General features: G+C 45.1%; 1 protein-coding gene across 1 annotated transcript; it reads right to left on the bottom strand.

Annotated features, from left to right (window-relative positions):
- Nucleotides 1-45,849: 45,849 nt before the first annotated feature.
- dse (dermatan sulfate epimerase) lies at nucleotides 45,850-139,326 on the bottom strand. Its single transcript, XM_061746904.1, has 6 exons — nucleotides 139,276-139,326; nucleotides 132,408-132,873; nucleotides 106,718-106,971; nucleotides 61,658-61,897; nucleotides 51,443-51,650; nucleotides 45,850-51,276 (listed from the first exon to the last, which is right to left on the bottom strand). The coding sequence occupies exons 2-6, from the start codon at nucleotides 132,827-132,829 to the stop codon at nucleotides 49,530-49,532; spliced, it is 2,871 nt and encodes a 956-aa protein (XP_061602888.1). The 5' UTR covers nucleotides 132,830-132,873; nucleotides 139,276-139,326; the 3' UTR covers nucleotides 45,850-49,529.
- Between the last annotated feature and the right edge of the window lie 4,853 nt (nucleotides 139,327-144,179).

The following is a 144,179-nucleotide window of genomic DNA, read 5'->3' as shown; positions in this document are numbered from 1 at the left end:
AGGAAGCTCTGAAAACCTCTGAAAAAAATTGTTAACCAAAATTGAATCATTATCCAGGTTAATCTATCCAGCATACTCTCTTGTAATCCCACCAAAGATTATAAAAGAAATGAATAGAATACATTTTAATTTCATATGGAAAAATAAACATCACTATTGGGGATGCACCGATCCGATATTTGTATTTTTGTTTCGGGATCGATATTAAAAACAACTCTAGATCGGGTATCGGTAACAATGGGCCAATCCATAGGGGCAGATCTATTCAATTCTAATTCTATGTGTGCTCTGTGAGTGTTGTCACACGCTAGTCACGTAATGTCAGCACGCCGTGCGGAAGTCTACACTTTTCAAAATGGAGCGAGCTAAAGGATCTGCGATATAGAATTTTGTCACATTACCTCAGCCAGCACATGCGACTGCAACTTGCAATACTTGCAAAGTCAGTGTTTCGAGGAGGTAGTAAAACGTTTTTACTTTTAAGTTTAACAGCACACTGGATGGATGAAAGCTTCGTGCCACACAGTGCAATTCTAAACACAACCTTTATCTTATTTATAAAGATAAAAGAAGCTCTGAAAACCTTAACAAACCATATAGAACTTAGGAAATTCGCTATAAGGAAAAACAAGCTCTATAAATCAAGGTTATCCCTCTTTAAATCATTTTGAACCAATTAAGCCTTTGGAGGTACTTGATATTAAGAACCTTAAAACTTCTTCTGCTGGCCATGATGATATTACAGCCTATCTGATCAAAAAAGTTGATCAATTATTGATCAATTATTGTTCCTTTAATGTGTATTTTTTCTTTGTCACTTGAATCTGGTATTATCCCACAAAATTTTTTTTGCTAATAATGAGAAGATAAATCTTGTCCCACTGGCAGATTTTTTTTTACTTATTTCAAGTTAAAATTTACTTGAAACAGGTGAAAATTGTCAAATAAGTTATTTTTCTGGTGTTATTTTTCTGGTGATGACTCTAAATCAGGGGTATTCAACTAAAACTTTAGGTCCAGTCAGAGAAAATGTACTTAAGCGGAGGTCCAGAACATCATAATACATCATAATAAATAAATAAAAAATCTATTGCAGTAGTTCAAACATTAAGAATATTGTGTACACATAAATTCATATTAAAAAATTCTAATTGAGTTTTTTGTCAAGATGAATTGGCACTAGCCTTAAAAAGGGTAATGTGGTACAACCATGATTCATATTAAAATAAATTAATTTCCTTAACATCTTGATATCTTTTTTTTGTACAAGTTTTCAGTATTTTACAAAAATGGTTGTTTTTTTAATGGTCGCGCCAGATGCCATGCCAGATTGAGCAGAAGATTGATTTAAATACATTAGTGATCTCAAAAAAAGTTTTCAAAACCAGAGTCCTGGTCGGACGGTCGCACCACATGACATTTTGACGCTTAAAACAACAACAAAATCCCAAGTAACTAGTATATTTTGTAAAATTCAAGTGAGTCCATATGTGGGACAGGTAGTTCATATATATGATATTTTTATATCCATTTAAACCTTTTTTGAATCGAAAAAAAAAAGTTTTTTTCAGAAAATATAGGCGTCACGTCATTGACCCAGTCACGCTGTTTACACAGATCTGATTGGCTGAGCAGCATCACGTGGGATGGCTTAACTCGTATGCAATTGGTCTGTAAGGTCTGCTGAACAAATGCCATAAAGTAACGCTGCGCTGGTTAAAATAGAAGTGCCTGGGTCCGCGGAGGACGGCGTCCGGACTGTTGAAATAGCAGTAAAACCACATTCATTGATGAAATGACATAAGGGATGGAAAGAGGGGATGACAGTTTTACTGGGGGGATGATTTGGACCGTTTTTATTTCAGGGGGGAGGCCATCCCCCCTCACCCCCCCTCAACTCGAGTAGTCCTACTGATTATATATCCCATTTGTTGCAAGAATAACTTTCAAAATCAGTAAATAATAATTATAATGAAGTGTCTTGTAAATCAGTCACTTTAAAATCTAAATCCTTATTTTAATTTCAAGTTAACTTACTTTATCTTTGGAACGAGCTCAGCTTCATGTCGAGCGCGTCTCCTCTCTGCTAAACACATACACACATGCACACACACACAGACGCACACACCTCCACGCTGTCTGTTTGGTTGATACGGGCTGTTGGGGCGGGTGTTAATCGGAACAAACCAATCATCTTGCCCTACTCACAAGCTGCTGGCCTAAGTGGCCTCTGATTGGCCTGGCCCGACTCTCTAACTTAGAAAAAAAGTCAGAGCCGACTGCAGGGAAAACTCAGCCCCGCCTCCCTCTCCAGTGTGAGAGCTGCACTTCTCACAGGGATGAAAACTCAGCTTTCAATTCAAACCAGAAAAAAATCATTACAAATCGCCTGTTTGATCTAAACTGCTCAAATCGACATTGTTTTTATATCACAATAAATAACATATTTGCAAAGTTGGAAGTTGATTGGACATTGCATGACAAAATTATAATTTATTTGGAGATTAGTTCATATTTTGAAAAAAGTGAGTGAGTTCATCCAAGATTGTCATATCCACTTGTTCAGAATGGAAGCCTGATTAAATGTACGGATTTTGGGTCAATTTGGACCAAATATTTGAAAGTTAAAACAACTTTTATGTTCATGGCGAGACACCGAAATTTGACAACCTCTGACAGCGACGCCCTTTGATAAGAACTTACAGTTTTCTCTGTCAGTCATCGTCAATGTCTTACCTATTATCTGACCAACTTTGAGATCAATACACTCATCTCGCTTGGAGCACAGATGCATACTACAAGACATGACAATTCCTGGTGCCAACAGGTGGCGCTACAACCGATCCTGAATATTCCACCATAGATGTCTTCAGGCTCAGTCTACAATCATGCACATACATTTTCAACAACATCAAATCATGTATTGCTGAATTACAGCCAATTGATGTTTGATGGCGAGGCTTAAAAATGACCTCAAACTTCGGTGGATCACTACGGTCAAGCCCTCTGGCAGAAACTTAAAAGCTTCGCAATTTAGCGTCGGCCATGTGTCTAGATTGTACAAACCAAGTTGTGAGCCAATCTGATAAAATCTCTAGGAGGAGTTCGTTAAAGTACGAGGCCTGGAAATGACCATAATTCATGAAAAATGACATTTTCTGTTCAAAATGCCGGACTTCCTGTGTAACTTAGACCATGGGTCCAAGAGACTTTTTTGTAGGGCTTTGTCAGATATAATAGACACATAAAGGACATTGCTGTAAGTCAAACCATATTATGGGGCTCTTCAAAAACATAAAATAGGTGGCGCTATAGAGCCTAATCCTTTTTGACCCATGCCTGTCGCCCATAAAATACGTAATTTTACGCGACTCTGGAAGCGTGTGCAAAATTTGGTGAGTTTTGGAGCATTTTAAGGCCTCCAAAAAGGCAATTTATTTACGGCGAGAATAATAATAATAATAATTAAAGCTGCAAGCAGCGATGAACGGGCCCTCGCACTCATGGCCAACGCCCCTCCTTCCAGCCCCCCCCAAAAAGAGAATATTAAAAATACGATAAATGTAAAAAAATAAATAAAATTAAACAAGATTTATCTTCTCATTACAAGCAAAAAAATCTTGTTCCACTGGCAGATTTTTCTACTTATTTTAAGTGAAAACAGGTGAACAGGTGAAACAGATGAAAATGGTGTTTTTTTTTTCCAGTGATGAGTCTTGTTTTAAGTGTAATGAGGTTTTTTTTACTAAAATGAGACATTTTAACTAGAAATAAGACAAATATTCTTGTTAAGATTTTGAGTTTTTGCAGTGATCCATGTTACTTATCCTGTGAAGGACAGAGTCATATTGATAAGTTCAGAAAAGTGTTTTTTATTGTTGTGTTTTGATGTATTTGATGTAAGCCCAGTGGATATTTAAAGCTTACAGAAGGCTGCATTTAACTGCTGCTATGTCATTCCTGCAGTATTTCTGCAGGTGTTTTGGTCACTGCTATTATTTGTAATATATTATATTATTTGTAATCAGCACAAATTATCTGTCCCCATATGATAAAATCCACCATCCCCCCTGATTTTTTTTTTACAACTCGAGTACTGGCTGCGGTTCTGTTTAAAGCCGGGCAGACACTGTGCCATTGCCGGCTCGTTTTGAACCAATTTTCCTCTTGTTTCAATCATTAATATGTGTGCAGACAAGGTAAAAAAAAAAAAAAAAGAAAACTCAAACTCTTTCAGTTCACTGTGTTTTCTAGTAGTTCTTCTAGTTTTCTATTGTTACTTTTAAGTTTACTGTTCCCTTTGTGGTTTTACTGGTTGTAAAGCATGTAGCTTTAATTATCACCCAATTCTGTGTTTCACCTTGTTAGTCAACTTCACTCCAACTCATTACCACCAATTTTACACTTATTTTTGGAATGAATGGTCAATAGACCTCATTTACATAAAATCATAGCTCATTTTTGAGATAGATAAAGATAAGCCGAAATTCTGAATTTTTTTGACTATAGTTAAACTCAGAGGCATATAAATTGATGGATTATCACAGACGGGTATATGTGAAAATGAAATGAAATCATTTAAAATGTTTGGACCACCACCCAGCACCAGCCAGTGGTTGGTGGGTCAAATTGAATATCACAGGAGAGGAGAAATTGAATAAAATATCCATAATTCAATGCAAGTAGTGATCTGAGGTGGGTAGTAACGAGTTACATTTACTCCGTTACATTTACTTGAGTAAGTTTTGGGAAATTTTGTACTTTTAGGAGTAGTTTTGGATAACTGTACTTTGTACTTTTACTTGAGTAGATTTGTGAAGAAGAAACTGTTCCTCTTACTCCGCTACATTAGGCTACGTTGAGCTGTTACTTTTCTTTTATCCTTTTTATCCGTGTACGCGTCAATCTCATGACATCACTGAGTGATTCTTTGGGAAAAAGGTTTGTTTTTGCATGTTTTGTCACATTTACACAGACTCAAACACACACAGAGTTTCTATGAGTTCATGTTTGTTCTAGTTCTGCTGGTTAAAAAAGAAAAGTACAAAGGCTTGAAATTTTGTGCTACTGGTGCTTAATTTATTTTTTTATTCTGTTATTTTATTATTTATTAAAGTTCTTGAATTTACTTTACGCTTATTTTAATTTAAGCTATTTTTCATTTTTTTATTAATTTTAATTTATTTTATTATTTTATTGATTTAATTTGCCTGAAGATGATTATTTTGTACTTTTGTCTTTTTGAATGGGTGTGTTAAAAAAATAAATCAGACGTTACTCAACAGTTACTCAGTACTTGAGTAGTTTTTTCACCAAGTACTTTTTTACTTTTACTCAAGTAATTATTTGGATGACTACTTTTTACTTCCACTTGAGTCATATTATTCTGAAGTAACAGTACTTTTACTTGAGTACAATTTTTGGCTACTCTACCAGCTCTGGTAGTGATCATCAACAGAGGCAGTTATATGGATGAAAATCATATTTTTGATATAAAAGAAAAGTGAATATGGGTCAATTTGACCAAAAGACCACAGAAGGGTTATCTATTAACATTTCAACATAATCAACTCATCCAAGAGATATTCAGAAGAACTTCTCTTCTGCAAATGGTACAGTAGATGAGCTGCCATACAAAGGAATTTCCCTTTGGGGATTAATAAAGTAATTCTTATTCTTATTCTTAAAATCCGTCTAGCTGACGTGACCCAGGCAGACCAAACAACAGGCTTAAGCTTGAGCGGCCGTTTTCCGCTTGGTCCTAGTGCTGACCTGTCTCCATTTAATATAGCGTAACATTGTTTTTGGACGGTAAAAACTGCAGGGGACCAAAACTGCCTTTTGAAAAAGTGCAGGATACATGTCCCCCCCCCATATTACGTCCGTGTATGAACGTACAGTCAGTGTGAGCAGGGACCTGTCGCATCAGAGCATCAGGTCCGTCCCAGCCGGTGTTCTGCCAATTTCTGCTCCCTGCCGAAAAAATGCTACGTTTGGGTTCTGCGCATGCGCACAGTCGATTTTCAAAGTTTGCATCATTTCTTGCACGATGTAAAATGGATAATGGGATGTTGATTATTTGATCCTTCAAAATACACGACCCATGACATGAATGCATTACACTTTGTGAACATTATACGATAAAGAGAAAAAAAAACAACAATTCTATGGCTTTATTTAATATTCATTCAGTCATTCTCCTTTATTTAACCAGGCAGATCATTAAGAACATTCTTATTTACAATGACGGCCTGGCAAGAGACAAGGACCACTTGGGGGGAAAGGAAGTGGTTTAGGGAGTAAAACACAGTAAAGTTGTGGCTCTACAAAGGTGGAAAACCTTTAGGTAGCATTTTTTGGCAAAGCTGCAGAAATGGGCAGAAACTGGCTCTCGGCTCTGCGCGTGGCCGCGCGCGGCCGCGCGCTCCTGATCGGGATCGCGGATGGAAGCTCAATAATAATATAATAATATAATAAAATAAAATAATTGCAACACGCATTAAAAAACCACAATACAACTTACGTGACGTGACGGCGTGACTCCACATGTTGCTGCAAGTTGCAACAACCCCCCTCCCCCGCCCCGGCCCCGCCCCCGGCAGCTTCCAGGAGCTGCGGCTGCGCGTTCCCGCGGTCTGCGCGCACGCGGCCCGCAGACAGCTTCATGCTTCTAATCCAACTCAAAACATTCATTATAAATCGCCTCTTGCACATACAATGCTCAAATCATATAATTTTCAACAATATTTTTACGAAGTTAGAAGTTAATTCGACATTGCATGACAAAGTAAAGATTTATTTCAAAATGAGTTCATATTTTGAATAAAGTCGGTGACAAACTGTCCCAAATATAGAATGGATATCAGAATGGAAGCCTGATTAAATGTATTGATTTTGGGTCAATTTGGACCAAGTATTTGAAAGTTAAAACAACTTTTATGTTCATGGCGAGACACCGAAATTTGACAACCTCTAACAGCGACGCCCTTTGAGAAAAACTTACAGTTTTCTCTGTCACTCATCGTCAATGCCTTACCTATTTATCTGACCAACTTTGAGATCCATCCGCTCATCTCCCTTTGAGCACAGATGCAAACTAGAAGACATGACAATTCCTGGTGCCAACAGGTGGCGCTACAACCGATCCTGAATATTCCACCATAGATGGGTTCAGGCTCAGCCTACAATCATGCACATACGTTTTCAACCACATCAAATCATGTATTGCTGAATTACAGCCAATTGATGTTTGATGGCGAGCCTTAAATATGACCCCAAACTTCGCCGGATCACTACGGTCAAGCCCTCTGGTAAAAACGTAAAAGCTTCGCAATTTAGCGTCGGCCATGTGTCTAGATTGTACAAACCAAGTTGTGAGCCAATCTGATAAAATCTCTAGGAGGAGTTCGTTAAAGTACGAGGCCTAGAAATGATCAGAATTCATCAAAAATGACATTTTCTGTTCAAAATGACGGACTTCCTGTGTAACTTAGAGCATGGGTCCAAGAGACTTTTTTGTAGGGCTTTGTCTGATATAATAGACACATAAAGGTCATTGCTGTAAGTCAAACCATATTATGGGGCTCGTCAAAAACATAAAATAGGTGGCGCTATAGAGCCTAATCCTTTTTGACCCATGCCTGTCGCCCATAAAATACGTAATTTTACGCGACTCTGGAAGCGTGTGCAAAATTTGGTGAGTTTTTGAGCATTTTAAGGCCTCCAAAAAGGCAATTTATTTATGGCGAGAATAATAATAATAATAATAATAATAATAATAATAATAATAAACATCACAGATACAATAGGGTCCTCGCACTTTCAGTGCTCGGGCCCTAATAATAATAATAATAATAATAAACATCACAGATACAATAGGGTCCTCGCACTTTCAGTGCTCGGGCCCTAATAATAATAAACATCACAGATACAATAGGGTCCTCGCACTTTCAGTGCTCGGGCCCTAAATATATATAAATAAATACAACAACACACCCCTCTCCCCTTCAAATAAATTCAAATGAACAATCAAACTTGTTTCTTTATACAATTAATTAATTTATACATTTATCAATATTCCATACCGTGTCTTTGTAAAAGAGCATAATACAAAGTCTTTCAGCATAAAAGTACGTATTTTGAATGTGTGACAGCGTCCTGTTTCATAACTAAATCTCTGCCAGCCTCTCCAAGATGGCCGTCGGTACCTTATCCAAGATGGCGGCCGCGCTGAACGTCAGCTCCAATGCCCCGCCCCCCCGCGGGAGATGCGCGCGCATAACAAGCCAAGCCATTCTGACCAATTATGTTTAAGTTACAACAACTTTTATGTTCATGGCGAGACACCGAAATTTGACAACCTCTGACAGCGACGCCCTTTGATAAGAACTTACAGTTTTCTCTGTCAGTCATCGTCAATGTCTTACCTATTATCTGACCAACTTTGAGATCAATAAACTGATCTCGCATAAAAGTGGTGCCTATTAGTGATGGAGGGAACAAATTATTCTTAGTATCAGGTGTATAGGTGGATGGAGAAGCAAATTTAAAATGACGCCTAAACTGTGACCAAATCCTAAGGGAGGAAATCACTACAGGGCTATTTGTAAACTTAGAGGGATTCAATGGTAAAGAGGAGGAGAGTAAGGCCGTTAGAGAGGATGAAGAGAGTGACTGAGCCTCCAATCTGCACCATAATAACTCAGGAGACTGAAGCCAATAAACGAGTTTGTGAATATGCGCTAACCAATAGTAAAGCAAAACATTTGGTACAGCTAGACCCCCATTAAATTTAAATTTTTGGAGAAGCGAATACCTCACTCTGGGTGTCTTACCGGCCCATAAAAAGTTGGAAACAATTTGGTCAAGTGATTTGAAAAAGAGGAGCCGTTCAGAATCTGCTGTCGCTATAAGATCAAATTTTGACTGCAAATCAAGCCGTTGTTTCAGTAAATTCGGACTTGGGTTAACTGAGTTTAGTCTGTCTATGTCCTGAATTTTAGATGTGAGCTCCTGTAATTTAGCCCTTCGGATTTTACTGGCGTATGCTGAATAAGAGATAATCTGTCCTCGCAAATATGCTTTGAGTGATTCCCATACTAGCGAAAAACTGGTAGAATCTGTTTTGTTTAATGCAATGAAATCATCTATTGAAGCAGATATAGAAACATTAAAAGCATCGTCGGATAGAAGCAATGGATTAAACCTCCAGGGAGAAGAAAAACGGGGGCGCTTAGACAATGTTATATTCAAAGTTAGAGGGGCGTGGTCCGAAATAAAAATTGGGTGGTATACGACAGAAGTAACTTTGGAGAGAAGAGAGCCATCAACAAAAAAATAGTCAATATGTGAATATGACTGATGTACTAGTGAAAAAAAAGAGAATTCCTTATCTCCAGGATGTGAGGACCTCCACGGATCAACAAGCCCGTTCTTGACTGTAAAATCGGTAATAGATTTTGACATAGAGGATTGAGTCAAAGTACGAGGATTCGAACGGTCCAAAGAAGGATTAATAACACAATTCAAATCACCGCCCAGTATTGTAATATGCGTATTTAAGAAAGGGAGGTTGCCAAACAGCCTATCTGTAAAATTGGGGTCGTCAAAATTAGGGGCATATATATTCACCAACAAAACAGGGTTACAGTATAGAGTGCCCGCAACAATAAGATATCTACCATTCTTATCGGCTATTGTCCTGGAGACGGAGAAATTAACTCTTTTGTTGATCAAAATTGCTACCCCTCTAGACTTAGAATCAAAATTTGAATGAAAAATATCACCTACCGAATGATCTTTATCTCGCAAATGAGTTTCCTGAAGGAAAGCTATGTCAGTGTCCAAGCGTTTCAAATGTGAAAAAATCTTTGATCGCTTAATTGGGTTATTCACACCTTTAACATTCCAGCTAGTGAATCTAATGTTTATCCAGTATCAGGCTTGTGCAGATTACGATTGTTCATATAGACATTCTTTGAGAGAAAATAAGACAGACTCACCCACCACAAAAGGAAATATAAGAAAAAGAGGTAAAAGGGAAAACCAAAACAAACAAAACCCAGGAGTGTAAACATACCTACAGAGACATAACCCAAAAGCCATGACACCCTCCACCCACCCAACGCACATTAGATGTTCCCATCCCCAAACGATGGAAACAGCCGTGCAGGCTTCGAAGGAAGCCATTCTCAAAAAAGATGCTTTCGACTATGAAGCTAAATACGAAAATAAAAACAAAATTAAAGCTGCAAGCAGCGATGAACGGGCCCTCGAACTCACGGCCACCGCCCCCCATAAGCATATCAAAAATGACACCACCCACGACTTCCTATGTCAAACCATTCAAAAGTTATAGCAGAAAAAAGGGACAACCAATCAGAAGAAGGGGCGGGGCTAATTCAGGCCAATGAAGGTCAAGGACTCCATCCAGAATGTGATGACACCACCCACGACTCTGTATGTCAAACCATTCAAAAGTTATAGCAGAAAATCGGGACAACCAATCAGAAGAAGGGGCGGGGCTAATTTTCACCAATTATGGTCAAGGACTCAATACCGAGTCCCATGACACCACCCACAACTTCCTATGTCAAACCATTCAAAAGTTATAGCAGAAAAAAGGGACAACCAATCAGAAGAAGGGGCGGGGCTAATTCAGGCCAATGAAGGTCAAGGACTCCATACAGAATGTGATGACAATGTGATGACACTTACTGGAGTACTTAGGAGTTTATATTCAATGATAAGTAGACCAAGAAAAAAAACAACACACCGACACTTCAATATATATATATATATATATATATATATATATATATATATATATATATATACATACATATACATACACACACACTCACATGAACACATACTTAGGAGTTTATATTATATATATTTACAAATATTATGGAAGACAACACAGTAAGTAGGCTATTAATTAATGTCATCAATAACCATTTACCCGATTTTTGTTATCTGTGACTGTGATTGTGGGAAAGTATGACGAGGGGGGGCATTTCACGGCAGGGGGGCTGAATCCGGAGCTAAGCTAAATACTTAGCCCATGCAAAGATCATACTCATAGACAAATACAAATAACATAAAAAAAACGGAACTTACCGCTAACTCGTGTCAGTTGTCGGGTCCGTGCTGTGGGATCTGATCCTTTTATAAGGTAAATGTCGAGGCAAAACCTAATTTTAACTGTCCCTCGCTGTGGAAACAGCCCCTGCTTGTAATAATGGCTGCAGCTCGAGCCGACAGAGCTGGTTGTGGGCGTGGTTTCAGCAGCGGAGGAGACCGAGGGCGTGGGTTGCATTTTGGTGACGTAAAGAAAATGCACAAATTCATATTTTTGATATAAAAGAAAAGTGAATATGGGTCAATTTGACCAAAAGACCACAGAAGGGTTATCTATTAACATTTCAACATAATCAACTCATCCAAGAGATATTCAGAAGAGCTTCTCTTCTGCAAATGGTACAGTAGATGAGCTGCCATACAAAGGAATTTCCCTTTGGGGATTAATAAAGTAATTCTTATTCTTAAAATCCGTCTAGCTGACGTGACCCAGGCAGACCAAACGCCCAACATGTTAACAACTAACAGGCTTCAGCTTGAGCGGCCGTTTTCCACTTGGTCCTAGTGCGTGACCCGTCTCCATTTAATATAGCGTAACATTGTTTTTGGACGGTAAAAACTGCAGGGGACCAAAAAAAAAAAAAGAAAAAGTGCAGGGGACATGTCCCCCCCCCATATTACGTCCGTGTATGAACGTATAGTCAGTGTGAGCAGAGACGGGTCGCATCAGAGCATCAGGTCCGTCTCAGCCGGTGTTCAGCCAATTTCTGCTCCCTGCCGAAAAAATGCTACGTTTGGGTTCTGCGCATGTGCACAGTCGATTTTCAAAGTTTGCATCATTTCTTGCACGATGTAAAATGGATAATGGGATGTTGATTATTTGATCCTTCAAAATACACGACCCATGACATGAATGCATTACACTTTGTGAACATTATACGATAAAGAGAAAAAAAACAACAATTCTATGGCTTTATTTGATATTAATTCAGTCATTTGCCTTTATTTAGCCAGGCATGTCATTAAGAACACATTGTTATTTACAATGACGGCCTGGCAAGAGACAAGGGCCACTTGGGGGTGAAAGGAAGTGGTTTAGGGAGTAAAACACAGTAAAGTTGTGGCTCTACAAAGGTGGAAAACCTTTAGGTAGCATGTTTTGGCAAAGCAGCAGAAATGGGCAGAAACCGCGGCTCTCGGCTCTGCGCGTGGCCGTGCGCTCCTGATCGGGATCGCGGATGGAAGCTCATAAGCTAATAATATAATAAAATAAAATAATTGCAACACACATTAAAAAAACACAATACAACTTACGTGACGTGAGGCGTGAATCCACATGTTGCTGCAAGTTGCAACAACCCCCCTCCCCCGCCCCGCCCCCGGCAGCTTCCAGGAGCTGCAGGTGCGCGCTCCCGCGGTCTGCGCGCACGCGGCCCGCAGACAGCTTCATGCTTCTAATCCAACTCAAAAAATTCATTATAAATTGCCTCTTGCACATACAATGCTCAAATCATATTATTTTTTATATCCCAGTCAACAATATTTTTACGAAGTTAGAAGTTAATTCGACATTTCATGACAAAGTAAAGATTTATTTCAAAATGAGTTCATGTTTTGAATAAAGTCGGTGACAAACTGTCCCAAATATAGAATGGATATCAGAATGGAAGCCTGATTAAATGTACTGATTTTGGGTCAATTTGGACCAAGTATTTGAAAGTTAAAACAACTTTTATGTTCATGGCGAATTAATCCTAAAATCAACAAATGAAAAGGCTATTAAAACCATAGACTTATGTTATATGTTTAATCTTCTTGAATAACAAACATCACCCCTGGCACATGTTCTATATTTTATTTGTATACTGTTCGTGTATACTGTTTTGTGATCATTCTTTTAAATAAAGTAAAAAAAAAAAAAAAGATACCAATCCAAGATGGCGGCCACGCCCGATGTTCTCAGGCAGTCAATGCGGCGCCTTGACCAAGATGGCGGCCGCGCTGAACACCAGCCCTCGCCCCCGGGGGAGCTGTGCACGCATTCCAAACACCTTCCCCCGGCGGGAGCTCAGCCCCTCCCCTCTCCTCTCTGCTGGAGCTGCTGGAGCTGACTGAGATCAGCCTGTCAGGCAGCCTGATCACACATAAATATTAATGAAAAATCACTCATGTATCTTTGACTTATGGAATTAACATGATATTTTCTCATTACAGTAAACAATATATCTACGAAGTCAAATATGTCTTTGACATTTTGTGACAAAGACATAGCTTTTTATGTTATTAGTTAATTTTTTTAATTTTTTGAGTAACGAAGTTGTTCAAAAACAATATGTTACAGTGTATGATTTTTTAGTCCTGTTGTAAGCTATCTGAAACTGTCATTTAATTTTCCTTACACAAAATTTCTGATTTTTTATTAATATTTTTCCAGAAATACAGAGTGACATAAAAATGCCAATTCCTTTCAAGTTCTGACCACGATACGCGACACGGTCAACAAGGAACATACTGACAATCATATGTGTCGATTGCATTAAGATTGGATGAACGAAACAGCAATAACAGCACATAATTTGATGAAAAATGTATACCTGACCAAAAGGTGGCGCTATGGAGTTCATCCAAGATTGTCATATCCACTTGTTCAGAATGGAAGCCTGATTACATGTATTGATTTTGGGTTGATTCTGACCAATTATGTTTAAGTTACAACAACTTTTATGTTCATGGCGAGACACCGAAATTTTACTACCTCTAACGGCGACGCCCTTTGATAGAAACGTACAGTTTTCTCTGTCAGTCATCGTCAATGTCTTACCTATTATCTGACCAACTTTGAGATCCATCCGCTCATCTCGCTTGGAGCACAGATGCATACTACAAGACATGACAATTCCTGGTGCCAACAGGTGGCGCTACAACCGATCCTGAATATTCCACCAAAGATGGGTTCAGGCTCAGCCGACAATCATGCACATACGTTTTCAACAACATCAAATCATGTATTGCTGAATTACAGCCAATTGATGTTTGATGGCGAGGCTTAAAAATGACCTCAAACTTCGGCGGATCACTACGGTCAAGCCCTCTGGCAGAAACTTAAAAGCTTCGCAATTTAGCGTCGGCCATGTGTCTAGATTGTACAAACCAAGTTGTGAGCCAATCCGATAAAATCTCTAGGAGGAGTTCGTTAAAGTACGAGGCCTGGAAATGACCCTAATTCATGAAAAATGACATTTTCTGTTCAAAATGACGGACTTCCTGTGTAACTTAGAGCATGGGTCCAAGAGACTTTTTTGTAGGGCATTGTCTGATATAATAGACACATAAAGGACATTGCTGTAAGTCAAACCATATTATGGGGCTCTTCAAAAACATAAAATAGGTGGCGCTATAGAGCCTAATCCTTTTTGACCCATGCCTGTCGCCCATAAAATACGTAATTTTACGCGACTCTGGAAGCGTGTGCAAAATTTGGTGAGTTTTCGAGCATTTTAAGGCCTCCAAAAAGGCAATTTATTTACGGCGAGAATAATAATAAGAATAATTAAAGCTGCAAGCAGCGATGAACGGGCCCTCGCACTCACGGCCACCGCCCCCCATAAGCATATCAGAAATGACACCACCCACGACTTCCTATGTCAAACCATTCAAAAGTTATAGCAGAAAAAAAGAACAACCAATCAGAAGAAGGGGCGGGGCTAATTAAGGCCAACGAAGCTCAAGGACTCCATAACGAATCTGATGACACCACCCACGACTCTCTATGTCAAACCATTCAAAAGTTATAGCAGAAAATCGGGACAACCAATCAGAAGAAGGGGCGGGGCAAATTAAGGCCAACGAAGCTCAAGGACTCCATACAGAGTCCCATGACACCACCCACAACTTCCTATGTCAAACCATTCAAAAGTTATGGCAGAGAAAAGTATTCTAGGGGGCGCTGTTGAGCCGTTAGGCCACGCCCATTAATGCAAACCATGAAATATCAAATTTATCGCCAAGTCTGTCTTGCATGTAAAATTTGGTGACTTTTGGAGAACTATCAAATATGGACCAATCAGATTTCAAAATGGCCGACTTCCTGTTGGGTTTCGGCCATGGCTCCAAGAGACTTTTCTTTAAGTTGTGCCATGATACAGGTGTGTAGCGATTTTCGTGCATGTACATCAAACCGTATTTTGGGGCTTGAGGCACAAAGTTTTCCGGGGGGCGCTGTTGAGCCATTTTGCCACGCCCATTAATGCAAACCATGACATATTAAATTTATCGCCAGGCCTGGCTTGCATGCCAAATTTGGTGCTTTTTGGGGAACTATCAAATATGGACCAATCAGATGAAGGGGGGGTGCGCTTGTTGGCGTCTAGCGTCGCCACGGTAACACTTTTGAAAGAGAAAAGTAATGCGTGTAGTCGCAGGATGGAGACGCACATTTTGATGTATAACACATCTGGGTTCACGATACGGTTCGGGCCGTATTAATTCTCGAAGGAATGGCATATATTGCTCCAAAATTACGCGATTAATTCAGAATGTTCAAAATGGCCGACTTCCTGTTCGGTTTCGGCCACAGCGCCAAGAGACTTTTCTTTAAGTTGCGACATGATACAGGTGTGTACCGATTTTCGTTCATGTACGTCAAACCGTATTATGGGGCTTGAGGCGCAAAGTTTTTTCTGTCTGAACCAATCAGATGAAGGGTGGGCACGCTTTTTGGCGTCTAGCGTCACCACGGTAACGCTTTTGAAAGAGAAAAGTAATGCGTGGTGTCGGAGGATGGCGACGCACATTTTGATGTATAACACACTTGGGGGCACGTTACGGTTCGGGCCGTATTAACTGCCGAAGGAAGGCATAAATTTCGCCAAAATGACACGATTAATTAAAAAATCGCCGACTTCCTGTTCGGTTTCTCGACATGACGCCCAGAGACTTTTCTTTAAGTTACGTCATGATACAGGCGTGTACCGATTATCCGTGCATGTACGTCAAACCGTATCGTGGGGCTTGAGGCACAAAGTTTTCAAGGGGGCGCTGTTGAGCCATTTTGCCACGCCCATTAATGCAAACCATTAAATATCAAATTTTTCGCCAGGCCTGACTTGCATGCAAAATTTGGTGACTTTTTGGGCACGTTTAGGGGGGCAAAAAGGCCTTCCTTTTGTCAGAAAAATAATAATAATAATTAAAGCTGCAAGCAGCGATGAACGGGCCCTCGCACTCACGTCCACCGCCCCCCATAAGCATATCAGAAATGACACCACCCACGACTCTCTATGTCAAACCATTCAAAAGTTATAGCAGAAAAAAGGAACAACCAATCAGAAGAAGGGGCTGGGCTAATTCAGGCCAATGAAGGTCAAGGACTTAATACCGAGTCCCATGACACCACCCACGACTCTTTATGTCAAACCATTCAAAAGTTATGGCAGAGAAAAGTATTCTAGGGGGCGCTGTTGAGCCGTTAGGCCACGCCCATTAATGCAAACCATTAAATATCAAATTTATCACCAGGCCTGGCTTGCATGCAAATTTTGGTGACTTTTGGAGAACTATCAAATATGGACAAATCAGATGAAGGGGACGAGCGCTTTTTCGCGTCTAGCGTCGCCACGGTAACACTTTTGAAAGAGAAAAGTAATGTGCGTCGTCGCAGGACAGAGACGAAAATTTTGATGTAAAAAAAAAAAACTCAGCATACACCCGGTCTCGAACTCCGGACCTCCGGCACCATAGACCGTAATGCTCTGTTTGAGCTAAGACTCAACTATTACTTTCAATTTGACTTACTGCCTTAGGAGAGACCAACATAGCGATATAATGTCTGGAACTTCTTTTCCTAATTTTTTAAATATTTGTAAGGTATAAATATTAGTAAAACACTACTATTTTATTATTACTTTTTCCTTAACCATTCTACCGAGGTTCTAACCGGGCTGAGCACGGGACTATTTCTGATGTCACCACATTACAACAGCTGATTGGTAGGGGGCGGGGCCGTCATCACCCTACTCGCCACGGATTGGTCGGGGGGCGGGGCCGTCATCACCCTACTCGCCACGGATTGGTCGGGGGGCGGGGCCGTCATCACCCTACTCGCCACTGATTGGTCGGGGGGCGGGGCCGGCAGACGTTTGAATCAGGAAGCGGGAGTCAGCGCGAGAGCGACTGGCGGCTTGCGGCGATTTTATTATAAAAAAAGGACAACCAATCAGAAGAAGGGGCGGGGCTAATTCAGGCCAATGAAGGTCAAGGACTCCATACAGAATCTGATGACACCACCCACGACTCTCTATGTCAAACCATTCCAAAGTTATAGCAGAAAATCGGGACAACCAATCAGAAGAAGGGGCGGGACTAATTAAGGCCAACGAAGCTTAAGAACTCATTACAGAGTCCCATGACACCACCCACAACTTCCTATGTCAAACCATTCAAAAGTTATAGCAGAAAAAAGGGACAACCAATCAGAAGAAGGGGCGGGGCTAACTCAGGCCAATGAAGGTCAAGGACTCCATAAAGAATCTGATGACACCACCCAGGACTCTCTATGTCAAACCATTCCAATGTTATAGCAGAAAATCGGGACAACCAATCAGAAGAAGGGGCGGGGCTAATTAAGGCCAACGAAGCTTAAGGACTCATTACAGAGTCCCATGACACCACCCACAACTTCCTATGTCAAACAATTTAAAAGTTATAGCAGAAAAAAGGGACAACCAATCAGAAGAAGGGGCGGGGCTAATTCAGGCCAACGAAGCTTAAGGACTCATTACAGAGTCCCATGACACCACCCACAACTTCCTATGTCAAACCATTCAAAAGTTATGGCAGAGAAAAATATTCTAGGGGGCGTTGTTGAGCCGTTAGGCCACGCCCATTAATGCAAACCATGAAATATCAAATTTATCGCCAAGTCTGGCTTGCATGCAAAATTTGGTGACTTTTGGAGAACTATCAAATATGGACCAATCAGATGAAGGGGGGGTGCACTTGTTGGCGTCTAGCGTCGCCACGGTAACGCTTTTGAAAGAGAAAAGTAATGTGTGGTGTTGCAGGATGGAGACGCACATTTTGATGTATAACACACCTGGGTGCACGTTACGGTTCGGGCTGAATTAACTGCCGAAGGAATGGCATAAATTTCGCCAAAATGACACAAATTATTCAAAATGGCCGACATCCTGTTCGGTTTCGGCCATGGCTCCAAGAGACTTTTCTTTAAGTTGTTCCATAATACAGGTGTGTAGCGATTTTCGTGCATGTACGTCAAACCGTATTGTGGGGCTTGAGGCACAAAGTTTTCCGGGGAGCGCTGTTGAGCCATTTTGCCACGCCCATTAATGCAAACCATGAAATATCAAATTTATCGCCAGGCCTGGCTTGCATGCCAAATTTGGTGCCTTTTGGGGAACTATCAAATATGGACCAATCAGATGAAGGGGGGGTGCGCTTGTTGGCGTCTAGCGTCGCCACGGTAACACTTTTGAAAGAGAAAAGTAATGCGTGTAGTCGCAGGATGGAGACGCACATTTTGATGTATAACACATCTGAGTTCACGATACGGTTCGGGCTGAATTAACTCTCGAAGGAATGGCATAAATTGCGCCAAAGTGACACGATTAATTCAAAATGGCCGACTTCCTGTTCGGTTTCGGGCATGACGCCAAGAGACTTTTCTTTAAGTTGTCCCATGATACAGGTGTGTACCGATTTTCGTGCATGTACGTCAAACCGTATCGTGGGGCTTGAGGCACAAAGTTTTCAAGGGGGCGCTGTTGAGCCATTTTGCCACGCCCATTAATGCAAACCATTAAATATAAAATTTTTCGCCAGGCCTGACTTGGGTGCAAAATTTGGTGACTTTTTGGGCATGTTAAGGGGGGCAAAAAGGCCATCACTTTGTCAGAAGAAAAAAAAAATAATAATAATTAAAGCTGCAAGCAGCGATGAACGGGCCCTCGCACTCACGGCCACCGCCCCCATGAGCATATCAGAAATGACACCACCCACGACTTCCTATGTCAAACCATTCAAAAGATATAGCAGAAAAAAGGGACAACCAATCAGAGGAAGGGGCGGGGCTAATTCAGGCCAATGAAGGTCAAGGACTCCATACAGAATCTGATGACACCACCCACGACTCTCTATGTCAAACCATTCAAAAGTTATAGCAGAAAATCGGGACGACCAATCAGAAGAAGGGGCGGGGCTAATTCAGGCCAATGAAGGTCAAGGACTCCATACAGAATCTGATGATACCACCCACGACTCTCTATGTCAAACCATTCAAAAGTTATGGCAGAGAAAAGTATTCTAAGGGGCGCTGTTGAGCCGTTAGGCCACGCCCATTAATGCAAACCATGAAATATCAAATTTATCGCCAGGCCTGGCTTGCATGCAAAATTTGGTGACTTTTGGAGAACTATCAAATATGGACCGATCAGATGAAGGGGAGGCGCGCTTTTTCGCGTCTAGCGTCGCCACGGTAACACTTTTGAAAGAGAAAAGTAATGTGCGTCGTCGCAGGACAGAGACGCACATTTTGATGTAAAAAAAAAAAAAAAATTGCTGACAAAAATTTCGGCATAGGCTACAGCCAGGCTCGAACTCCCGACCTCTGGCACCAAAGACCGATATGCTCTGGGTGAGCTATGTCTCAACCATTCCTTTTGCTTTGACTTACTGGCTTAGGAGAGACCAACATAGCAATAAAATGTCTTGAACTTTTTTTCCTAATTTTTTAAATATTTGTAAGGTATAAATATTAGTAAAACACTACAATTTCATTTATTACTCTTTCTGTAAGCATTCTACCGAGGTTCTAACCGGGCTGAGCACGGGACTATTTCTGACGTCACCACATTAAAACAGCTGATCGGTCGGGGGGCGGGGCCGTCATCACCCTACTCGCCCCTGATTGGTCGGGGGGCGGGGCCGGCAGACGTTTGAATCAGGAAGCGGGAGTCAAACCATTAAAAAGTTATAGCAGAAAAAAGGGACAACCAATCAGAAGAAGGGACGGGGCTAATTAAGGCCAACGAAGCTTAAGGACTCATTACAGAGTCCCATGACACCACCCACAACTTCCTATGTCAAACCATTCAAAAGTTATGGCAGATAAAAGTATTCTAGGGGGCGCTGTTGAGCCGTTAGGCCACGCCCATTAATGCAAACCATGAAATATCAAATTTATCGCCAAGTCTGGCTTGCATGCAAAATTTGGTGACTTTTGGAGAACTATCAAATATGGACCAATCACATGAAGGGGGGGGCGCGCCTTTTGGCGTCTAGCGTCGCCACGGTAACACTTTTGAAAGAGAAAAGTAATGCGTGTAGTCGCAGGATGGAGACGCACATTTTGATGTATAACACATCTGGGTTCACGATACGGTTCGGGCTGAATTAACTCTCGAAGGAATGGCATATATTGCTCCAAAATTACGCAATTAATTCAGAATGTTCAAATTGGCCGACTTCCTGTTCGGTTTCGGCCATGGCGCCAAGAGACTTTTCTTTTAGTTGCGACATGATACAGGTGTGTACCGATTTTCGTTCATGTACGTCAAACCGTATTATGGGGCTTGAGGCGCAAAGTTTTTTCTGTCTGAACCAACCAGATGAAGGGTGGGCGCGCTTTTTGTCGTCTAGCGTCGTCACGGTAACACTTTTGAAAGAGAAAAGTAATGCGTGGTGTCGGAGGATAGAGACGCACATTTTGATGTATAACACACTTGGGGGCACGTTACGGTTCGGGCCGTATTAACTGCCGAAGGAAGGGCATAAATTGCGCCAAAATTACACAATTAATTCAAAATGGCCGACTTCCTGTTCGGTTTCGGGCATGGCTCCAAGAGACTTTTCTTGAAGTTGTGCCATGATACAGGTGTGTACCGATTTTCGTGCATGTACGTCAAACCGTATCGTGGGGCTTGAGGCACAAAGTTTTCAAGGGGGCGCTGTTGAGCCATTTTGCCACGCCCATTAATGCAAACCATTAAATATCAAATTTTTCGCCAGGCCTGCCTTGCATGCAAAATTTGGTGACTTTTTGGGCACGTTTAGGGGGGCAAAAAGGCCCTCCTTTCGTCAGAAAAATAATAATAATAATAATTAAAGCTGCAAGCAGCGATGAACGGGCCCTCGCACTCACGTCCACCGCCCCCCATAAGCATATCAGAAATGACAGCACCCACGACTTCCTCTGTCAAACCATTCAAAAGTTATAGCAGAAAAAAGGGACAACCAATCAGAAGAAGGGGCGGGGCTAATTCTGGCCAATGAAGGTCAAGGACTCCATAAAGAATCTGATGACACCACCCAGGACTTTCTATGTCAAACCATTCCAATGTTATAGCAGAAAATCGGGACAACCAATCAGAAGAAGGGGCGGGGCTAATTAAGGCCAACGAAGCTTGAGGACTCATTACAGAGTCCCATGATACCACCCACGACTTCCTATGTCAAACCATTCAAAAGTTATGGCAGAGAAAAGTATTCTAGGGGGCGCTGTTGAGCCGTTAGGCCACGCCCATTAATGCAAACCATGAAATATCAAATTTATCGCCAAGTCTGTCTTGCATGCAAAATTTGGTGACTTTTGGAGAACTATCAAATATGGACCAATCAGATTTCAAAATGGCCGACTTCCTGTTCTGTTTCGGCCATGGCTCCAAGAGACTTTTCTTTAAGTTGTGCCATGATACAGGTGTGTACCGATTTCCGTGCATGTACGTCTAACAGTATTGTGGGGCTTGAGGCACAAAGTTTTCAAGGGGGCGCTGTTGAGCCATTTTGCCACGCCCATTAATGCAAACCATTAAATACCAAATTTTTCGCCAGGCCTGGCTTGGGTGCAAAATTTGGTGCCTTTTGGGGAACTATCAAATATGGACCAATCAGATGAAGGGGGGGTGCGCTTGTTGGCGTCTAGCGTCGCCACGGTAACACTTTGGAAAGAGAAAAGTAATGCGTGTAGTCGCAGGATGGAGACGCACATTTTGATGTATAACACATCTGGGTTCACGATACGGTTCGGGCTGAATTAATTCTCGAAGGAATGGCATATATTGCTCCAAAATTACGCGATTAATGCAGAATGTTCAAAATGGCCGACTTCCTGTTCAGTTTCGGCCATGGCGCCAAGAGACTTTTCTTTTAGTTGCGACATGATACAGGTGTGTACCGATTTTCGTTCATGTACGTCAAAGCGTATTATGGGGCTTGAGGCGCAAAGTTTTTTCTGTCTGAACCAATCAGATGAAGGGTGGGCAGGCTTTTTGGCGTCTAGCGTCGCCACAGTAACGCTTTCGAAAGAGAAAAGTAATGCGTGGGGTCGGAGGATGGAGACGCACATTTTGATGTATAACACACTTGGGGGAGCGTTACGGTTCGGGCTGAATTAACTGCCGAAGGAAGGCATAAATTTCGCCAAAATGACACGATTAATTCAAAATGGCCGACTTCCTGTTCGGTTTCTCGACATGACGCCAAGAGACTTTTCTTTAAGTTGCGCCATGATACAGGTGTGTACCGATTTTCGTGCATGTACGTCAAACCGTATCGTGGGGCTTGAGGCACAAAGTTTTCAAGGGGGCGCTGTTGAGCCATTTTGCCACGCCCATTAATGAAAACCATTAAATATCAAATTTTTCGCCAGGCCTGACTTGCATGCAAAATTTGGTGACTTTTTGGGCACGTTTAGGGGGGCAAAAAGGCCTTCCTTTTGTCAGGAAAATAATAATAATAATAATTAAAGCTGCAAGCAGCAATGAACGGGCCCTCGCACTCACGGCCACCGCCCCCCATAAGTATCAGAAATGACACCACCCACGACTTCCTATGTCAAACCATTGAAAAGTTATAGCAGAAAAAAGGGACAACCAATCAGAAGAAGGGGCGGGGCTAATTCAAGCCAATGAAGGTCAAGGACTCCATACAGAATCTGATGACACCAACCACGACTCTCTATGTCAAACCATTCCAAAGTTATAGCAGAAAATCGGGACAACCAATCAGAAGAAGGGGCGGGGCTAATTAAGGCCAACGAAGCTTGAGGACTCATTACAGAGTCCCATGACACCACCCACGACTTCCTATGTCAAACAATTAAAATGTTATAGCAGAAAAAAGGGACAACCAATGACAAGAAGGGGCGGGGCTAATTCAGGCCAATGATGGTCAAGGACTCCATACAGAATCTTATGACACCACCCACAACTCTCTATGTCAAACCATTCAAAAGTTATGGCAGAGAAAAGTATTCTAGGGGGCGCTGTTGAGCCGTTAGGCCACGCCCATTAATGCAAACCATGAAATATCAAATGTATCGCCAAGTCTGGCTTGCATGCAAAATTTGGTGACTTTTGGAGAACTATCAAATATGGACCAATCACATGAAGGGGGATGTAGGATGTAGACGCACATTTTGATGTATAACACACCTGGGGGCACGTTACGGTTCGGGCTGAATTAACTGCCGAAGGAATGGCATAAATTTCGCCAAAATGACACAATGTATTCAAAATGGCCGACATCCTGTTCGGTTTCGGCCATGGCTCCAAGAGACTTTTCTTTAAGTTGTGCCATGATACAGGTGTGTAGCGATTTTCGTGCATGTACGTCAAACCGTATTGTGGGGCTTGAGGCACAAAGTTTTCTAGGGGGCGCTGTTGAGCCATTTTGCCACGCCCATTAATGCAAACCATGAAATATCAAATTTATCGCCAGGCCTGGCTTGCATGCCAAATTTGGTGCCTTTTGGGGAACTATCAAATATGGACCAATCAGATGAAGGGGGGGTGCGCTTGTTGGCGTCTAGCGTCGCCACGGTAACACTTTTGAAAGAGAAAAGTAATGCGTGTAGTCGCAGGATGGAGACGCACATTTTGATGTATAACACATCTGGGTTCACGATACGGTTTGGGCTGAATTAATTCTCGAAGGAATGGCATATATTGCTCCAAAATTACGCGATTAATTCAGAATGTTCAAAATGGCCGACTTCCTGTTCGGTTTCGGCCATGGCGCCAAGAGACATTTCTTTTAGTTGCGACATGATACAGGTGTGTACCGATTTTCGTTCATGTACGTCAAAGCGTATTATGGGGCTTGAGGCACAAAGTTTTTTCTGTCGAACCAATCAGATGAAGGGTGGGTGCGCTTTTTGGCGTCTAGCGCCGCCACGGTAACGCTTTTGAAAGAGAAAAGTAATGCGTGTTGTCGCAGGATGGAGACGCACATTTTGATGTATAACACACTTGGGGGCACGTTACGGTTCGGGCTGAATTAACTTTCGAAGGAATGGCATAAATTTCGCCAAAATGACACGACTAATTCAAAATGGCTGACTTCCTGTTCGGTTTAGGGCATGACGCCAAGAGACTTTTCTTTCAGTTGTGCCATGATACAGGTGTGTAGCGATTTTCGTGCATGTACGTCAAACCGTATTGTGGGGCTTGAGGCACAAAGTTTTCCGGGGGGCGCTGTTGAGCCATTTTGCCACGCCCATTAATGCAAACCATTAAATATCAAATTTTTCGCCAGGCCTGACTTGCATGCAAAATTTGGTGACTTTTTGGGCACGTTTGGGGGGGCAAAAAGGCCCTCCTTTCGTCAGAAGAAAAAAGAAAGAAAAAAAAAAAAAAAAAAAATTCCTACAGATACAATAGGGCCTTCGCACTGAAGGTGCTCGGGCCCTAATAAAAATTCCTACAGATACAATAGGGCCTTCGCACTGAAGGTGCTCGGGCCCTAATAATAACGCGAAGAATTCCTACAGATACAATAGGGCCTTCGCACTGAAGGTGCTCGGGCCCTAATTAAAGCTGCAAGCAGCGATGAACGGGCCCTCGCACTCACGGCCACCGCCCCCCATAAGCATATCAGAAATGACACCACCCACGACTCTCTATGTCAAACCATTCCGAAGTTATAGCAGAAAATCAGGACAACCAATCAGAAGAAGGGGCGGGGCTAATTAAGGCCAAGGAAGGTCAAGGACTCCATAAAGAATCTGATGACACCACCCACAACTTCCTATGTCAAACCATTCCAAAGTTATAGCAGAAAATCGGGACAACCAATCAGAAGAAGGGGCGGGGCTAATTAAGGCCAACGAAGGTCAAGGACTCCATAAAGAATCTGATGACACCACCCACGACTCTCTATGTCAAGCCATTCCAAAGTTATAGCAGAAAATCGGGACAACCAATCAGAAGAAGGGGCGGGGCTAATTAAGGCCAACGAAGGTCAAGGACTCCATAAAGAATCTGATGACACCACCCACGACTCTCTGTCAAACCATTCCAAAGTTATAGCAGAAAAAAGGGACAACCAATCAGAAGAAGGGGCGGGGCTAATTCAGGCCAACGAAGGTCAAGGACTCCATAAAGAATCTGATGACACCACCCACGACTTCCTATGTCAAACCATTCAAAAATTATAGCAGAAAAAGGGACAACCAATCAGAAGAAGGGGCGGGGCTAATTCAGGCCAACGAAGGTCAAGGACTCCATAAAGAATCTGATGACACCACCCACGACTCTCTATGTCAAACCATTCCGAAGTTATAGCAGAAAATCAGGACAACCAATCAGAAGAAGGGGCGGGGCTAATTAAGGCCAACGAAGGTCAAGGACTCCATAAAGAATCTGATGACACCACCCACAACTTCCTATGTCAAACCATTCCAAAGTTATAGCAGAAAATCGGGACAACCAATCAGAAGAAGGGGCGGGGCTAATTAAGGCCAACGAAGGTCAAGGACTCCATAAAGAATCTGATGACACCACCCACGACTCTCTATGTCAAGCCATTCCAAAGTTATAGCAGAAAATCGGGACAACCAATCAGAAGAAGGGGCGGGGCTAATTAAGGCCAACGAAGGTCAAGGACTCCATAAAGAATCTGATGACACCACCCACGACTCTCTATGTCAAACCATTCCAAAGTTATAGCAGAAAATCGGGACAACCAATCAGAAGAAGGGGCGGGACTAATTAAGGCCAACGAAGGTCAGGGACTCCATAAAGAATCTGATGACACCACCCACGACTCTTTATGTCAAACCATTCCAAAGTTATAGCAGAAAAAAGGGACAACCAATCAGAAGAAGGGGCGGGGCTAATTCAGGCCAACGAAGGTCAAGGACTCCATAAAGAATCTGATGACACCACCCACGACTTCCTATGTCAAACCATTCAAAAATTATAGCAGAAAAAGGGACAACCAATCAGAAGAAGGGGCGGGGCTAATTCAGGCCAACGAAGGTCAAGGACTCCATAAAGAATCTGATGACACCACCCACGACTCTCTATGTCAAACCATTCCAAAGTTATAGCAGAAAAAAGGGACAACCAATCAGAAGAAGGGGCGGGGCTAATTAAGGCCAACGAAGCTTAAGGACTCATTACAGAGTCCCATGACACCACCCACGACTTCCTATGTCAAACCATTCAAAAGTTATGGCAGAGAAAAGTTTTCTAGGGGGCGCTTTTGAGCCGTTAGGCCACGCCCATTAATGCAAACCATGAAATATCAAATTTTTCGCCAGGCCTGGCTTGCGTGCAAAATTGGGTGCCATTTGGGGAACTATCAAATATGGACCAATCAGATGAAGGGGGGGTGCGCTTGTTGGCGTCTAGCGTCGCCAAGGTAACACTTTTGAAAGAGAAAAGTAATGCGTGGTGTCGCAGGATGGAAACGCACATTTTGATGCATAACACATCTGTGTTCACGATACGGTTCGGGCCGTATTAACTCTCGAAGGAATGGCATATATTGCTCCAAAATTACGCGATTAATTCAGAATGTTCAAAATGGCCGACTTCTTGTTCGGTTTCGGCCATGGCGCCAAGAGACTTTTCTTTAAGTTGCGACATGATACAGGTGTGTACCGATTTTCATTCATGTACGTCAAACCGTATTCTGGGGCTTGAGGCGCAAAGTTTTTTCTGTCTGAACCAATCAGATGAAGGGGGGGCACGCTTTTTGGCGTCTAGCGTCGCCACGGTAACGCTTTTGAAAGAGAAAAGTAATGCGTGGTGTCGGAGGATGGAGACGCACATTTTGATGTATAACACACCTGGGTGCACGTTACGGTTCGGGCCGTATTAACTGCCGAAGGAAGGCATAAATTTCGCCAAAATGACACGATTAATTCAAAATGGCCGACTTCCTGTTTGGTTTCTCGACATGACGCCCGGAGACTTTTCTTTAAGTTGTCCCATGATACAGGTGTGTACCGATTTTCGTGCATGTACGGCAAACCGCATTGTGGGGCTTGAGGCACAAAGTTTTCAAGGGGGCGCTGTTGAGCCATTTTGCCACGCCCATTAATGCAATCCATTAAATATCAAATTTTTCGCCAGGCCTGACTTGCATGCAAAATTTGGTGACTTTTTGGGCACGTTTAGGGGGGCAAAAAGGCCTTCCTTTTGTCAGAAAAATAATAATAATAACGCGAAGAATTCCTACAGATACAATAGGGCCTTCGCACTGTAAGTGCTCGGGCCCTAATAATAAAAATTCCTGCAAATACAATAGGGCCTTCGCACTGCAAGTGCTCGGGCCCTAATAACGCGAAGAATTCCTACAGATACAATAGGGCCTTCGCACTGAAGGTGCTCGGGCCCTAATTAAAGCTGCAAGCAGCGATGAACGGGCCCTCGCACTCACGGCTACCGCCCCCCATAAGCATATCAGAAATGACACCACCTACGACTTCCTATGTCAAACCATTCAAAAGTTATAGCAGAAAAAAGGGACAACCAATCAGAAGAAGGGGCGGGGCTAATTCAGGCCAATGAAGGTCAAGGACTCCATACAGAATCTGATGACACCACCCACGACTCTCTATGTCAAACCATTCAAAAGTTATAGCAGAAAATTGGGACAACCAATCAGAAGAAGGGGCGGGGCTAATTAAGGCCAAAGAAGCTCAAGGACTCATTACAGAGTCCCATGACACCACCCACGACTCTCTATGTCAAAACATTCAAATGTTATAGCAGGAAATAGGGACAACCAATCAGAAGAAGGGGCGGGGCTAATCTTCGCCAATTATGGTTAAGGACTCAATACCGAGTCCCATGACACCACCCACGACTCTTTTTTTTTTTTTTTTTTTTTTTTTACCTTGTCTGCACACATATTATTGATTGATACCATGACGGTAGAAACCAAAAGTGTATATATGTGCATTATTACTATATGTAATATATACATATATATACGCACACATATGCGTACACATACATAAATATACACATACAAACCCAGTGTTTTTTTTTTTTTTTTTTTTTTTTTTTTGGGGGGGGGTGATGGGGGGGGGTGACGACATCCACTGCCAATCCAGGAAGCAGGAACACACGGAGACACACGTCAAGCACTGGAAATCTGCAACAAAAAAACCACAAACAAAGCACGAAACCGGCACGGAGCCATCCAAAACACGAACAGCAATCGACCTAAATCTTGAGATCTGATCGCAGTCTGAGCTAAGCTATCGCCACCGCTACCTAAACCCAAAAACTAGAGAGCCAGCATGCAGGTGAACAAGCCAGTGTGTATGTCTATGTGTGTGTGTGTGTATGTATATGATCATGCATGTGTGTGTGTGTGTGTGTGTGTGTGTGTGTGTGTGTGTGTGTGTGTGTGTGTGTGTGTGTGTGTGTATGCATGTGACTAAATGACTATATGTGTGTGTGTGTGTGTGTGTGTGTGTGTGTGTGTGTGTGTGTGTGTGTGTGTGTGTGTGTGTGTGTGTGTGTGTGTGTGTGTGTAATAAACCAAACAAAGCTCCACCTGAAGTGTATCTATAGTGGGGGAGGGGGGGGAGCAACCCCGCCACCCGCGAGACCAGAGGCCGACAAGGAAGAGCCCGGAACCCAGGCCACCGGCAACCCCACAGAGGGGAGAAGTAGGAGGGAGGCAACCCACCGCCTGCGAGGCCCCCCCCCCCACCCGGCGGCGGCCGAGGGGGCCCGCGGGCCCCCTCGGCCACCTTCGGCCACCCGGCCCGGTGTCCGGCCCGGCCACCCGGTCCGGGCCGGACACGCGGCCAGGAGGCCCTCACCCTTCAGGCCAACGACCCCCACCCGGCAGGGGGCCAGCCTGCCCGGAGAGACAGAGCCGCCCCGGCCGCCGACGCGGGCAGGCGCACCCGTCCCCCACGAAAGTGGCCCTCCAAGACCATAGGGGCGCCCCGCCGTAGAGGCAGCGGGGGGGACCGGAGACGGGCCCGGAGAGAGGGAACCCCCCAACAAGGCGACACCCGCGCAGGCCCGACAACGGAGGGCCCCAGACCCAGGCATCCCATTCATTCATCCATTCACTTATTCGATACCTATACTAATAATAATATAATATACTATACATAATAATAATAATTATACTAATAATAATACTAATAATAATAATAATAATAACCATCTTTGTATAAAATAATATTGATAAATTATTAAGTTTTTGATGTCCTGCCAATGGAGGCTCAAATCCTCCATGGCAGGACCCTTCCATACCGCATTCCCACCGACACAGACATACAATCACGCACCGTTTCCCCCTCCCCGGGGGGATCCAGCACCGCCAGAAGGCACCCCAGGCTGCACGGCGGGCCCCGCCAGGCCCGGGTAACCCGACCCACCCGTCCCAGGCCCAGGCCGGTGAGGGAACGCGGGTGATGTGGGACCCCCTCCCGCCCCTTGTGTTGAGTGCATGTGATTAATGCCATAAAAACAGGGAGGAGGGAGGGCCAAGTATCGATTGACACAGACCCCCCCCCCTCCCGAACTACGTGTCCTTGTCAAATGTATTTATTAAGTGTTGAATGTGCAGTGTCTATTTTGCTGTTAAAACCGTGAGGCGGGGAGTGCCAGGCCCCGCGGGACAGTGCCCCCCACGACCCGGACCCCCCGCCTTTCGCCTATGTGCGTATGAATCGTGTAGGGGGGGCAAGAGGGGGAGCGGAGGCCGAAGCCAGGAAGCAGGACCAGCAAAGCCGGCCCTGATAAGACACCCGCGTCCCCCCACCGGCCGTCCAGTAGACGGGGGCCGGCCCCCCGAGCCGGGCAAGGGCCCCACCGTACCTCCAAGGGCGCCCCCGGCGCCGCCGGAGCCCCCAGACGGAGGGGGAAACGGTCCAACATCCTCCCATTCATACTGACAACATAAGACATAGATACCTGGGAATGGTGCCACCCCGCCGTCGCGCCCGCCCGTGCACCCCCCGGTCAGGGGAGGCCCGCTCCCCGGACCCGGCCCCACCCCCCCCCGAGGCCACCCCGGCGGACACCCCAAGGGTCCCGGAGTCCCCACATCCGCAGGGGCACTTGGCCCCCGCCCAGCGACGGAGGACCAAGGCAGCAATGCCCCCCCAGCGCAGACAGCCACCCCCCACCCAGGCAGGGCCGGGCCCTCCGGGTGGGACCCCCACGTCCACGGCCCCGCCCCCCCCCGGGAGGCCCGGAGACGCCCCAGCCACAGCCCCCCGCCCGAGCCCTCCCCAGCCACCCCCCCCCCCACCGCCATGAGGCAACCACCCCCACAGGCCCCCAAGGCCCCCACCGGCTAGGGACAGGGCCCCGCGGCCCCCCCCACCGCCCCCCAGGGGCCACCCGAGGCCCGCGCCCCAGACCCCCCAAGCCGACCCCCAACCCCAAGGGCTACGAGATCACCACCCCCCCGCCCCCACTAGGTAACGAAGCCAATAAACGGGGACCACAGAGAGTGCAATTCAGCCGAATGTTGTTCAGTGGAGGCAGACATTATCTCACTACTAATATGATCTGATAAAAGATTCCTAAAATGGTTGATACATAAACTGGATTTTTGTTTCCAATTTACTAGAATGGTTTTCTTTGCGATACATAAGGCAGTGAGAACCCGGTGTGTCCAATTAGGATCTATTTGAGTGTCTCCCAGGTGACCTAATATACATACCGTGGGGCACACTGGGATTCTGTGGTTGATCCATGTGGATAAATCCTCACAAATCTCCTTCCAGAACCTCTGTACCGGTGTACAGAACCATAAAGCATGCATATAATTATCTGGGGTGTTCTCTGTGCACTGTGAACAGATATTAGAGGTGACAAAGCCCATCTGGAACATCCTTTGTCCAGTATAATGTATTCTATGAAGAACTTTGTACTGTATAAGTTGTAGGTTTGGGTTTTTAGTCATAGTAAACGTATTTAAGCATATTTGTGACCAAGAAAACTGGTCGGTATTAAGAGAGAGATCCGCCTCCCACTTAGAGATCGGGAGAGAGACTGAATCGTCCAGTTTAGACACTAACCTGTAGAGTTTTGATAACAACTTTAAAGTGCTTAGATTCAATAAATCTATTATCTTAGCGGGAAGTTGTAAATCTAATTGGCTAATTTTGTATGTTTTATTTATTATTGCCTTAAGTTGTTGATACTCTAAAAATTTATTCCTGCTAACTCCGTATTGAACAATAAGTGTATTGAAAGGTACAAACTGTCCTCCTACAATTACGTGCTGTAAGTACCGTATTCCTTGATCTCTCCATTGAACGAAGTTAACCATCTTTTTATCCTTTTTCACGATGTCTGGGTTGTTCCATATGGGTGTACGGTCACATGGAAAAAGTGAAATTTTAGCTATTTTAAGAAATTCCCACCAAGCTGATAAAGTTGTGCTAATATTAATGCTTTTGAAACATTGATGACGTTTGATACTTTGACTAATAAATGGTAACTCTGAGATTTCTAGTTCATTACAAAACACTTGCTCTGAGTCCAGCCATTGACTATCTAAAGGATGATCTTTTGACCATTTTACAATATACTGTAACTTACTGGCTATGAAGTAATACTGAAAATTAGGTAATTCTAAACCTCCATATTCTTTGGACCACCCACGACTCTTTATGTCAAACCTTTCAAAAGTTATGGCAAAGAAAAGTATTCTAGTGGGCGCTGTTGAGCCGTTAGGCCACGCCCATTAATGCAAACCATGAAATATCAAATGTATCGACAGGCCTGGCTTTTCTTTAAGTTGCGACATGATACAGGTGTGTACCGATTTTTGTTCATGTACGTCAAACCGTATTATGGGGCTTGAGGCGCAAAGTTTTTTCTGTCTGAACCAATCAGATGAAGGGTGGGCGCGCTTTTTGCCGTCTAGCGTCGCCACGGTAATGCTTTTGAAAGAGAAAAGTAATGCGTGGTGTCGGAGGGTGGAGACGCACGTTTTGATGTATAACACACCTGGGTGCACGTTACGGTTCGGGCCGTATTAACTGCCGAAGGAATGGCATAAATTAGGCCAAAATGACACGATTAATTGAAAGTGGCCGACATCCTGTTCGGTTTCGGGCATGACCCCAAGAGACTTTTGTTTAAGTTGCGCCATGATACAGGTGTGTACCGATTTCCGTGCATGTACGTCAAACCGTATTGTGGGGCTTGAGGCACAAAGTTTTCAAGGGGGCGCTGTTGAGCCATTTTACCACACCCATCAAAGAAAGAAAGAAAGAAAGAAAGAAAGAAAGAAAGAAAGAAAGAAAGAAAGAAAGAAAGAAAGAAAGAAAGAAAGAAAGAAAGAAAGAAAGAAAGAAAGAAAGAAAGAAAGAAAGAAAGAAAGAAAGAAACACGCATACAGAGAAAATCATGGCGGTACAGATGAGAGGATAGTAGTTAAAATCAGATCACTCAAATGAACGACGATCATACAGTACAGCTGTATCTCATGGTCCAGAATGTATGATATTATATTAATCTTTTATACCATATTATATTACATGTTGTTATATCATATTAGCGTACCCAGTAATATAGCATATTGTATTATTATATTGTATGTTGCTTCATTTCATATATTTTTGACTGTACTATATTGTAAAATTATATATCATAGCGATTGCATTATTATATAATTTCATTTATAACACTAATATACAATTCCTCACACACACACTCCTTCCAAATTTTTCTTTTTTTTCCGTTATGTTTTTTGTTTTAAAGTTTGTTATGTCTGTTATTCAAATATATTAATACATTCATTAATATGCTATACTGTATTTTGTATTGTGTATATTGTGTGTGTGTGTGTGTGTGTATATATATATATATATATATATATATATATATATATATATATATATATATATATATATGTGTGTGTGTGTGTGTGTATACCTGAAGTGTGACTACCTGCAGAACGTATTTTAGCATGAAAGCTTGCATATTTAACGTACATCAAGCATCCTGTATCATAGCTACATGTCTGCCGTTTGTAACAAAGCAAACCGCGTGAAAATCGGTTGAAAATTAAGCAAGTTATAGTTATTTTACTTATGCAGACACCTCCTTCCACAATAGAAGTGAACGCACTAGAGTGAAAGTGATACCGATCCAAGATGGCGGCCACGCCCGACGTTCTCAGGCAGTCAATGTGGCGCCTCGACCAAGATGGCGGCCGCGCTGAACATCAGCCCCTCCCCCCGCGGGAGCTGCGCGCGCAAACCAACCATAACATTTGTAAATACATATAATATAAACTCCTAAGTATGTGTTCATGTGAGTGTGTATATATAAATATATTGTATAATTATATTGTCAGTGTGTTGTTTTTTTTCTTGGTCTACTTATCATTGAATATAAACTCCTAAGTATATATTTACAAATATTATGGAAGACAACACAGTAAGCAGGCTATTAATTAATGACATCAATAACCATTTACCCGATTTTTGTTATCTGTGACTGTGATTGTGGGAAAGTATGACGAGGGGGGGCTTTTCACGGCAGGGGGGCTGAATCCGGCACAACACCGGCCCCCCGGAGCCCCCGGGTTCGGACCTCCGGGTTCGGACCTCCGGGTTCGGATCTCCGGGTTCGGACCTCCGGGTTCGGACCCCCGGGTTCGGACCTCCGAGCCCGGAGTTCCTCGACGGTCCGGTCCTTATGCGGCTCCGGAGCTAAGCTAAATACTTAGCCCATGCAAAGATCATATAAATATAAATGACATAAAAAAAACCTGAACTTACCGCTGACTCCTGTCAGTTACCGGGTCCGTGCTGTGGGATCTGATCCTTTTATAAGGGTTAATGTCCATGCAAAACCTCATCTTAACTCTCCCTCACTGTTCAGCAGCCACGGCTGCTAAACACTGGCTGCAGCTGGAGCGGACTGAGCTGGTGGTGGGCGTGGTTTCAGCAGCGGAGGAGACCGAGGGGTGGTGTGCATTTTGGTGACGTAAAGAAAATGCACAAATCTAAACGGCCTCACAGAAACCACATGACACGGGGGGACTCTGTAAGGGTGGGGGCGAGCAGACCCTGCAGATTTTCATGGGATTTCATCTTTCCTGTGTTGGCAGGGTGAACGTCAGAGATGTAGTTATAACACTGCATACTTGTGAATAATTATAAACATTGAAAAACGTACTTTTATATGAAAATAACCAGAAACAGATAGCTATAACATGGTATTTATATACTGCTTTAATGAACATTATTTTTATAGCCTATAAGCTATAAATATTATTTTTCTATTTTAATAAAATTAAATGTTTTTCTCTCATTTCAATTAAAACAAAAAGGAATATTATCGGTTTTAATGACAATTATTGTACATCACAGCTAATTGTAAAATACATTGATTCAATTTGATTATATACAGGAATTACAGGCTATGATAATAATAGAAAAGAAAGAAAAATGACTCAAACAAAAAAAAACAGTGAGTGAGACAGGCAAGACAGCGACAACCAATGCAAGTGGGATGTCAACAGTGTATACATATTTCAAAACACAGACAACAACTTCTGAGCAAGTGGTTTGTTGAGCAGATATTGGAATTAATCTCAGATATTTGCATGAGGTCACTCTCACTCTCAACTAAATAAATAAATATATATAAATACAACAACACACCCCTCTCCTCTTAAAATAAATTCAAATAAACAATCAAACTTATTTCCTTATACAATTTATACAAAAACCATATGTCTTTGTAAAAGAGCATAATACAAAGTCTTTCAGAATAAATGTACGTATTTTTAACGTGTGACAGCATCCTGTATCATAACTACATCTCTGCCGTTTGTAACAAACCAAACTGTGTGAAAATCGGGTAAAAAGTCTGGGAGTTATGGATGATTGCAGTCCATAGAAACTATGCACTAAGCAAATGATGCCCTGTCCAAGATGGCGGGCGCATCGATCGGCACCCTCCCCAAGATGGCGGCCACGCTGAAGATCAGCCCCCCCCCCCCCCCCTGCGGGAGCTCAGCCCCTCCCCTCTCCTCTCTCAGGATCTGACTGAGACACAGCCTGATCACACAAAAATATTCATAAAAAATACACATACTTTTATGGAAATCACATGATATTTTCTCATTATAGTAAACAACATATCTATGAAGTCGGATGTCAATTTTGACATTTTGTGACAAAGACATAGCTTTTTATGTTATTAGTTCATTTTTTTAATTTTTAGAGTGACGAAGTTGTTCAAAAATAATATGTTCCAGTGTATGATTTTTTAGTCCTGTTGTAAGCTATCTGAAACTGCCATTTAATTTTCCTTACACAAAATCTCTGATTTTTAATTAATATTTTACCAGAAATACAGAGTGACATAAAAATGCCAATTCCTTTCAAATTACGGCCACGATACGCGACACGGTCAACAAGGGACCTACTGACAATCATATGTGTCGATTGTATTAAGATTGGATGAACGAAACAGCCATTACAGCACATAATTTGATGAAAAATGTATACCTGACCAAAAGGTGGCGCTATGGAGTTCATCCAAGATTGTCATATCCACTTGTTCAGAATGGAAGCCTGATTACATGTATTGATTTTGGGTTGATTCTGACCAATTATGTTTAAGTTACAACAACTTTTATGTTCATGGCGAGACACCGAAATTTGACAACCTCTGACAGCGACGCCCTTTGATAAGAACTTACAGTTTTCTCTGTCAGTCATCGTCAATGTCTTACCTATTATCTGACCAACTTTGAGATCAATCCACTCATCTCGCTTGGAGCACAGATGCATACTACAAGACATGACAATTCCTGGTGCCAACAGGTGGCGCTACAATCGATCCTGAATATTCCACCATAGATGTCTTCAGGCTCAGTCTACAATCATGCACATACGTTTTCAACAACATCAAATCATGTATTGCTGAATTACAGCCAATTGATGTTTGATGGCGAGGCTTAAAAATGACCTCAAACTTCGGTGGATCACTACGGTCAAGCCCTCTGCTAAAAACGTAAAAGCTTCGCAATTTAGCGTTGGCCATGTGTCTAGATTGTACAAACCAAGTTGTGAGCCAATCTGATAAAATCTCTAGGAGGAGTTCATTAAAGTACGAGGCCTGGAAATGACCATAATTCATGAAAAATGACATTTTCTGTTCAAAATGACGGACTTCCTGTGTAACTTAGAGCATGGGTCCAAGAGACTTTTTTGTAGGGCTTTGTCAGATATAATAGACACATAAAGGACATTGCTGTAAGTCAAATCATATTATGGGGCTCTTCAAAAACATAAAATAGGTGGCGCTATAGAGCCTAATCCTTTTTGACCCATGCCTGTCGCCCATAAAATACGTAATTTTACGCGACTCTGGAAGCGTGTGCAAAATTTGGTGAGTTTTGGAGCATTTTAAGTCCTCCAAAAAGGCAATTTATTTACGGCGAGAAGAATAATAATAATAACTAGAAAATTTCGGGAAATTTTGATATGGGCATGCCCTACCGCCCATTCGTCCCCTCTCGCCGCTTTGGTTTGGGGCTGTAGTGGTTGTGTTTAGGGTGGTTCTATGTCAGTTTGAGGTGTTTTTACGCTTGTATTTCATTCATTCCTGTGCTCCCAATAGTTATTAATGGGGCGCGCTTTTTGGCATCTAGCGTTGCCACGGTAACGCTTTTGACTGAGAATAGTAATGCCCATCGAGGCAAGATGGAGACGCATCTAACGATGTATGCCATGCATGGGTGCACGTTCCGGTTCAGGCTACGTTAACGGATAGGTTTTTTTTTTCACCATGGTACAAAACCCCATCCGAATGAATGGGGCCATTTGGCCTGGATTTTGACAGAAAATTTCCTTAAATCCCAGCTTCATGAAATTTGAGTATGTTGAAGTCCACAGCGTGCCGAGTCAGGAGACATTTGTACGATGTCTCTACGATAACCTGTTGCCTAGCAACAAGCGTCCAAATTCAAACAGAAATTTAAAAAAAAATGAAAGGTCAATATCGCAAAAACTGTAATAATTAGCATAATGAGGTTGTAGGGTCCGTTAGTGTCAATCGGGCCGAGTGTTTGAAAGTTTCAACGATGTCTCTACGATAAAGTTCGGCCGAGCAATAAGCGTTCGAATTTTCGCCTTTTTTTTTGCTTTTTGGCGTCGAGCGTTGCCACGGTAACACTTTTTACTGAGAAAAGTAATGCCCATCGAGGAACGATGGAGACGCATCCAACGATGTATGCCGTGCATGGGTGCACGTTGCGGTTCGGGCCGTATTAACGGACGAAAAAATGTGCGGAATAATAATTAGAAAATTTCTGGAAATTTTGATATGGGCATGCCCTACCGCCCATTCGTCCCCTCTCGCTGCTTTGGTTTGGGGCTGTAGTGGTTGTGTTCGGGGTGGTTCTATGTCAGTTTGAGGTGTTTTTACGCTTGTATTTCATTCATTCCTGTGCTCCCAATAGTTATTAATGGGGCGAGCTTTTTGGCATCTAGCGTTGCCACGGTAGCGCTTTTGACTGAGAATAGTAATGCCCATCGAGGCAAGATGGAGACGCATGTAACGATGTATGCCATGCATGAGTGCACGTTCCGGTTCAGGCTACGTTAACGGATAGGTTTTTTTTTCACCATGGTACAAAACCCCATCCGAATGAATGGGGCCATTTGGCCTGGATTTTGACATAAAATTTCCTTAAATCCCAGCTTCATGAGATTTGAGTATGTTGAAGTCCACAGCGTGCCGAGTCAGGGGACATTTGTACGATGTCTCTACGATAATCTGTTGCCTAGCAACAAGCGTCCAAAGTCAAATGGAAATAAAAATCAAAAATGAAAGGTCAATATCGCAAAAATTTTAATAATTGGCATAATGAGCTTGTAGGGTCCGTTGGTGCCAATCGGGCCGAGTGTTTGAAAGTTTGAACGATGTCTCTACGATAAAGTTCGGCCGAGCAATAAGCGTCCGAATTTTCGCCTTTTTTTTTGCTTTTTGGCGTCTAGCGTTGCCACGGTAACACTTTTTACTGAGAAAAGTAATGCCCATCGAGGAACGATGGAGACGCATCCAACGATGTATGCCATCAAGGGGTGCATGTTCCGGTCGGTTCAGGCTACGTTAACGGATAGGTTTTTTTTTCACCATGGTAAAAAACTCCATCCGAATGAATGGGGCCATGTGGCCTGGATTTTGACATAAAATTTCCTTAAATCCCAGCTTCATGAAATTTGAGTATGTTGAATTCCACAGCGTGCCGAGTCGGGAAACATTTGTACGATGTCTCTACGATAACCTGTTGCCTAGCAACAAGCGTCCAAAGTCAAACGGAAAAAAAAAAAAAAATGAAAGGTCAATATCACAAAAACTGTAATACTTGGCATAATAAGGTTGTACGGTCGGTTAGGGACAATCGGGCCGAGTGTTTGAAAGTTTGAACGATGTCTCTACGATAAAGTTCGGCCGAGCAATAAGCGCGGGAATTTTCGCCTTTTTTTTTGCTTTTTGGCAACTAGCGTTGCCACGGTAACCCCTATTACTGAGAAAAGTAATACTCATCGAATCACGATGGAGACGCATCCAACGATGTATGCCATGCATGGGTGCACGTTGCGGTTCGGGCCGTATTAACGGACGAAAAAAGAGTGCGGAATAATAATAAGAAAAGGGAAACCTTTTCTAGATACTAATATATCGCCTTCATTTTCATGTTTTTCCTCGTTTTTCCGGCCGTGTTTTAGTTTTTGGGGATTTTTTTTTTCCGCATGGACAGCAAGCTAGATAAATCGTCCCAGAAAACTAGCTGGTAGTCACTTTTTTTATTTTCTTGATGAATGCCAAGGCTTCATCTGGCGACGTGAAGTCCCGTTGCTGGGTTGCACGCAGCCGGGCGGGGTACAGCAATCCAATCAATCTCCCGCAGCTGACGGCGCACATCATTAAAGGCAGCGCGAGCCCGCGCTGTCTTGGCGGTCTGGTCCGGGAAGACGGAGATGGTCATATTCCGAACCTTTATCCACTGCCGCTCTCTCGCCTTTCTGAGGATATCAGCGCAGTCCGTGTAATAATGAAGCTTGGCCACTATAGCGCGGGGCCGGTCACCGGGCTTGGGCTTTGGCATGAGAGTACGGTGAGCCCTGTCAATCAGCGGCTCCGCGTCGAGGGCGAAGGCTTCCGATAAGAGCTTGGACACACCGGCTGCAGACGAAGAATCAGGATCCTCCTCCGGTACACCAATAATCCGTATGTTCTGACGACGAGACCTTGACTCTAAATCCTCGCATCTGTCTTCCAGCCTCACACATTCTTTCGACAAGTGTTCAACCTTTTTCTGAAGAGCAACAATGTCGTCTGCGCAGATGGAAAGAGACTGCTCCATCCCCGTAACTGTAGCTGTGAGTCCCGCGACGTCCGCTTTCATGGAGGAAATACTGCCAGAAAGTTCTGTTGTAAGGGAAAGCAGCTCGGACTTAATAGAAGTTAAATTGTCACTCAATGCTGCTTGTAGCTCTGTCTTAAATATAGCCGCAACATCATTACGAAGAGCGGAGAGCAGTTCCGTCTTGAGCTGGCTGAACTCCGCGGCGGGAGCCGGTGCGGCGCAGGTGTTCTCCGGGGGAGGAGAGTCACCGCGGGGCGAGGGGACAGCGTGAGCAGCAGGCCGCGGGTTAGCTGGAGGGTTATTCCCCGCTTTGATGGACTTTGGAGGCATTTTCGTGGTAAGTTCTCAATGTAACCGCGTTGAAAAGAAGTTAGTTCAAACCCAAGCCGTGGGAGTAATTCAAATAGTGCCAATAAATGAAGAATTAAATTAACTCTGCAGGAGCTCCGCTAAACACGTCTCACCCCATGTATCGCTAAGCCGGAAACCCGTGTTAATAAATTCAGATTAATTTGAATGAGAGAAGTTGTCAGTGTTTATTTTATACATATTTGTCACAGCTGCTGGTTGCAAAGGTCTGTGCTCAGTCTCCTTCCTTCACTGTTATTCTGTAACGTAGGCTGGCACGTAGGAATAACAGTTACTTTGAGACTGATTTTGCTGTTTAGTTATTATTTTCCTGATAAGTCAGGTGCTGCCCAGTTTTGATTGATTCATTTTCATAAGTAAATCTTCTTTATTAATCATTAATAATTATCGTTAGATAATTATTGATAACTCTTTAACAACTGAATCAGCAACCCCTTTTGTGGCACAATTACATTGTTGAAAAATGTCCTGATGTTGATGGAAAAGTTGAGCATATGTTGCTCCAAGAACAAGGATTTTCTGCATTAATGCTACTATCACAGAAGTACAAGTGAGCTTTGTCGAGGGCCCTGATACCTCATACTATCAGAACCAGTACTGGAGTTGAGGAGGGATGAGGGGGGATGAGGGAGGATGGCATCCCCCCCTGAAATATTCCATCCATCCATTATTTATACCCGCTTTATCCTTTTCAGGGACAAGGGGGTCTGCTGGAGCCTATCCCAGCTCATTTCAGGTGAGAGGCAGGAGTTACACCCTGGACAGGTCACCAGTCCATCGCAGGGCCACATATAAACACAAACCATGCACACTCACACCCCCTGAAATAAAAACGGTCCAAATCATCCCCCCTGTAAAACTGCCATCCGCCCTTTCCATCCCTTATGTCATTTCATCAATGAATGTGGTTTTACTGCTATTTCAACATTTAGAGTCATCATCAGAAAAATAACACCAGAAAAATAACTTATTTGACAATTTTTACCCATTTCAAGTCAATTTTCACTTGAAAAAAGTAGGAAAATCTGCCAGTGGGACAAGATTTATTACATGCAAAAAAATCTTGTTCCATTGGCAGATTTTTCTACTTATTTCAAGTGAAAATCTACTGGAAACAGGTGAAAATTATTGTTTTCTCCAGTGATGAGTCTTGTTTTAAGTGTAATGAGATTTTTTATTACTAAAATGAGACATTTTAACTAGAAATAAGACAAATATTCTTGTTAAGATTGTGAGTTTTTGCAGTGATCCATTTTACTTATCCTGTGAAGGACAGAGTCATATTGATAAGTTCAGAAAAGTGTTTTTTATTGTTGTGTTTTGATGTTTTTGATGTAAGCCCAGCGGATATTTAAAGCTTACAGAAGGCTACATTTACAGTAACTGCTGCTATGTCATTCCTGCATTATTTCTGCAGGTGTTTTGGTCACTGCTATTATTTGTAATATATTATATTATTTGTAATCAGCACAAATTATCTGTCCCCATATGATAAAATCCACCATCCCCCCTGATTTTCTTTTACAACTGGAGTACTGATCAGAACCCATGTCAAAGAACTTGGACTTGTTGGTGATAACTTGCTGGTGCTTTTCATCTTTGGGCCACAGCACATACAGTAGCATCTTCCCAAATCGACCTGGAACACTGATTTATCTGATTTATCTGATGTCTCTGAGCCGACAGATGTCCATGCTGCCTCCAGCAGGCTTAGCATAATAATGCCTCTCTTCTGCACAGTAAGGTCAAATAAAAGAAAGCAACACTTCACAAAGGCTTCCCACACTGATCTCTTGTCCATGTAGCTCTTGATCCAGTAAGTTTGTCCTGGTATTCACTGAAACGTGTCCAGATTCCTTAAACAGCTTGAAGATATTCACTGTAGAAGAACAACACATGCAACCCCTCTTCAATCTTTCTTTGAAGAACATTACTTTTGAACATGCCAGTGATTTTTTTCACACATCTGGTGCAGATCCTCTGCCTTTGTTCCTAAAAGATTCATGCACACTACTTTGGTACCAAATCATAATTACAATCACCTGCTGGTGATGACTGTTTTCTTTTACCCTCATACGCTAAAACATCCAGGCCTGAAATACAACAAGTGATCTACATTAAATGGAAGTAAGCTGATGAGGGGGAATAGGAAAAATATATATTTCATACTAGGGCTGGGGATCGATTCAAATGTCAAGAATCAATTCGATTCCGATTTCCGATTCTTAAAATTCAGAATCGATTATCAAGATTTGATGTGATCAGATGTCAATCAGTTCCCAGAATGCTGATAGAACTGCTTTCAGAAACATTGTGGGTCAGAATTATCAAACGGATCCAGGGAGGAAACAGAGACGGATGAAATCGGTTTGATTTTTTTCCCACATTCCAATTAAATTTTTTCCATTTTCGGTCTATTTTGGTTTTTAATTTTTGAGAATTTGGTTTTTAGCATTTTATGCAAATGTAACCCCAAGACAGTATATAAAGTAATGAAATATAGACAATTTATGCAATTATAACTGAAAACTTTAATGTTTTCATACCTTTAAACATATTTAAAGGCATAAACATGGCACCAGTTATTCTTGTGTAATGATGAAAAAAAATCGATCTTTAGACATACAAATCGATTTTTAGCAATTAATATGAGAATCGATTTAGAATCGGAAAATCAATTTTTTCAATACAGGCCTATTTCATACCGCCTGGAAAGAAATGGAGGTGTACCTGGCTGACAGAATGTAATGTGGACCATGTGGACCATGTGGACCATGTGGACCATGTTTCAACGTTGTCATTCGAGGGGGAAAAGATTCGCCTGCTTATTTATTAGCTTCGCCTTTTAAAGGCTGACGTATTTCAGTTGTCTGTGCTGTAAAAACATAGCGTTCACACGCAACTGTACCAGTAGCATTAGAATCATCGTCAAGTCCTCACACACTTCTAAGTTGTTACTCATCTGCTTAAGAAAAGCTGTTCTCTCTTACAGCAGGCCTACTGACGAGAAACCGTCTTAATAACATGCACGTTACTTTGCTTTGCTCTGGTTAATGATGCCAACAAACTGAAAGCACCTAAATGGAGCTCAGCTTTTTGTTGTTTTTAATGTGTTGGCTCTGTCTGTTCTGTTTTTCTGATTTAACGAGATAATTATCTCAGAATTTTGAGAAAAATTTCAATGAAAAAAAAAAAATCTGCTGTTTTTCTGAATTAACCATCTGGTTAATTCAGAAAAACAGCTGATTTTTTTTTTCACAACCTGCAAGAAGCTGTCATTCACTTGAGAGCTGGATTTCATGGAAGCAAACATGTTCCTGTCCAGTTTAATACAGTTTTATTTTGCCTTTGGTTTGAAACATTGGGAGATACTCTTGTCTTTAAGTTATATCGATGGTATTGTTATTAGTCGACTTTGCGCAGGCACCTAAGGACTTTGCAGTTGTTCAGACAGAAAGCGATTTTTCTTTTTCCATCAAAACCTTTCTCAGAATTTTCACATAATTAACTCGTTAATTCAGAAAAACAGAGCAGATTTTTTTTTTTTTCAAGTGAATGCAATACGCTTCCGTATTCGGTTCTGCATTTGCTTGTTTTAGACCTGCTGAAATATGCTGAACATTATTAATCAGACAAAACACATGGATGCACATATATACATTTTATTTATAAACAGTAATAAAAAGAGACCAAAAATATAGATCTTGCTGTAACATATATACATGTAAAGGCTGAATTAAGGTTGCGGTGCAGTACCCCCCGCGGCCACTAGTTAGCGATCTTTTTCTGAATGGTTTATCCGACTTTTTCCGGTCACAGTAAATCAAAGAGATAAGGACAACTATTGTGCAAAAAAACAAAACAAAAAAAATAACATATAAACAAAGAAAAGAGCCCTGAAAGTTCACTAATGCTTCAAACCGGAAACCGGAAATGCTTCGCTTCCAAGTGAACCAATCACAGCCCTCTCCGTCTGTGTCTCCTCGACGCGTAGTTACAATTTTCAAGAGGTGCACGTCAGTGACGGCGCAGGTGACGGTGTTAGTAACACTGCTGATCTGTTGCACTCAGCTTTAGAAGAAGTTGCTCCTTTGAAAAGGAGGGTTTCTAGCCACAGGAGCTTAACTCCCTGGTACAATTCAGATATTCGCATGTTGAAACAAAGCGTGCGTAAAATAGAAAGGAAGTGGCACTCTTGTAAGTCTGTAGACTCTTATCGTGAATGGAAAGATATTCTAATAGTATATAAAAAAGCCATTCGCAAAGCAAGAACAGCTTATTATTCAACGTTGATAGAGGATAACAAAAGTAACCCACGTTTTCTGTTCAGCACTGTAGCCAGGCTGACAAAGAGTCACAGCTCTGTGGAGCCGTGCATTCCTGCAGCTCTCAGTAGTGAGGACTTTATGAGCTTCTTTAACAGTAAAATCACGAGAATTAGAGAAGAAATCAACCAGCCGGTTGTGGGCGTTTCTTCAGCTTTAGCGACTTCCCTAGGTTCTGACTTGACTCTAGATTGTTTTGATCCTATAGACCTCCCTGAGCTGACTTCACTTGTTAATAGAGCTAAGTCTACCACATGTATGTTAGACCCTATCCCGACTCGACTATTCAAAAATGTTTTTTCTCTTATTGGTGTGACAATACTGGACCAAATCAACCTATCCCTAAGCTTAGGATATGTACCACAGGTTTTCAAAGTGGCAGTAATTAAACCTTTACTTAAAAAACCTTCCCTTGACCCAGACACCTTAGCTAATTATAGGCCAATTTCTAACCTTCCATTTGTATCTAAAATTCTGGAAAAGGCAGTTTCAAGCCAGTTATGTGACTATTTGTATAGAAATGATCTGTTTGAAGTCTTTCAGTCAGGGTTCAGAATGCATCATAGCACAGAGACAGCACTGGTTCGAGTTACGAATGACCTTCTTATGGCCTCAGATAAGGGATTAGTGTCCATATTGGTTTTACTGGACCTCAGTGCTGCTTTTGACACTGTTGATCATGGCATTTTACTGCACAGGTTAGAGCATGTTGTTGGGATTAAAGGGACAGCTCTACGTTGGTTTAAATCATATCTATCTGACAGGTTCCAGTTTGTTCATGTATATGAGGTTTCTTCAGAACAGTCGAGGGTCTGTTATGGTGTTCCGCAGGGTTCAGTGCTAGGGCCAATCTTGTTTAGTTTATACATGCAGCCGTTGGGAAGTATAATCCAGAATCACGGCATACACTTTCATTGTTATGCTGATGATACGCAGCTCTACTTGTCTATGAAGCCGGATGAAACAGAACCGTTAGTTAAACTTCAGGCATGTCTTAGGGACATCAAGGACTGGATGTCCAGAAATTTCTTGCTTCTAAATTCAGATAAAACAGAGGTTATCATTCTTGGTCCAGAGCATCTTAGGAAGGGACTAGATGGTGTTGCGATGGCTTCCAGTGCAACTGTGAGAAACCTTGGTGTTGTTTTCGATCAGGATTTGTCGTTTAAACCATATGTTAATCAGGTTTGTAAAATAGCGTTTTTCCATCTCCGTAATATTGCAAAAATTAGGAAAATCCTCTCGCAGAGGGATGCAGAAAAACTAGTTCATGCGTTTGCATCTTCTAGACTGGATTACTGTAATGTGTTGTTAGCAGGATGTCCAAGTAATTTGCTGAATAGGCTCCAGCTGATCCAGAATGCAGCAGCACGAGTGCTTACAGGAATCAGCAGGAGAGACCACGTCTCTCCAGTGTTAGCGTTGCTCCATTGGCTACCTGTAAAATTCAGAATTCAATTTAAAATGTTATTACTTGCATATAAAGCCCAAAACGGCTTAGCTCCGCAGTATTTACAAGATTTGATAGTGCCTTATGTTCCTGGCCGAGCTCTCCGCTCCCAGGGTGCAGGTTTACTCGTAGTTCCTAGAGTATCTAAATGTAGATTTGGAGGGCGGGCGTTCTGCTATCAGGCACCATTACTTTGGAACCAACTTCCATGAAGTTAAGTGATTAAGACATCAGTATCCTTGGAGTTTGTTTTCATATCAATTCACATTACCCTCATTATATGAGCAAAAACAATTATTTTCTAATCATAATCACCCCCTATTGGCTGATTGGTTTCAGATTTTGTTCATTCTTTCCATAAAGCCATGACCAACAAGCCTATAAAGTCCCACAAACATTGAGTACTAGTTAATACTAAAATTTGAGTAATGTTGAGAATCTTGAATCTATGAGCGAGTTTTACTGTCAAATCAGTGATATTAGAAGTTACATTTTTATAAAAATCTGAATATCATACCAAGTTCATGAGAATGAACTTCAAGATCAAGACCCAGATGAATGTAATTTATAATATTACATGTGTACAGTAATTTTGGGAAAAAATAATCTAATTTGAGAATACTGTTGTTAATCCTATGAGAATAAAAGTCGTAAATTACTTGAGTAGAAATGGTAACACAATGGATATGACAAATTTAAATTTGATCATAGTACAACACTAAAAGTTGCCGTATTCTGGAACAGAGATAAGGACATGAGGCTCAAAGTCCTGACTTTGGGAATATAAACATCAAATGAGAGAAATAAAGAGAATAAAAATCAACTAGTTACGGAAGAAAAATTACAATATTATGGGATTCATTCTTAATAGCTGAGGATAAAAGTCAAATTACAAGGAGAATGAATGGGATATTAATTTATTATAACTTGCAAAACTGAAGAACAAATTCAACATTATTTGTTTTTTTTACAGTGTATAGTGTGAACCATAAATGGTCCAAACTTAAACTGGGTTCACACTGCCTGGCCCCCCCACCCCAGTCTGGCCTCCGGCAGCAGGGTCCCCCCTTATGATCCAGGTCCTGGTCCAGGTTTCTACCCCCTTATGATCCAGGTCCTGGTCTAGGTTTCTACCCCCTTATGATCCAGGTCCTGGTCCAGGTTTCTACCCCCTTATGATCCAGGTCCTGGTTCAGGTTTCTACCCTCTTATGATCCAGGTCCTGGTCCAGGTTTCTACCCCCTTATGATCCAGGTCCTGGTCCAGGTTTTTCTTGCCACTGTTTGGCTTAAGGCTTTTCTCCCACTATGGGAGTTTTTACCTGCCATTGTTTATATAATAATTGCTCGGGGGTTTATGTTCTGGGTCTCTGGAAAGCGCCTAGATCAGGGGTCGGCGACCCAAAATGTTGAAAGAGCCATATCGGACCAAAAACACAAAAACCAAATATGTCTGGAGCCGCAAAAAATGAAAAGTCTTGTATAAGCCTTAAGCCTGAATTATGGTTCCACGTTAAATCGACGCCGTAGGGTACGGCGTAGGCTCTGCGTTGGTGTAACGTGGAACCATAAATCAGCCTTTGGAATGAAGGCAACACATGCTGCATGTATCTATATTAGTTATAACTGGGGGAAGATTTTTTTTTCATTATGCATTCGAGAAAAAGGCGAAATGTCAAGAAAAAAGTCGAAATGTCGAGAAAAAAGTCGAAATGTCGAGATTAATGTTGAAGTACTATCTCGAGTAAAAAGATCAAATGTTGAGAAAAAAGCCGAAATGTCGAGATTAAAAAGGAAAGAAAAAAGAGAAAAAAAGGAAAAAAAGAGAAAAAAGAGAAGAAAAAGGAAAAAAAAAGAAAAAAAGAAAAAAAAAGGTCAAACATTTTTTAAAAAGCTCCAGGGAGCCACTAGGGCGGCGCTAAAGAGCCGCATGCGGCTCTAGAGCCGTGGGTTGCCGACCGCCGGCCTAGAAACAACTTTTGTTGTATTAGACGCTATATAAATAAAATTGAATTGAATTGGTTTGGGCGGCCTGCGGAAGACTTTTCTTGTTTTTTCTAAGCTTTTTGGACTTCTTTTCACATTTTTTGGAGCTACATGTCACCAGTAACATTGCCGTACGTAACTTAATTTTGTATTCAAGGTACCCCTGTTATGATCCTAGTCTCAGCCGCGGTCACAACCTGTGGGTAGGGACCAAAAGAACGGCCTTGTGGACAAGAGAAGTTCAAATTAATTTCCTCTGCAGGGTGGCTGGATTCTCCCTCACAGGTAGTGCAAGAAGTCCTTTCATTCACTGCTTTGCCACATAAAGATTAGCCAATTCAAGTGGTTCAGGCATTTGTTTAGGAGCCCGGTGTGGTCCTGAACAAATTGTGGGGAGGTGGGGAGACCCTGAGGCAGACCCAGGATGGATGGATGGATGGATGGATGGATGGATGGATGGATGGATGGATGGATGGATGGATGGATGGATGGATTGGTCCATCAAATCAGACCTTTAGTCTTATACACAGCCTTGCATTCAAAAACGCCCACCTGTCACACTGCACACATGAGTCCTGTACACCGTCTGCATCACGCTCTCTTTTTTTTTTATCACAAAATAGTGAACATATTGGAAACAATGTTGGGGTTTCAGTGTCTCGCTCACGGACACTTTGATACATCAAGAAGAATTTTTTTTTCTACAAACGGATAGTTAGGAGGAAAACCCTCGAGGAGGAAACCCGTCGAGCCACCTCTTACTGTAGCACCCGATCTTACGGTACAGTAATCCCTGGCTATAACACGGTTCACCTTTCACGTCTCGCTGCTTCACGGATTTGCATTGTGCATCGTGTTCTGCATTCTGATTGGGTAAACAGTCTCCCCGCTTCTTCACTTCCTGTGTCAATAACGTTGGTTGCTTAGCAACAAGCCGAGAACAGCCAATGAGCTTCAGCAGCAGCTCAAGAACGGGACCTTTGATGAATCGTTCATTACAGTCTCAGATATAATCCATGGTGGGATGTCGGTTTATAAGAATCTTTTTGCCCAGAAGAAAAAAGAGCGACAACAACGACCCATAACTATGTTCTTCTCTCGAAAAAACACACCTGCACCGCGGCTTTAGGAGAAAAAGACGCTACAGAGCGAGTCAGGATGCAGCGGCTCAGAAGAGCAGTGGAATACGCGCCAGTCACAAATTCTCCTACTGTACTTGTTGTATTTTTTTTCATAATAATTTTTCATTTTCTTCCGTTCAAATCCAATTAATCGGGTCGCGTGGGGCGGTGCTAATCTCCGCAATTTGAAGCCTTGTATAATAATTGTTAAAAAAAAAAAAAAGGTTGCTGCTTCGCGGATTTCACCTATAACGGGTTCTTTTTGGAACGTAACCCCCCCAAAAAAACAGGGATTACTGTACTGCTCTTTGTAGCGTCCTAACAGTTCCAAACGGAAAGTGAGACTCCAGGTCTGTCACATGTCACTGGATGAACACAAGGTGCATTCTGGCGTGAGTAAAAAAAATCAATATATAATGTCAATATATTTCCGCTTTTTCTCCCTGAAATGGCAAACATCTTTTGAACAGTGGTCGTAATGCTTTGCTGTCAGCCCTGCCCCCGAGTGAGGTGTAAAGTGCTTTAGGTTCACTGTGAGCCTGTCTCGCTGTAAATGCTGATGATGCTAGCACTGTGTGTGAGAGCAGGAGGAGTAGAGGTACAGCAGGATGAAGCAGTCGATCAGGAGGATGGTGTAGAAGCACCTCTGCGTCTGCAGGCTCCGTCCCCTCTGGAAACGAGTGAGCAGAACGGCCAGCAGTAAGAAGAAGGTGGCAGTGTTCAGGAGGAGGAACAATCGAATGTAGGAGGCTGTGTTGGAGAGACCTTCACTTCCTGCCGTCGCCACAATGTGCACCTCCTTGAATTTGCGGCCCTTAATGAAGCCGCCCTTTCTGTTCTTGCGGCCTTCTGCATAATCCATAAAGGCCCGGGAATCTCCGTCCCCTTCCTCTGGACTGTCCTCATACGTACGCTTCGAAGTTCTCTGTCTCTCCTTCTTTTCACTTACCTCAACCTGTGCAAAAATGTCAGGCATATTCTCCGTAAGTTTCTCCCCGAGGTTTATTTTCTTTCCTCCTTTACCTTTGCTCTGTTTCCTGGACATAGTGAATATCTTTTCGATGACCTCCTCCTTCTTCTTCTTGTCGGAGAACTGAAGGAGGCGTTCTGCAGTCTTACGGAAGCTGGCGGTGTTGAGGACCCGTCCCAGGATGTGCCTCTCCATTTGCTGGAAGACTGGCTTGACGTGCTGGAGATTGTCCTCCACCACACTGACGTACTCCTCCACTTCGGCGGGCAAGTGGTCCGCCATCGCTGCTGCCCTCTCAAATACAATCTTCTTTTGGTCGACCAGCACCATGGCGAACAGAGGCCTACTCACCACCTCTCCAGTCAGCAAGTAGATGGTGTAGGTGTGCTCCTTGGTGGCGATATAAATATCCACTCTCTGATTGTCCCCACGCAGGCTGAAGCTCTGTACATCTATATCTGGTCCAAAGAAAATATAGGCCATCCTCGTATAAGGGTACCTCAATGGCATTGTGACGTTCACATAGTTAGAGCCATTATATGGGTACCCTCGGGGGTAATTCCAGTAACCTACCATCCCTTTGTTGCTGTTGTTTGTATCGTCCATCCAGAACATCTTGTATTTATCTTCTCCGTGTGACACAAACGCTCCATGAACATGGTCCACTTTTATACTGTGGAACGGCAGCTCTGTGTTGTGAAAGAAGGCACCCATGGCCCTGGCTGGGCTATCTGGGTCCAGGTGGATGTGGTCCACCAGGAGCAGGAGCTGTGGGTGAAGGAGGAGTAGGTTCCTCTGGAAGTTCCTGATCTTCAGTTCGGGATTATAAGCCGAGTGGCCCTCACCTCGGATGAAGACGATATCCTCCCTCTTCATTACAGCTTCGACCCTTCCCTGGGCATCAGCTGCCAGGCCCACCTTGTAATTCAGCCACTTGGACTCACAGGCCTCTGTAACCTGTCCAACCCAAGGCCTAAAGCAGCTCCCTGAGAGGGCCGGCCCAAACAGCACTACATTGTTCAACAAAGTGTACTTGGGTCCGTATAGTGCTTCTGTGATGAACGGGACACCGTTGGGCGCAAAGGTGAAAGAGTTTTGATCAGGGTGCTCGTGGCCGGCGTTAAAGTTCTTCCACCCTTTGATCCACTCTTTGTACTTGTTCTTGTGAACAATATCAAAGATGGCGCGTCCCCCTATTTTGCCGGACTTGAACGAGAGAAAGGAGCGGTTGGTGTCCGCGGGTAAAGCGCTGCCATACGTGACTACGCCCCAGTCCTCGAAGTAGTGGAGTTGAGGCATTCCAAAATCTGCTGGTGCTTTTGGGATCAGGCCTGGGTCGTACCTGCAGAACAACGGCAAGCAGATATCAGACAGAGAATCTTAGTATCTGGAAAATATACTGGAAAAACATAGATTGAACAGAACAAACACAGAAATGCCAGGCATGTCACTGATCAAAACAGGGTGTTGGATGATTTGCTCTGCTGATATCAAATCCAGCAGCTCACCAGATGAACTCTGTGTGGAGCGTGCACCAGCGCTGGCCCTTTCCAGCCTGGCCCGGCCCTTCAGTCACCCGGTTTTGATGAATCAGATCTGCCAGCCAGTTTCCACTGCCGTTACGCAACACATAACGGTCCAGGAAGACTAGCTGACTCTCTGGGCCGTAGAACCAGTTGTAGTTGGAATCTGCAATGGCGATAGTCCGCTGAAATCCTGGTAAAAAAAAGCATAAACAATTGACTTTAAATCAATGCAATCAATTTATGATCCCAGATGTATGGTAAACTTCTGACGCATCAAAGTAGCCATCTTCAGGCTTCAACTGAACACAGTTACTCCTTCCTCAATGGAGAACAAATATTCTTTAGAAAGTTCTTCAACTCTGTGGAAGAAGTCTTCATAAATGTGTGACACTTGTAGGTTGCTTTTCTGTCCAGTTCATCCAAAACCAGCTCGATGTGGTCCAAGTCTGGAGACTGAGCTGGACCCTTCATGTTTTTAAGATTACTATCTTGTTCTCTTTCCTAAGATAGATCTGACATAGCTTGGCCTAATGGTACCCTAACACTTACCAGAAGGTATTAACCCTAACACATACCAGAGGGTACTAACACCAACCCAAGCACATACCAGAGCTAACCCTAACACATACCAGAGGGTACTAACCCTAACACATACCAGAGGGTACTAACCCTAACACATACCAGAGGGAACTAACCCTAACACATACCAGAGGGTACTAACCCTAACACATACCAGAGGGTACTAACCCTAAAATATACCAGCAGGTACTAACCCTAACACATACCAGAGGGTACTAACCCTAACACATACCTGAGGGTACTAACCCTAACACTTACCAGAGGGTACTAACCCCAACCCTAACACATACCAGAGGGTACTAACCCTAACCAAACCAGAGGGTACTAACCCTAACACATACCAGCGGGTACTAACCCTAACACTTACCAGAGCGTACTAACCCCAACCCTAACACATACCAGAGGGTACTAACCCTAACACATACCAGAGGGTACTAACCCTAACACATACCAGAGGGTACTAACCCTAACACTTACCAGAGGGTACTAACCCTAACACATACCAGCGGGTACTAACCCCAACCCTAACACTTACCAAAGGGTACTAACCCCAACCCTAACACATACCAGAGGGTACTAACCCTAACACATACCAGAGGGTACTAACCCTAACACATACCAGCGGGTACTAACCCTAACAGATACCAGCGGGTACTAACCCTAACACATACCAGAGGGTACTAACCCTAACACATACCAGCAGGTACAAACCCCAACCCTAACACATACCAGAGGGTACTAACCCTAACACATACCAGCAGGTACTAACCCCAACCCTAACACTTACCAGACGGTTCTAACCCTAACACATACCAGCAGGTACTAACCCTAACAGATACCAGCGGGTACTAACCCTAACACATACCAGAGGGTACTAACCCTAACACATACCAGAGCGTCCTAACCCTAATCCTAACACTTACCAGAGGGTACTAACCCCAACCCTAACACTTACCAGAGCGTACTAACCCCAAGCCTAACACATACCAGATGGTACTAACCCTAACACATACCAGCGGGTACTAACCCTAACACATACCAGCAGGTACTAACCCCAACCCTAACATTTACCAGAGGGTACTAACCCCAACCCTAACACTTACCAGAGGGTACTAACCCCAACCCATACCAGCAGGTACTAACCCCAACCCTAACACTTACCAGAGGGTACTAACCCCAACCCTAACACTTACCAGAGGGTACTAACCCCAACCCAAGCACATACCAGAGGGTACTAACCCCAACCTTAACACATACCAGCGGGTACTAACCCTAACACTTACCAGCGGGTATTAACCCTAACACATACCAGAGGGTACTAACCCTAACACTTACCAGCAGGTACTAACCCTAACACTTACCAGCAGGTACTAACCCTAACACTTACCAGTGGGTACTAACCCTATCACATACCACAGGGTACTAACCCTAACACTTACCAGCGCGTCCTAATCCTAACACATACCAGAGGGTACTAACCCTAACACATACCAGATGGGTACTAACCCTAACACTTACCAGCACGTCCTAACCCTAACACATACCACAGGGTACTAACCCTAACACATACCAGAGGGTACTAACCCCAAGCCTAACACATACCAGATGGTACTAACCCTAACACATACCAGAGGGTACTAACCCTAACACATACCAGAGGTTACTAACCCTAACACTTACCAGAGGGTACTAACCCCAACCCAAGCACATACCAGAGGGTACTAACCCTAACACTTAACAGAGGGTACTAACCCCATCCCAAGCACATACCAGAGGGTACTAACCCCAACCCTACGACATACCAGAGGGTACTAACCCTAATACTTACCAGAGGGTACTAACCCCAACCCTAACACATACCAGAGGGTACTAACCCCAACCCAAGCACATAACAGAGGGTACTAACCCCAACCCTAACATTTACCAGAGGGTACTAACCCCAACCCTAACACTTACCAGAGGGTACTAACCCCAACCCATACCAGCAGGTACTAACCCCAACCCTAACACTTACCAGAGGGTACTAACCCCAACCCTAACACTTACCAGAGGGTACTAACCCCAACCCAAGCACATACCAGAGGGTACTAACCCCAACCTTAACACATACCAGCGGGTACTAACCCTAACACTTACCAGCGGGTATTAACCCTAACACATACCAGAGGGTACTAACCCTAACACTTACCAGCAGGTACTAACCCTAACACTTACCAGCAGGTACTAACCCTAACACTTACCAGTGGGTACTAACCCTATCACATACCACAGGGTACTAACCCTAACACTTACCAGCGCGTCCTAATCCTAACACATACCAGAGGGTACTAACCCTAACACATACCAGAGGGTACTAACCCTAACACTTACCAGCACGTCCTAACCCTAACACATACCACAGGGTACTAACCCTAACACATACCAGAGGGTACTAACCCCAAGCCTAACACATACCAGATGGTACTAACCCTAACACATACCAGAGGGTACTAACCCTAACACATACCAGAGGTTACTAACCCTAACACTTACCAGAGGGTACTAACCCCAACCCAAGCACATACCAGAGGGTACTAACCCTAACACTTAACAGAGGGTACTAACCCCATCCCAAGCACATACCAGAGGGTACTAACCCCAACCCTACGACATACCAGAGGGTACTAACCCTAATACTTACCAGAGGGTACTAACCCCAACACATACCAGAGGGTACTAACCCCAACCCAAGCACATAACAGAGGGTACTAACCCCAACCCTAACACATACCAGAGGGTACTAACCCCAACCCTAACACTTACCAGAGGGTACTAACCCCAACCTTACACAGGAGGGTTTTTAGAAAGAGGGTTTTTAGAAACCACTTACAGGATACACTTAGTCATTTGTTTAATCAAAGCATTCAAGCACACAACCAGCTACACGGATACAGTTACAACGAGAAGTTTACGTTCAGCACAAATACAAACGTTCTGTCTCAACGTCTGATGGAACAGTTGAGTAAACTGCTTACCAGAGGGTACTAACCCTAACACATACCAGCAGGTACTAACCCCAACCCTAACACATACCAGAGGGTACTAACCCTAACACATACCAGCAGGTACTAACCCCAACCCTAACACTTACCAGAGGGTACTAACCCTAACACATACCAGCAGGTACTAACCCTAACAGATACCAGCGGGTACTAACCCTAACACATACCAGAGGGTACTAACCCTAACACATACCAGAGCGTCCTAACCCTAATCCTAACACTTACCAGAGGGTACTAACCCCAACCCTAACACTTACCAGAGCGTACTAACCCCAAGCCTAACACATACCAGCAGGTACTAACCCTAACACATACCAGCGGGTACTAACCCTAACACATACCAGCAGGTACTAACCCCAACCCTAACACTTACCAGAGGGTACTAACCCCAACCCTAACACTTACCAGAGGGTACTAACCCCAACCCAAGCACATACCAGCGGGTACTAACCCTAACACTTACCAGCGGGTATTAACCCTAACACATACCAGAGGGTACTAACCCTAACACTTACCAGCAGGTACTAACCCTAACACTTACCAGCAGGTACTAACCCTAACACTTACCAGTGGGTACTAACCCTAACACATACCACGGGGTACTAACCCTAGACTTACCAGCGCGTCCTAACCCTAACACATACCAGAGGGTACTAACCCTAACACATACCAGAGGGTACTAACCCTAACACATACCAGAGGGTACTAACCCTAACACTTACCAGCACGTCCTAACCCTAACACATACCACAGGGTACTAACCCTAACACATACCAGAGGGTACTAACCCCAAGCCTAACACATACCAGATGGTACTAACCCTAACACATACCAGCGGGTACTAACCATAACACATACCAGCTGGTACTAACCCCAACCCTAACACTTACCAGAGGGTACTAACCCCAACCCTAACACTTACCAGAGGGTACTAACCCCAACCCAAGCACATACCAGAGGGTACTAACCCCAACCTTAACACATACCAGCATGTACTAACCCTAACACTTACCAGCGGGTACTAACCCTAACACATACCAGAGGGTACTAACCCTAACACTTACCAGCAGGTACTAACCCTAACACTTACCAGCAGGTACTAACCCTAACACTTACCAGAGGGTACTAACCCTAACACATACCAGCGGATACTAACCCTAACACATACCAGAGGGTACTAACCCTAACACTTACAAGCGCGTCCTAACCCTAACACATACCAGCAGGTACTAACCCTAACACATACCAGAGGGTACTAACCCTAACACATACCAGAGGGTACTAACCCTAACACTTACCAGCGCGTCCTAACCGTAACACATACCACAGGGTACTAACCCTAACACATACCAGAGGGTACTAACCCTAACACTTACCAGACGGTACTAACCCCAACCCAAGCACATACCAGAGGGCACCAGCCCCAAAACATACCAGCGGGTACTTACACCAACCCTAACACATACCAGAGGGTACTAACTCTAACACTTACCAGAGGGTACTTACCCCAACCCAAGCACATACCAGAGGGTACTAACCCTAACACTTACCAGAGGTTACTAACCCTAACACATACCAGAGGGTACTAACCCTAACACTTACCAGAGGGTACTTACCCCAACCCAAGCACATACCAGAGGGTACTAACCCTAACACTTACCAGAGGTTACTAACCCTAACACTTACCAGAGGGTACTAACCCCAACCCAAGCACATACCAGAGGGTACTAACCCTAACACTTAACAGAGGGTACTAACCCCATCCCAAGCACATACCAGAGGGTACTAACCCCAACCCTACGACATACCAGAGGGTACTAACCCTAATACTTACCAGAGGGTACTAACCCCAACCCTAACACATACCAGAGGGTACTAACCCCAACCCAAGCACATAACAGAGGGTACTAACCCCAACCCTAACACATACCAGAGTGTACTAACCCCAACCCTAACACTTACCAGAGGGTACTAACCCCAACCTTACACAGGAGGGTTTTTAGAAAGAGGGTTTTTAGAAACCACTTACAGGATACACTTAGTCATTTGTTTAATCAAAGCATTCAAGCACACAACCAGCTACACGGATACAGTTACAACGATAAGTTTACGTTCAGCACAAATACAAACGTTCTGTCTCAACGTCTGATGGAACAGTTGAGTAAACTTCTTAAACTCACTCAGTTTGCACGGATATCAGATCTGAATTTTACAAACACTAATTAAGAGCTTCTGAGACACTAACTGACATCTTGTCAGCTCATTGGAGATATATTTTAATGCCACCTTCAGATGGCAAAGGGAAAGGGTTTCTTCGCAAGACGTGATGGAAAAAGACAAAAACATCAACACATCAGGAAAAAATCATGGATCTCCAGGTCCAATTCATCCTTGTATGCAAGGTCCAGCCTTTATGTGCTCAAAGAGTAGCATACAAGCATGGGAGCAAACAGCCATCACACCAATCTGGAAGTACATGACTTCAGTGTCCCCAGAGGACAATATGATTTGGGGGGAAATGTGCACATTAACTCACAACAAAAACAAAAGACCTTGCAAAGATGCCGGCTGAAATTAGAAAGAGAGTATCTTTTCTAAGATACTCTATTTCTCTCTTTTTACCCATGTTCTGGGTCTCTGGAAAGCACCTAGAGGCAACTTCCGTTGTAATAGACGCTATATAAATAAAATTGAATTGAATTGACATAATTTTTATGGACAGGATTTCTAGGCGCAGCCAGGGGCCGGAGGGGATCCGGTTTGGGAACCACAGGATTTCGTCTCTGCTTTTTGCCGATGACGTTGTCCTGTTGGCTTCATCGGACCGGGACCTTCAGCATGTTCTGGGGCGGTTTGAGGCTGAGTGCGACGTGGCAGGGATAAGAATCAGCCAATCCAAAAACGAGGCCATGGTTCCCCACCGGGAAAGGGTGGCATGCCTTCTCCAGGTGGGTGGAGAATTCCTGCCTCAGGTGGAGGAGTTCAAGTATCTTGGGGTCTTGTTCACGAGTGAGGGAACGATGGAGCGGGAGATTGACAGACGGATCGGTGCAGCGTCCACAGTTATGCGGTCGATGTACCGGACCGTCGTGGTGAAGAAGGAGCTGAGTCGAAAGGCGAAGCTCTCGATTTACCGGTCAATCTACGCACCTACCCTCCCTATGGTCATGAACTTTGGATAGTGACCGAAAGGACAAGATCGTGGATACAAGCGGCCGAGATGAGTTTTCTCCGCAGGGTGGCTGGACGCTCCCTTAGAGATAGGGTGAGGAGTTCGGTCACCCGGGAGGAGCTCGGAGTCGAGCCGCTGCTCCTTCACATTGAGAGGAGTCAGCTGAGGTGGCTTGGACATCTGTACCGGATCCAATGGACGCCTCCCTAGGGAGGTGTTCCAGGCAGGTCCCACCTCCCTAGGGAGGTGTTCCAGGCATGTCCCTCCTCCCTAGGGAGGTGTTCCAGGCATGTCCCTCCAGGAGGAGACCCCGGGGAAGACCCAGGACACAATGGAGAGACTATGTCTCTCAGCTGGCCTGGGAACGCCTCGGACTCCCCTCGGAAGAGCTTGAGGAAGAGCTGGATGAAGTGTCTGGGGTGAAGGAAGTCTGGGCATCTCTGTTGAGACTGCTGCCCCCGCGACCCGGGAACGGATAAGCGGCGGACGATGGATGGATGGATGGATGGATGGATGGATGGATGGATGAATTGAATTGAAATTATCCAGAGTAAAACCTGAGCTGACACACTGTGACAGAAAGTAACCGCTAAAATCCCAAAACTCAGCACAGGGGGATGAGCTCCAGAGGGAACTAGCCCTCGGGAACATCGTAGCAGGTGGTGTCCCAATCCCTAGGGAAGATTACAAGGGCGCTACCGCTTGTGGCTTTATTTTTAGGGTGAAGTGGTAGTGGGTGAGGGCTAGTGGTAGAAAGTAGGGTGAACATTGAGATTGGCCCAAAGTCCTCTCAGCTTTACTTGGGAGCAGAGAATAAAGTCTCTCTGGTTGCAAACGCCAGGTCCTTCAGTGGTAGGAGCTGCCAGCTGCAGGTTTTAGCGTGATTCACTATCAGCCCGGGTTAAGTCTGAACATGAACAGCTCTCTCTGCCTTATGGGAGCTGCCCTCTGGGTGCAGCGTGGTTGCTCAGCAGCCGCACACAAGCGTCTGGTGTCGGTCCGTGACACGTCTCAAAGTGAGCCGGGGCCCCTCCCCCATGCTGCCCTCTCCCCCTGCTGCCCTCCCCCCCTGCTGCCCCCCCTGCTGCCCCCCCCCCCCCCCCCTCTCCTGCTGCCCTCTCCCCCTGCTGCCCTCCCCCCCTGCTGCCCCCCCCCCCCCCCCTTCCCTCCCCTGACCAACAGACTAAACTTCCAGGGGACCTCAGATCCCTGCAGGTCTCAGCAGAGCTTTGAACGGCATCCTGGAGGGGTATCACAACACGCATGCATACCCCATATCCGTACCACGGAGAAGGTACACTACCTCGTAGCAACCAGGGGTTATTTTCACGTGTACGTCACATGTAGGCCCTGTCCCAATCCCCCACTACCCCTACTTTTCAGCCCTACCCCTAAATTTTGCGCGTTCCCGTGAGGGTAGTGGTGTCCCAATTCCTCTTTTCACCTAGGGGGAGTGCGGAAAACGAGGGCGAGTGGTTATGAATCTAGCCCTACAGAGCAAGGGTTTTCAGTTGCACACTAGCTGACCTAGGGCCAGAAAAATTTCCCAGAATGCTTTTCGTCGTCATTTGCGGACTGAATCAAAAAAAAAAACATGGTGGACATTTCTTATTTTTTAGTGAGTAAAATCAATATTTTGAGTTAGTTTCTGCATAAAAATGCATTTTGATTACATTTCTAGCCAGAAATATATATTTTACTTTCATAATATTCACTCAGTGAATGTACATAATCACTCGCTTGCCCGTTGTTGCGAAGTCTTTTTCAAACCTCGCCAGAATAATGGCTGATTTATGGTTCTGCGTTACACCAACGCAGAGCCTTCGGCGTAGGTTACGCGGCGACGCGCGCCGTACCCTACTACGCCGTAGGCTCTGCGTCAATTTAACGCAGAACCATAAATCAGCTCCCGGCCGGCAGGCATCAACATCCCGAAATTTTCGGAGCAAATTTCTTAACAGGCATAGCTACAACTGTTAGATTTCATCTATTAAACCAACATTTATCTTCCTAAATGATTTATTTCAGCCGGTGGTAATTCTCCACAGAGCTGCAGGTTTCTCCCCGGGACGACGGCGCAGGTTGACCCGGCCGTGAGCTGCTGCTCCTGCCCCGGGCCGGCGGCTCTTCTCCGAAAACATCGGATCAAATTTCTTAACAGGCGTTATTAGGATAAACTGAGCCCAGGTTGGGGATCTTAACGGTTACTTTTACGCCTGAAAAAATATTAAAACTTAATAAAGTGGCATATTAACAGCGCTACAGCGGAAATTAAAACAGCTTTTGGCTCTCTGCTTCCTGATATGGTGTGACATATGTGCAAACGTAACTACGCAGTCTCTTACGTACCCGAACGTAAACCACGCAGTGAAGTAGCAAGCAAAATTAAGGGGTTGTGCTGAAAGTAGGGGTAGTGGGAGTATTGGGACAGGTCCCTGGGAAGATTTCAAGTGCCCTAAAATCTGTGGTTTCATTTTTAGGGGTAGTAGTAGTGAGGGAGGGCTAGTGGTAGAAAGTAGGGGGTGTATTGGGATTGGCCCGTAATCACACTTTTGGCAAAAAGAAATCCGGCAAGCGCAAAAGTGGATGTGTGTGAACCATTCTTAGCTACATAAACATACACAATGTCGTTAGGACAAGTTTTTATCAGTTACGCCTCCTGGCCAGAGTGAAATCTTTTTAAAATCGTCCCAACCTGGAGAAAGCTGTTCATGCTCTAATCAGCTCCAGATCAGACTATTGTAATGCACTATATGTTGGCGTCTCCAAGACCTCTATCAGCCTTCAACTAGTGCAGAATGCAGCTGCCCGTCTTTTAACTATCCCTAAAAGACGTGAGCACTCCGGTTACTCCGGTCCTCTATTCACTCCATTGGCTTCCTGTCCATTTTAGAATTGATTTTAAGCTTTTAATGTTTGTTTTTAAAGCCCTCAACGGCCTTGCCCCACTCATGGCAGGGCATTGAGATCCTCAAACCAACTGCTGTTGGAAGTGCCAGGTCAAAGTTCAAGCGCTGGGGCGGCCGAGCCTTTTCAACCCCCCCTCCCCGGCTCTGGAACAAGCTCCCCTGCAACTTACACACCATCTCTGACCTGGGTCTTTTTAAATCAAGGCTTAAAACCTATTTATTTAGAATGGCTTTTCATACCCAGTAGTGTGGTGACACTTTTTACTCTTTGTTTTATTCTATTTATTTTTTTGCTGTCTTATGATTGTATGTTGTATTTCTGTATGTTTTATTCTGTAAAGCATTTGGCTCACCTAGAGGTGGCTGTAAAGGGCTGTATAAATAAAGTACATTTACATAAACACTGCTTCCCAGATTGTTGACGTGCTCTGTGTTTGGCTGCCTACATCTAGAAATCTTCATGAAAACCTAGGCAGAGCGGGAGGCGGACAGTCACCCGGCAGGATGGTCCTGTACAGGAAGGCGAAGTGTTTCAGCAGCCAGGGGTGGTTGAAGTGGCTGATGGCGAAGTGCCGCTGCACTAGGAACATGTACTGGAACAGAGAGCGGGTGGTGTACGTCCCGTAGGCCACGCCCTCGTACAGCGAGCCGTCCGTCACGTCCTGCAGGAGGACCATGGACTTCTCCATGATGGACAGGACCTGCTTGGTCCAGAGGTACGCCTCCTGCAGGTAACCTGGAACAGAGGAATGTGAGACGGTGTCTCAGGTTAGACCAGGGATCGGCAACCCAAAATGTTTTAGAGCCATATTGGACCAAAAACACAAAAAACAAATATTTCTGGAGCCGCAAAAAATGAAAAGTCTTGTATAAGCCTTAGAATGAAGACAACACATGCTGCATGTAGCTATATTAGTTATAACTTGCTACTCGGCTGCAAATGTAGCTTGCTAATGTCTTTCCACATGACTCTTTTTGTTACGTGAATCTATGGAAGAGTATTAGGGCCAGGCAGGAGAAAAATAAAAATAATATTTTAGCGGAGGAAGATTTTCTTTTTCATTATGCATTATAAAAGTCAAAATGCTGAGAAAAAAGTTGAAATTTTGAGAAAAAAGTCAAAATGTCGAGAAAAAAGTCAAAATGTTGAGATTAACTTGAAGTACAATTTCTTTATTTTCTTTATTCTTGAAATTGTATTTCAACATTAATCTCGACATTTTGACTTCTTTCTCAAAGTGCATAATGAAAAAAAAATCTTCCCCTCTCAAATATGTTTTCTCCTGCATGGCCCTGATACTCTTCCGTACAAATCTTCATTAACACGAATGTTGAGATGTAATATTTATTCTACACATTTTTACAGGATTGGAAAACGTTAAGAATGTTTGTGTCATGTTTGTGCTCCTAAAGAAACCATATTAAAACAAAAAATATATTTCCCTCCCCCATCGATTTCCATTTTCAAACATTTTTGAAAAAGCTCCAGGAGCCACCAGGGCGGCGCTAAAGAGCTGCATGCAGCTCTAGAGCCGCGGGTTGAGACCCCCGGGTTAGACAGTCCTCACGGGGGGACGAGGACGACGATGTGGAAGTAGATGGTGGAGAGAGCACTGGAGAGAGCAGCGAGCCTGAAAGGCCTGAGGGAAAAATCCTGTGGATTTCAGCGGAGGATCACGAGCTCAAATACATGGAGATCATTTGGCCGGAAGTGTCTCATTAGATATTTTATCACACCAGCTCAACATGGTCACTATTCTGGTTCCTCCAGTTGCTGGAGGACGTTGTCATTCCCAGGAAGCCAATCATTACCTGTTTTGGGCCGGTCCAAAAATAAATATTGTCTGGCGTAACGTTCACACAGAACCAGTGATTATATTTGGGGAGGACGTTGCATTAAATTAGGACGAACTCTTCCTTGGGCTTGTACGTTCAACCACTGTAAGTTCTGAAACTAAACACTTATTTGGAATACTGAGCTTAGCTGCAAGAATAGCAATAACAAAGAAATGGCTTAAGCCAGACATCCCATCTCTAGATGAATGGTATAATATAATTTATGATATATTTGTGATGGAAAGAAATTACTTTCTCAATGAGGCTGCAGCAATATAAATTCAAAGACATCTGGGAGCAATGGAAAATGTATATTTCCCTGAAACGCCCTGCTTTTGTTTCATTTTCTTTTCTTTTACCTCTTTTAAACAAGATTTGTTTAACTATCTATTTTCTTGTATTACTATAATAGAAAACATGAGTTCATGTGTTCTGTTATAACAAGTTTTGTGAGTGGAAAAAAACTAGTTGGAGCACTGTGTTGAAACAAGTAACTATGCGATAAAGATGTATGTATTGTTGACATGTGATTCCAAACAAAAATAAAATAAAAAAAAGAAAGAAAGGCTTGAGGAGGAGGCTTTTTAAAAACATGCTCCGAGCAGAAGATTTATCTCGTCCATTGTTCCTCACATAACCCGTGCAGCTCACACCTACCGGACAGTCCCGTTTATTATGCCAGGATGTCCAGTCTGAACTTACTGGCAACCATCATTTTATTTCAAGTATCCAGAAGTTCTGTGAGGAAAGAAACAACTCCCACTTCTGATGCAGCCTAGTCCTGGTGCATCTGTGCAGCCAGGGGTGTAAAGGCTGATTATACTTCTGCATCAAAACTAGATGTAGGTATTTAAAAACTAAAGCCACATTCAGCAAATGAAAGGATCATTTTAATGTTTATTCTAAATCTCTGAGATTGGCAAATAATAACCATTGAAGTTATATTCAGTGTTTGAACGGTTGAGCCTCATGTGATGATGTCCTTTTATTTGATCTTATTTTAGTCAAGTTAATTATCTATAGACAAACTGATGCTGGAAGGTCTTTGCAGGAGAAGCCTAGGATTTACTGAATCAAAGGCTTCAGCCAAGACACTGAAGGATGCTACACTTTCTTGATTGCTTGATTAAAAAGTGAGGCCATATGAATCTTGTCAGTAATAACGAGATTACTGAAGACCATAGATGCTGGCAAATGAGAAGTATGTTTATTTTACATTGACTTACTGTTTTCAAAAACATCCTTGCATCTGAACCACAAGTAGTAAATTTCTCTTTGAATTAACACATTTTTGGCAGTCCTGATCGCCTGCGTGGTTTTATTTCTACATTAGCCCAAAGCGAGCCAGTCAGCAGCTGTCGGAGAGGAGCAGGCTTTCTTCGGATGGATGAGTTGCCTCAAACCCTGAGAAAAGCAGGGACTGATGGGATTCCTAATCCTAATTCATTCAAAGGGGCATGTATATTGATAATTGAATTGAATTAAAAGTATTCGTAAAGTATTCGGTCTGCTTTGGTAGGGAGAGAATTAAGTATGTCCCCGTTGACTGCATCGTGAAGAAAAGATTTCTTAAGAGAGAGAGAAGCTTATCAAAACCTCTGTTTAATATGTTTAAATCACTAGGTGACTATCTGGACTGAACCTGAATGCTTTTAGATTACCAGGAATAAATACGTGAACACAGACGTGAACGCGGACACAGACGTGAACACAGACGTAAACACAGACGTGAACACAGACGTGAACACAGACATGAACACAGACATGAACACAGACACAGACGGGAACACAGACGTGAACACGTATGTGAACACAGACGTGAACAAAGACGTGAACACAGACGTGAACACAGACGTGGACACAGACGTGAACACAGATGTGAAAACAGACACAGACGTGAACACAGACACAGACGTGAACACAGACACAGACGTGAACACAGACGTGAACATGTATGTGAACACAGACGTGAACAAAGACGTGAACACGGACGTGAACACAGATGTGAAAACAGACACAGACGTGAACATGTATGTGAACACAGACGTGAACAAAGACGTGGACACAGACGTGAACACAGACGTGAACACGGACGTGAACACAGATGTGAAAACAGACACAGACGTCAACGCAGACGTGAACACAGACGTGAACACGGACGTGAACACAGACGTGAACACAGACGTGAACATCGACACAGACGTGAACACAAACGTGAACACAGACGTGAACACGGACGTGAACACAGACGTGAACACTGACGTGAACACAGACGTGAACACAAACACAGACGTGAACACAGACGTGAACACAGACGTGAACACAGACGTGAACACAAACACAGACGTGAACACAGACGTGAACACAGACGTGAACACAGACGTGAACACAGACGTGAACACTGACGTGAACACAGACGTGAACACAAACACAGACGTGAACACAGACGTGAACACAGACGTGAACACAGACGTGAACACAGACGTGAACACGGACACAGACGTGAACACAGACGTGAACACAGACGTGAACACAGACGTGAACACTGACGTGAACACAGACGTGAACACAGACGTGAACACAAACACAGACGTGAACACAGACACAGACGTGAAAAAAGACGTGAACACAAACAGACGTGAACACAAACGTGAACACAGACAGACGTGAACACAGACGTGAACACAGACGTGAACACAAACGTGAACACAGACGTGAACACAGACGGGAACACAAACACAGACGTGAACACAGACACAGACGTGAACACAGACACAGACGTGAACACAGACACAGACGTGAACACAGACGTGAACACAAACGTGAACACAGACGTGAACACAGACGTGAACACAGACGTGAACACAAACACAGACGTGAACACAGACGTGAACACAAACACAGACGTGAACACAGACACAGACGTGAACACAGACGTGAACACAAACGTGAACACAGACGTGAACACAGACGTGAACACAGACGGGAACACAGACGTGAACACAGACGTGAACACAGACACAGACGTGAACACAGACACAGACGTGAACACAGACGTGAACACAAACGTGAACACAGACGTGAACACAGACGTGAACACAGACGGGAACACAGACGTGAACACAGATGTGAACACAAACACAAACGTGAACACAGACGTGAACACAGACGTGAACACAAACACAAACGTGAACACAGACGTGAACACAGACGTGAACACAAACACAAAGTGAACACAGAGGTGAACACAGACGTGAACACAAACACAGACATGAAAACACAAGGGTGAACACAGACGTGAACACAGACGTGAACACAAACACAAACGTGAACACAGACGTGAACACAGACGTGAACACAAACACAGACGTGAACACAGACGTGAACACGGACGTGAAAACAGACGTGAACAAAGACGTGAACATAGACGTGAAAACAGACAGACGTGAAAACAGACAGACGTGAACACAGACGTGAACACAGACGTGAACAAAGACGTGAACACGGACGTGAAAACAGACGTGAACAAAGACGTGAACATAGACGTGAAAACAGACAGACGTGAAAACAGACAGACGTGAACATAGACGTGAAAACAGACAGACGTGAAAACAGACAGACGTGAACACAGACGTGAACACAGACGTGAACACAAACGTGAACACAGACAGACGTGAACACAGACGTGAACACAAACACAGACGTGAACACAGACGTGAACACAGACGTGAACACAGACGTGAACACGGACACAGACGTGAACACAGATGTGAACACAGACGTGAACACAGACGTGAACACTGACGTGAACACAGACGTGAACACAAACACTCAGACGTGAACACAGACACAGACGTGAAAAAAGACGTGAACACAAACAGACGTGAACACAAACGTGAACACAGACAGACGTGAACACAGAGGTGAACACAAACGTGAACACAGACGTGAACACAGACGGGAACACAAACACAGACGTGAACACAGACACAGACGTGAACACAGACACAGACGTGAACACAGACGTGAACACAGACGTGAACACAAACACAGACGTGAACACAGACGTGAACACAGACGTGAACACAGACGGGAACACAGACGGGAACACAGACGGGAACACAGACGTGAACACAGACGTGAACACAAACACAGACGTGAACACAGACGGGAACACAGACGTGAACACAAACACAGACGTGAACACAGACACAGACGTGAACACAGACGTGAACACAAACGTGAACACAGACGTGAACACAGACGTGAACACAGACGGGAACACAGACGTGAACACAGACGTGAACACAGACACAGACGTGAACACAGACACAGACGTGAACACAGACGTGAACACAAACGTGAACACAGACGTGAACACAGACGTGAACACAGACGGGAACACAGACGGGAACACAGACGTGAACACAGACACAGACGTGAACACAGACACAGACGTGAACACAGACGTGAACACAGACGTGAACACAGATGTGAACACAAACACAAACGTGAACACAGACGTGAACACAGACGTGAACACAGACGTGAACACAAACACAAACGTGAACACAGACGTGAACACAGACGTGAACACAAACACAAAGTGAACACAGAGGTGAACACAGACGTGAACACAAACACAGACGTGAACACAGACGTGAACACGGACGTGAACACAGACGTGAACACAAACACAAACGTGAACACAGACGTGAACACAGACGTGAACACAAACACAAAGTGAACACAGAGGTGAACACAGACGTGAACACAGACGTGAACACAGACGTGAACACAAACGTGAACACAGACGTGAACACAGACGTGAACACAGACGTGAACACAAACACAAACGTGCACACAGACGTGAACACAGACGTGAACACAAACACAGACGTGAACACAGACGTGAACACGGACGTGAAAACAGACGTGAACAAAGACGTGAACATAGACGTGAAAACAGACAGACGTGAAAACAGACAGACGTGAACACAGACGTGAACACAGACGTGAACACAGACGTGAACACAAACGTGAACACAGACAGACGTGAACACAGACGTGAACACAGACCTGAACACAGACCTGAACACAGACCTGAACACAGACGTGAAAACATAGACGTGAACACAGACCTGAACACAGACCTGAACACAGACGTGAAAACATAGACGTGAACACAGATGTGAACACGGACGTGAACACAAACAGACGTGAACACAGACAGACGTGAACACAGACAGACGTGAACACAGACGTGAACACGGACGTGAACACGGACGTGAACACGGACGTGAACACAGACGTGAACACAGACGTGAACACGGACGTGAACACAGACACAGACGGACGTGAAAACAGACGTGAACACAGACGTGAACACAGACACAGACGTGAACACAGACGTGAACACAGACGTGAACACAGACACAGACGTGAACACAGACGTGAACACGGACACAGACGTGAACACAGACGTGAACACAGACGTGAACACAGACGTGAAAAACAGACACAGACGTGAACACAGACGTGAACACAGACGGGAACACAGACGGGAACACGGACGTGAACACAGACGTGAACACAGACACAGACGTGAACACAGACGTGAACACGGACACAGACGTGAACACAGACGTGAACACGGACATGAACACAGACGTGAACACAGACGTGAAAAACAGACACAGACGTGAACACAGACGTGAACACAGACGGGAACACAGACGGGAACACAGACGTGAACACAGACGTGAACACAGACACAGACGTGAACACAGACACAGACGTGAACACAGACGTGAACACAGACGTGAACACAAACGTGAACACAGACGTGAACACAGACGTGAACACAGACGGGAACACAGACGTGAACACAGACGTGAACACGGACGTGAAAAGAGACAGACGTGAAAACAGACAGACGTGAACACAGACATGAACACAGACGTGAACACAAACGTGAACACAGACGTGAACACAGACGTGAACACATAGACGTGAACACAGACAGACGTGAACACGGACGTGAACACAGACGTGAAAACAGACGTGAAAACAGACGTGAACACAGACCTGAACACAGACCTGAACACAGACGTGAAAACATAGACGTGAACACAGATGTGAACACGGACGTGAACACAGACGTGAACACAGACGTGAACACAGACGTGAACACGGACGTGAACACAGACGTGAACACAGACTTGAACACGGACGTGAACACAGACACAGACGGACGTGAACACTGACGTGAACACGGACGTGAACACAGACGTGAACACAGACGTGAACACGGACACAGACGTGAACAGGGACGTGAACACGGACATGAACACAGACGTGAACACAGACGTGAACACAGACACAGACGTGAACACAGACGTGAACACGGACGTGAACACAGACACAGACGTGAACACAGACGTGAACACGGATGTGAACACAGACGTGAACACAGACGTGAACACGGACGTGAACACAGACGTGAACACAGACGTGAACACAGACACAGACGTGAACACAGACACAGACGTGAACACAGACGTGAACACAGACGTGAACACAGACATGAACACATAGACGTGAACACAGACATGAACACATAGACGTGAACACACACAGACGTGAACACGGACGTGAACACAGACGTTAACACAGACGTGAACACAGACCTGAACGCAGACCTGAACACAGACGTGAACACAGACACAGACGGACGTGAACACTGACGTAAACACGGACGTGAACACAGATGTGAACACAGACACAGACGGACGTGAACACTGACGTAAACACGGACGTGAACACAGATGTGAACACAGACGCGAACACGGACACAGATGTGACCACGGACGTGAACATGGACATGAACACAGACGTGAACACAGAGGTGAACACGGATGTGAACACAGACGTGAACACAGACGTGAACACAGACCTGAAAACAGACGTGAACACAGACCTGAACACAGACCTGAACACAGACCTGAACACAGACGTGAACACATAGACGTGAACACAGAGGTGAACACGGACGTGAACACAGACAGACGTGAACACAGACGTGAACACAGACGTGAACACAGACGTGAACACGGACGTGAACACAGACGTGAACACAGACGTGAACACAGACGTGAACACAGACGTGAACACGGACGTGAACACAGACACAGACGGACGTGAACACTAACGTGAACACGGACGTGAACACAGACGTGAACACGGACACAGACGTGAACACGGACATGAACACGGACGTGAACACAGACGTGAACACAGACGTGAACACAGACGTGAACACAGACGTGAACACAGACACAGACGTGAACACGGACATGAACACGGACGTGAACACAGACGTGAACACAGACGTGAACACAGACGTGAACACAGACGTGAACACGGACGTGAACACAGACGTGAACACAGACGTGAACACAGACGTGAACACAGACGTGAACACGGACGTGAACACAGACACAGACGGACGTGAACACTGACGTGAACACGGACGTGAACACAGACGTGAACACAGACACAGACGTGAACACAGACACAGACGTGAACACAGACGTTAACACAGACGTGAACACAGACACAGACGTGAACACAGACGTGAACACAGACACAGACGTGAACACAGACGTGAACACAGACGGGAACACGGATGTGAACACAGACGTGAACAAAGACGTGAACACAGACGTGAACACGGACGTGAACACGGACGTGAACACAGACGTGAACACAGACGTGGAAAAAGACGTGAACACAGACGTGAAAACAGAGACGGACGTGAACACAGACGTGAACACGGACGTGAACACAGATGTGAAAACAGAGACGGACGTGAACACGGACGTGAACATCGACACAGACGTGAACACAAATGTGAACACAGACGTGAACACAGACGTGAATACAGACGTGAACACAGACACAGACGTGAACATGGACGTGAACATCGACACAGACGTGAACACAAACGTGAACACAGACGTGAACACAGACGTGAACACGGACGTGAACACAGACGTGAACACAGACACAGACGTGAACACAGACGTGAGAACACAAACAAAGACGTGAACACAGACGTGAACACAGACGTGAACACTGACATGAAGACAGACGTGAACACAGACATGAACACAGACGTGAACACAGACGTGAACACAGACGTAAACACAGACGTAAACACAGACGTGAACACAGACGTGAACACAAACACAGATTTGAACACAGACGTGAACACAAACGTGAACACTGACAGACGGGAACACAGACGTGAACACAAACACAAACGTGAACACAGACGTGAACACAAACACAGACGTGAACACAAACAGAGACGTGAAAAAAGACGTGAACACAGACGTGAACACAGACGTGAACACAGACGTGAAAACAAACGTGAACACAGACGTGAACACAGACGGGAACACTGACGTGAACACAGACGTGAACACAGACGTGAACACAAACACAGACGTGAACACAGACGTGAACACAGAAAAAGACGTGAACACAGACACAGAAGTAAACACAGACGTGAACACAAACGTGAACACAGACGTGAACACAGACGTGAACACAAACACAAACGTGAACACAGACGTGAACACAGACGTGAACACAAACACAAGGTGAACACAGACGTGAACACAAACACAGACGTGAACACGGACGTGAACACAGACCTGAACACAGACGTGAACACAGACGTGAAAACATAGACGTGAACACAGACGTGAACACGGACGTGAACACAGACAGACGTGAACACAGACGTGAACACAAACGTGAACACAGACGGGAACACAGACGTGAACACAGACGTGAACACAGACGTGAACACAGACAGACGTGAACACAGACGTGAACACAGACGGACGTGAACACTGACGTGAACACGGATGTGAACACAGACGTGAACACAGACGTGAACACAGACGTGAACACAGACGTGAACACAAACGTGAACACAGACGGGAACACAGACGTGAACACAGACGTGAACACAGACGTGAACACAGACAGACGTGAACACAGACGTGAACACAGACGGACGTGAACACTGACGTAAACACGGACGTGAACACAGATGTGAACACAGACGTGAACACGGACACAGATGTGACCACGGACGTGAACATGGACATGAACACAGACGTGAACACAGAGGTGAACACGGATGTGAACACAGACGTGAACACAGACGTGAACACAGACCTGAAAACAGACGTGAACACAGACCTGAACACAGACCTGAACACAGACCTGAACACAGACGTGAACACATAGACGTGAACACAGAGGTGAACACGGACGTGAACACAGACAGACGTGAACACAGACGTGAACACAGACGTGAACACAGACGTGAACACGGACGTGAACACAGACGTGAACACAGACGTGAACACAGACGTGAACACAGACGTAAACACGGACGTGAACACAGACACAGACGGACGTGAACACTGACGTGAACACGGACGTGAACACAGACGTGAACACGGACACAAGGTGAACACAGACGTGAACACAAACACAGACGTGAACACGGACGTGAAAACATAGACGTGAACACAGATGTGAACACGGACGTGAACACAGACAGACGTGAACACAGACGTGAACACAAACGTGAACACAGACGGGAACACAGACGTGAACACAGACGTGAACACAGACGTGAACACAGACAGACGTGAACACAGACGTGAACACAGACGGACGTGAACACTGACGTGAACACGGATGTGAACACAGACGTGAACACAGACGTGAACACAGACGTGAACACAGACGTGAACACAAACGTGAACACAGACGGGAACACAGACGTGAACACAGACGTGAACACAGACGTGAACACAGACAGACGTGAACACAGACGTGAACACAGACGTGAACACAGACGGACGTGAACACTGACGTAAACACGGACGTGAACACAGATGTGAACACAGACGTGAACACGGACACAGATGTGACCACGGACGTGAACATGGCCACATGAACACAGACGTGAACACAGACGTGAACACAGACGTGAACACAGACGTGAACACAGACGTGAACACAGACGTGAACACAGACAGACGTGAACACAGACGTGAACACAGACGGACGTGAACACTGACGTAAACACGGACGTGAACACAGATGTGAACACAGACGTGAACACGGACACAGATGTGACCACGGACGTGAACATGGACATGAACACAGACGTGAACACAGAGGTGAACACGGATGTGAACACAGACGTGAACACAGACGTGAACACAGACCTGAAAACAGACGTGAACACAGACCTGAACACAGACCTGAACACAGACCTGAACACAGACGTGAACACATAGACGTGAACACAGAGGTGAACACGGACGTGAACACAGACAGACGTGAACACAGACGTGAACACAGACGTGAACACAGACGTGAACACGGACGTGAACACAGACGTGAACACAGACGTGAACACAGACGTGAACACAGACGTAAACACGGACGTGAACACAGACACAGACGGACGTGAACACTGACGTGAACACGGACGTGAACACAGACGTGAACACAAACACAGACGTGAACACGGACGTGAAAACATAGACGTGAACACAGATGTGAACACGGACGTGAACACAGACAGACGTGAACACAGACGTGAACACAAACGTGAACACAGACGGGAACACAGACGTGAACACAGACGTGAACACAGACGTGAACACAGACAGACGTGAACACAGACGTGAACACAGACGGACGTGAACACTGACGTGAACACGGATGTGAACACAGACGTGAACACAGACGTGAACACAGACGTGAACACAGACGTGAACACAAACGTGAACACAGACGGGAACACAGACGTGAACACAGACGTGAACACAGACGTGAACACAGACAGACGTGAACACAGACGTGAACACAGACGGACGTGAACACTGACGTAAACACGGACGTGAACACAGATGTGAACACAGACGTGAACACGGACACAGATGTGACCACGGACGTGAACATGGCCACATGAACACAGACGTGAACACAGACGTGAACACAGACGTGAACACAGACCTGAAAACAGACGTGAACACAGACGTGAACACAGACACAGACGTGAACACAGACGTGAACACGGACCTGAACACAGACACAGACGTGAACACGGACGTGAACACAGACACAGACGTGAACACAGACGTGAACAAAGACGTGAACACAGACATGAACACGGATGTGAACACAGACGTGAACACAGACGTGAACACAGACATGAACACGGACGTGAACACAGACGTGAACACAGACGTGGACACAGACGTGAACACAGACGTGAACACGGACGTGAACACAGACGTGGACACAGACGTGAACACAGACGTGAACACGGACGTGAACACAGATGTGAAAACAGACACAGACGTGAACACGGACGTGAACACGGACGTGAACACAGATGTGAAAACAGACACAGACGTGAACACGGACGTGAACACAGACGTGAACACGGACGTGAACACCGATGTGAAAACAGACACAGACGTGAACACTGACGTGAACACAGACGTGAACACGGACGTGAACATCGACACAGACGTGAACACAAATGTGAACACAGACGTGAACACAGACGTGAACACAGACGTGAATACAGACGTGAACACAGACACAGACGTGAACACAGACGTGAACACAAACACAGACGTGAACACGGACACAGACGTGAACACAGACGTGAACACTGACGTGAACACAGACGTGAACACAGACGTGAACACAGAAGTGAACACGGACGTGAACACGGACGTGAACACAGACGTGAACACAGACGTGAACACAAACACAGACGTGAACACAAACCTGAACACGGACGTGAACACAGACCTGAACACAGACGTGAACACAGACGTGAACACAGATCTGAACACGGACGTGAACACAGACAGACGTGAACACAGGCGTGAACACAGACAGACGTGAACACAGACGTGAACACAAACGTGAACACAGACGGGAACACAGACGTGAACACAGACGTGAACACAGACAGACGTGAACACAGACGTGAACACAGACACAGACGTGAACACAGACGTGAACACAGACACAGACGTGAACACAGACACAGACGTAAAAACAGACGTGAACACAAACGTGAACACAGACGTGAACACAGACGGGAACACAGACGTGAACACAAACACAGACGTGAACACAGACGTGAACACAGACACAGACGTGAACACAGACACAGACGTAAAAACAGACGTGAACACAAACGTGAACACAGACGTGAACACAGACGGGAACACAGACGTGAACACAGACGTGAACACAAACACAAACGTGAACACAGACGTGAACACAGACGTGAACACAAACACAAGGTGAACACAGACGTGAACACAGACGTGAACACAAACACGGACATGAACACAGACGTGAACACAGACGTGAACACAGACGTGAACACAGACACAGACGTGAACACAGACGTGAACACAGACACAGACGTGAACACAGACGTGAACACAGACGTGGACACGGATGTGAACACAGACGTGAACAAAGAAGTGAACACAGACATGAACACGGACGTGAACACAGACGTGAACACAGACGTGGACACGGATGTGAACACAGACGTGAACAAAGAAGTGAACACAGACATGAACACGGACGTGAACACAGACGTGAACACAGACGTGGACACAGACGTGAACACAGACACAGACGTGAACACAGACGTGAACACAGACGGGAACACGGATGTGAACACAGACGTGAACAAAGACGTGAACACAGACGTGAACACGGACGTGAACACGGACGTGAACACAGACGTGAACACAGACGTGGAAAAAGACGTGAACACAGACGTGAAAACAGAGACGGACGTGAACACAGACGTGAACACGGACGTGAACACAGACGTGAACACGGACGTGAACATCGACACAGACGTGAACACAAATGTGAACACAGACGTGAACACAGACGTGAATACAGACGTGAACACAGACACAGACGTGAACATGGACGTGAACATCGACACAGGCGTGAACACAAACGTGAACACAGACGTGAACACAGACACAGACGTGAACACGGACGTGAACACAGACACAGACGTGAACACAGACGTGAGAACACAAACACAAACGTGAACACTGACATGAAGACAGACGTGAACACAGAGGTGAACACAGACGTGAACACAGACGTGAACACAGACGTAAACACAGACGTGAACACAAACACAGATTTGAACACAGACGTGAACACAAACGTGAACACTGACAGACGGGAACACAGACGTGAACACAAACACAAACGTGAACACAGACGTGAACACAAACACAGACGTGAACACAAACAGAGACGTGAAAAAAGACGTGAACACAGACGTGAACACAAACGTGAACACAGACAGACGGGAACACAGACGTGAACACAGACGTGAAAACAAACGTGAACACAGACGTGAACACAGACGTGAACACAGACGTGAACACAGACGTGAACACAAACACAGACGTGAACACAGACGTGAACACAAACACAGACGTGAACACAGACGTGAACACAGAAAAAGACGTGAACACGGACACAGAAGTAAACACAGACGTGAACACAAACGTGAACACAGACGTGAACACAGATGTGAACACAAACACAAACGTGAACACAGACGTGAACACAAACACAAGGTGAACACAGACGTGAACACAAACACAGACGTGAACACGGACGTGAACACAGACCTGAACACAGACGTGAACACAGACGTGAAAACATAGACGTGAACACAGATGTGAACACGGACGTGAACACAGACAGACGTGAACACAGACGTGAACACAAACGTGAACACAGACGGGAACACAGACGTGAACACAGACGTGAACACAGACGTGAACACAGACAGACGTGAACACAGACGTGAACACAGACGGACGTGAACACTGACGTGAACACGGATGTGAACACAGACGTGAACACAGACGGACGTGAACACAGACGTGAACACAGACGTGAACACAGACGTGAACACAGACGTGAAAACAAACGTGAACACAGACGGGAACACAGACGTGAACACAGACGTGAACACAGACGTGAACACAGACAGACGTGAACACTGACGTGAACACGGATGTGAACACAGACGTGAACACAGACGTGAACACGGATGTGAACACAGACGTGAACACAGACGTGAACACAGACGTGAACACAGACGTGAACACAGACGGGAACACAGACACAGACGGACGTGAACACTGACGTGATACAGACGTGAACACAGAAGTGAACACAGACACAGACGTGAACACTGACGTGAACACGGATGTGAACACAGGCGTGAACACAGACGTGAACACGGACACAGACGTGAACACGGACGTGAACACGGACATGAACACAGACGTGAACACAGACGTGAACACAGACACAGACGTGAACACAGACGTGAACACGGACCTGAACACAGACACAGACGTGAACACGGACGTGAACACAGACACAGACGTGAACACAGACGTGAACACAGACATGAACACGGATGTGAACACAGACGTGAACAAAGACGTGAACACAGACATGAACACGGACGTGAACACAGACGTGAACACAGACGTGGACACAGACGTGAACACAGACGTGAACACGGACGTGAACACAGACGTGGACACAGACGTGAACACAGACGTGAACACGGACGTGAACACAGATGTGAAAACAGACACAGACGTGAACACGGACGTGAACACGGACGTGAACACAGATGTGAAAACAGACACAAACGTGAACACGGACGTGAACACAGACGTGAACACGGACGTGAACACAGATGTGAAAACAGACACAGACGTGAACACGGACGTGAACACGGACGTGAACATCGACACAGACGTGAACACAAATGTGAACACAGACGTGAACACAGACGTGAACACAGACGTGAACACAGACGTGAACACAGACGTGAACACAGACGTGAACACAGACGTGAACACAAACACAGACGTGAACACAGACGTGAACACAAACACAGACGTGAACACAGACGTGAACACAGAAAAAGACGTGAACACGGACACAGAAGTAAACACAGACGTGAACACAAACGTGAACACAGACGTGAACACAGATGTGAACACAAACACAAACGTGAACACAGACAGACGGGAACACAGACGTGAACACAGACGTGAAAACAAACGTGAACACAGACGTGAACACAGACGTGAACACAGACGTGAACACAGACGTGAACACAAACACAGACGTGAACACAGACGTGAACACAAACACAGACGTGAACACAGACGTGAACACAGAAAAAGACGTGAACACGGACACAGAAGTAAACACAGACGTGAACACAAACGTGAACACAGACGTGAACACAGATGTGAACACAAACACAAACGTGAACACAGACGTGAACACAAACACAAGGTGAACACAGACGTGAACACAAACACAGACGTGAACACGGACGTGAACACAGACCTGAACACAGACGTGAACACAGACGTGAAAACATAGACGTGAACACAGATGTGAACACGGACGTGAACACAGACAGACGTGAACACAGACGTGAACACAAACGTGAACACAGACGGGAACACAGACGTGAACACAGACGTGAACACAGACGTGAACACAGACAGACGTGAACACAGACGTGAACACAGACGGACGTGAACACTGACGTGAACACGGACGTGAACACAGACGTGGACACAGACGTGAACACAGACGTGAACACGGACGTGAACACAGATGTGAAAACAGACACAGACGTGAACACGGACGTGAACACGGACGTGAACACAGATGTGAAAACAGACACAGACGTGAACACGGACGTGAACACAGACGTGAACACGGACGTGAACACCGATGTGAAAACAGACACAGACGTGAACACTGACGTGAACACAGACGTGAACACGGACGTGAACATCGACACAGACGTGAACACAAATGTGAACACAGACGTGAACACAGACGTGAACACAGACGTGAATACAGACGTGAACACAGACACAGACGTGAACACAGACGTGAACACAAACACAGACGTGAACACGGACACAGACGTGAACACAGACGTGAACACTGACGTGAACACAGACGTGAACACAGACGTGAACACAGAAGTGAACACGGACGTGAACACGGACGTGAACACAGACGTGAACACAGACGTGAACACAAACACAGACGTGAACACAAACCTGAACACGGACGTGAACACAGACCTGAACACAGACGTGAACACAGACGTGAACACAGATCTGAACACGGACGTGAACACAGACAGACGTGAACACAGGCGTGAACACAGACAGACGTGAACACAGACGTGAACACAAACGTGAACACAGACGGGAACACAGACGTGAACACAGACGTGAACACAGACAGACGTGAACACAGACGTGAACACAGACACAGACGTGAACACAGACGTGAACACAGACACAGACGTGAACACAGACACAGACGTAAAAACAGACGTGAACACAAACGTGAACACAGACGTGAACACAGACGGGAACACAGACGTGAACACAAACACAGACGTGAACACAGACGTGAACACAGACACAGACGTGAACACAGACACAGACGTAAAAACAGACGTGAACACAAACGTGAACACAGACGTGAACACAGACGGGAACACAGACGTGAACACAGACGTGAACACAAACACAAACGTGAACACAGACGTGAACACAGACGTGAACACAAACACAAGGTGAACACAGACGTGAACACAGACGTGAACACAAACACGGACATGAACACAGACGTGAACACAGACGTGAACACAGACGTGAACACAGACACAGACGTGAACACAGACGTGAACACAGACACAGACGTGAACACAGACGTGAACACAGACGTGGACACGGATGTGAACACAGACGTGAACAAAGAAGTGAACACAGACATGAACACGGACGTGAACACAGACGTGAACACAGACGTGGACACGGATGTGAACACAGACGTGAACAAAGAAGTGAACACAGACATGAACACGGACGTGAACACAGACGTGAACACAGACGTGGACACAGACGTGAACACAGACACAGACGTGAACACAGACGTGAACACAGACGGGAACACGGATGTGAACACAGACGTGAACAAAGACGTGAACACAGACGTGAACACGGACGTGAACACGGACGTGAACACAGACGTGAACACAGACGTGGAAAAAGACGTGAACACAGACGTGAAAACAGAGACGGACGTGAACACAGACGTGAACACGGACGTGAACACAGACGTGAACACGGACGTGAACATCGACACAGACGTGAACACAAATGTGAACACAGACGTGAACACAGACGTGAATACAGACGTGAACACAGACACAGACGTGAACATGGACGTGAACATCGACACAGGCGTGAACACAAACGTGAACACAGACGTGAACACAGACACAGACGTGAACACGGACGTGAACACAGACACAGACGTGAACACAGACGTGAGAACACAAACACAAACGTGAACACTGACATGAAGACAGACGTGAACACAGAGGTGAACACAGACGTGAACACAGACGTGAACACAGACGTAAACACAGACGTGAACACAAACACAGATTTGAACACAGACGTGAACACAAACGTGAACACTGACAGACGGGAACACAGACGTGAACACAAACACAAACGTGAACACAGACGTGAACACAAACACAGACGTGAACACAAACAGAGACGTGAAAAAAGACGTGAACACAGACGTGAACACAAACGTGAACACAGACAGACGGGAACACAGACGTGAACACAGACGTGAAAACAAACGTGAACACAGACGTGAACACAGACGTGAACACAGACGTGAACACAGACGTGAACACAAACACAGACGTGAACACAGACGTGAACACAAACACAGACGTGAACACAGACGTGAACACAGAAAAAGACGTGAACACGGACACAGAAGTAAACACAGACGTGAACACAAACGTGAACACAGACGTGAACACAGATGTGAACACAAACACAAACGTGAACACAGACGTGAACACAAACACAAGGTGAACACAGACGTGAACACAAACACAGACGTGAACACGGACGTGAACACAGACCTGAACACAGACGTGAACACAGACGTGAAAACATAGACGTGAACACAGATGTGAACACGGACGTGAACACAGACAGACGTGAACACAGACGTGAACACAAACGTGAACACAGACGGGAACACAGACGTGAACACAGACGTGAACACAGACGTGAACACAGACAGACGTGAACACAGACGTGAACACAGACGGACGTGAACACTGACGTGAACACGGATGTGAACACAGACGTGAACACAGACGGACGTGAACACAGACGTGAACACAGACGTGAACACAGACGTGAACACAGACGTGAAAACAAACGTGAACACAGACGGGAACACAGACGTGAACACAGACGTGAACACAGACGTGAACACAGACAGACGTGAACACTGACGTGAACACGGATGTGAACACAGACGTGAACACAGACGTGAACACGGATGTGAACACAGACGTGAACACAGACGTGAACACAGACGTGAACACAGACGTGAACACAGACGGGAACACAGACACAGACGGACGTGAACACTGACGTGATACAGACGTGAACACAGAAGTGAACACAGACACAGACGTGAACACTGACGTGAACACGGATGTGAACACAGGCGTGAACACAGACGTGAACACGGACACAGACGTGAACACGGACGTGAACACGGACATGAACACAGACGTGAACACAGACGTGAACACAGACACAGACGTGAACACAGACGTGAACACGGACCTGAACACAGACACAGACGTGAACACGGACGTGAACACAGACACAGACGTGAACACAGACGTGAACACAGACATGAACACGGATGTGAACACAGACGTGAACAAAGACGTGAACACAGACATGAACACGGACGTGAACACAGACGTGAACACAGACGTGGACACAGACGTGAACACAGACGTGAACACGGACGTGAACACAGACGTGGACACAGACGTGAACACAGACGTGAACACGGACGTGAACACAGATGTGAAAACAGACACAGACGTGAACACGGACGTGAACACGGACGTGAACACAGATGTGAAAACAGACACAAACGTGAACACGGACGTGAACACAGACGTGAACACGGACGTGAACACAGATGTGAAAACAGACACAGACGTGAACACGGACGTGAACACGGACGTGAACATCGACACAGACGTGAACACAAATGTGAACACAGACGTGAACACAGACGTGAACACAGACGTGAACACAGACGTGAACACAGACGTGAACACAGACGTGAACACAGACGTGAACACAAACACAGACGTGAACACAGACGTGAACACAAACACAGACGTGAACACAGACGTGAACACAGAAAAAGACGTGAACACGGACACAGAAGTAAACACAGACGTGAACACAAACGTGAACACAGACGTGAACACAGATGTGAACACAAACACAAACGTGAACACAGACAGACGGGAACACAGACGTGAACACAGACGTGAAAACAAACGTGAACACAGACGTGAACACAGACGTGAACACAGACGTGAACACAGACGTGAACACAAACACAGACGTGAACACAGACGTGAACACAAACACAGACGTGAACACAGACGTGAACACAGAAAAAGACGTGAACACGGACACAGAAGTAAACACAGACGTGAACACAAACGTGAACACAGACGTGAACACAGATGTGAACACAAACACAAACGTGAACACAGACGTGAACACAAACACAAGGTGAACACAGACGTGAACACAAACACAGACGTGAACACGGACGTGAACACAGACCTGAACACAGACGTGAACACAGACGTGAAAACATAGACGTGAACACAGATGTGAACACGGACGTGAACACAGACAGACGTGAACACAGACGTGAACACAAACGTGAACACAGACGGGAACACAGACGTGAACACAGACGTGAACACAGACGTGAACACAGACAGACGTGAACACAGACGTGAACACAGACGGACGTGAACACTGACGTGAACACGGATGTGAACACAGACGTGAACACAGACGGACGTGAACACAGACGTGAACACAGACGTGAACACAGACGTGAACACAGACGTGAAAACAAACGTGAACACAGACGGGAACACAGACGTGAACACAGACGTGAACACAGACGTGAACACAGACAGACGTGAACACTGACGTGAACACGGATGTGAACACAGACGTGAACACAGACGTGAACACGGATGTGAACACAGACGTGAACACAGACGTGAACACAGACGTGAACACAGACGTGAACACAGACGGGAACACAGACACAGACGGACGTGAACACTGACGTGATACAGACGTGAACACAGAAGTGAACACAGACACAGACGTGAACACTGACGTGAACACGGATGTGAACACAGGCGTGAACACAGACGTGAACACGGACACAGACGTGAACACGGACGTGAACACGGACATGAACACAGACGTGAACACAGACGTGAACACAGACACAGACGTGAACACAGACGTGAACACGGACCTGAACACAGACACAGACGTGAACACGGACGTGAACACAGACACAGACGTGAACACAGACGTGAACACAGACATGAACACGGATGTGAACACAGACGTGAACAAAGACGTGAACACAGACATGAACACGGACGTGAACACAGACGTGAACACAGACGTGGACACAGACGTGAACACAGACGTGAACACGGACGTGAACACAGACGTGGACACAGACGTGAACACAGACGTGAACACGGACGTGAACACAGATGTGAAAACAGACACAGACGTGAACACGGACGTGAACACGGACGTGAACACAGATGTGAAAACAGACACAAACGTGAACACGGACGTGAACACAGACGTGAACACGGACGTGAACACAGATGTGAAAACAGACACAGACGTGAACACGGACGTGAACACGGACGTGAACATCGACACAGACGTGAACACAAATGTGAACACAGACGTGAACACAGACGTGAACACAGACGTGAATACAGACGTGAACACAGACACAGACGTGAACACAGACGTGAACACAAACACAGACGTGAACACGGACACAGACGTGAACACAGACGTGAACACAAACACAGACGTGAACACGGACACAGACGTGAACACAGACGTGAACACTGACGTGAACACAGACGTGAACACAGACGTGAACACAGAAGTGAACACGGACGTGAACACGGACGTGAACACAGACGTGAACACAGACGTGAACACAAACACAGACGTGAACACAAACCTGAACACGGACGTGAACACAGACCTGAACACAGACGTGAACACAGACGTGAACACAGATCTGAACACGGACGTGAACACAGACAGACGTGAACACAGGCGTGAACACAGACAGACGTGAACACAGACGTGAACACAAACGTGAACACAGACGGGAACACAGACGTGAACACAGACGTGAACACAGACAGACGTGAACACAGACAGACGTGAACACAGACGTGAACACAGACGGACGTGAACACTGACGTGAACACGGATGTGAACACAGACGTGAACACAGACGTGAACACAAACACAGACGTGAACACAGACGTGAACACAGACACAGACGTGAACACAGACACAGACGTAAAAACAGACGTGAACACAAACGTGAACACAGACGTGAACACAGACGTGAACACAGACGTGAACACAAACACAAACGTGAACACAGACGTGAACACAGACGTGAACACAAACACAAGGTGAACACAGACGTGAACACAGACGTGAACACAAACACGGACATGAACACAGACGTGAACACAGACGTGAACACAGACGTGAACACAGACACAGACGTGAACACAGACGTGAACACAGACATGAACACGGATGTGAACACAGACGTGAACAAAGAAGTGAACACAGACATGAACACGGACGTGAACACAGACGTGAACACAGACGTGGACACAGACGTGAACACAGACACAGACGTGAACACAGACGTGAACACAGACGGGAACACAGATGTGAACACAGACGTGAACAAAGACGTGAACACAGACGTGAACACGGACGTGAACACGGACGTGAACACAGACGTGAACACAGACGTGGAAAAAGACGTGAACACAGACGTGAAAACAGAGACGGACGTGAACACAGACGTGAACACGGACGTGAACACAGACGTGAACACGGACGTGAATACAGACGTGAACACAGACACAGACGTGAACATGGACGTGAACATCGACACAGACGTGAACACAAACGTGAACACAGACGTGAACACAGACACAGACGTGAACACGGACGTGAACACAGACACAGACGTGAACACAGACGTGAGAACACAAACACAAACGTGAACACAGACGTGAACACTGACATGAAGACAGACGTGAACACAGAGGTGAACACAGACGTGAACACAGACGTAAACACAGACGTGAACACAAACACAGATTTGAACACAGACGTGAACACAAACGTGAACACTGACAGACGGGAACACAGACGTGAACACAAACACAAACGTGAACACAGACGTGAACACAAACACAGACGTGAACACAAACAGAGACGTGAAAAAAGACGTGAACACAGACGTGAACACAAACGTGAACACAGACAGACGGGAACACAGACGTGAACACAGACGTGAAAACAAACGTGAACACAGACGTGAACACAGACATGAACACAGACGTGAACACAGACGTGAACACAGACGTGAACACAAACACAGACGTGAACACAGACGTGAACACAAACACAGACGTGAACACAGACATGAACACAGAAAAAGACGTGAACACGGACACAGAAGTAAACACAGACGTGAACACAAACGTGAACACAGACGTGAACACAGATGTGAACACAAACACAAACGTGAACACAGATGTGAACACAAACACAGACGTGAACACGGACGTGAACACAGACCTGAACACAGACGTGAACACAGACGTGAAAACATAGACGTGAACACAGATGTGAACACGGACGTGAACACAGACAGACGTGAACACAGACGTGAACACAAACGTGAACACAGACGGGAACACAGACGTGAACACAGACGTGAACACAGACGTGAACACAGACAGACGTGAACACAGACGTGAACACAGACGGACGTGAACACTGACGTGAACACGGATGTGAACACAGACGTGAACACAGACGGACGTGAACACAGACGTGAACACAGACGTGAACACAGACGTGAACACAGACGTGAAAACAAACGTGAACACAGACGGGAACACAGACGTGAACACAGACGTGAACACAGACGTGAACACAGACAGACGTGAACACTGACGTGAACACGGATGTGAACACAGACGTGAACACAGACGTGAACACGGATGTGAACACAGACGTGAACACAGACGTGAACACAGACGTGAACACAGACGTGAACACAGACGGGAACACAGACACAGACGGACGTGAACACTGACGTGATACAGACGTGAACACAGAAGTGAACACGGATTTGAACACAGGCGTGAACACAGACGTGAACACAGACGTGAACACGGACACAGACGTGAACACGGACGTGAACACGGACATGAACACAGACGTGAACACAGACACAGACGTGAACACAGACGTGAACACGGACCTGAACACAGACACAGACGTGAACACTGACGTGAACACGGATGTGAACACAGGCGTGAACACAGACGTGAACACAGACGTGAACACGGACACAGACGTGAACACGGACGTGAACACGGACATGAACACAGACGTGAACACAGACACAGACGTGAACACAGACGTGAACACGGACCTGAACACGGATGTGAACACAGACGTGAACAAAGACGTGAACACAGACATGAACACGGACGTGAACACAGACGTGAACACAGACGTGGACACAGACGTGAACACAGACACAGACGTGAACACAGACGTGAACACAGACATGAACACGGATGTGAACACAGACGTGAACAAAGACGTGAACACAGACATGAACACGGACGTGAACACAGACGTGAACACAGACGTGGACACAGACGTGAACACAGACGTGAACACGGACGTGAACACAGACGTGGACACAGACGTGAACACAGACGTGAACACGGACGTGAACACAGATGTGAAAACAGACACAGACGTGAACACGGACGTGAACACAGACGTGGACACAGACGTGAACACAGACGTGAACACGGACGTGAACACAGATGTGAAAACAGACACAGACGTGAACACGGACGTGAACACGGACGTGAACACAGATGTGAAAACAGACACAAACGTGAATACGGACGTGAACACAGACGTGAACACGGACGTGAACACAGACGTGAACACGGACGTGAACATCGACACAGACGTGAACACAAATGTGAACACAGACGTGAACACAGACGTGAACACAGACGTGAATACAGACGTGAACACAGACGTGAACACAGACGTGAACACAAACACAGACGTGAACACGGACACAGACGTGAACAGAGACGTGAACACTGACGTGAACACAGACGTGAACACAGACGTGAACACAGACGTGAACACAGACGTGAACACAGAAGTGAACACGGACGTGAACACGGACGTGAACACAGACGTGAACACAGACGTGAACACAAACACAGACGTGAACACAGACCTGAACACGGACGTGAACACAGACGTGAAAACATAGACGTGAACACAGATCTGAACACGGACGTGAACACAGACAGACGTGAACACAGACGTGAACACAGACGTGAACACAAACGTGAACACAGACGGGAACACAGACGTGAACACAGACGTGAACACAGACAGACGTGAACACAGACGTGAACACAGACGGACGTGAACACTGACGTGAACACGGATGTGAACACAGACGTGAACACAGACGTGAACACAAACACAGACGTGAACACAGACGTGAACACAGACACAGACGTGAACACAGACACAGACGTAAAAACAGACGTGAACACAAACGTGAACACAGACGTGAACACAGACGGGAACACAGACGTGAACACAGACGTGAACACAAACACAAACGTGAACACAGACGTGAACACAGACGTGAACACACACACAAGGTGAACACAGACGTGAACACAGACGTGAACACAAACACAGACGTGAACACAGACGTGAACACAGACGTGAACACGGACGTGAACACAGACCTGAACACAGACGTGAACACAGACCTGAACACAGACGTGAACAACAGACGTGAAAACATAGACGTGAACACGGACGTGAACACAAACGTGAACACAGACGGGAACACAGACGTGAACACAGACCTGAACACAGACGTGAACAACAGACGTGAAAACATAGACGTGAACACGGACGTGAACACAAACGTGAACACGGACGTGAACACAAACGTGAACACAGACGGGAACACAGACGTGAACACAGACGTGAACACAGACGTGAACACAGACGTGAACACAGACGGACGTGAACACAGACGTGAACACAGACATGAACACAGACGTGAACACAGACGTGAACACAGACGTGAACACAGACGTGAACACAGACGTGAACACGGACGTGAACATGGACGTGAACACAGACACAGACGGACGTGAACACTGACGTGAACACGGATGTGAACACGGACGTGAACACAGACGTGAACACAGACATGAACACGGATGTGAACACAGACGTGAACAAAGACGTGAACACAGACATGAACACGGACGTGAACACAGACGTGAACACAGACGTGGACACAGACGTGAACACAGACGTGAACACGGACGTGAACACAGACGTGGACACAGACGTGAACACAGACGTGAACACGGACGTGAACACAGATGTGAAAACAGACACAGACGTGAACACGGACGTGAACACGGACGTGAACACAGATGTGAAAACAGACACAGACGTGAACACGGACGTGAACACAGACGTGAACACGGACGTGAACATCGACACAGACGTGAACACAAATGTGAACACAGACGTGAACACAGACGTGAACACAGACGTGAATACAGACGTGAACACAGACACAGACGTGAACACAGACGTGAACACAAACACAGACGTGAACACGGACACAGACGTGAACACAGAAGTGAACACGGACGTGAACACGGACGTGAACACAGACGTGAACACAGACGTGAACACAAACACAGACGTGAACACAGACGTGAACACAGACGTGAACACAAACACAGACGTGAACACAGACCTGAACACGGACGTGAACACAGACCTGAACACAGACGTGAACACAGACGTGAAAACATAGACGTGAACACAGATCTGAACACGGACGTGAACACAGACAGACGTGAACACAGACGTGAACACAGACAGACGTGAACACAGACGTGAACACAAACGTGAACACACACGGGAACACAGACGTGAACACAGACGTGAACACAGACAGACGTGAACACAGACGTGAACACAGACGGACGTGAACACTGACGTGAACACGGATGTGAACACAGACGTGAACACAGACGTGAACACAAACACAGACGTGAACACAGACGTGAACACAGACACAGACGTGAACACAGACACAGACGTAAAAACAGACGTGAACACAAACGTGAACACAGACGTGAACACAGACGGGAACACAGACGTGAACACAGACGTGAACACAAACACAAACGTGAACACAGACGTGAACACAGACGTGAACACAAACACAAGGTGAACACAGACGTGAACACAGACGTGAACACAAACACAGACGTGAACACAGACGTGAACACAGACGTGAACACGGACGTGAACACAGACCTGAACACAGACGTGAACAACAGACGTGAAAACATAGACGTGAACACGGACGTGAACACAGACGGGAACACAGACGTGAACACAGACGTGAACACAGACGTGAACACAGACGGACGTGAACACAGACATGAACACAGACGTGAACACAGACGTGAACACAGACGTGAACACAGACGTGAACACAGACGTGAACACGGACGTGAACATGGACGTGAACACAGACACAGACGGACGTGAACACTGACGTGAACACGGATGTGAACACAGACGTGAACACAGACGTGAACACAGACGTGAACACAGAAGTGAACACAGACGTGAACACGGACACAGACGTGAACACGGACGTGAACACGGACATGAACACAGACGTGAACACGGACGTGAACACAGACACAGACGTGAACACAGACGTGAACACGGACGTGAACACAGACGTGAACACTGACGTGAACACGGACACAGACGTGAACACGGACGTGAACACGGACATGAACACAGACGTGAACACCAGACGTGAAACACAGACGTGAACACGGACCTGAACACAGACGTGAACACTGACGTGAACACGGATGTGAACACAGGCGTGAACACAGACGTGAACACAGACGTGAACACAGACACAGACGTGAACACGGACGTGAACACGGACATGAACACAGACGTGAACACCAGACGTGAACACAGACACAGACATGAACACGGACGTGAACACAGACACAGACGTGAACACAGACGTGAACACAGACGTGAACAAAGACATGAACACGGATGTGAACACAGACGTGAACAAAGACGTGAACACAGACATGAACACGGACGTGAACACAGATGTGAACACAGACGTGAACACAGACGTGAACACGGACGTGAACACAGACGTGGACACAGACGTGAACACAGACGTGAACACGGACGTGAACACAGATGTGAAAACAGACACAGACGTGAACACGGACGTGAACACGGACGTGAACACAGATGTGAACACGGACGTGAACATCGACACAGATGTGAACACAAATGTGAACACAGACGTGAACACAGACGTGAATACAGACATGAACACAGACACAGACGTGAACACAGACGTGAACACAAACACAGACGTGAACACAGACGTGAACACAGACGTGAACACAGACGTGAACACGGACACAGACGTGAGCACAGACGTGAACACAGACGTGAACACAGACGTGAACACAGACGTGAACACGGACGTGAACACGGACGTGAACACAGACGTGAACACAGACGTGAACACAAACACAGACGTGAACACAGACGTGAACACGGACGTGAACACAGACGTGAACACAGACGTGAACACAGACGTGAAAACATAGACGTGAACACAGATGTGAACACGGACGTGAACACAGACAGACGTGAACACAGACGTGAACACAAACGTGAACACAGACGGGAACACAGACCTGAACACAGACAGACGTGAACACAGACCTGAACACAGACGGACGTGAACACTGACGTGAACACGGATGTGAACACAGACGTGAACACAGACATGAACACGGACGTGAACACAGACACAGACGTGAACACGGATGTGAACACAGACGTGAACACAGACATGAACACGGACGTGAACACAGACACAGACGTGAACACAGACGTGAACACGGACGTGAACACAGACGTGAACACAGACGTAAACACAGACACAGACGTGAACATAGACGTGAACACAGACATGAACACGGACGTGAACACAGACGTGAACACTGACGTGAACACGGATGTGAACACAGACGTGAACACAGACGTGAACACAGACGTGAACACAGACGTGAACACGGACACAGACGTGAACACAGACGTGAACACAGACGTGAACAAAGACATGAACACGGATGTGAACACAGACGTGAACAAAGACGTGAACACAGACATGAACACGGACGTGAACACAGATGTGAACACAGACGTGAACACAGACGTGAACACGGACGTGAACACGGACGTGGACACAGACGTGAACACAGACGTGAACACGGACGTGAACACAGATGTGAAAACAGACACAGACGTGAACACGGACGTGAACACGGACGTGAACACAGATGTGAACACGGACGTGAACATCGACACAGATGTGAACACAAATGTGAACACAGACGTGAACACAGACGTGAATACAGACATGAACACAGACACAGACGTGAACACAGACGTGAACACAAACACAGACGTGAACACAGACGTGAACACAGACGTGAACACAGACGTGAACACGGACACAGACGTGAGCACAGACGTGAACACTGACGTGGACACAGACGTGAACACAGACGTGAACACAGACGTGAACACAGACGTGAACACAGACGTGAACACGGACGTGAACACGGACGTGAACACAGACGTGAACACAGACGTGAACACAAACACAGACGTGAACACAGACGTGAACACGGACGTGAACACAGACCTGAACACAGACGTGAACACAGACGTGAACACAGACGTGAAAACATAGACGTGAACACAGATGTGAACACGGACGTGAACACAGACAGACGTGAACACAGACGTGAACACAGACGGGAACACAGACCTGAACACAGACGTGAACACAGACAGACGTGAACACAGACCTGAACACAGACGGACGTGAACACTGACGTGAACACGGATGTGAACACAGACGTGAACACAGACGTGAACACGGACGTGAACACAGACATGAACACGGACGTGAACACAGACGTGAACACTGACGTGAACACAGACGTAAACACAGACACAGACGTGAACATAGACGTGAACACAGACATGAACACGGACGTGAACACAGACGTGAACACTGACGTGAACACGGATGTGAACACAGACGTGAACACAGACGTGAACACAGACGTGAACACGGACACAGACGTGAACACGGACGTGAACACAGACACAGACGTGAACACAGATGTGAACACGGACGTGAACACAGACACAGACGTGAACACAGACGTGAACACAGACGTGAACACAGACGTGAACACTGACGTGAACACGGATGTGAACACAGACGTGAACACAGACGTGAACATAGACATGAACACGGACGTGAACACAGACGTGAACACAGACGTGGACACAGACGTGAACACAGACGTGAACACGGACGTGAACACAGACGTGAAAACAGACACAGACGTGAACACGGACGTGAACACGGACATGAACACAGACGTGAACACCAGACGTGAACACAGACACAGACATGAACACGGACGTGAACATAGACACAGACGTGAACACAGACGTGAACACAGACGTGAACACAGACGTGAACACAGACGTGAACAAAGACATGAACACGGATGTGAACACAGACACAGACGTGAACACAGACGTGAACAAAGACATGAACACGGATGTGAACACAGACACAGACGTGAACACAGACGTGAACACAGACGTGAACAAAGACGTGAACACAGACGTGAACACGGACGTGAACACAGACGTGGACACAGACGTGAACACAGACGTGAACACGGACGTGAACACAGACGTGAACACTGACGTGAACACGGACACAGACGTGAACACGGACGTGAACACGGACATGAACACAGACGTGAACACCAGACGTGAAACACAGACGTGAACACGGACCTGAACACAGACGTGAACACTGACGTGAACACGGATGTGAACACAGGCGTGAACACAGACGTGAACACAGACGTGAACACAGACACAGACGTGAACACGGACGTGAACACGGACATGAACACAGACGTGAACACCAGACGTGAACACAGACACAGACATGAACACGGACGTGAACACAGACACAGACGTGAACACAGACGTGAACACAGACGTGAACAAAGACATGAACACGGATGTGAACACAGACGTGAACAAAGACGTGAACACAGACATGAACACGGACGTGAACACAGATGTGAACACAGACGTGAACACAGACGTGAACACGGACGTGAACACAGACGTGGACACAGACGTGAACACAGACGTGAACACGGACGTGAACACAGATGTGAAAACAGACACAGACGTGAACACGGACGTGAACACGGACGTGAACACAGATGTGAACACGGACGTGAACATCGACACAGATGTGAACACAAATGTGAACACAGACGTGAACACAGACGTGAATACAGACATGAACACAGACACAGACGTGAACACAGACGTGAACACAAACACAGACGTGAACACAGACGTGAACACAGACGTGAACACAGACGTGAACACGGACACAGACGTGAGCACAGACGTGAACACAGACGTGAACACAGACGTGAACACAGACGTGAACACGGACGTGAACACGGACGTGAACACAGACGTGAACACAGACGTGAACACAAACACAGACGTGAACACAGACGTGAACACGGACGTGAACACAGACGTGAACACAGACGTGAACACAGACGTGAAAACATAGACGTGAACACAGATGTGAACACGGACGTGAACACAGACAGACGTGAACACAGACGTGAACACAAACGTGAACACAGACGGGAACACAGACCTGAACACAGACAGACGTGAACACAGACCTGAACACAGACGGACGTGAACACTGACGTGAACACGGATGTGAACACAGACGTGAACACAGACATGAACACGGACGTGAACACAGACACAGACGTGAACACGGATGTGAACACAGACGTGAACACAGACATGAACACGGACGTGAACACAGACACAGACGTGAACACAGACGTGAACACGGACGTGAACACAGACGTGAACACAGACGTAAACACAGACACAGACGTGAACATAGACGTGAACACAGACATGAACACGGACGTGAACACAGACGTGAACACTGACGTGAACACGGATGTGAACACAGACGTGAACACAGACGTGAACACAGACGTGAACACAGACGTGAACACGGACACAGACGTGAACACAGACGTGAACACAGACGTGAACAAAGACATGAACACGGATGTGAACACAGACGTGAACAAAGACGTGAACACAGACATGAACACGGACGTGAACACAGATGTGAACACAGACGTGAACACAGACGTGAACACGGACGTGAACACGGACGTGGACACAGACGTGAACACAGACGTGAACACGGACGTGAACACAGATGTGAAAACAGACACAGACGTGAACACGGACGTGAACACGGACGTGAACACAGATGTGAACACGGACGTGAACATCGACACAGATGTGAACACAAATGTGAACACAGACGTGAACACAGACGTGAATACAGACATGAACACAGACACAGACGTGAACACAGACGTGAACACAAACACAGACGTGAACACAGACGTGAACACAGACGTGAACACAGACGTGAACACGGACACAGACGTGAGCACAGACGTGAACACTGACGTGGACACAGACGTGAACACAGACGTGAACACAGACGTGAACACAGACGTGAACACAGACGTGAACACGGACGTGAACACGGACGTGAACACAGACGTGAACACAGACGTGAACACAAACACAGACGTGAACACAGACGTGAACACGGACGTGAACACAGACCTGAACACAGACGTGAACACAGACGTGAACACAGACGTGAAAACATAGACGTGAACACAGATGTGAACACGGACGTGAACACAGACAGACGTGAACACAGACGTGAACACAGACGGGAACACAGACCTGAACACAGACGTGAACACAGACAGACGTGAACACAGACCTGAACACAGACGGACGTGAACACTGACGTGAACACGGATGTGAACACAGACGTGAACACAGACGTGAACACGGACGTGAACACAGACATGAACACGGACGTGAACACAGACGTGAACACTGACGTGAACACAGACGTAAACACAGACACAGACGTGAACATAGACGTGAACACAGACATGAACACGGACGTGAACACAGACGTGAACACTGACGTGAACACGGATGTGAACACAGACGTGAACACAGACGTGAACACAGACGTGAACACGGACACAGACGTGAACACGGACGTGAACACAGACACAGACGTGAACACAGATGTGAACACGGACGTGAACACAGACACAGACGTGAACACAGACGTGAACACAGACGTGAACACAGACGTGAACACTGACGTGAACACGGATGTGAACACAGACGTGAACACAGACGTGAACATAGACATGAACACGGACGTGAACACAGACGTGAACACAGACGTGGACACAGACGTGAACACAGACGTGAACACGGACGTGAACACAGACGTGAAAACAGACACAGACGTGAACACGGACGTGAACACGGACATGAACACAGACGTGAACACCAGACGTGAACACAGACACAGACATGAACACGGACGTGAACATAGACACAGACGTGAACACAGACGTGAACACAGACGTGAACACAGACGTGAACACAGACGTGAACAAAGACATGAACACGGATGTGAACACAGACACAGACGTGAACACAGACGTGAACAAAGACATGAACACGGATGTGAACACAGACACAGACGTGAACACAGACGTGAACACAGACGTGAACAAAGACGTGAACACAGACGTGAACACGGACGTGAACACAGACGTGGACACAGACGTGAACACAGACGTGAACACGGACGTGAACACAGATGTGAAAACAGACACAGTCGTGAACACGGACGTGAACACGGACGTGAACACAGATGTGAACACGGACGTGAACATCGACACAGACGTGAACACAAATGTGAACACAGACGTGAACACAGACGTGAATACAGACGTGAACACAGACACAGACGTGAACACAGACGTGAACACAAACACAGACGTGAACACAGACGTGAACACAGACGTGAGCACAGACGTGAACACTGACGTGGACACAGACGTGAACACAGACGTGAACACAGACGTGAACACGGACGTGAACACGGACGTGAACACAGACGTGAACACAGACGTGAACACAAACACAGACGTGAACACAGACGTGAACACGGACGTGAACACAGACCTGAACACAGACGTGAACACAGACGTGAAAACATAGACGTGAACACAGATGTGAACACGGACGTGAACACAGACAGACGTGAACACAGACGTGAACACAAACGTGAACACAGACGGGAACACAGACCTGAACACAGACGTGAACACAGACAGACGTGAACACAGACGTGAACACAGACGGACGTGAACACTGACGTGAACACGGATGTGAACACAGACGTGAACACAGACATGAACACGGACGTGAACACAGACACAGACGGACGTGAACACTGACGTGAACACGGATGTGAACACAGACGTGAACACAGACGTGAACACGGACACAGACGTGAACACGGACGTGAACACGGACGTGAACACAGACACAGACGGACGTGAACACTGACGTGAACACAGACACAGACGTGAACACGGACATGAACACGGACGTGAACACAGACGTGAACACAGACACAGACGTGAACACAGACGTGAACACGGACGTGAACACAGACGTGAACACGGATGTGAACACAGACGTGAACACGGACGTGAACACAGACACAGACGGACGTGAACACTGACGTGAACACGGATGTGAACACGGACACAGACGTGAACACGGACGTGAACACGGACATGAACACGGACGTGAACACAGACGTGAACACAGACACAGACGTGAACACAGACGTGAACACGGACGTGAACACAGACATGAACACGGACGTGAACACAGACGTGAACCCTGACGTGAACACGGATGTGAACACAGACGTGAACACAGACGTGAACACAGACGTGAACACGGACACAGACGTGAACACGGACGTGAACAAGGACATGAACACAGACGTGAACACAGACACAGACGTGAACACAGACGTGAACACGGACGTGAACACAGACACAGACGTGAACACAGATGTGAACACGGACATGAACACAGACGTGAACACTGACGTGAACACAGATGTGAACACGGACGTGAACACAGACGTGAACACAGACAGACGTGAACACAGACGTGAACACAGACGGACGTGAACACTGACGTGAACACTGACGTGAACACGGACGTGAACACAGACGTGAACATAGACATGAACACGGACGTGAACACAGACGTGAACACAGACGTGGACACAGACGTGAACACAGACGTGAACACGGACGTGAACACAGATGTGAAAACAGACACAGACGTGAACACGGACGTGAACAAAGACGTGAACACAGACGTGGACACAGACGTGAACACAGACGTGAACACGGACGTGAACACAGATGTGAAAACAGACACAGACGTGAACACGGACGTGAACAAAGACGTGAACACAGACGTGGACACAGACGTGAACACAGACGTGAACACGGACGTGAACACAGATGTGAAAACAGACACAGTCGTGAACACGGACGTGAACAGGGACGTGAACACAGACGTGAACACGGACGTGAACACAGACATGAACACGGACGTGAACACAGACGTGAACACTGACGTGAACACGGATGTGAACACAGACGTGAACACAGACGTGAACACAGACGTGAACACAGACGTGAACACGGACACAGACGTGAACACGGACGTGAACAAGGACATGAACACAGACGTGAACACAGACACAGACGTGAACACAGACGTGAACACGGACGTGAACACAGACACAGACGTGAACACAGATGTGAACACGGACGTGAACACAGACACAGACGTGAACACAGACGTGAACACAGACGTGAACACTGACGTGAACACGGATGTGAACACAGACGTGAACACAGACGTGAACATAGACATGAACACGGACGTGAACACAGACACAGACGTGAACACAGACGTGAACACAGACGTGAACACAGACGTGAACATAGACATGAACACGGACGTGAACACAGACGTGAACACAGACGTGGACACAGACGTGAACACAGACGTGAACACGGACGTGAACACAGATGTGAAAACAGACACAGACGTGAACACGGACGTGAACACAGACGTGAACACGGACGTGAACACAGACGTGAACACGGACGTGAACACGGACGTGAACATCGACACAGACGTGAACACAAATGTGAAAAAAGACGTGAACACAGACGTGAACACAGATGTGAACACAGACGTGAACACAGACGTGAACACAGACGTGAACATGGACGTGAACACGGATGTGAACACGGACACAGACGTGAACACAGACGTGAACACAAACGTGGACAAAAACGTGAACACAGACACAGACGTGAACACAGACGTGAAAACATAGACGTGAACACGGACGTGAACGCAGACGTGAACACAGACGTGAACACAGACGTGAACACAAACACAGACATGAACATAGACAGACTTGAACACACACGTGAACACAGACGTGAACACAGACATGAACACAAACACAGACGTGAACACAGACAGACGTGAACACAGACATGAACACAAACACAGACGTGAACACAGACAGACGTGAACAAAGACGTGAACACAGATGTGAACACAAACACAGACGTGAACACAGACAGACGTGAACACAGACGTGAACACAGACGTGAACACAGACGTGAACACAGACGTGAACACAGACGTGAACACAGACAGACGTGAACACAGACAGACGTGAACACAGACGTGAACACAGACAGACGTGAACACAGACGTGAACACAGAGAGACGTGAACACAGACGTGAACACAGACGGACGTGAACACAGACGGACGTGAACACAGACAGACGTGAACACAGACGTGAACACAGACAGACGTGAACACAGACGGACGTGAACACAGACAGACGTGAACACAGACGTGAACACAGACAGACGTGAACACAGACGGACGTGAACACAGACAGACGTGAACACAGACGTGAACACAAACACAGACGTGAACACAGACTTGAACACAGACGTGAACACAGAGAGACGTGAACACAGACGTGAACACAGACGGACGTGAACACAGACAGACGTGAACACAGACGTGAACACAGAGAGACGTGAACACAGACGTGAACACAGACGGACGTGAACACAGACAGACGTGAACACAGACGTGAACAGAGACGTGAACACAGACGTGAACACAGACGTGAACACAGACGGACGTGAACACAGACAGACGTGAACACAGACGTGAACACAGACGTGAACACAGACGTGAACACAGACGTGAACACAGACGGACGTGAACACAGACGGACGTGAACACAGACAGACGTGAACACAGACGTGAACACAGACAGACGTGAACACAGACGGACGTGAACACAGACAGACGTGAACACAGACGTGAACACAGACAGACGTGAACACAGACGGACGTGAACACAGACAGACGTGAACACAGACGTGAACACAAACACAGACGTGAACACAGACTTGAACACAGACGTGAACACAGAGAGACGTGAACACAGACGTGAACACAGACGGACGTGAACACAGACAGACGTGAACACAGACGTGAACACAGAGAGACGTGAACACAGACGTGAACACAGACGGACGTGAACACAGACAGACGTGAACACAGACGTGAACAGAGACGTGAACACAGACGTGAACACAGACGTGAACACAGACGGACGTGAACACAGACAGACGTGAACACAGACGTGAACACAGACGTGAACACAGACGTGAACACAGACGTGAACACAGACGTGAACACAGACAACAACAAATATGACGAGGCAAAACTGAAATTCTAAAAGTTGCTCAAGTTTACAGCAAAAAGCAAATGTCAGAAGTCTGGTACAAAAGTTACTTTTATCCCCACAGCTAATATTGTTTAAAGACGTTTAAAGTTCATCATTTAAAGACTGACGTTGAGCCAGTGCGGGGGGGGGGGGGGGGGGGGCTAGTCAGGATGTGCCGTGAGGACGTAGGAGGAGAGGGCGCGTCCAGCAGACCATCATGAGAAACTAGTGGTGGCTATGGAGGGAAAGGCCTGAGGATCCGGGCTATCCGTGCAAACGGAGGAATGAAAGGAACACAAGGCTTGAAAATGACAATTCATCCACCAAATGATGACGTCCGGGAACGACGTATATCGTTCATACAGTTAATTGAGCCTGAAATGGTTCATGTATTATTTTACACTTCAAAGAGTTTGAAATCGTGTCAGTGATTTTACAGTAAATCCGTCCCTGGAAATCCTCCGGATCAGCCTTCAGCCCACGTGAGACTAAAATCCAGACTAATGAAATTCCTTTTGCTGAGCTGCATTCTGGCTTGTGTGCTGGTTTGAACTCTGATCTCTCCTCTCTGACGAGCTGAAAGGAGTGGCTCCTTTTAGACTTTAGATTTTAAAAAGCTTACCAACTTAAACTCTACTTTGTTGTCAGCTGCAGGACGTCCTCTCACGGCCTCCAGTCTCTGCTCCTTCCACAATAGTGAATTATGACTCATTGGCCGTTTGTGAATCCTCATCAAAGAGACAAATGTGATTTTTTCTGCTGTAACGGCACTTTTCCACTCGTACCTACTTGGCTCTACTCATCCCAGCTCGGCTCAACTTGGCCTGGTTTCTTTTCCATAACAATTCAGCAACTGGAGCAGCAAAATGTTTGGAGTGAAGAGCGTGACGTATTTGATTGTGTATCTAAATGAAGAAGACAACACTAAAGATGTAGAACCTGGAGGAGATGATAGATGTGCTGCTGGGTCTGTGGCTTGTGTTCTATATCAAGTTAAAAAATGAGAGTGAGAGAAACTTCAAGTGGCAACGCTTTTTAATTTATTTTTGTTTGTCTCGGCGCTGCTGAAAGTCAGCTGGAGCCGTGAGCAGCTATGAAGTGACAGAGCTCCTGATAGATCTGGTCGTTCCTTATCGCCCGTCTAGATCCCTTTTTAATTCTCTCCTCAGCACCAGGTTTATGAACATCTGCACCTCAGAGTTGGATCAGCAAACAGACTTTTGAATAAAATGAACCAGAATCCGTCAGAGTCTCTTTCTCTGATTTCCTCCTCCTGACTCAGACATCTGACTCCAACCCCCCGACCAATCGTTGGCCTGTAGTGTGATGATGTCAGATACAGCCGACTCAGCAGCTTAGAACCTCGGCAGAATAGTTACAGAAATGTATCTACTCGGCACGTTAGACCCCTAGTGGAAAAGAACCAAACAAAGGTGAGTCGAGTCGGGCTGAGTAGGTTTTAGTGGAAAAGCGCCATAAGTGACAGTTTTGAGTTTATTATCTGGAAACAAACGTGGTTGCTCAGTAAATCTCATCGTATTTGAGTCATTCGATGAGGTCTCTTGTGTGTCAGAGGGCTGATGAAAAAAACCCGTGAGGTCACACCTAAAAATCAGGGCCCAGGATATTTTCATGGTACCTTTGTGATTCAAGAAGTAAAAGTGTGGGACACTCATTCATTTGGTCATTATTGTTTGTACTTCATAACTAGAAGTTGCTGTCAACACCGGCCGCAGGACTGGTGTGGAACTGAGGCGGATGTGCCTGCTCTCTGCTAGCTCTCCTTCGTTGGAAGGAGCAAGTGTTTTTGTCTTCATGGTGCCAAACGATATAAAGGTGTCTCTGCCAAGTAAAAGGCTCGCCCAGCCTAAAAATGTGATTTTGATGAGTTACGGCTCACAGTGTGTTTTTTAACAGAAGTACTGCATACTTTCGCAAGTGTTTTTATTTTGTTGCATTCACATGCAGATAAAAAAAAAAATGAAAGCTGCAAGCAGCGATGAACTGGCCCTCGCACTCATGGCCACCGTCCCCCATAAGCATATCAGAAATGACACCACCCACGACTTCCTACGTCAAACCATTCAAAAGTTATAGCAGAAAAAGGGACAACCAATCAGAAGAAGGGGCGGGGCTAATTCAGGCCAATGAAGGTCAAGGTCTCCATACAGAATCTGATGACACCACCCACGACTCTCTATGTCAAACTATTCAAAAGTTATAGCAAAAATTCGGGACAACCAATCAGAAGAAGGGGCGGGGCTAATTAAGGCCAAAGAAGCTCAAGGACTCATTACAGAGTCCAATGACACTACCCACGACTCTCTATGTCAAAACAATCAAAAGTTATAGCAGGAAATAGGGACAACCAATCAGAAGAAGGGGCAGGGCCAATTTTCACCAATTATGGTCAAGGACTCAATACCGAGTCCCATCACACCACCCACGACTCTGTATGTCAAACCATTCAAAAGTTATGGCAGAGGAAAGTATTTCTAGAGGGCGCTGTTAAGCCGTTAGGCCACGCCCATTAATGCAAACCATGAAATATAAAATTTATCGCCAGGCCTGGCTTGCATGCCAAATTTGGTGCCTTTTGGGGAACTATCAAATATGGACCAATCAGATGAAGGGGGGGTGCGCTTTTTGGCATCTAGCGTCGCCACGGTAACAGTTTTGAAAGACAAAAATGTAATGTACGTAGTCGCAAGATGGTAGGGGTGTAACGATACACTAATCTCACGATACGGTACGATACACGATATTGAGGTCACGATAACGATACGATACGATATTATAGCAGTATCTTTTTAACAACCTTGAATGAGGAACATATGACTGGAAAACATTGTCTTTTATTTGAAAGACACAAAATACAAAACAATGCTGTGCGTTTGCCCTATTGTTACAGTTTGTAATGCTTTATAACTGTTTAAGTGTTAAAGAGAAAGCCAGGCCAACCATTTTCCACAACTGAACTAAAAGTAAATGTCAGGTTTGCATTATGATCTTCAGTATAAATATTTTGCCACAAACTGAATAGTTTCTCTCATGTATGATTTCATTTTTTTCTTTCTAATTTAACAACTAAAATTAAATAAATAAATAAAAGTAAATAAATACATACAATTTTACATCATAAAAAAGATTGATTCATGCTCACCTTATAAGTGTAAGAGGAGATTTATTTTTGTTAAGTTTATTTTGGTAATTCAGGGTTCATTATTTTATAAATATATTCTTTATATTCTGATGTAAATCAGGGACTATAATGACACTAGTCAGTTTATCTGTAGTGATTAGTCTGTTTTAGATTGGGCGGAGTGATACAACACTAGGTGCTGTGTTGATGTTCTAAAATCCTACGCTGTTGAGCGGACATTAAAGTACACTGGAGCTCAGCAGAAGTTGTCCCCATGTTTATCCTACTCACGACCCGAAAAAGGTTTAATTTAATAAGGTAAGGCTTAACTCTACACCAACGCTTACATAAGTAAAAGTTCAGAGCTCAAAACAGGACCACAAAACGGGACTAGTTTTTTCTGAGCGGAGTAAGATTTCTGTCCGCGGGTCGAGGTGCGGTCGCGGTCGCGGTCAGATGCGCGTTTCTAGTCAACACAATAGATTAATATTAATAACCCAATATCGCGATACAGTTTGTCACCTCCACGACACGTATTGTGACGTTTTTGTATCGCGAAATTTCGTGGCACGATATATTGTTACACCCCTACAAGATGGAGACGCACATTTTGATGTATAACACACCTGGGTTCACGATACGGTTCGGGCCGTATTAACTCTCGAAGGAATGGCATATATTGCTCCAAAATTACGCGATTAATTCAGAATGTTCAAAACGGCTGACTTCCTGTTGGGTTTCGGCCATGGCGCCAAGAGACTTTTCTTTAAGTTGCGACATGATACAGGTGTGTACCGATTTTCGTTCATGTACGTCAAACCGTATTGTGGGACTTGAGGCACGAAGTTTTATCTGTCTGAACCAATCAGATGAAGGGTGGGTGTGCTTTTTGGCGTCTAGCGTCGCCACGGTAACGCGTTTGAAAGAGAAAAGTAATGCGTGGTGTCGGAGGATGGAGACGCACATTTTGATGTATAACACACTTGGGGGCACATTACGGTTCGGGCTGAATTAACTGCCGAAGGAATGGCATAAATTTCGCCAAAATGACACGATTAATTCAAAATGGCCGACATCCTGTTTAGTTTCGGGCATGACGCCAAGAGACTTTTCTTTAAGTTGCGCCATGATACAGGTGTGTACCGATTTTCGTGCATGTACGTCAAACCGTATCGTGGGGCTTGAGGCACAAAGTTTTCAAGGGGGCGCTGTTGAGCCATTTTGCCACGCCCATTAATGCAAACCATTAAATATAAAATTTTTCGCCAGGCCTGGCTTGCGGGCAAAATTTGGTGACTTTTTGGGCACGTTTAGGGGCAAAAAAAGGCCCTCCTTTCGTCAGAAGAAAAAAAATAAACAAAAAAAAAAATTCCTACAGATGCAATAGGGCCTTCGCACTGTAAGTGCTCGGGTCCTAAAAAATCTAAATATCAAGACCAAAAGCATCAGATTTGGGTGTGCAGTGAGAGCAAACACTTCATTCTTCATTCATTCATTTCCTGCACCTGCTAACAAAACTTGCTCTTTTTGGGCAAAATGTAACTAACAAAGGCTTTCTTGGAAAACAACAATGACTCTTGAACTTTTAGTCCCGGAGGTGAATCGGTCCCACTTTGGGCTTGAGCAGCAGCCAGTGACCAGGAAGAGTGTCAGGGCCAGGCAGAAGGAAAATAAAAATCATATTTTAGAGGAGGTAGATTTTTTTTTTTATTATGCACTTCAAGAAAAAAGTCGAAATGTCGAGAATAATGTTGAAGTACAATTTCAAAAAAAAAAGTCGAAATATTGAGAAAAAAAGAGAAATTTCAACTTTATTCTTTAAATTGTATTTCAACATTATTCTCGACATTTCCACTTTTTTCTCAACATTTCCACTTTTTTCTCGAGAAAAATCTTCCCCTCTCAAATATTTTTTCTCCTGAATGGCCCTAATACTCTTCCGTAGAAATCAGCTCAAATGCTGAAGATGGGAAAAAAAAAAGGTTTCTGAAGTAATTTAGTTTAAAACAGTATTAAAATTGTGAATATCAACTTAAAGTGCTTGGTCGAGAAGGCCCCACTATCGTAGTCTCTGACCCGCTGAGCTTGTTTGTGTAAAGTCTGGCTTACCCCTTACGTTTTTGAGGGTTTTTTTCTGACTGAAAGATCTGTTCTGCTGACTCATGTTACAAACTGAGTCCATCCCACATCCCCCCAAGCCCAGAGACGTCCAGGGGAAGAGCCTTTTGTCAATGTGCCTTCCTATTTTGATAATTTCATGATCATATACATACACACACACACACATAGACATACACACTGGCTTGTTCACCTGCATGCTTGCTCTGTAGTTTTTTGGGGTTAGTTAGCGGTGGCTTAGCTCAGACTGTGATTTGGGTTGATTGCTGCTCGTGTTTTGGTCGGCTCCGTGTTGGTTTTGTGTTTTGTTTGTGGTAAAAAAAAAAAAGGAAAAGGAAAAAAAATAAAAAATAAAAAAAAAAACAAATCAACTGAAATATTGCAAGCCTTTTATTATTTTAATATTGCTGATCATGGTTTACAGTTTAAGAAAACTCAAATATCCTATCTCCAAAAATTTGAATATTCTGGGAATCTTAATCTTAAACTGTAAGCCATAATCAGCAATATTAAAATAATAAAAGGCTTGCAATATTTCAGTTGATTTGTAATGAATCCAGAATGTATGACATTTTTGTTTTTTTAATTGCATTACAGAAAATAAAGAAATGTATCACAATATCCTAATTTTCTGAGACAGTCCTGTATATTGGATCTTTGAATGCACGACATGACCACAACTTTCAAGACGTGTTGCAGGCCTGAAATGGCGATGTGGATGTATATGAACAGATGAAATGGATTTGACAAAGAAAAGCACCAGAATGATCTTATGCATTCCCCACATTCATCCACCCCTACTGCCTTTTCTCTGCCTAGCAGAGCTCAGGAGTTGGCAGACACTCACCTTGGGTCATGTACACCAGGCTTCCTGTGAGCAGAGCCACACAGTTGGTGGGCTGATGGTTGTGCAGGTACTGGAAGCCCCAGCCTCCCACGTAGGACCTCTCGTACATCAGGCGTGACGCGTTGCCGATCACCTGCAGGAACCGCTCCTGCTGGCCTTTGCTCAGGTACTCGTACAGGAAGTCGTACGCCGTGGCGAAGCCCACCAGAGAGTGGGCCAGAGGAACCTCGTCCCAGGGGGCGTCTTTGACCAGCCTGCAACACAGGGATGATGGGACAGAGCTGAAGGAGAGCGTCCAGGGGCGGGGCTTCAGGGGGGGCTGGGCGGGGCGGGCCCGCCCATAGACATGTATCCGTATTCCCCATGGAGCTGCTGCGATACGTCAACGTCACCGCCATATTGGATGTGCCAAGACTGCGCTGTAAACTAATACAAGTAAATTGACTTATTTTCATAAAGCGCCTTTCTACAAAGAAATGTACGTTTTACGTCTCATTTATTCATTCACACACGCACTAATATACTTAGAAAACAGTTAGGCACCAAATATAATATATTTAATTTTCTCAGATGGCAAAAATAAGAACTTTATTGATCCCACATAGGAGTAATTCATGTTATATCAGCTATAGAGAACAAGGTAGTGCCGAAAAACAATATATATCCCCCCTCACAAAAATAATAAAAATATAGAAACATATTTTCTCATCAACAAAGAAACCATATTTTACATAAACATATTTTACATTTTTCAAGTAACAAAATAACATATTTGAACAATTTTTCAGATTTTTCCAGTTATTTTATTGTCTGAAAAATGGTTCAAATATGTTATATTTGTTTTGTTGATGAGTTTTATATTATTATATATTATTCAGTATTATATTTGGTGCCTAACTGTTTCCCAATTATATTAGTGCGTGTGTGAATGAATAAATGAGACGTAAAACGTAAATTTCTTTGTAGAAAGTCACTTTATGAAAATAAGTCCATTTACTTGTATTAGTTTACAGCGCAGTCTTGCCACATCCAATATGGCGGCGACGTTGACGTATCGCAGCAGCGGGCGAGAACACTGGATGCGGCGTCTACGTAAATATGTCTATGGGGCCCCGGAGGCAGCAGGCCCCGCCCGCCAGAGCTTTTTTCTTTTTTTTTTTGAGGCACCACTTGGTTCATATTAGGTATAAAGCATTGTATAATATGTTGTGCTGAGATTTTCACACCCACAGTTAACATTAAAACAAAAATTGCAAGTATAATCTCCAAATGTACTTTGGGTAAAATGGTTGGTCGTCAACAGCCGTCTATCAACGTCATCATGGATCACTTGTCAACAGAGCACAGTAATCCTACAGACTAAACATGAGCGGGAGTTAGAAACACAAAAGTGGAGCCATAAAACGCAAAGAAAAAGAAAAAAGGGAGCAAGAAAGAGCCAAATTGCCCAAGCTCGCTCCTTCATTAGATGATTGGTACGACATCATTTACGATATTGTTGTAATGGAGAGGATAACGTTCTCTATGAAGCTGCAACAATCCAAATTTCAAGCAATCTGGGAAGATTGGAAAAGTTATATTTCCCTGAGACGCCCTGCTTTTGTCTGAGATGTATTTCATTTACCCATTTGTGTTTATATGAAGTTGGTTTTTTTTCTCTTTATCTTAATGAAAACATCCCATGTTTATGTTTTTGTTCCTTTTTCTGTTTGCAAGAAAAAGAAAAAAAGAAAAATGGATGGCAGTAGAGATATAATGTTGGTATGTTATGCTGCTGTAATGCTCGTGTGTGGGTCAGGGAGGAGGTTTACAGGTAGCTACAGTCAGAACAACCACAGACACACACTGGCCACGGTTACATGATGTTTTTTAATTCTGAATTAATTATTCCGAATTAAATAATTCAGTATTAAACTATTTTCCTTCTAGTTTACATGGAAATAGTAATTCGGAATTGAGGTTTACATAAAAAACACGTTTAATGGTCTTTCTCTAATTCCTCTCCAGGTCTGGGGGTTGGGAAGGTTCTGATTGGATAGGGGGGGGACCGGAAGTTAAACTACCGGAAGAAAAACTAACTTAGCCGCTACAACTTTGAAAAGCTGATAATTTTGATGTTTCCTGTTTCCATCTGTTCTTTTAATTATTTCTATTTATTAAATAAATGGTCTCTGCTCTTGACCAGCATTTACTGCGTGCTGCCATGTTGAAACTTTGTTTGGAAAACCAGCCCAGCGTGGAATATAAGCATCATGGAGACAGACGGGCAAGGGAACGAGCAGAAAGAAAGACCGGAATTAATTTAAAGAGGAATGAGTGTTTACATGATCGCGGAATTATTCTATTCAGATTTAAAATCAGAATAAACCAGCCACTTACTTAGGAATTAAGTTTAGTTCGGAATGGCCATTTTCATTTGGAATTAGGTGTTTACATGGTAATTTTTACTCATTTTAAATTGGATTTAATTTTAATTCTGAATTAAAGAGGAATTAAACTTCCCATGTAAACACAGTGACTGGCAGCAAGAAAATGGGAGTTTGTGGTAAATTGTTGATATAGTATTTCCTTCTCTGTCTCGGCTGTAGCGATGATGGTAATAGAGACTCAGCAGCTGCAAACGGCCCGCTCATATGCATATCATCATATAATCATGTTCCGCTACTAAATGCATCAGCGTGTAGCGCACCAGGGAACCGAGCTACACGTTTAGGGCAAGCGGGACCTTTTCACTTCTTAACAAACGACAGGAAGCCCGTCCTTTGATTAACACGGCGATAACATGTCTAGTTACTCTGGAAGCTAAAATAAAGAAGCCCAGAAAAAGTGTTTTACAGCCCAATTACAGCTGCACCAATAAAGACACATTTAAAGAGGCTTTAAAAGCGTAATGTGAGCGCCTTTTCTCCCGCTTAACACACGGCGCGCTCAAAGACTGCTGACCTCTGGGAATTTTGAGAGGGCTGTTTGTTGAGGGCGATAACACGTGAGAGGCCTTTCGTAATCATCCTGCTCAGATTAATTGAAGAGAAATGAAGATCAGATGTGGTCCGAACATAAACAGCCATTAAGTTGCTTGGTGGATTAAACTGAGGTTGGAACTTCTCCAGAAAAAATGGATACATGGGTGAGTCAGAGTCTGGAACAGAGCTGCCGATGGGGAGGCTCAAAGAACAATAATCAAACTGACTGCTTGTCCTGAAGCTCCCGCGGCTCATCAGCGGCTCCATCAGCTCTCAGAAGAAGTTTGATGCAAAAATCACACCAATCAGAATCAGAATTAGCCTTATTGGCCAGGTTTGAACTTGGACTGAAGACTTGTTCTTGCTTTATACATCAAAATAATGTTTACACATCTTAATCTAACGAGCTACAAAGTACTAGAGACACGACAGGAAAGCCCAACACTAGGCCTGGGGATCCATTCAAAGGTCAAGAATAGGTTAGATTCCGATTCTTAAGATTCAGAATCGATTATCACGCTTTCATTCAATTCGATTCTTATATTGATTTGGGTTAGTGTTATTAAAACTGTTTTTTCAGCTGTTGCATTAATTATATGACTGTAGTTCTGCAAAATATTAATACTAGTATTATATTGAAATTCAACAGCAAGTATTGCAGCTAATGATGCTGTAAGGACCAATCAGCTCCCAGAATGCTGATAGAACTGCTTTCAGAAACATTGTCAGTCAGAATTACCAAACAGATCCAGGGAGGAAACAGAGACGGATGAAATCGGTTTAATTTTTTCCCATCTTTGAGAATTTGGTTTTTAGCATTTTATGCAACTGTAACCCCAAGGCGGTATATAAAGCAAAGAAATATAGACAATTTATGCAATTATAACTGAAAACTTTAATGTTTTCATACCTTTAAAGCGACACTACGTAACTTTTCCACCTTAATATCATATTTCCAGAGTCATTGTGATGGTACATCAACTTCCAACAGGTTTAATGACACCTCTGTCATGGTCTGAGGGGTCTGTATCACCTTCACTGGCACTATGTAACTTTGAGGAGCACACTAAAAGACTACAAATCGTTACGACTTTGACTGCTTTACGGCATACGTCACTTCCCCCTCCTTCCCGATTCGCAGTCGAGACGAAAATGGGCGGGGCGTGGAGCTCCGAGCTCCGCAGAAGCTGTTGCTGCGTTGTGGCTGCAGCAGCTCCACACAACAGACGTGGGGAAAATATCCTAATGGTTTAACTTTTCAACGGTTTCCTGCTCGGAGGCAGAGCCACGCAGGCCAAGTATCTGATATAACAAAGTAAAAGAGTGAAAGAGTCGTCGGCTCGCTTTGGATCGCGGCTGTAACGACCTTCCACACAGTAAAGCCTGAATTATGGTTCTGCGTTAAATCGACGCAGACCTACGGCGTAGGTACGTGGCGACGCGCAACGTACGGTGCGTGTCGCCGCGTACCTTACGCCGTAGGCTCTGCGTCGATTTAACGCAGAACCATAAACAGCCTTAAACCACAAACACTCACACAGACCGGGGCCGATCAAAACACGGGTTTTATTCCCCACTTCGCCAGCTAAACGCAGTTGCTGGCCAGCTCTCTGCGGTGCAATTAACCCCAATCTTCAGATAAAACTAGTTTGTTGAGGAAAAAAATATTAACTCTTATTTGTAGCTCCAGAGGAAAGAAATTATCTCACGAGGAAAACAAAAATATTGCTCACGACTCGGAGCCTCTTCAGCATAATATAGCAGTCAAAAAAAAAGAAAAGAAGTAAGAGGGATACAAAACATGTACTGTATGTTGTACTATTATACAAATTTATTGAAACACATGGCTCTTCAGTAGGGATTTCATATGAACCCAAACGTTAATAATCATTATTTTCTCCATATCCCGCTCCCTGGCTTCCTTGTTTAAGGTATCCCGGTAAATTCCAGTTCCTTTCCAGCAGTTTAACATCTTTTTTTTTGCGTTCAGTCTGTTTACTTGGTGAAACAGAAAAGCGTCCCGTTTTCTATCATCAAAACAAATGCAGTGACGGGACAGGATCTTTCTGGCAGTACGCGCTGGTGCTCATGGGAAACGTAGTGTTCTTTCTGGTAAAACAATACCGCTTTTGTCCAAAAGATGCCGCCAAACTCAGAAAAGCTGAAAGTTACGTTGTGCTGCTTTAAACATATTTAAAGGCAAAAACATGGCACTACTTATTCTTGTGTCCAACGAAACATTCCTTTTTTGGGCATAAACAAAAAAATACCAAAAGTTGTAATGTAATGATGAAAAAAAATTGATCTATAGACATACGAATCGATTTTTAAGAATTAATATGAGAATCGATTTAGAATCGGAAAATCGATCTTTTCAACACAGGCTTACCCAACTTCTTAAACGTCTTAAAGGGCCGCTGTCCTGCAACGGTTCACTTGAAGGTGGTTGAAGCAGGAAAACATCTAAAACACGTTATGTTATAGTACAAAGAGAGCAAAATACAACAACTAAAATGTATTTAGCAGTAGAGAGATTCTGGCAATACGAACAGCAGCTAAAAAGCATGTGGACTCTGGATTTAACAGGCGTTGATTATATAAGCTGTGATCTTCATCGCACAATAACAGCCGCACAAAGTGCTGAAGCTGATAACACAAACTAGTGACCACACCCGTTAAACATCCACAGTACCGCAGGAAGAGGTACAAACCCATCAGCTCTTACGGGATTACTTCTACTAACCAAAGTCAGTAGTTTAAGTACTTTGAGTCCAATGATGAAATGAGCTGGAGAGTGTGTTTTAGAACCCTTCTGGTTTATAAAGATGCTTGTACAACTCATGTTTGCTCTTCATAAGAATCATCTGCTGATGTGTAACATGTCTCACCTCAGAAGACCTCATGAGCTACTGGTCTGCACGAGGCTGTAACGGTTACAGAGTCAAGCTGTCTGAGGCATCTACCAGTCCACGGTTACACAAACTGTCCTTTACCTATGGGTGCAACCATGACGTTGTCCACAAAAATCGATAGTAAAAATAGTCACTGATTAATTTTATTGTGGACTACTGTCGGCAAAAAGAACAAGCATGGATTTCATTAGCGAGTGACCAGTCGGTTTCGCGGTCTTGCCGATTCACTCTTTACAACATCAGGAAAATCAGACCCTACAGAACATACGACACAGCTCTTGGTTCAATCTCTGGTCGTGTCAGGCATTGACTAATGTCATTTCTTGTTGTTCGGCCTCCCTGTGTGCTCAATTAAACCTCTGAAGATTGCCCAGAATGCAGCAGCACGTCTGGTCTTCAACCAAGAGAGCTCATGTCACTCCACTGCTAATCTCTCTGCACTGGCTTCTAGTTGCAGCATCAAGTTGAAAGCTCTGGTTCTGGCTACCAAACACTTACCCAAACGGCTCCTCAATACCTTCACTCCTTCATCCAGAGCTACTCTCCCCCTACCTTCACTCCTTCATCCAGAGCTACTCTCCCTCTACCTTCACTCCTTCATCCAGAGATACTCTCCCTCTACCTTCACTCCTTCATCCAGAGATACTCTCCCTCTACCTTCACTCCTTCATCCAGAACTACTCTCCCTCTACCTTCACTCCTTCATCCAGAGATACTCTCCCTCTACCTTCACTCCTTCATCCAGAGCTACTCTCCCTCTACCTTCACTCCTTCATCCAGAGATACTCTCCCTCTACCTTCACTCCTTCATCCAGAGCTACACTGCCTCTACCTTCACTCCTTCATCCAGAGCTACACTCCCTGTACCTTCACTCCTTCATCCAGAGCTACGCTCCCTCTACCTTCACTCCTTCATCCAGAGCTACTCTCCCTCTACCTTGGGGGCAGTACCTAACCCTCTACCTCCACTCCTTTATCCAGAGCTACTCTCCCTCTACCTCCACTCCTTTATCCAGAGCTACACTCCCTCAACTTCACTCCTTCATCCAGAGCTACTCTCCCTCTACCTTCACTCCTTTATCCAGAGATACTCTCCCTCTACCTTCACTCCTTCATCCAGAGCTACTCTCCCTCTACCTTCACTCCTTCATCCAGCTACACTCCCTCTACCTTCACTCCTTCATCCAGAGCTGGTTCTTCCACCACAACGTGGTGTGAAATCAGTACCAGACTATTTTCCTCCATTGTTCCCTGATGATGGAATGACCTACCAAACTCTGTCTGATCTGCAGGTCTGGACCTACTTTTCAGAGCCGGCTAAAGACTCAGCTCCTTAAGGAGCATCTAGTACACACACACACACACACACACGCATGATCATATACATACACGCATACACACACATAGACATACACACTGGCTTGTTCACCTGCATGCTTGCTCTGTAGTTTTTGGGGTTAGGTAGCGGTAGCTTAGCTCAGACTGCGATCAGATCTCAAGATTTGGGTCGATTGCTGTTCATGTTTTGGTCGGCTCCGTGCCGGTTTCGTGTTTTGTTTGTGGTTTTTGTTGAAGATTTCTAGTGCTTGACATGTGTCTCCGTGTCTTCCTGCTTCCTGGATTGGCAGTGGATGTCGTCACCCCCCCCCCCCCCCCCCCAAAAAAAAAAAAAAAAAAAAAATCACTGGGTTTGTATGTGTATATTTATTTATATATATGTATATATATTAAATATAGTAATAATGCACATATATATACCTTTGGTTTCTACCGTCATGGTATCAATCATTAATATGTGTGCAGACAAGGTAAAAAAAAAAAAAAAAAAAAAAGGAGCGTCTAGTAAACTTCCCGTCTCATCAGGATGAGTTAGAAGATCCAGCTCTTTGCAGGACTCAGCACTGAGTAAGCTGCATGCATTTATGACAAGATGATGGTGTCTTTTTAGACGTAGTTTTCTTGTATAAAAAGGTCTTGTGTTGGGCGTAAAGGGAACAAAAAAAAACAAAATAAAATAAATGTAGCACTGGCACGGCAGCACATGTGTCCAACTGGACTCTCAGCAGTCTGACCAACCCACTGATCCAGCTGGACCCTCCTGTGTGATTTCTTGCTTGTGTTGTTCTCTCAGATTAGTCTACTCAGGGAATCGCTTTGGATAAAAGCGCCTGCTAAATGACAGTAGTAGTAGTAACAGATAACGTTCAGGCGCTATCGTCACCACGCCTGTTCTCCAACAGAGTGAGGCATCTTCGCCACTGACCTCCGTGTTAAAATGTCCAACTTCAGAGCAGAAATAAACATTCGCAACATTTTGGTCTCAACCATTTGATTTCACATCCATCACAACTCTGACAGGGGAGGGAACCTTGTTGTACCACGGCAGGAGAGTTTATGTAGCATCAATCCGACAACAACATGTTATTGCGCTCAGCCAGCCGCTTTTACATCCGTCAACGACAGTGACAACTAAATGCAACAGTAGTTTTTGGTTTCACCATGGAGTCGACATGTTAAACGGTACATCCCACTGTAAACGCCTGGCAGCAGCTCTGCAGATATTTCAGTGCTCCGTCCAGCTGAGATGACTCCAAAGACACAACACAGAATACTTAAAGACGTGGGGAAAATCCCATTACCAGTCTAAAGACAGCTAAAGGTCTAAAGACATTATGGCAGCTGGATACATCCGTGTCCACTATGCAGAAGCCACTGAAATCAGATATATATACATAGATAATTTCTGCACATCAGAAACATGCCAAAGAGAAACCTGGAAACCAACAATACTACCAGGAAAATCCCAACAACAACACCAAAAAAAAAACAGAATTGCTTCAACTACTTTTTTCACAACTGTACTTTTAAGTTTGCAGGTTACGTGGACGATTGGAAGGTTTTTCGTGTTTCAGCTTGCTCATACGGCAGAAATGAAAACTGGAAAAAAAAAAAAAAAAAAAAGACAGCTGAGTCACTGCTGAAATGTGTAAGGCAAGGCATTCGGTATGCCTAAACTGTTTGAAGAAAGAAAGAGAGAGTGGCAGAGATTTGGCGCCGAGCAGAAGCTCTCAACGCGGACGTGGTTCTTGGAGTGGTTGCAGACATAACTGGCGGTCCTGAATACCACAGTGGACTGATCCCGGAGCCGCTCTGCAGCCATGACAGGCTCACCGACCACAAGGAAAGTGTGGCCAAGCAAAAACGCAGTGTGCACTTAAGACGTGAAAACACATGCTCAGTGGCTTTCTGTCTCTGTACCGATGCTGTGAAAAATGCCTTGTAACCGGCACTGATGCCAGTTGGTCTAAAACCCAGAAATGAGCCGCTGGGAAATCCCCATCCTTCTGCTCAGCAGCTGCAGGGCCCTCGTTCCCCGCTGTGAGGGAACCAGGGAGTCGCTGAGAGGGAACCAGGGAGTCGCTAAGAGGGAACCAGGGAGTCGCTGAGAGGGAACCAGGGAGTCGCTGAGAGGGAACCAGGGAGTCGCTGAGAGGGAACCAGGGAGTCGCTAAGAGGGAACCAGGGAGTCGCTGAGAGGGAACCAGGGAGTCGCTGAGAGGGAACCAGGGAGTCGCTGAGAGGGAACCAGGGAGTCGCTGAGAGGGAACCAGGGAGTCGCTAAGAGGGAACCAGGGAGTCCGCTGAGAGGGAACCAGGGAGTCGCTGAGAGGGAACCAGGGAGTCGCTGAGAGGGAACCAGGGAGTCACTGAGAGGGAATGAGTCAAGGGAACGAGGCAAGGGAACGAGGCGATCCACTGAGAGAGAACGAGGCGAGGGAACGAGGCGAGGGAATGAGGCGAGTCAACTGACAGGGAACGAGGTGAGGGAACAAGGCGATCCACTGTGAAGGAACTAGGTGAGGGAACAAGGCGATCCACTGTGAGGGAACGAGGTGAGTCCACTGAGAGGGAACGAGGCGAGTCCACTGAGAGGGAACGAGGCGAGTCCACTGAGAGGGAACGAGGCGAGTCCACTGAGAGGGAACGAGGTGAGGGAACAAGGCGATCCACTTTGAGTGAACGAGGCGAGTCCACTGAGAGGGAACAAGGCGAGTCCACTGAGAGGGAACGAGGTGAGGGAACAAGGCGATCCACTGTGAGGGAACGAGGTGAGGAAACAAGGCAATCCACTGTGAGGGAACGAGGGGAGTCCACTGAGAGGGAACAAGGCGATCCATTGAGAGGGAACGAGGTGAGTGAACAAGGCGATCCACTGTGAGGGAACGAGGGGAGTCCACTGAGAGGGAACGAGGCGAGGTAAAGAGGTGAGGGAACAAGGTGAGGGAACAAGGCGATCCACTGAGAGGGAACAAGGCAAGGGAACGAGGGGAGTCCACTGAGCGGGAATGAGGCGAGTCCACTGAGAGGGAACGAGGTGAGGGAACAAGGCGATACACTGTGAGGGAACGAGGGGAGTCCACTGAGAGGGAACGAGGTGAGGGAACAAGGCGATAAACTGTGAGGGAACGAGGGGAGTCCTCTGAGAGGGAACGAGGCGAGGTAAAGAGGTGAGGGAACAAGGTGAGGGAATGCGGTGAGGGAACAAGGCGAAGGAACGAGGGGAGTCCGCTGAGAGGGAACGAGACGAGTCCGCTGAGAGGGAACGAGACGAGTCCACTGAGAGGGAACGAGACGAGTCCGCTGAGAGGGAACGAGACGAGTCCACTGAGAGGGAACGAGACGAGTCCGCTGAGAGGGAACGAGACGAGTCCGCTGAGAGGGAACGAGACGAGTCCGCTGAGAGGGAACGAGACGAGTCCGCTGAGAGGGAACGAGACGAGTCCGCTGAGAGGGAACGAGACGAGTCCGCTGAGAGGGAACGAGACGAGTCCACTGAGAGGGAACGAGACGAGTCCGCTGAGAGGGAACGAGACGAGTCCACTGAGAGGGAACGAGACGAGTCCGCTGAGAGGGAACGAGACGAGTCCGCTGAGAGGGAATGGCGAAGAGGAATGCCAAAAGTAGAGTTAGTTTGACATCCTGAAGTTTAGGTATCATATTGAATCATTTGAACTGAGCCCAACAAAATAAAGCAGTTACATTGCTTCATTTATGGCTCCACCGCTGATGTTTTACCAGATATGAAAACATTGGAACGTTGTCCAACTGACAACTAAAAAGAGTTCCTTGAAATATGAACTTGAAATGTGAAATGGCTGTTGAGTCAATAACTATAATCTTTAAAACAGCATCAAAGTGCCAGGTCTCTTTGGGAAACTGATTTGGGGGTGGCTATCTCGGATGAGGAGTGGGACGATGTTTGGTTAAGCTCCACAGGTTGCCAGGGAACTGCAATTTAGGGTCATACATAGGCTTCAAATCACGCTGATGAAGCGCAATAAGTTGGACCAAAGTGTGTAAAGAAATCGACATCATATTTAAGAAAACACTTGCCTTAGAACCTATGTTCTGTGTTCTAGGAGTAAAGATGGGCGGTATGGACTCAAAAATGTAATAATTTCTGGCATTTATCGATATTTTACGCATTTAACGATAAAAATGACAATAAAAAAAATACCAATTCAACTCCACCTTTGTGACTATAAATCTATCACCACATTCAGTCTTTGGAATCCTCAAACACTGCTCTAAAGAATACTAAATGCTACTAAACTACAACAATTAAATTGAATTAATAAAAACCAATTAAATGAGTCCACCTGTACAGCAAAACTGCAATGACTCAAATGAAACAAGTTTGAAATGTAAGAACTGATTCAACATTTATTCAAACTGTATGGCTTAAACAGTGGGATAACAGTGGGAACAGCAAAAGTACCATTGCCCTTCAAGTTTTCTTAGCTTATAAAATCACAAAGTAAAAAAAAATACAACCTGATAAATAAAAAAAAAAAATAATGTTTGCTCCTCATCTCTCTTTTTAAATCCAAACCAGTTCCAGATAAGGGAGCTGGAGTCTCGTTTAACAACGAGCTCCTCGCTCTCAGATCCGCCTTCCGCCATGTTTGTTACACAAAAACGTCATCAACGGGAATTTATCGTTTTTACTGCGAGATGACAAATTCTTACCGTGGGGAATTTTTTTGGCGGTATATCGTGAACGGTAAAATATCACCCATTCCTATCTGGGAGTACAATCCTCTTCAATGAAGCTGCTCAAGGTGCTGCTGTTCAGTGCTAGGAGATGTGTTCTCCTCCAGTGGATTTCAGACTCTGTTCCTACAGTTTCACAATGGATTGGGAGTGTTATAGAACTCATCCCTTTAGAAGCTATTAGCTTCTGGCTCAAGGACAAACCCTTTATGTTTTTTCACATCTGGGACCCTTTTTTAGATTATATTGGGGACAACGGTGCTCAAGCTCTTGGTAGCTTTATGGCCTAGCTTGGCCTGGCATTGAAAGATACATGTCCAGGTTCTGATATGTAACACGCTGTTACCCTGATATCATGATTGATTACCCTTTCTGTCTTGGTTATTACTTATTTATTTACTTGTTACTTATCTTATTAATATTTACTTATTTTTGTGTAGGTTCGCCATTTAGCTCTTTAAGTTTTATCCCCTTTTTTTATGTATATATGTTTTATTTTTTTATTTTTATTTAATTTATTTATTTATTTTTATTTACGGTTATACTTTGTTACTTTTCTATTTTGGTTTGTCTGTTTAAAAGAGGGTGCATATTTCTGTAATGTCGTTTAATTCTTGACTGTCTGACCCCTTGAAATCAATAAATATACTTAAAAAAAAAAACAGCTTCAAAGCACCTTTTTTTATGTCCCTCGCTACGGATGAGCGCTTTAAAAGCACAAATCACAATACTTTTGATAACTTTTCAGTTAGTTGTCGAGAGATAATGTGCAGCAAATTCCTTGACGACCAGTAGAACAGCTTTGGAAAAAACCTCCAAACATCTCAGTCTGACTCAAATCAAACTGGACTTGGTCGTCGAACACACCCAGATAATTGCTTTGAGTGGAGTTTTTCCCTGCAGCGGGGCTGGAAGTGGCCTACGCGCTCTGATCCTGCGTCACAGTTCCCGCCCCAGGAACCAACCGTAACCTCATGAGAAGGCATTAAAATGTAAGTGGTACAAAGTGCAGACAGATGTAGGTCTGTCCAGTTCACTGCCGCTAACAGTGGCATGTTCAAATGTGACTGGAGAAATGGAGCAGGCATCTTTCTTCTTGGACTTTCCTTGCCACCCGTCAACAAGACACCAGGACCAGTAGTACAGCGGATTACCAAAAAACTGTGCACTTTTTGAAAAAAGCATGAAACTTCTACCACTGTTAGATGATACCATGAGGTTTATTTTCAGATGTGGAGGACAGTCAGATCTGACCCCTGAGGCCCTGGAGAGGTCAAATTCAAAATGGCCGCCAAAAATATTGAAAAATGCTTAACTTCGGAACCAAGCGCAGTAGAAGAACATTTAAGATGTCACTTCCCACTAATTTCTAGGTGCCCATTCAGTTGGTGATACTTTTGAGACCAATAGAATTCAACAAAATGCCTTCAGATCAATGTCAAGGTCAATTTATCCAGACAAAGGGAGGCGAAAGACAGAGAAAGGTGGTTTATTTCCCAAATAATGAAAGTAACAAGTGATTTTTTTTATGATGACAAGAATTATTATAATAACTTATATTAATACAGCACCTGTCATAAAACCTACTGTAAGGTTGCATAACAATCCAACAAACAATCAATAATGGATCACATAATGGAAATCAAATTTCTTAGTCATGAAGGACTAAACCCTAACACAATCTCCCGAACAAAAACAGAGATCAGTACACGCAAGTGCAGCTTTGACACATGTGCACCATCCAGTGCACCCTTTGCGGCAGTTACACCGGATCAGCTCATGGCAAGATTTTGATGCTTCAGGGAGAGCTGTCCAGAATGGCTGCCACCCAGTGGATTCTTTTCTCCAACCCCAGTCAGATGGGTCTGGGATGTTTGGATCCAAGACCAGTGACTGGTTCCATAGGTTGGCCTGAAAGCAAGTCCTCTACAGGACCATCTTCTGGCCCGATAAAAAGGTTTCTTCAGACGGCAGCAGACACTCAGTACACAGTCAGTCAGTACGTTTACATGCAGCAAAGAGATCGGATTTCTGATCGTATCAGATAAACATCCAGAACCCAATCACTTGTCTGAGTTTACCTGCTGTTCAGAGAATGGGATAAATGTCCAGAGCATGGCTGACTCTGACGTTATGTGGTGCTGTAACCATGGTAACCATGGTAACCATTTCAACAAAGAGCCGCTTCCGGTTGACGGTTGTTTTGTTTGGCGCCAATGTTACGCCTTCCGTATATTTTTCCACTTTATTTTGATCTGCTCCGGTGTCCTGATGAAGCTTCTGCATCTCTTTCGCGATCTTTTTAAAGATGTTTAAATAACCATTGAACACGCGCCGTCTCCCTTCACTTCCGGGTGAATGCCCCAGAGGAAATTCTCCAGCATGCACGGACTGCAATATCCGATGTCTACATGTATACATGGCGTTAAAATTCCGACTGTGAACGAGTTATCTAGGTGTTGCTATCCGATTATTAAATGTCCGACATAGGTCTGAAGTAGATCGGGTTCAGGTGTTTACATACAGTTTAAAAGTCCAAACGATGTCTTATACGATCAGAAATCCGATTGAACTGCTGCATGTAAACGTGCTGAGTGCAGCAATAATGTTTTTCCCTTCAATGATCCTATCACACATTGACTATTGCCTACCTAGCTGGTCATTAGCATGTTCCACAGCATTCAAGCCGATTGAATCCCTTTATTAAAAAAGGACTAAAAATCTTAGACAAAAAATCACATTCATTTCACACTTGCAACATTTAAAAAAAAAACGTACATTTTTAAGCCTCCATAATTTTAAAACCTTCAGATATGCCTGCACTGTGTACATAAGCCTTCACGGTCTTGCCCCACCGCCGCTGAAACAGTTCTTCAGAAGGAAATCTGTGGGTGGTACGAACACTCCGGCGTGTGATAGAGGTGACTGTGTCAAGAGCGACAACAACGACCCATAACTATTTTCTTCTCTGGTAAAAACACCTCTGCACCGCAGCTTTAGGAGAAAAAGACGCTACAGAGTCGGGATGCAGCGCCTCAGAAGAGCAGTGGAATACACCCTAGTCACAATTTGTCCAACTGTTTTTTTACATAATAATTTTTCATTTTCTCCCGTTCAAATCCAGTTACTCGGGTCCAGGCGGGGCTGATCTCTGCAATTTGAATCCTTGTATAATAATTGTAAAAAAAATTAAATAAATGGCTGCTGCTTCGCAGATTTCACTTATCACGGGTTCTTTTTGGAACGTAACCCCCGTGAAAAAGGAGGGATTACTGTATATTGGTACAAAGAAATCAGTCGATGGTTTGGGGTGTTACAGAACCACAGTGTGAGAATGTTTGACTGCATGTTCGGCGCTGACGGGAGCACCAGGCAGACGACGAGCTCACAGCAGCAGATAACCATCCTTGCACTTCTGTCGTGGTGACGCCATCTTTTCTGAGAACATGATCAAGAGACCTTTAGAAAAACTGCGGTCCTCCTGGATCCCCGGACCCATGATGCACTGGACCATATTAACCTTCGCAGAATGAAAATGCCGGTTTTGATTTTTTTTCCTTATCAGTTTCTTGACGTCCGTGAAATATCTGATACAGTAGCACGGTGCTCTGTTCAGCCACCGCTCTACAGCTCTCGTCACAGCAGCAGGATTCAGAGACATGTTTAAAAAAGGTGGGCTGAAGCGGAATAAATCTTTTTTAACACCCCAGGTAAAGTAATGCCACGCCTCAGAGTCAGATTTGAGTTGGTTGGGACTTCAGATACCAAATAAAAGTTATAGCACAGACATTTGTAACCTTATATGTCCTCTTTTAGTATAGATGTGAAAATGAGGCAAAGGGTGACACTAATTGGCTTTTTAACTACAGACAAATACAAGTAACAGTTGACATCTTCTGAGAATCAATGCTATCATCCTAAAAACAACGTATTACCTTGTTGCATAAGGTGAAAACACTACAGGCTACTCAGAAGATTTAAGAGCTAAGTCTACCACATGTATGTCAGACCCCATCCCGACTCGACTATTCAAACATATTTTTTCTCTTATTGGTGCGACAATACTGGACCAAATCAACCTATCCCTAAGTTTAGGATATGTACCACAGGCTTTCAAAGTGGCAGTAATTAAACCTTTACTTAAAAAACCTTCTCTTGACCCAGACACCTTAGCTAATTATAGGCCAATTTCCAACATTCCATTTGTATCTAAAATTCTGGAAAAGGCAGTTTCAAGCCAGTTATGTGACTATTTGTATAGAAATGATCTGATTGAAGTCTTTCAGTCAGGGTTCAGAATGCATCATAGCACAGAGACAGCACTGGTTCGAGTCACGAATGACCTTCTTATGGCCTCAGATAAGGGATTAGTGTGCATACTGGTTCTACTGGACCTCAGATAAGGGATTACTGTGCATACTGGTTCTACTGGACCTCAGATAAGGGATTACTGTCCATACTGATTCTACTGGACCTCAGATAAGGTTTTAGTGTCCATACTGGTTCTACTGGACCTCAGATAAGGGATTAGTGTCCATACTGGTTCTACTGGACCTCAGATAAGGGATTAGTGTCCATACTGGTTCTACTGGACCTCATACTGGTTCTACTGGACCTCAGATAAGGGATTAGTGTCCATACTGGTTCTACTGGACCTCAGATAAGGGATTACTGTCCATACTGGTTCTACTGGACCTCAGATAAGGGATTAGTGCCCATATTGGTTTTACTGGACCTCAGATAAGGGATTAGTTTCCATACTGGTGCTACTGGACCTCAGTGCTGCTTTTGACACTGTAGATCAGCATTTTGCTGCACAGGTTAGAGCATGTTGTTGGGATTAAAGGGACAGCTCTACGTTGGTTTAAATCATATCTATCTGACAGGTTCCAGTTTGTTCATGTACATGAGGTTTCTTCATAACAGTCAAGGGTCTGTTATGGTGTTCCACAGGGTTCAGTGCTAGGGCCAATCTTGTTTAGTTTATACATGCAGCCATTGGGAAGTATAATCCAGAATCACGGCATACACTTTCATTGCTATGCTGATGATACGCAGCTCTATTTGTCTATGAAGCCGGATGGGAGAGAACCGTTAGTTAAACTTCACGCATGTCTTAGGGACATCAAGGACTGGATGTCCAGAAATTTCTTGCTTCTAAATTCAGATAAAACAGATGTTATCATTCTTGGTCCAGAGCATCTTAGGAAGGGATTAGATGGTGTTGCGATGGCTTCCAGTGCAACTGTGAGAAACCTTGGTGTTGTTTTCGATCAGGATTTGTCGTTTAAAAAATTAGGAAAATCTTCTCGCAGAGTGATGCAGAAAAACTAGTTCATGCATTTGTATCTTCTAGACTGGATTACTGTAATGTGTTGTTAGCAGGATGTCCAAGTAATTTGCTGAATAGGCTCCAGCTGATCCAGAATGCAGCAGCACGAGTACTGACAGGAATGAGAGACCACGTCTCTCCAGTGTTAGCGTCGCTCCATTGGCTACCTGTAAAATTCAGAATCCAATTTAAAATTTTATTACTTGCATATAAAGCCCAAAACGGCTTAGCTCCGCAGTATTTACAAGATTTGATAGTGCCTTATGTTCCTGGCAGAGCTCTCCGTTCTCAGAGTGCAGGTTTACTCGAAGTTCCTAGAGTATCCAAATGTACTGTAGATTTGGAGGGCGGGCGTTCTGCTATCAGTAGGGGTGTAACGATACACTAATCTCACGATACGGTACGATACACGATACTGAGGTCACGATAACGATACGATACGATATTATAGCAGTATTTTTTTAACAACCTTGAATGAGGAACATATGACTGGAAAAAAATTGTCTTTTATTTGAAAGACACAAAATACCCTATTGTTACAGTTTGTAATGCTTTATAACTGTTTAAGTTTTAAAGAGAAAGCCAGGCCAACCATTTTCCACAAACTGAACTAAAAGTAAATGTCAGGCAGGTTTGCATTATGCATCTTCAGTTTCATACAAGTAAAAATATTTTGCCACAAACTGAATAGTTTCTCTCATGTATGATTTGACTGTAATTTAACAACTAAAATTAAATAAATAAATAAAAGTAAATAAATACATACGATTTTACATCATAAAAAAAGATTGATTCATGCTCACCTTATAAGTGTAAGAGGAGATTTATTTTTGTTAAGAAGTTTATTTTGGTAATTCAGGGTTCATTATTTTATAAATATATTCTTTATATTCTGATGTAAATCAGGGACTATAATGACACTAGTCAGTTTATCTGTAGTTGTTAGTATGTTTTAGATTGGGCGGAGTGATACAGCACTAGGTGCTGTGTTGACGCTCTAAAATCCTACGCTGTTGAGCGGACATTAAAGTACACTGGAGCTCAGCAGAAGTTGTCCCCGTGTTTATCCTACACACGACCCGAAAAAGGTTTAATTTAATAAGGTAAGGTTTAACTCTACACCAGACTTACATAAGTAAAATTTCAGAGCTCAAAACGGGACCACAAAACGGGACTAGTTTTTTCTGAGCGGAGTAAGATTTTGGTCCGTGGGTCGAGGTGCGGTCGCGGTCGGATGCGTGTTTCTAGTCAACACAATAGATTAATATTAATAACCCAATATCGCGATACACTTTGTCACCTCCACGACACGTATTGTGACATTTTTGTATCGCGAAATTTCGTGGCACGATATATTGTTACACCCCTAGCTATCAGGCACCAATACTATGGAACCAACTTCCAATCTGGCTTAAGGAGGCTGACACCACCTCCACCTCTAAAACTAAACTTAAAAACTTTCTGTTTGGTAAAGCCTATAGTTAGTGTTTAGTAAAACTCTAGCTGGTGTTGGTAAATCTCTAGGTAGTGTAAACTCTAGTGTGTTAGAGTCACTAGTCATAGTTGCAGCTATAGAACAAGACTATAATAGTTAGTCTCAAACATAGCTTCGCGATAGATATGCTGCTATAGGCTTATGCTGCAGGGGGGCACCGACATGATCCGCTGGGCGGTGCCTCTCACCCTTCTTCTCCTCTCCTCTTCATTACTATTTTTATTTATGATAAATATCTCATAGCTATCATTTTTGTCCATCGTTCCTGTAGTTTCTTGTGCCGGCCACCCTTTTTTCTCTTTTGTGCATGTTTGCAGGCCGGAGCCTCGGGAGCTGCGTTCTGGCCTGCGTCTCCGGTCACCCCCCCATCCCCGGTCATCCCATTGCTGCTCCACCTGCCTACGTGGATGTCTGCCCCCCCCCCTCTAATCATCCTGTTGCTGCTTCCGCCTGCCAGCCCCCGCACCCTCTGGTTATCCCGCTGCTGCTTCCACATGAGTGCTGTGTGCTGCTGACGTCCCCGACCCCCCAGTCTGGCCTTCGGCAGGAGGGTCCCCCCTTATGATCCAGGTCCTGCTCAAGGTTCCTTCCCTCCTAAAGGGGAGTTTTTCCTTGCCACTGTTTGGCTTAAGGCTTTTCTCCCACTATGGGAGTTTTTACCTGCCATTGTTTATGTAATAATTGCTCGGGGGTTTATGTTTATGTTTATGTTCATGTTCTGGGGCTTCATTTAAAATGGACTGCGTAGGATTCATACTAAAAGTGCACGTACACCCAAAAGCCGAAAATGGCGGGCGCAAAAAAAAAAATCGGGATCAATAAAACCATGTGCACGCACACATGCACGCAATGTTCACTTCATAAATCACAGTCCAGCTGGAAGGTTGCTCAGCTGAATCCGCCTCATACCCCGCCCTCTACACGCCCACTTCATACCAAAAATGTTATGTTTTTGCATATGAATGAGCCTGCTGAGCATGCGCAGTGGCTTCCTGCAGCCTGTTTGGCTTCAGGATGAATGAGAAGTATCCAGCCACCGTGCCACTGAATTTCACTGAGATCTGAGATGGAGATGTTGAGGATGAGGTGGAGGACAGGAAAACGACATTATTTTGTGGTCACAGTAAAAGTAGAAAAAAAAAAGCGAGTGAGTGGCAGCACGCCGTTGCTGCGCGGAACGCCGTGAGTGCCCCGGCGCAACAGTGGGGACATGTCCCCCCGTCTTTTGAAAATCATGTTTTTGTCCCCCCCACTTTTTACAGTTTAATAACTAACGGTAGCATCAGCAATTAATTGCAAATCATCGACACACTCTGTGCGAAGACGATGCGAGAACAGCCCGGCAGTCCCGCTTCACCCCCCGCGCCCTCTCCTCCTCTCCCGTCTCCCCTCAGAGCTGCTCAGGGCTGATTTATGGTTCCGCGTCACCAACGCAGAGCCTACGGCGTAGGTGCGTGTCACCGCGTACCCTACGCCGTAGGCTCTGCGTCGTTTTAACACGGGACCCTAATTTAGGTTTACACCCGCACCTAAAGCACTGGCGCCCCCCAGGGGTGCGTCCTCTCACCACTGCTCTTCTCCCTCTACACTAACGACTGCACTTCAGGGGACTCTTCTGTGAAGCTCCTGAAGTACGCGGACGACACCACCGTCATCGGCCTGATCCGGGAAGGTGACGAGTCCGTGTACAGACGGGAGGTGGAACAGCTGGTCCACTGGTGCAGTCGGAACCACCTGGAGCTGAACCCGCTCAAGACTGTGGGGATGACGGTGGACTTCAGGAAAAACCCACCGCCACTCCCCCCCCTCACCATCCTCAACAGCACCGTCTCCTCCACAGACTCCTTCAAGTTCCTGGGGTCCACCATCTCCCGGGACCTGAAGTGGTCCACCCACATCAACTCTGTCAGGAAGAAGGCGCAGCAGAGGTTGTACTTCCTGCGGCAGCTCAGGAAGTTCAACCTGCCACAGCAGCTGCTGATCACATTTTACACTGCCATAATCCAGTCTGTTCTCTGCTCTTCCATCACTGTCTGGTTTGGATCAGCCACCAAACTAGACAGGCACAGACTGCAACGGACCATCAGGACTGCAGAGAGGATAGTTGGGACTAACCTCCCATCTATCGACGACCTGTACCGGTCCAGGACCAGGAAACGGGCAGGTCGAATCTCTGCCGACCCCTCACACCCGGGACACCGCCTGTTCCAACTCCTCCCCTCTGGACGGCGCTACAGAGCTCTGTGCGCCAAAACCTCCAGACACAAAGACAGTTTCTTCCCGCAAGCGGTTGCTCTGATGAACTCCCACAAATAACAGTCTCAGAGTAACCAAACATGTGCAATAAAAATCATCCAGCACCCTCTTTAATAATCATGTCTGCCTCACTCTGCTGCACCTCTCACTTTTGTATTGTAAAAATTGTAAATAGGTTATACTTATACTTATTCTTATTTTTATTCAGAACTGTCCTTCTCACTACCTCAAACTGCGGCACCTTAAAATGTTTATACTGTAGATAGAAATACCACATAGAAATACCACATTTGTTTATTGTTTATTGTTTATTTTTACTACCAAAGAGCGAAATAACCGGAGTCAAATTCCTTGTTGGACAATGTTCGAACCTGGCCGATAAAGCTGATTCTGATTCTGATTCTAAAGGTTTCACGCGCGCGTAAAACTCATTATATATATAAAAAAAATCTGTGTCCCTTTAGGGAAGAAATGAGGGGCTCCGTAGAGCCCCTAAACGCTCTACGAAGCCCCTCATTTGTTCTGTCCTAAAGCGGTGGGTGTGAGGAGATTCCCGGCGTGTCACTGCGGCTGCAGCAGCAGCACCAGAGTCCTGACTGACGCTGTGCTTCACACACAGAGGGACACGATCAGCACTATTATATTATAAGTCTGATATATGTTGTGATATGTGATGACATTATTAAGAGTATGACATGAATCTGGCTTCATTTCACCACCTCACAGCCTGCGTCGCCAGTTCCCCGTGTCTTAAGTAAATTCTTACGCGAGGGTCCGGGTTGCCGCAAAGGTCAGCAGCTTTTTCGATTAGTTTTTTCTTTTTAGATCCCAGCCTTTGCGTAGAAGGTGGCTTCCGCATCTTTCAAGCCCTTTTTGTGCGCAAGCAAGCTTTATAGATGAGGCCCCTGGTTCTCTGGAAAGCGTCTAGAGACAACATCTGTTGTATTAGACGCTATATAAATAAAATTGAAATGAATTGAAAATTGAATTGAATTGAAAATGCAGCGCTTTCACTCTTTTAGTCTCATCTGACCATCATTCCTCCTTCCACAGGGAGATGAATGAGCTTTCTTTTGTTTTTCTAACACCTTTAAGCACTGAACGGAGGGCTCGGAAGGTCTTACGGACAGACAACCTGAATGTGTTAACTTCTCTACGAAACTTGCTCATTTTAAAGAGCAAGTTTCAGCGAGGCAGGAATTATTCAGCAGGTCATTTTTAACGCAAAATACCCAATTAAACATAGTTTTTGGTTGAAGGTTGATTCCTCTGTAAACTTTCTACCCTTTAAACCACAGATTTCAGAGCAAACACGTATAATTACACACTGCTACGTTTGCAATGCGTGTTTATTTCCTTTGTCACTACATTATATCTGCCAGAGAAGGACCACATTCCCGTCCATCTAGCTGCTTGATGTGAAAGTGAACGAGCGTAAAGATCCGCAGTGTAGCTCTGATTCACACCGCGTGAATGTGAAGATGGGGACCCCCTTCTAGACTAAAGTAGACGTTTTTCCTGGTTTCCATCAGAATTCCTCCCTGAGTCACCAACCTGAGACACTCATCCACTCACTCCTCATAAGTACTTCACACAACCACACTTTATTAAAGAAAGAAGAGAAATACCCTTTAGAAAGGCTTCCACCTTCCAGCTTCCTGTCCATACGTCAGACGGGGGAGATAGCCGCTGATAAAACACTAAAGCGCTTAAGCGGCCGCAGCTGGAGACCTGTGAGCTTCTGAAGATGCTGCACGGCTGACTAATCCTTTAAAGAGACACTTACGTGTCTCACACTGACTCACGCTTCCAGGTTTAAACGAGTCTGAACGGTGGGCTGTGGTATTTTATCTGCTGCAAAAAGAATGCCATTAATAACAGATTATTGTCACTATGGCAACATTGTGGACCGCAGCGTTACTACTTGGGCAGGATGCCCGGGTAAAGTCATCTGCAAAGGTCACAGTATTATGACGCTTTTCCACTAGAACCTACTCAGCCTCGGTTAGGTTCTTCTCCACTTGGGTTCTAACGTGCCGAGTAGATACTTTTCTGTATCTATTCTGCCGAGGTTCTAAGCTGCTGAGTCGGCTGTATCTGACATCATCACACTACAGGCCACCGATTGGTCGGGGGGTTGGAGTCAGACATCTGAGTCAGGAGGAGGAAATCAGAGAAAGAGACTCTGACGGATTCTGGTTCATTTTATTCAACAGGCAATGGCAGCAGAAGTCTGTTTCATGATCCAACTCTGAGGTGCAGATGTTCATAAACCAAGTGCTGAGGAGAGAATTAAAAAGGGATCTAGACGGGTGATAAGGAACGACCAGATCTACTAGGAGCTCTGTCTCTTCATAGCTGCACACGGCTCCAGCTGACTTTTCAGCAGCGCCGAGACAAACTAAAATTAAAAAGCATCACCGCCTGAAGTTTCTCTCTCTCTCATTTTTTTACTTGATATCAAACACAAGCCACAGACCCAGCAGCACATCTATCATATCCTCCAGGTTCTATATCTTTAGTGTTGTTGTCTTCTTCAAATACGTCACAGCAGCTTCTCCAACCTCCTACTTCTGCTCCAGGTGGTGAATTATTATGGAAAAGAAACCAGGCCTAGTTGAGTAGAGACAAGTAGGTGCTAGTGGAAAAGCACCATTAGGTACCTACAAGCTCAGATGAACAAGGTTTTCCTGCTGTGTCACTATCTGTATCTGTACATTATCTAGCTACACAAATGAGGCCCAACCATGAAGAGCAGGCGGTGTCTGTTGCTGTAGGAGAGTATGCTGTAACAAGGATGACCTGATCACCACGTGAGCTCCTCTACACACTCAGCTGCTGCTGGTCCGGAGCATTCAGGTGTGTGTTAACATAATGCCAAGAGGGGACAACAGTGTCACCCAGTCCAAGTCTGTGAAGGCCAATGCTCCGTGTGTTTGAGATGTTTTTCTGCCCCAACACACCTGATTCAGATGAATGGATCATCGTCAGCTTATAATCCAGGGCAGTGCAAGTTTGCCAACGACCCATTCATTTCCATCAGGCGTGCTAAAGAAGGGAAACATCTAATAGCGCTTTTCCACTAGTACCTACTCAGCCCGACTCGACTCGCCAACTCGTTGGGCCACCCCCTGACCAATCGGTGGCATGTAGTGTAATGACGTCAGATGCAGCCCAACTCAGCCGCTTAGAACCTCGGCAGAATAGTTACAGAAAAAGTATCTACTCGGCACGTTAGACCCCTAGTGGAGAAGAACCAAACTGAGGAGAGGAGAGTCGAATCGAGTAGGTACTAGTGGAAAAGGGCCTTAAAATAGGTTCCACTGAGGACCTGGGCCGAGAACACGGACATAAGCAATGTCCTTAGATGAGTAATTGTGACCGTACATCATCTGAGTGGCTTATAAAAACATTTCCAAACAGTTTAGAGTCCACCATTTAACTGAAAAACACAGGAAGGCATGTAGGCATGACTGAGGTCCAGAAGACCGCATCTGTGCAAGATCTGAGGTTATATTGTTTTCTTAATACTAAAACCCCGTATGATCAAATTTGTAAGTAAGACACACACACACACACACACACACACACACACACACACACACACACACACACACACACACACACACACACACACACACACACACACACACACACACACACACACACACACACACACACACACACACACACACACACACACACACACACAGAGAGAGAGAGAGAGTGGGGGGAGGCTCTCTCATTGGGTTACGCTGTTGTCAGCTAGTTCTGGTCAGTCCCACAACTAAAATGTTCCAGCACAATCTATTAAAAACACGGTACCTTATCGCGCCCTTCCTCTTGACAGTCTGTATCCGGGTATAACCTCTTGAACACCAACGTTTCTCACAAAGTCAAAACCACAAACTCGCCGGCAGCACAAAGGCGGCTTGTCCGCCCGTCACTTTGACCGAGTTACTTTGCCCTAACAAAACTGAATAAAGCATTCATTGGAAACACATCCTCCATGTTTAAGTGGACCACCGCCGGCGCGCTCACACGGTAACCAACCACCACGCAGTGCGGGGCTCTGTCAACGGTGTTGCTTCTGCTCTGCAAAGCTATGTCAGCGTTGTGTGGACACATGCACTGCGAAACAATGGAGACTTTGGCTGTGGAGTGCGTCGTTGTCTGGTCACACAGACCTCGGGCCTCCATCTTCTACGTTCGCCTCAAAGATTCAGCTCACAGCTGAATATTTCATTTCCTTTCCCTGGGGGGTGTGGGGGAAGACGTACTCAGCAAACAGCTGCTCAACATATTTCCTAAACTAAAGACAAACCGGACCACAAATGTATCTTCACCAGAATTCTGCCCGCAGAGGCAGACGGGTTAGACGGGTTAGACGAGTTAGATGAGTTAGACCGGTTAGACGGGTTAGATGAGTTAAATGAGCTATATGGGTAAGACGAGTTAGATGGGTTAGACCGGTTAGACGAGCTAGATGAGTTAGACAGGTTAGACGAGTTATATGGGTTAGACGAGTTAGACACAAAGAAGTGGACGGAGATATCAGATACCGTCTGTGAACTTTGACTTTTGTTTATTTTTCCTCTGAAACCCCCACTCTCAGAGCACGGCTTAATAATTCACTGCAGTAACCCCAAAAGTAAAAAGTAAAAGACATAAAATCTACCAACTAGGTTGAGCGGCCATCCTCTCCATGTAGTCCTTGGCGAAGCTGAGGGCCCCGGCCCTGTGGGGGTACAGCAGGCAGAACATGGACAGCACCCCTAGGTTGTTCCCGTAGACCTCGTTCCAGCGGGCGCTGAACTCCGCCGGGCTCCAGGGGGGCAGGTACTCCTCCGGGTGCTCCAGCATGGCTTCCCCAGCCTCCCGGATCCTCCTGGCCATGGCCCGGTGAGTCCCCGCCGCCGCGTACTGCAGCTCCTCCACGTCCGCAGGGCCGAAGTACAGCATGGGGTGGCCGTCATAGTTGCCTCCCATGAAGGGGATCCTGGTGCTGGGGTCCACCTCTGCTCCGCGCACCGGAGCCAGCAGGGGCCACACCAGGCTTATGAGGAACACTGTGGGGGACCCACGGGTGTGGGTTGTCATGGTCTCATCAGAGATGGGACTGTGGCATTGCCGAAGGAGCTCAGCTGAGAGAGAGAGAGAGAGAGAGAGAGAAGAGTGGGGGGAGAAGGGTTTGAGAGTGCTGGCTTCAGATTCTGAGCAGATTCGTACCAAAGCCCTGAATTCCTCAAATAATGAGATACAGCTGTGGGCCCGATGATGCAGGCTTTCCTACTGATAGAGGCTGCTAGCGAGTGGCACAGTTCAGAAGTTACTAGCACCGCCTGATGAAACAGGAGTTACTGTCACAGACGCAACCAAAACCACACGAGTGCAAAAGTTAGGAGCTCCTCTTTTACCTTTATGCATTTTTATGTAAAAAATAAAACTGGTCTGATGATAGTGGGACATGTGGCGCTTTTCCACTAGTACCTACTCAGCTCGACTCGCCTCCACTCGGTTTGGTTATTTCCCACTAGTGGTCTAACGTGCTGAGTAGATACTTTTTCTGTAACTACTCTGCAGAGGCTCTAAGCTGCTGAGTTGGCTGTATCTGACGTCATCACACTACAGGCCACCGATTGGTCGGGGGGTTGGAGTCAGACGTCTGAGTTAGGATGTAACATTGTTTCAAAAGCGACTCGCGGCTTCTTGTTCATTTTTTTCAAAGTGGTCAAAATCCAAGGTGGAGACCTTCTTAAACCTGGTGGCTGAGGAAAATATCCAGAGAGAGCTAGATGGGGCCACAAGGAATGAAAAAATATACCAGGAGCTTTCTCAGTCCATGTCTGCTCAAGGCTACAAACGTCTCAGCTCCAACCCTCTTACTTCTGATCTGGGTATTGAAAAGAAAACGAGGGCAAGGCGAGTCGAGTCGAGATGAAGCGAGGCAAGTCGAGTCGGGCTGAGTATGTACTAGTGGAAAAGCACCAATAGTATCAGGCAGACATAACATAAGAACATGACGGTTTTCCGTACCACCGTGACTCAAGCGCTTGCAGTTCTACCTGCAGAAGCACCAACCTGAAGTAGTGGTTCCCTGCACGACTACACATGGTTGTGGAGGTCTTGTTATTCACATTTCTGCAGGTCATTGAGTTTTTTGGGCCGTTCACCGCTGCACAGCTCTCCTAAGATCCTCAAACACCCATTCAGTTGGGTTGAGGTCTGGACTTAGGTCAGGTCAGCTCCTGTGGCCTCAAAGCTAGTGGTCGCCTCTCCGCTGCCGTCCTCCACGGTTGGGGGGAGCGGTTCTGCTGCGATGCTTTTTCAGGTTTCTAACAAACATAAAGCCCCCCCCGGTTTCATCTATCCAGAAGTTGCTTCAGAGGTTTTGTGTTTTTTTCAGATGCAGTTTTACAGATCTCAGACATGCTCTCGTCTTTTTTTATTTTGACAGAAGAGACTTTTGTCTCAGAATCCTTCCAAGCAGAGTGTGGTCTTCTGATTGCACCGTCATGAACGTTCATACCTGACATGCTGAATGAGGGATACACCACAGACCTTGCCGGGGTCAGACCCATCAGGGGCTGAGCTTCGTCTCAGACCCTACAGCCTGACAGCTAGGTCTTGGTTTTTTGGGGGTTTTCCTCTGAGCTTTTCACCATCTGAATTTGGAGAAACCTGTGTGGGACGTCCACTCCTGGGAAGACTGGCAACTAGTTTGTCCACTTATGAATAATCTTTCTCTCTGCAAAACATAAAATAGTTTGGGGATGGTTTAATAACCTTTCCAAGATTGATGTGCAACAAAAACTGCTTTTCTAAGGCCCCGTTTCCACGTAGCAAAAACGGTGGTGTTTTCATGCGTTTTGGCCATTTGTTTACACGAAAACGAAGCTCAAAGTCTCCAAAAACCATCATTCCTGAAAACTTCGGCCAAAGTGGAGATTTGAAAAAACTCCGACTTCATGTTTGCTTGTAAACAGAGGGAAATGGACATTTAGGCTTCAGAACGTCACATTATGAGACAGAAACGTCACCAGCGTCATGTGTGCGACCTGTTAACAATCTGTAAACTGTAGTTACTCATGGCATTTGTTTATGTTTTTTTCTAAAACTAAACTCGTAAATTCAAAATAAATATACCGAAAGATTGCTAGCATGACTTTATCTTCTCGTTACACTGCCCCCTGCAGGTTTGGCTGCTCATAGCACCTTAACAGCTTATTTATGCGGGTTCGTGTAAATGATGGTATTTTTCAAAACATAGAGGGGGAAATATCAGTTTTTGTAAATACCCGGCTACGTGTAAACGTGGCCTAAGACTATTACTGATGTCTGTCCTTCTTGGCATTGCGTTAGCCACCTGAATGCACCAGACCAGTAAACATCTGCTTTTTTAGAGGTCTGCACACCTGCTGGCGATCAGCTCATCAAGGGCTAATGCTTACATTTTTAACTCCTATGGAAGTGTTGCCAGTAGGATTCCTTTTTTATGGCTTCATTCTTGAGAAATAAATAAGGATTGGTGAAAAGTTATATATGATGTTCATCTGAGGTTGTATTTTCCTGGTGGAAACAGCCACTACGTCAGGTGACTTTTATAATGTTTCTACACTAACAACCAGAAGATCAAAAGAGGGGGAACAAACTTCCGCACATGCCTGTATAATGACATCATCAAATCATAAATCTGGGGCTCCTACGCCTCTGGATGCCTGGTGCTTTATAGTCACCGCTCCACATTTATGTCTGACCCGCCAGAGAGGTTGAACAGGCCCGGAGGTTGTAAATGGTCCGTTACCGCAGCAACATTGCTGTGGTCAGCTGTAACAAGCTTTAAACCCGAGCTGCGAACTTTCCAAAAGACACAAGCCGGCCCAGCGGCTCTGCTCCGAACATGGGAGTCGCTGCCATGACCTTATTGCAGCTGTTGGCAAAAGCCTTGTGGAAAAGCATTTGGTTGGGATTTAAAGGCCGTCTAGACCGGAGGCCGCTGTAACGGAGCGAACGCGCCGGTTCCAACGGCGGTTGATGTATAAGGAAGACTTAGGGTGCTTTCACACCTGGGGCCCATTTGTTTTGTTCCGATTCAGGGGCTAAATCGATACAGTTTTGTTTTTTCGTTTGTGGCGTTTGTGTTCACAAGGGAACCGTCTGTAGTGGTTCAAAGTTGTTAACAAATGCCATGAACCAACTGTTCTCTCATTGGTGAGAAATGAACACGGAGGGAGTTTCCTCTTCCGTACCCCAGGAAAAACAACAACTATGGAGCATTGTAAGCGAGTGTGGCTAGTTTGTTTCTGTGTGTTGAGTGAGTTGTGTGGGTCGCAGTGTGGATTCTGTTCTCACTGCAGACGAACCGCTCCAGGTCTGGAATGGAAGCGAGCCGAGAACCTAACCCTAACCTCTCCTACGAGATCTCGGCTCGCTTGATTTGTCCCGCATCCGAGCACGATTGCTGTGTTCACATGTACCAAACAAACTGATCTTTAGGTGGAAACGCTCCCTGTTGCAGAACAACTGCTCCAAACGGACAGGTGTGAAAACTCCCTAAAGCTGAGACGTAAAACTGTCCCTCCTGCTGAAGTCCCTCCAGCGTCTCAGCCCCGTTTCGTCCCGTTGATGGTTTGACTGTGAGACAACGCCTGATTCAACCAGCACCTTTAGGTGAGCGGACCAGTTAGATGGGCAGCAAAACCCCATCCGTGCCTCGGGGGCTTAAACTATTCGGGCAAACTTTCCATGGACAATGAAGCTCAGTTCTGTAAAAGTTGAGGTGTCTCATTAAAATGTAAAGTATACAGAATACAGTGCAAATATCACCCCCGCCCCTAAAAAATAAAAACTGGCTAATCAGATTGTGAGGTGGCCAGTGAGCTAATTGGAGAGCCACAACTCAATTGTTCTCCTCTTTAATGGCAGATAGAGACTAGCTGATTCATCTTAGATGATACATCTCATCCACTACACGGGGAATTCCAGTATCTCCTTCTGGCCGTAGGTTTAAAATGCCTTTGTGCAAAACTAAAAAGGTATAAATGTAGTTTTGTCCCCTCAGCTATTAATGTCCTAAATAGGACATGATTTCCCATCCTCCATCTAGCTCTATTTATTTATCTATTGTAATGCTTATTCAATCTGGAGCATTTGTTTTGTTTGTCCATCAATGTCTTGTTTTGTTATTCTCCTGTTTGTCTTGTGTCACGTAAGTGATTATAACTTAGAGGCATTGTCGATGACTATACATTGTTTGAATTGGTTGATGCTATTTAAAGGTTTGATTTTGTATTGTAATGCATTATATCTAAATGTTTAACGGAATGACTGTAACCTTAATGTGAGTTTCAATAGGAGCACTGGTCTTATTTGAGAGAAATATAGTATATTTTGTAGTAGAATTTCCTTTTTTCTTTTTCTTTTCCTTTACTACCTCTTTAGGTTTGTTTTAAATTTTTTGTCATGAACTGTATATTATGTGTCGGACTCCAGGAAGAATAGCTGCAGTTTTGCTGCAACTAATGGGGATCCAAATAAAACTATAAACTATAAACTGTCACTGTGCTGTATGGTGTTGTAAGTTTTATACTTTTTACCTGCAAACAAATCTACCTTCGGGTATCAATAAAGTGACCGTACCTTATCAAACCATATTCCACTGACATAAGAAGGAAGAAAATACTTTACAGGTGATATCTAAAAACAACAAAGGGCACGGACTACCAAAGGTTGGAAAACTACGAGGAACCAACAGGAAACACCTGCAGGAACATCTGGTGACGTGGAGGGCTACAAAACCAGACTCTTAGGTGGGCAAAGCTTCACCAATCTGCACAAGATCTTCTCCAGAAATGGTTCAAATAACTTCAGAATCATGGCAAAATGAGTCAAATTGGGAAGAATTGAGTATTTCCGTTAGAGGACACGCTATCATCAGATGGTTGAGAGAATCTGAAGAAATCTCTGTGTGCACAGGACACCAAATATCCTGGGATCTTCAGGTATTCGTGTTAAAAGATAACAGGCACGATTTTATAACGGAAATCCCTGCTCAAGCAGAAATCCCTGTCCAGGCTCACAGTCCACCAGCCCCCCCATCATCCCCCATCATCCCCCAACAAAGCTCTGTCAAACCAGGAACAAACCATATGTGTCAGGAATGTAGGTTCAAGTTTCAGAACAGCTTGTGTCTTCTGTCCATTTGTCCAGAATTAGTCGTGGCCTTTTTATCCAGCCAATAATGCAGTCCGGGCCCCCAAACTTTGGAACTCTTTACCTGCTGAGATCAGGTCAGCTAAATCCCCCACTGCTTTTACATCTTTACTAAAAACATTCCTTTTTAGAAAAGCTTTTTTTGTGGTGTGAATATTGCTATTAATCTTAGACTTGGTTATTGCTGTCTTATGTTCTTATCCACTATGCTCTGTATTTTTATCTTGATGTATTTTATTGTTCTTGGGAAGCACTTTGTAACTTTGTTAAGAAAGGGGCTATATACAGGGGCGCCACCAGGGGGTGGCCATGCCCCCCCCCCCCTACAAAGTTGCTCAATAAAAAAATAAAAAAAACACTTGCCAGTCACATAGATTCTATCATCAGTTATGCGTTTCATCCCAGGTTTTTACCAACATAGTATTAACCATTAATATATATGCAGACAAGTTAGAAAGTTAAAAGAAAAGTAGTATTTCTGAGCCTGTAACCTGTAATGTTGGCTTTTAGTTTTGGTGTCCACCCCAAGAATTGAAGTGGCCCCATCTGGCCCCCCCTATGAAACATGTTTGGAGGCCCCTGGCTATATAAATAAAGTGTATTATTATTATTATTATTATTATTATTATTATTATTATTATTATTATTAATAATATTATAACAATAGTCAATACTTTACAATAATAATCAATAATACTCTGTTTGTTCAGCCAACTATGTCCGTGCACAGCATGCTGATGCATTCTGATTCTTTTTCGAGGCTTAACTTCTAATCTTGCTGGACAGAACAATGCTTCACCGTTTGGCCCCGGATAGGGGGATTTTCCAGGTTCTGGCTTCGCTTTGCAGAAACTTCACCCCCCAAACACCGACCCTGCAGCAGCAGCAGCACAACTTTGCCTTATTGCTTGGAAATGTTGGGGATATTTCCCTGATCTTTAGAACTGATCTTCGCTTTTTAGAGGAGCAGAACGCGGACCAGGCGTCCGGAGAGTGGGTCGGAATAAAATCCAGCTGTCAGACGTCCACGTTTCTCCCCTCCGTCTCCTCGTGAGGTGAAACGTAGATCCAGAAGGGTTGTGTGGGAGCAGGACGGGAATCAACGCGGTTCCTGCGGGACCTTCATTCTGCTCCTTCACTTTTAATCCTTGGTTCCTCCAGACAGCCGAGTTGGAGCCAGTGATTCCCTCCGGTCTGCAGCGGGACCGGGAACCGGCGGAGCTTCCAGGAAAACTGCAGGAAAACTGCAGGAAAACTGCAGGAAAACCGCAGGAGAACTGCAGGAGAACTGCAGGAGAACCCCGCGGTGCAGGACGGGACCGTTTACCGTTTACCTGTCAGCAGCGGCGGGTCCGGGGGCCGTGCGCTCCGCCGCCATGTCTCCCCGACGCCGATCCGACTAAACCAGATGTGGGTTCGTTTCTAGGAGGAGGAGGAAGTGGGGGAGGGAAGAGGGGGAGGGGCCGTGGGGGTGAGGAGGGGCCGTGGGGGTGAGGAGGGGCCCGGGGGTGAGGAGGGGCCCGGGGGTGAGGAGTTATGGCAGAAAATAGGAACTATGAAATATCGACCAGAAGAAGGGGCGGACCACAACTCTTTATATCAAACATCAACATGCATCATAGCACAGAGACAGCACTGGTTCGAGTCACGAATGACCTTCTTATGGCCTCAGATAAGGGATTAGTGTCCATACTGGTTCTATTGGACCTCAGATAAGGGATTAGTGTCCATACTGGTTCTACTGGACCTCAGATAAGGGATTAGTGTCCATACTGGTTCTACTGGACCTCAGATAAGGGATTAGTGTCCATACTGGTTTTACTGGACCTCAGATAAGGGATTAGTGTCCATACTGGTTCTACTGGACCTCAGATAAGGGGTTAGTGTCCATACTGGTTCTACTGGACATCAGATAAGGGACTAGTGTCCATACTGGTTCTACTGGACCTCAGATAAGGGATTAGTGTCCATACTGGTTCTACTGGACCTCAGATAAGGGGTTAGTGTCCATACTGGTTCTACTTGACCTCAGATAAGGGATTAGTGTCGATACTGGTTCTACTGGACCTCAGTGCTGCTTTTGACACTGTAGATCAGCATTTTACTGCACAGGTTAGAGCATGTTGTTGGGATTAAAGGGACAGCTCTACGTTGGTTTAAATCATATCTATCTGACAGGTTCCAGTTTGTTCATGTACATGAAGTTTCTTCAGAACAGTCAAGGGTCTGTTATGGTGTTCCCATAGGGTTCAGTGCTAGGGCCAATCTTGTTCAGTTTATACATGCAGCCATTGGGAAGTATAATCCAGAATCACGGCATACACTTTCATTGTTATGCTAATGATACGCAGCTCTATTTGTCTATGAAGCCAGAGGAATCAGAACCGTTAGTTAAACTTCAGGCATGTCTTAGGGACATCAAGGACTGGATGTCCAGAAATTTCTTGCTTCTAAATTCAGATAAAACAGAGGTTATCATTCTTGGTCCAGAGCATTTTAGGAAGGGATTAGATGGTGTTGCGATGGCTTCCAGTGCAACTGTGAGAAACCTTGGTGTTGTTTTCTATCAGGATTTGTCGTTTAAACCAGTGGTCCCAAACCTTTTCTGCACCGCGGACCGGTTTAATGTCTGACGGCCCAATCTAAAGGTGTAGTTGATAAAAGCTAAATAAAATGACCGGCATTAAAAACTGTGGTATTTTCGCTATAGTTGAAGAAATACACTCCTCAATGTCAATTATTTAGTTTATTGACAGAGAAGAAGAAGCCCTGCAGAAATAATAAACAATAAACATAAGCAGGCTGAATCTCACATGAAAATAATATAGGAATTTGCTAAAATAATATTATAATATAACTCCTCAGGTTAAGGAGGAGACCTGAGCTCAGTGCGGGGCCCTCCCTGGGTTGGTAGAGGATGGCAATGCACAGGACTGTTAGGTAGGAGCACTGGGTGATAAAATGGGGAAAAACCCGGGATAAAAATATTAAAAAAAAAAAAAAAAAAAAAAATTCTCTCTGTGCGGCCCGGTACCAAATGACTCACGGCCCGGTACCGGGCCGCTGCCCGGGGGTTGGGGACCACTGGTTTAAACCATATGTTAATCAGGTTTGTAAAATAGCGTTTTTCCATCTCCGTAATATTGCAAAAATTAGGAAAATCCTCTCGCAGAGTGATGCAGAAAAACTAGTTCATGCGTTTTTATCTTCTAGACTAGATTACTGTAATGTGTTATTAGCAGGATGTCCAAGTAATTTGCTGAATAGGCTCCAGCTGATCCAGAATGCAGCAGCACGAGTACTGACAGGAATCAGCAGGAGAGACCACGTCTCTCCAGTGTTAGCGTCGCTCCATTGGCTAAAATTCAGAATCCACATCCACATTTTATTACTTGCATATAAAGCCCAAAACGGCTTAGCTCCGCAGTATTTACAAGACCTGATAGTGCCTTATGTTCCTGGCAGAGCTCTCCGTTCTCAGAGTGCAGGTTTACTCGTAGTTCCTAGAGTATCTAAATGTAGATTTGGAGGGCGGGCGTTCTGCTATCAGACACCATTACTATGGAACCAACTTCCAATCTGGGTTAAGGAGGCTGACACCACCTCCACCTTTAAAACTAAACTTAAAACCTTTTCTGTTTGGTAAAGCCTATAGTTAGTGTTTAGTAAACCTCTAGCTGGTGTTGGTAAATCTCTAGGTAGTGTAAACTCTAGTGTGTCAGAGTCAGTAGTCATTGTTGCAGCTATAGAACAACACTATAATAGTTAGTCTCAAATATAGCTTCGTGGTAGATATGCTGCTATAGGCTTATGCTGCAGGGGGGCACCGACATGATCCACTGGGCGTTGCCTCTCACCCTTCTTCTCCTCTCCTTTTCCCTTCCTCTCTTCTCCATTACCATTTTTATTTATTATAAATATCTCATAGCTATCATTTTTGTCCATCGCTCCTGTAGTTTCTTGTGCCGGCCCCCCTTTTTTCTCTTTTGTACATGTTTGCAGGCCGGAGCCTCGGGAGCTGCGTTCCGGCCTGCGGTCCCGATACCCCCCCATCCCTCGGTCATCCCGTGGCTGCCTCCACCAGCCTACGTGGATGTCGGCTGTGTGCTGCTGACACCCACCCCCTTCCCCTCTGATCATCCCGTTGCTGTTTCCGCCTGCCTGCCCCCCGCCCCCCCTCTGGTCATCCCGTTGCTGCTTCCGCCTACCTGCGCCCCCCCACCTCTGGTCATCCTGCTGCTGCTTCCACATGCCTGCTCTGTGCAGCTGACGTCCCCGACTCCCCCAGTCTGGCCTTCGGCAGGAGGGTCCCCCCTTATGATCCAGGTCCTGGTCCAGGTTTCTTCTCCCACTAGGGGGGTTTTTACCTGCCATTGTTTATGTAATAATTGCTCGGGGGTTTATGTTTATGTTCTGGATCTCTGGAAAGCGTCTAGAGACAACATCTGTTGTATTAGACGCTATACAAATAACATTGAATTGAATTGAATTGAATTGAATTCAAACCATTCAAAAGTTATTGCAGAAAATAGGAACTATCAGATATCGACCAATCAGAAGAAGGGGCAGGGCTAATTCATGCCAATTTTGTTCAAGGACTCAAAACCAATTCCGATGACACCACCCACGAGTCTTTATGTCAAACCATTCAAAAGTTATAGAAGAAAGTAGGAACTATCAAATATGGACCAATCAGATTAAGGGGGGGCACGCTTTTGGGCGTCTATCGTCGCCACGGTAATGGTTTTGACTGAGAAAAGTAATGCGCATCGTCGCAGGATGGAGACGCACATTTTGATGTATAACACACCTGGGTGCCGAAGAAATTGCATAAATTGCGCCAAAATTACACGATTAATTCAAAATGGCCGTAATTCTTCTTTTCTTTAGGTGCTCATGTGGGAACTGTGCCACGATGCCCAAAGAGTTAGAAAACGTCTGTTGCAGAGAAATACAACAGGTAACCTATCACTCTAGATACATTGATTTCTGAGTACAATGTTATATTTTCTGCAAAACTATAACTTGTGCTTTCTAATTTCTTAGGTTACCAGACAAATGAATCAGGTTCTGAATCCCCCCCCACTGCATGGTTGACCATCCTGGTCTTGAGCCTGTGTCTAAATCTGTTCTCCCTGCACAATGCCATGAATGTATAATTTGAATTCCCCAACACTTATATTTCCAAAATGTAATTTAAGTATACTGTATAATAAATGTATATACACAACATGCTTGTGCTGTGTTAATACACTACATGTAACAGGCAATCACAGCACACAGTCTTGTATTGACAAAGCTCAGGCTTATTGAATCAGCAAATTGGTAATCAGACAATGTACAAGTACATTATAATTCCATTGTGATTGTGTCATTTATTTGTATAAAAACATGTTAACTGTAAAGAAATCACAACACTGAATGTTCGCAAATGGCAACTTTATTGTTAAAAAAAACCAACAACATTTGTACACATTATATGCGTATATATATATATATATATATATATATATATATATATATATATATCACGTATATATACGTGAAATGGTCGAGCAAGCTGATTGGTGAGTCTCGGCTTCATCCAGAATCCCTGTATTCCAAACAGTTACAGAGGATAGTTGGCTCTAGTTTAAAAGACAACTCCCACCCTCTTAAAGGTGAGTTTATTTTAAAATACAACTCCTACTGTTAGGCTCACTCGAGAACAGAAACAGCCAAATGTGCCAGGGACCCCAAAAGCAAAGACACAGACTGAAGTTGCAAACAAAGGATTTAATGAGTAAACTCAATCCGGGGGAGGTGGATGGAACGGTGGAGCGGGGAGACACTGGATTGACTGGAGGGAGCCTGGAACACAAGGAAAGAACAGTTAGAATCAAAAATAGCAGATCCACAAAATCTCACAAACACCAGAGCCTAAACTTTCTGCTGCAGGTACTTGCCACAGTAGTCAACGTCTAAGCGCCGGGTGTCGTCTCTCAGCAGCTTATGTAGGCAGCCCTTGATTCTGATGGTGGAGCAGCTGGGCTGATTGGAATCAGCCACAGCTGTGCTGGCTGCTGGCTGAGGGGCTTGTGGCACAACAGTACCCCCCCCCCTGAGGGGAGGCACCGGACGACCGACCCGGAGCACCCGGATTGTCCCGGTAGAAGTCGTCCAACAGGGAAGGGTCTGCAAGGTAGGACCGGGGGACACCCAGATACGGTCTTCAGGGCCAAAGCCCTCCCAGTCCACC

The sequence above is a fragment of the Cololabis saira genome, chromosome 18 (assembly GCF_033807715.1).
Source record: "Cololabis saira isolate AMF1-May2022 chromosome 18, fColSai1.1, whole genome shotgun sequence".
NCBI classification, from domain to species: domain Eukaryota; kingdom Metazoa; phylum Chordata; class Actinopteri; order Beloniformes; family Belonidae; genus Cololabis; species Cololabis saira.
Note: the sequence above shows the minus strand (reverse complement) of the source record. Positions and strands in the feature narration are given on the sequence as shown.

What these genes read in the sequence shown, in the direction of transcription:
- dse (XM_061746904.1), bottom strand. Translation starts at nt 132,829, where the DNA reads ATGACAACCCACACCCGTGGGTCCCCCACAGTGTTCCTCATAAGCCTG. An exon ending in ATGGCCGCTCAACCTAGTTG is followed by an intron (nt 106,972 to 132,407) that starts GTAGATTTTATG and finishes CCTGTGTTGCAG; the next exon opens with GCTGGTCAAAGACGCCCCCT. An exon ending in GTACAGGACCATCCTGCCGG is followed by an intron (nt 51,651 to 61,657) that starts GTGACTGTCCGC and finishes TTTTTTTACCAG; the next exon opens with GATTTCAGCGGACTATCGCC.